The sequence below is a fragment of the Chelon labrosus genome, assembly GCF_963514085.1.
Source record: "Chelon labrosus genome assembly, chromosome: 21".
Lineage (NCBI taxonomy): Eukaryota > Metazoa > Chordata > Actinopteri > Mugiliformes > Mugilidae > Chelon > Chelon labrosus.
This window is the reverse complement of record NC_140354.1, coordinates 14,054,500-14,197,639: the sequence shown is the minus strand read 5'-3', so window position 1 is coordinate 14,197,639 and position 143,140 is coordinate 14,054,500. Positions and strand designations below refer to the sequence as shown.

Below are 143,140 nucleotides of genomic sequence, written 5' to 3'. Positions count from 1 at the left end.
ACGTTATTGCCTCGTCAAGCGTTGTAAGCTTTGTTTTTTGTTATACTGCACTACTACGGTACTATGACTGCAGGAAGTGCGCTAGGAGCACACCGTTGTATTATTTGTGCACTGCACGAATGCTGTTTGTAATGTCAAAGATGTGAAAGTTTGATCGATTGATTTTTTGTTTGATTGATCGAAAGATTTATGTTTGTCAAATGTAAATAAATGGGACGCTTTGCGTTTCCAAACAGTCATTTCTGTCCCGACAATCCCCTCCGTGGTAGAAGAAACCCTTACGGTAATTAAACATTAAAACACCAGCGATTTATAGTCGGGTGCGGCTTATAGTCGGGTGCGGCTTATATATGGAACAATCTGTAGTTTCCCCAAAATTTAGCTGGTGCGGCTTATATTCAGGTGCGCCTTATAGTCCGGAAAGTACGGTATATACATGATACATATAGGTGGTGCATCATAGATACAAGACAGTCAGTGGATAAAATGGAGAGAGCTACTGTTCAAAATATTAACTATAGGTTTATGCGAATTCAGGGTACTCATGTAGTTATTGTTAAAAGGACAAACGTATGTAAATATGTGATTGTATATTTTTATTATAAGAGTGGTACGAATGGACATCTTTAAGATTTAACCCTTTAAAACCTTAACAACCTCGCCAGCAGTCCAGGTTTGCACGGCTTCTGAAAGGTGAGATGTTGTGCTTTACGGCCAATACGAAGTCATTACGGTATTGTCAATTGCACCTCTCCCAAAAGGTTATTACATTCTTATAACGTGCGGTAAATTGTAAATAAATGCCAGATATTGGATGTTCTGGGTATTCTGGAAAAATAGGCAAGAAAAAGTCCAGGTGCACATTTTGAGCAGGGCGGTGCAGCCAGCATCCACAGATCCAAAACATGTAGCTGTGAAACCAGAGACACTCATAGGGAGAGACACTGATATGCCGCAGAAGTGTATGAATGCAGGGAGGGTGACAGAGGAGAAATGATAGTGGGAGGTCCCCCAGCAGACTAAGCCTATAGCAGTATAACTAAAGGATGGTTTGGGGTCACCTGAGCCGGCCCTAAATCTCATTATTATGAAACTAAGCAAAGCAACTTTTATTTTATTCGCAAATGTCACATGCAAAGCAATTATTTATTTCATTAGTTGAATTACTATCTTCTTTAACTGTATTTGGATGAAAGGCTTTTTTAAAAGGGCCGCACAGTATGCTCTCAGTATGTGGTCTGAAATTTTGGAATGAAAATATTTCTCGACCCTGGCGGCGCTATCGGCGAAGTCAGTGAATATACCTTCACCCTTCAGCCTTCAGCCTTCAGCTTTTTTCTTTTTGGTTCAGGTTCAAAGAACCCTTCGTTTCTTCAAAGAATCTCACAAGCATGCTTTGAAGAACAGCTAAGCTTCTCTAGGTATTAGATTTAAAAAAGAAAAAATACAGGATTTCACATATTATGCAATCCAGTGGCTGATCAAAGTAAATAGAGTCGCCCAAACCGAGGGCTCATTGAAAGAATTTAGGTAGATTACCCCAAACATCGGGTTTCCATTTGAAAAACATGCAAACAAACCAAACAATTGAACGATGGATATGAGAGGAAGGGACATATGCTTTTCTCTAAATCATGTATATGATATTATTATGTCAGATGGTGATATTAAACCTGGCTAAAGAGGCTGACATGACAAAGTCAAAAGCTCAGACTACTAATTGTATTTTAATCAATTGTTTTTCGACTTTCATGCTGAGATCTGTGTCAAGAGGACAAGGATTTCTTTGTACAATCAACTGTTCCAGGCACAGCACTCGCTTTTCCTGGCAAATCGATGTACTCATTGTTGCGTAACAGTCTACTTGAAGGATGCAAAGGGATACTATACAGTCGTTGGCAAGTAGCTAAGTGGAGAGGCTTCAAGCCTGCCAATGAGAGGAAGGTGAGCTTTTAGAGAGTGGGGCCTTAAAGGGTAAAGTGGCCATCTGTCGCAGAAGGAGGCAACACAATGGTGACTGCGTATTGCAATACACTGATCAGGCACGACATTAAAACCACTGACAGGAGAAAGAAAATAACATTGGCCATTTTGTGACAATACAATGTTCTGCTGGGAAACTTTTGTTCCTGGCATTAGTGTGGATGTTACTCAGACATGTAGCACCCACCTAGACCAGACCAGGCACCCCCACCCCATAGCAATGACACTCCTTGATGGCAGCAGCCACCCCCAGCAGGATGCAGCCTCAAAAAACACGAAAAACAGCACAAGGTGTTGACCTGGCCTCCAAATTCATTAGATCCCAAACTGATTAAGTATCTGTGGGATGATCCACAGAGGCCCCTCCCTCTGGACCCAAAGTCCCCCCACTAACAACATTCTGTTGCCAGACACCACAGGACACCCTCAGAAGGCCCATGTCCATTCTCTGATGAGTTACAACTGTTGTGCCTCCAAAACAGTTGTGCCTCCAAAACATTCACAACTGTTTTGGAGGCACAAGGGAGACCTACACAATATTTGGTCATAATGTTGTGCCTAATTGATGCAAATGAGCGACTGTGTGGAGTATAAAGAAAGTGCTTGGTCTCTTTTCCTAAATGCAATCGAAACGCTGAATTGTTTTCATTATGTGTCTTATCCTAACATCCAAGTAAAAATGGGATAATCTTTGATTCTTGGCGAACGATCAAACGCACTTAAGGATAATAACAACAACACCGGCGCTGACATCGGCTTTACAAACCCACTCAGTCATACCCCGCGGGCGGTGAATGCGTTCTTACAGCCGTGGAGAGATTATCAGCAAGTTATCTGATTTTCTGTGTGTGTTAATGAGCTGCCGTGGGAGTCGCTTGTCTTCCATCATTCACTCTGTCCTGACGCTGTTATTTCACAGAAGCACCGGCTTGTTGGTTTGTTACATCACCAAGATGATGAAATTTGGTTCTAAAATCTGTCACTCTATACACACACACGCACACACACACACACACACACACACACACACACACACACACACACACACACACACACACACACACATACAGATACATGCACAGTTTGATAGTCATGTTAAACTTTGCACCTTTGGGCGTGAGCAGTATTCACCACTGGGGGATATCCTAATAATATGGAATTAAACTAAATACTATAAGCTGAATGGACTTTTCTTTCACTAATTTCAAACATTAATTTCATATTCTTTTTTTTTTTTCCAATTCCCAGCAAATCATTTCTTTGTTTGGGTCACATAGGGACATTTTTCCTTTAATGTTCGGGGTCAAAAGAGTCAGCATTACCAATTGAGATGACAGCAGCTACAACAAGTTGGCAGCTAAATTTTAGACGAGCTTACGTCTGCGCTCCCAAAGCCCGTTTCTGGAGTCAGTACAAGACATCTGGGTTAGATAAGGGGCTGGACGTCCTCCAGCTTCTTCTAATCTCAACAACTGGGTAAACATCCAAAACCTTGTCCTGGCTTTAGACAAATCACTGGTTTATAGTTTGTTAACTATTAAAAACAAGTTCAGTGGATCTGCTGTCACGGCAAATAATGGTTCATTTTTTTCCCCTCTGACAAAGTCAACATGTACGAGCTGTATGAATGTGACTATGCAGAATCTGTAGGTGAGAGACAAGACTTTTGAATGCAGCAGGTTAGCAAACATGTCACGTTTGTCAAGCAAATACTTTAAAAACTGTCGAGTGAACTGCAGTCGACACATGAAACTACACTGTCCAGATGATTTTTAGCTCCAGTGAGTCAAACCATTAACAGTGAGCAGCTTACAGAGCAGGAAGTCGTGGCCTGAATGTCAACATTGGAAACCTGGAGGCATTAGGTGTTGCCTCCGGAGTTGTCCAGATCATAGCCAGTGGGTTCTCAGATTGCAAAACATCAATCAACTTCTAAAATGTCATTCAAAAAAAGTATCTTTTATAATAAAACTGATTAATAAATAATTACATGTAAGCCCATGTGATGTTCAACCCACAAGTCAGTAGAACTTAAAGGTGCGTAAATTTGACATTTGGCCACTAGGGGGCAGGATAATCAACTGAAAACACTACAGTACAGAGGCATTTTATGTACAGTATAGCTCCTATCAGCTAGTTACACGTACATAGAATCAGAATCAGAATCAGCTTTAATGGCCAATTATGTACACATACAAGGAATTTGACTCCGGCAACTTTGCTCTCTAGCACAGAAACAACTTAAATAAGTGAAAGAAAAATAAATAAAATAAAATAAAATAAATCTGAATTTGTACACATAAAAAATAGGATATGAGCAGATATATACACCAAAAACCAGGGTTTTGTACAGTATTGTACAGTGAAAAGGGTTTTGTAGGGAAACATTATCATTAATTTGCAGGCTGACGATGACCTCTGAGGAAATATGCCCCATATTCTTCTTCTTTGCCTAGCGCTCCTTCATGGAGCATAGGCCATTGATCACAGTCCGCCAGAGCCCTCTATCCTGGGCCTTCTTTTCCAGTTGTTTCCATGTCGTACCACACTGCTTGATATCAGCCTCAAGGTCCCGGTGCCAGGTATTCTTTGGTCTGCCTCTCTTTCTTTTGCCTTGGGGGTTCCACCTGAGGGCTTGTCGAGTGATGCTGGTGTTGTGCTTTCTGAGCGTGTGGCCCATCCATTCCCACCTCCTTCTCTTGATCTCCTCTTCCACTGGTGGTAGACCAGCTTTCCGCCAGAGATCTTTATTTGTTATGGTGACTGGCCAGCGGATGCCCATGATTCTCCTCAGGCAGCTATGCCCCATATTAACACATACTCATACCCCATAATTGATAACTGAGGACAACTCTTTAGACGGTACACTTTTGCTAAACTTGGCTTACTGGCCTCTGGGTGACAGATTTGTCCCAAAGTAATCACGTATGTATTCCAGTCAATCACAATGGATGATTTCTGTTGAATCTGACTGAAATATAACAGAAGAAGAAGAAGACGTTTTTTCCCTCCAACTTTATTGACAACACTATTCATTCAACTGTAGAAGATCTCTGAGGCAGAACCTTGTTTTTTAACGATGCTTCTACCTTTGATCGATTCCAACTTTGTTAATCTGCTTCATATTGCTAATATTCTCCTTTTTTAATTGACTGTCATAACTTTAAGTTATAAATAATTTTTTCCCAAATAAATTTCCCATACCGGGAGTTGAACCCGGGCCGCCTGGGTGAAAACCAGGAATCCTGACCGCTAGACCATATGGGACTTCTTCATGTACTCTTTTTTATCGCCAGGCGTGCATGAGGAATGCTCCTCCTTTTCTACTGCTTGTGTTTACCGACACTTTCACCATAACTGATCTCAACGTTGAGCTTCACTGACGTTCAGTTTTAGTTCTTGGGAGAGTAAATCAGAAATGGAAAGCTATAATGCGCGTGTGTTTATAGTTGGACGTCTAATCTGTGCTTATCATTTGGAGTATTTGAGTGGCCCTCTTATAAAGGCCTATATTTAGCGCGCTTGTTGTGCCATATGGATTTGTGTGTATTATCCTTTTGCCATAAGCTTATCAGCTCTTCATCAATTGGCAGTCTCCATATCTGCTTGGCAGCTGCGGGGGCATCATGACATGGAATATGCAGAGCCAATGTTAACCACCAGAATCCGACATCCGGGCTTTTCCGCCAAAACAGAGACATGTTCCAAAGGTTGAAAGTGCCTCTCGGTTTTGCCAGGTATGTTTTTGACTGTTGAACGGCTTTAGTTAGGCTGGATGTGCTCACAGATTCTCCCTGCACCTGATTGTCAGGGACTAAGAGACGACACTGAGCTGATGAGATATTCTGAGCTTGGCGGTAAATGTGCGGATTTCTTGTGTTTGTACCCAATTAATACTCAGGCTGCACAGACCTTACACAGGCGTATATAGATTCTAACATTTACACATTTCACACTGGGACGTGTGTTTGCAGCATTTACTGGAATGCACTGGAACAAAGGTAGATGCATTTATTATTACGATAGCAGGTTTGCAGGTGACTGCGTATAATCTGTTTCTCTGTGTGTGCTTGCTTTCATAGGCTACGTCAGTGTTTCTTTGTCTTTTGACTAAAGCTTGTGCCACACATAAATGCCTCTACTATGACATGCAATGACAGGGAAGTGTTGTGAAACATGTTTTGCTAAATGATGCCCCTCCATTTGGGCTTGCATTTCCTTAACAGATAACAATATCTGCACGCTACTCCACCACATTTTCATTTATTCTTTTTATTCAGTGGCCTGAGGTAGTCGGACAGAGTTACTTTATGGGATTTGAACCCCTTTAAAGCAAGAGATATGACATGATAGACGTTTTCTTTTCTTTTTTTACATTTTATAATATAGCCTTAATCAAAAACAGTCTCTAGATTAATAAACGAACACAGATTTTTTGACAGCTGCGGCCTAAAAGGGCTAAAAACAACACAACACAGATGTTTCCGAGGTTTCGAACCACAATGGATGTCAACTGCGGATTAAATTGCAGTTTCTAAATGGAGAGCGGGGCACTTATGCATTAATGTGTTTAAAGGTTTCTAAGCTCCACCTGCTGTTTCAGTTCTCTGGCTCAGCAAGCAGCTGTCAGCGTGGTGCCTAACATTTGTCACTGTGTATGAAAACCGTTTAATTTTGTGACTGCGTGTTATTGTTTTTAAAATATTAGGTGGGTTGCAATATTTAGATAAAATATATATTCAACCAGTTAGATAATTTTATTTTTTTGTAGTTATAAAGAAAAATCTCCCAAATTTCAATTTTTGTTTTAAATCTGTTTGTATTATAAGCAACAAATAGAGAATAAACTCGCGCCATGGGGAAAGACGACAGACTGAGCAACTTGTGAGAGGGGGAAACCACTAAAATCACTTCCACTTTTTTTTAATTTTCCGCGACTTTAGTTATGTAAGAGATTAAACGTGTGGGTGAAGGTGGAGATGTTTGGAGCGCACAGCCTGGTTAACTGGAATTAGAGGCTGCATGTGCAGACACACCACCATGTGGCTGCTGGCTGAAGGCTGAACGCTGGAGGAGCCGCGACCGAGCCGAAACCGAGCCACCTGCACCGGAGAACCAGTCTCCGCGTCAAAATGCCAACCTTTTCAGTCATGTATAAAGGAGCCGTCATCATTAGCAGGTAAATAAACCGAAACGAGCGGGGGTTGGGGGCGTCGGGGCGGACGTGTCCGCGGCTGCAACGCTGGCTGATGCTGCCGTGTGCGCATCTGAGAGACAGTGTTAAGAGTGATGCTGTATGGCTTCTGTTCGTAGAAGAATAAGTGAAATGTATGTAAAGCTGGAAAAATACAGTGTTTGATTGAAGTTGGAACTGGTGAGACGTTCGCGTAATTCTGTAAACCTGATTGCTGATTGCGTTAAAACGAGCGCTATTGGAAAAGAAATGTATTCACTGTGTATTGTGGCTTTTCAATATCAACACGTACAGTAGGTAGCACTGCGTGATTAAACTGTGCGTGTTTTTTTTTTTTTTACTTGTGTTGTTTTTGTAACCATTCCACTGAATAGGATCCTCTCTCCATCTGTCGTCTATCCCCCCCTCGCCGTGCGCAAAGACAACTGTTTGTATTTGTTTCGCCTTTGCAACAATTCTGTGCCGTAAAATCCATGTGTCCAAACGTTTTTTTAAAAATTATTTTTCTAAAATGTCATGTTGAAAGGCTGCAATATTGAAAAAAGAGGGTTTAATTTATATCATTATCATTGTTCCACCAAGCTTGCAGGTGGTTTCCTGTTGGTAATGGACCACTCTCCTAACTCCTTCTGTTAATGTCAGCAGGTTCCCTGTCTCAAAAAATATATAAAAAAACCTCCTACATTTGAAAAGAGGCAATCTGTGGCACCTTTCAAATATTAAACATATTAAATTTAAATTTTGGACACCACAGCAGGTGCTATTGATTGTCAATCACTGCTTGTCTCTTTATATTCACCGTGTAAAAATCATCTTTCTAGACTTGTCGCCCCTTTCAGACAGCTTTTATGTTCCACAGAGCATTTCTGCATTGTGTCCCTGTCAAGCCTGGTGTCTGATTTCTGTAGAAGTGGTCCTTACTTAACATGTATTCAGCAATCAGTTATTTTTACATGCAGATGTTCTATGATTTGAGTAAAGCTTGGTTTACACTTCCACATCGGATCTGCGTAGAGCCTGTGCCGTAGCCTTCATCGGTGGCCGTCACTGTTGTTAAATCGCAGACTGGTGTCTTGGCATCCTAATGTAAATACCCTGCTAAAACTCTAGTCAGCGATTAGTCAGCTGTGTTGAGTTTCTCTACGATTGGAACTGAGTGGCTCTGGTTGGAGTTGAAGCAAATAAGTACTGAATAGAAGTCACCGAAAACACTGCAAACTCGAAAGAACAGTTCAGACGTCTAGTATACTGTACGTACAAAGCGGTGATCTTTGCTTGTCCGGTCAGAGATGTGGACGAAGAAATGCATGTTAGACCAATCCACAATTGTTGTGGTTTGCATCCCATCAATGCGTAGCTACATTATAGTGTAGCTATGATGGAAAACCATAAATCTGGCTTCCCCGATTAGGCCTCATTTCTTATGTAGCACTCTGCTATTAGGACGTGTCACGTGTCACATGTGTTATTGGAATTTTGTATTGTGTATCTCAAACTTAGCATTACCCACTGACACATCCAACCTAGCCAATAGTTTAGTTTGCAATGCTGAAGTAAAGAAAATGCTCACCTTTCCGGTCAGAAGGAGAATCAGTCGTACTTTTGAACATTACCAACAATTACAAAGTCGTGTATATGGGCAAGTTTTTAGATGTACACAAATTTCACAAAGGTGACAAAGATGTTTTAAGCCATAGAAGGAGGAGGTTTGTACAGAAAGAAATGACAAAAGTGGCTGCAATTTCTCCATTTTCTGATGTGTTGGGGTACCATCCATTGACAAACACCCCTGTACGTAAACGTTTTCATTAGCCATCCCATGTGAAGTTTTTGTTATTATTTCTTTGTAAAATAGGGGCAGAAATTGGAATATTTTTGTGTGCATGGTCTTCTCTATTTGCTTTGGTCTTTCCAGTTAATAAGAAAAGACTATAGCAAATTGAAAACGCAAAAAAAAAACAGAATAGAAAATCAAATATTTATCTATTTCAGTTTATATTTCCACATTTATTTATTTGTTTTAGAGATTTTCTTTTTTAATTTTCTTTTTTGTGCCACTCCAGTGACTCCATACAGTCATTGCTGATGGTGTCAGTACTTCCATTAGCCGTATAACATAATGCTAAAATGTTTAAATCTTGTGTTTTCAGTTGAAGCATTAAAGAAACATCCGTTTTTTAGACTTAGCTAGAGCGTACAAACTTAAAAAAAAAAGAAAAAAGAAAGAATTAAGAGCTAAATCTTGGCTCTCCTTTCTGTTTACAACAGCGGAGCCAAATCGCCCTGATTAAACGGAGCAAATACATTGGATGATCTTCTCAGAAAGGCCTAGAACTACAAGATGAAGGACAGAGAGTAACAAGACACTGGCCTTATCCACAGATTTCTGAAACACAAGACTAAACACAAGGAAATCTCAATGTCTAGAAACGACACAGAGTAGTGTTGGGGAGAGGATCGCTTTGTATGTGTTGCTTTAAACACATTACATCTGACAAACATGCTTTTATTTGGCGTTCAGCTATCCTCGGTTAGCCTCGTTGTTTCACTGACAGGACTGGAAGTGTCAGGTTGCTACTGGTGAACCCTCTGCAGCTGAAAAATTGATAATCCCTCTTGTCATTCGGCTGCAGACAGACAGGGAAGAGTAGGCTACACCGCAGAAAAGACATTGCTCCAGTTTCCCAAAACGAACACAACGATCTCTTTAAATTCACTGACGCAAATGTGCTGCTAATAATGTTTAAATTGTGTTTTGCGCATCTCCAGTAGTTCTCACGTTATTTCTGTCGCACGCAGTTTGGGCAGAGGCGTGTTCTTTCCTCGCCACACGAGCCAAACATGGATGGATTAGTAGTAAGGAAAAATGGTCACGGTTCTTGTGAAGCGCCGTTACGTAAGATGGCAATCATTTTCAGCCAAGCTCATCCTCTAGAAATGACTGCGCAGCGTGTGAGCTCCGGACGAGCGACTTATCGGCGACTTGACGCTGTCTTTTTATTTTCTCTCATTGAGCTGTTGTCAGCTCTGGGGTTTCGACTTTATTCAGTTTTACTTGGCCCGATTTTCCAAGCGAGGTTTAAATCAAAACATCTTCTGTTTTCTTCTGGGCTTTGATGGGCCATTAGAGAACCACCAGGGGTGAGGAGAGGACACCACTCAGATAAAAAATAAGTAACATGCTCTAATTGTAGGTAAATATCTTGTTGTTAACAGACCCCATTCATGTGAATACATGGTATAACCCAACAAGAAAACCCAACAAGTCCTTTGTTTTAACTTCTCAGTCGTTTCCACTTCCTCTACTTAAAACTTGGTCACTTATTCAGAGGTTCATCAATGTCACTAAACCACGGTTGACTCCTTGAACTGATCTAAAAGCACAAGCATTACAATAATTTTTCACCAATCGCTTCAGTCCGCTTCGTTTTTCCTACAACTGTACCAGATTTCTCATTGCTGCACTAAAGTCCAGTGTGTCCTTTATGTTAGAGAGCGGCGTTCCCAACTCTTTCTTTTGTGTACTACATATTAAATACCTAAAATCTCATACGTATCATTCATTCAGATTACTGTACAGCAAAGAAACTTTTATTTTTTAGCTTAAAACATCCTACTGGAGCTGCCTGTACACAAGATCTGTTATTTCCATGCTTCCCATTCATTGTCTGACTAAGTAGCCACACAGTGCATTTTATGAGCATGGAGGATTTTCATTTTGTATATTTATTTTCTTATTTGTGCAGAATCCAACAGTAGTAGGAAGACAGTAGCTGTTTTGCTTGCTTCTGTTCATGTTGAATACAGTGATTTGGTTTCATTTTAGTCATTTGTTGTTAACTGTGCAGAAGATAGCTATTCTGTTTTCTCAGTATTCATTAGATTTAAGATTAGATTGTGCTTCTATTGTGTTATCTATTTATTGTGTTTTATCTTGTTGTGCAGCACTTTGGAAACCTTGTGTTTGCTAAAAATTGTGCTATATAAATAAAGTGGATTGGATTGGATTGGATTGGACTACAGCATTTTTACGGTTCTGTTTACAAACTGGCAGCGTTTGGTTAAGATTAGACAACGATCATAGTCTGTTTTAATACGGAAAATCCCCATCGTGTTTGTAGCCCAGCTGAATAAATATGGGTTATTTGTACTCACCCAGGAGTGGGTTACATGTTCATTTAAAAAAAAAACAAAAAAACACAATCTTTCCCTAACCTTAATCAAAAACCACTCACAGAAGTCTGTTTTTGGTGTTTTGTACGCCCGCCATCCACCCTGACCTCCTCCTGGCGACTGTGGTGCAGTTCAAAGCTTCAGATGTTTAGTGAAAAAAGAAAAAACTATTAACAAACTTGATTTTATCCTTTTGTTGTTGTTCCTTTCCCTTTTAAAAGACAATGTTTTGTGTTACTTATCAACGTCACCATGTAATACCTTTGCATAATATCCATCCAGTGGTCACAGTGAGTTAATAGTATATTATATTATCTTGCCATTGCCTTTGGTGTTGACTCTACCGTGAAGATGCTTCCTTCTTGCATGGACTGCTGTCTGAGTTGGTAGACGGCATACATCAGCACTAAAATTTCTATGCGACAGAGCTGCAAACGGAATATATTTCCTCAAGCCTCTTTGGTTAAAAATGTGCACGGAGGAGCCACATCCTTTGAATGTTTGTCTTCGCAGCGTTCCACCCAGAGGTGTATATTTATATTTATATTTATCGACGAAACAGCGGTCTCAGTTTCTCTAGAGATTACCGGAGCTATTCCACCTTTTGCTCCTCAGAGAGGGGACGATAAATCAGTAGGATTGTGACCAGTTTTGGACCATTTCTTTTACATTTGCTCTAACAAAGTGCCTTCACACTGCCAATGCTGATTACAACTAGACAAAAATAGAGGACTCATGACCTCTCTGAGGGAGACATAAATCTCAGCATTCATCCTCATGTCAATCACCAGTTTAGCTCTCTTAGAGATCAACTTTGCAAAGGTTGTAATCTGCAAAACAAACATTTTGTCGTGCATTAATTCTCTCATCTCTCTCTCTCTCTCTCTACCTCTGTCTGTCTTCTCCATCCTCTTTATCACTCCATCTCTAACAGGACACTAATGGGTCCATATGGAGTAGACCGAGCTGTTCATTCCATGGAGTTTACAGACTGTGAGAACGGTTTGGGTGAGTCTTTTCTTTTCTCTTAAAATACTCGCTCTGGCTCGCAAACGAGTGCCAATGTTCCCCTCGTTCCTGTTACCATCTACAGCATATAACTGCCTATGCAGTCCATTTTTGTCAAGGGACAGAGGCCAGCATCTATTAGGTGAGAGAGCCTGAGCAATTTCCATTCCATCGTATTGCCAAAGGCTAGTCATGTTAGCTGCAAGAGTCCCCCGGGTGGACGTCAGCATGGACCCTTGCACTTATTAAGACAGACTTCGGTTTGTTGTTGCATTTGCACTCTTAACCACTTTTCTCCCAACTTCTGCTGTCAGTGGAGCCTTCACATGAATAGCTGATATAACACAACTCATACATTTAAAAGGATTTTCTCTCCGGGGCAGGTATCCTTGCTTAGCATCAGTGTGTTTGTCTGTGAGGGGAAGTAGGTCATGTTGCAAAGCCCTAACCCACTTAACTCAGCTGGGTTAAGAATGCAGGAGCTGCTGTTGTTTTTATCCTTAGTTCACTTTCACATCGCCGCGCCGGTGGAGATTTTGCCGACGCAAGGGCGACTAATATGCACGAATGCAACACAGTCAAACGGTAAAATATCCAGCTGAGGCGCTTCACTGAAGTCTCTAAAAAATTCTGCGTACTGCCAATAAGAAAATAAGAGTATAAAGTAAAAGTGTATATATAAATTCATGTGACTTAACATCTTCAGTAAACCATTAAAACCATTAAAGTGAATTCAGCTTCCAAAGCTAATTCTGCTAGCATGCTAAAGCTGATTAACAACAACTGGTGTGCAGCCAAAAATTACAGGATTATTTTTTGTCCTCATGTGGGTGGTGACTGCGCTTTGTCTTGTTGAATTGTAACGCTAGACATCAAGCAAAGTGTGCTCAAGGTGATTAAAGACAGATTTTGTGTTGTAATTCGAGTAAAATTTCACATAATCAAGTCTGGCGTCACTAATCCCCACTGAATTGTCTTGCAAATTATGACAATTTATACTATGCAACACGAATGTGGCTATAAAAACAAATACTATATAAACATATTGGTGTTTTGTGCGCCTGCCATCCACCCCAACCTCCACCTGGTGACTGTGGTGCAGTTCAAAACACAAGATACTCAATCAATGAAAAAAAAGTAAAACAACAAAAAAAATCCTGACTTTGAACATAACTTGTGTGCTCTTAAGTTTGTCAAATATACATGGTCTTATTTACACTTAAACAGAGTGTTTTGAAAGATGACGTTTTGAAAGTTTGTGCCAGTACAATTAATTGCCTTCTTAACTTAATAACTCTAACAAAACTCACCAAAGGCCAAAAGCATGGTGGCCCTGAATTTCCAAACTCAACGACATTTCACAAAACACAACGACATTTCAGATTCCGGAAAGTGTAGGGACAACACTTCTTGTTTCTGATTGGACAGAACCCGACAGTGTAACGTCATATCCTGTTTCTACTCCGCTGTGTCCGTGCACGAGTTTTAAACCGCGTTGGAAAGAATAGAGGACAGGATGACATTAATAGAGGAATATTTTGAAAGAAGACATATATATAAAATGTCATTCTTGATATGCTTTCAACCCATCATGACATCGACATGTCCCTCTGAACCCTGAAAGCAGAGTTAGGACTGAGGAGACGGGGCAACTACGTCCTCATCGTTCGTCCCCTCGGCCTCTTTAAATAATGCCAATGTTTTTCCGCAAGACATGTAGAAATTTGGCAACGACTCATACTTCTTTCCACAATGTGGACAGTACATTTTGTCTGCTTTCAAAGCACATCACAGTGTCTACACTTACAAACCGTCATTTCTTGACTGGCAGCGAAACAACCAATCACATCATCTTATATTTTGTGATGTCCCTACCCTTTCCCTAATCTGAAATGTCATTGTGTTTTGTGAAATGTCGCCACTGTACAAAAACTGACATAAAACTAAGCACAAAAACACAACGGTGTTAGAGGGTTAAAGTTTTTTTGGGTTACAGGTGAGAAAAACTACAAACACACTGTAAGACATTTGAAAGCCACTCAACAGTAGAGCAAATTATTGCATCAACTAAATACAAAATATCCGACGACAGAGATTAAAATGTTCTAAATATAGCAGTGAAAGGCATAGTGAGGAGAGAGCTGGATGAAAGGCTTCAATGTGTGTGTGTGTGTGTGTGTGTGTGTGGTCCCGCAGTATTAAAATCTGCACACAGGTGAGAAGCAAATCAGCTTATTGTCATTCAACTTAAGTGAGCTAAGTGTACACACTGTTCTGATAGCGCCTAAAGACCCCCTAACCGTACATCTGTAGCTTGCGCAACTGCAGTGTGGGGGTGGGGGGGGGGGGGGAGTAGTACACACTCCCGCTGTCCTACACTGAGGACATGCTGATCTCTTTGTTAATGGAGCTGAAAGCTGTACAACCTCAGCCTGTGGGCGGGAGAAAGGGAAAGTCATCACCGTCACAGTTAATTTTGCCGACATGTTGGTAGAATCTGCAGAGTGCGCTTTAGAAAACCAGTATTGTTCCTCAGATGTCTACAAAATGGCTATTTGCAGTTCAATAAACATGTCCCTGCATCATCCGGGGTTCTCTAAACTCCTTTAGGAAGGCGTTTTCATCACAGTGCATTTTCTTTACAAGGACTTAAGTTGTTGGAACATTCAATCCTTGGGTAGCAAACATGCCCTTGAAGCAATGTGAGCAGGAGCTAATGAATCGGAAAACACTATGTGAAGCCGTACGGGGGAAAAAAAAAAAAAAGAAGAGATGCGTGTCTTTTGTGTTTGCTCCAGCCGCTCATGCATTAGAATGATGTTTTTCTTATCTGATGATAGGCGGAGGGAGGAGACTGCTTTGAGGCCGCGCTAAAGAACAAGAAACTGTTTTCCTCAGAGAAAAGTACAGAAGGTGGGGGGAGAGAGGGGGGAAGGACTGAGACGGGGAACTTTATAACCCTTTTCTTCCAACAAGCGATAATTAACTTGTGCCCCTTCGCTCCAGACCCAATTAGTGTCTTACTATCCTGTCTCTGTGGTAAAAGGCGAACGGCAGCCCTAAGCTGAAGAAGCTGAAGTCTTAACTTCAAGTTATGGAAATACGCACATATGTGGAGGAATCTGAAACGCTGTCAGAGATGTAGAGGAGGAGACTGATCTTTGTCAGGGCCCTGCCACACTGGACATCAAATCCTTTTGTCTATTGAAAATTATATACTTAATTACAAAATTGAAGACAATCGATAAAAACTCTGGGCCCCAGTGGTTGCACATTGATTGAAATGGCAGCTCCTTTGTTTTACAGCAGAATTAAGCAACATTAAATACGATTTTAGTCTTTACAGCTGATTTTCGACAGTACATTTTCATATAACTCACCATTTAAATTATATCAAGGCTTATAGGCGGTTTAGACTTCTGCGTTAAGTTCACGCAGAAGCTATGGCGACAGCGCAGACCCTAGCACCGTGACTGACGTGCACCTCCCCAGAAATGTAACTACGCGCCGCGGCGACGCAGACCGCAAGAGCTGTGATTGGTCCGCCTGGTTGTTGTGTATTTACGCTTTAGTATCTCCGGCTGCTTCTCCATTTCCGCAATTTTCAAACTGATTGTTTTGGATCAATAAAGATGGAACACATCAAGGAAAGATTAACTAAGGAGGCTCGGAGATACAAACATTTGTATGACGTCAAAGTAGGAAGTACAAACAAAAATTAACCCAACTGGCAAAAAAACCCACAGAAAAACTGTTTGAGTGGCGTTTTTACAGAGCGAGCCAGACTGACGAACACTCAAGTATAAATGGCTCGCACCGGCGTAGGCTACGTACGTAGGTTACGGTGTCTATGTCCCACAGTACTCTAAAAGAGCCTTTAAAGTTATGCGTATTCAAGGGCGTGTTTGTAGTGACAGGTGTGTGCCAAGGATTCAGCTCCACTTTATGTTCCACCTCTTGGCCGACACTGTGAAAATGTAATGTCTAGAGCATGGGTGTCAAACTATACAAACAATATTTTAGTTCGGGGGCCACATACAACCAAATTTGATCTCAAGCAGGCCGGATTTGACCCTCCAGCGGTCCTCTTTTGGCCCGCAGGCCGTACATTTGACACCTGTGGTCTAGAGCAACCATACTGAGCTTTAAAACCACTCTTCAGTAAAACTCATGGCTGATATCTTGCACAGTTTTGTCCATCATTAATTACAGTCAGCAACCTGAATGTCCTTCTAAGAGACATTATGATTGAAAACATGGAAGCAGCTGTGATTTCTACCTCTTATACCATTAGAAAAAAGGCTTTAAACTGTGAATTAAGCCTGACAAAAGTTAAATTCTTGCAAGTTTAATTTATTAACAGTCACATTAAGCAGCCCCGTTGATAGGAATCCACCAATCAGAAACAGAGGTGGATGCTGCAATCAGCTGATTAAAGCCCGATGTGTGTTACTCTTGGTAGGATAACACACAGAAGACCCTTGTACCAAACGCCACGAGTCAAAAACTTATCACAGTTTTAGAAAACCACCAATATTCTTGTTATTGCAGAAGAGAATTTAATTTAACATGGTGTCAGTGGGAAAGTGGAGTAGCACTCCTGTCAGTTTTGAGGCTCATAGAACAAATTCTGCAAGTCGCTTGGCTTTGGTTCTCACATCATCGTCTGAATAAGATCAAAAATGTCTGAATTCGAAGGTACAAATTGTGGATTGAAGTATTTTTACAGAAAAATACGATGTTCTTCTGGAAAACCTGGGCCCTGTCTTAGCATAAATTCTGTACATTCATTTGAATCTCTAGACCATGATATGTATTTTAAAACCCATTTGTCTAATTCGTTTTTTTAAGCTTCCCCCCCAGTCCCGGAGGAGCAATAACTGCCGCCCATTTAATTCAAAGAATGACCACAGAGCTAACTTCCATGACCCCATAACGTTCCCCCTCTGTCAGCAGGATGCCAATAAAATGACAAGCGCCGACCAACGACCTTCCCCTCGTTCCCCCCTGAGGTCGCCGTATTCAAAGTCCCATCTGCACCCAGTTATTAATATTCATTTATGTACACTTATTAGCATTCGTTCTATTTGGAGTTTACCGACTTACTGTGGAATGACTGCTTACAAGAGCCAGAAGCTTAAAACTTTACCTTTTTAATACAAGTCATTACCGTCATCTGGCTTTAGAGGAAAGACTGGAAGCGCTATACCGAAAGTGATCTTTGTTTTCCTCCCAACAGGAATAAAAGTGATCGGAGGAGTGAAGGAGATGACCGGGGAGGAGTTTGGCGTCTACGTCAAACGGATTTTACCAGGTGGCCTTGCCTCGAGCGACGGTGAGTTTCGACGCAGCGGTCAGACGTTTAAAATCTCTGGAGTTGCAGAGCAAGTATTTTTGGAGCTTCCTTCTCTCGTGTGGGTATTAAAACATTAATAAAAACAGACCACAACATTGTCATGGCCTACTTTTCCCTGTGCCATTAATGATTGATATAGAGCACAGATCTGAAATGGAGAAGAGTTGGTAACTCAAGAGGTTCTCAAGATTCTTGACACATTTAAAGCCCAGACGTGTCCAGTCTCATTACAGCTCTGGCAACTTTTCCAGATTTTAATGTTTTGTCTTTTGTTTTTTTGTTTTGTTTTTTACTGTCAACTTGCTCCTGCATCACCATAGTGACATTTCTCTATTCTGGCTGAAAACATTTCACAAAGTCACTCACATCATGTCCCTTTATTTTTTTGTTTATCCCCACTGACTGCAAAATTTATAAGACCTTGTCATTTCCTGTTCACATCATTGTTCCACTTTACACAGTTGATGCTACTCTAACCAGTCTAGTGGCAATGCATATGCACCGATCAGGCATAACATTATGACCACCTTCCTAATATAGTGCAGGTCTCCCTCGTGCCTCCAAAACAGTTGTGACTCATCAGAGGTTGGACATGGGTCTTCTGAGGGTGTCCTGTGGTGTCTGGCAACAGAATATTGTTAGTGGGGGTCTTTGGGTCCTATGGGTTGAGGGGAGGGGCCTCTGTGGATCATCGTACAGATTCTTGATCAGTTTGGGATCTAGTAAATTTGGAGGCCAGGTCAACACCTTGTCCTGTTCTTCATGTTTTTTGAGATGTTCCTAAACCGTTTTTGTGTTGACCTTCCTGGGGATGGCTGCTGAACATCAAGGAGTGTCATTGCTATGGGGTGGGGGTGTCTGGTCTGGTCTAGGTGGGGGGTAACATCCACGTGAATGCCAGGTCCGAAGGTTTCCCAGTAGAACACTGAATTGTCAGAAGATGGTCAATGTTACTCACTTCTCCTGACAGTGGTCGTAATGTTATGGCTGATGAGTGTACATACACACTTTGAGAAGTACTGTGGTGTCCAGTACTTTACAGGAACGAATCTCTGGCTTGGATTCATCTCAAACTAAAAGGGATCACTACCCCTGTTTTACAAATTCCCCTTGCCTCTGACGACCTCACTGTTTACTGCAGGACTGTTATCTGACCTGTGTTTGACCACTGACAGGAAACCTGATGCCAGGGGACCAGATCTTGGAGGTGAACGGGGACAGTCTAGTGGGAGTCACGAGTGAGAGGTAATCCAGTTCATGTTCGTTTGTAAAAACCATGATCGACTGAGGCGATGCCGTAGCGACGCTGTTACATGTGTTTTTCTTTTTGCGTCTCGTTTGTTTCACAGAGCCGTGGACGTCTTGAGAGCAGCCTCTGCAACCAATCACATGCGCCTTCTCATAGCCAGAGATGAGGAAGCAAAGTAAGCAGACGTCCATGAGACATTCACACAGTGGCACGTTGGTCTTTAGGCTATAACTAGATTGTAGATTTCATGAACCGTTAACCAGCAAATAGATGAACTACACATAAATGTTGCAGCCATTCTCTTCATCTTGTTGGTTTGTGGTGTGAACACAAAGAAGAAGTGAACACATGAATCTGTGATTGTAGCATGAAGTAAAAAACACCAATCTTTATATGCTGATGAGTGTGTGTGGTCAACATAATCATAATCACTGTGGTAACCATGCATTCATCTCAGAAAGTGACAGTCTTACATTGTGCTGACGAAAGTTCTTGCCAACAGTATTACATTCACACCTTTTTTTAAAAAAAAATAATGAAGTGATATATGAATGTGGCAGCAGACGTAAATAGAGGCTGTTGGGGTGGATGGTGGGCCTACAAAGCGCAGGATTTTGACACCAGAGCTTGGGATTCACATCCAGATTCCAGTAGGTGGTTTGAGCAATGAATGCATTTTGGTTAATGCCTGACCAAAAAAAAAAGTCGCCACCTGGATTTAACCAAGCAAATAGGTACGAGCCTCCTATTGGATAGTTACTGCATGGGTAATTATCTATATAAGTTATTTAACCCCAACTGATGCAATGAGTAGCTTCTCATTTCTTAAACAACCATGTCTAAAGACACATCCCGTCGTCGTGGAAAAGATGTTAGTCTGTTTGAGAAGGGTCAAATCATTGGCATGCATCAAGCAGAGAAAACATCTAAGGAGATTGAAGAAACTACTAAAACTGGGTTAAGAACTGTCCAACGTATTATTAAAAACTGGAAGGATAGTGGAGAACCAGTGCATCAGGGTAAGAAGAGAGGCAGATGAAGTGATGCACCCATCATGCCTAGTGTCTACTGTACAAGCCTGTGGGGGCAGTGCTATGATCTGGGGTTGCTGCAGTTGCTCAGGTCTAGGTTCAGCAACATTATGTTGCCCAAAGAATGGGGTCAGCTGACTACCTGAATATACTGAATGACCAGGTTATTCCATCAATGGATTTTTTTCTTCCCTGATGTTCATGGGCATATTCCAAGATGACAATGCCAGGATTCATGGGGCTCAAATTGTGAAAGAGTGGTTCAGGGAGCATGAGACATCATTTTCACACATGGATTGGCCACCACAGAGTCCAGACCTTAACCTCATTGAGGATCTTTGGGATGTGCTGGAGAAGGCTTTGTGCAGTGGTCAGACTCTCCCATCATCAATACAAGATCTTCATGTTTACATCCCGGTGAACAGATTAGTTCAAAATGTGTCTCCGAGACATGTAACAGCTGAGTATAGACATGGCAATACTGGCGTGGTATAAGGCCGGTAGTATTAGTGCTCAACCTGATTTCCTAATCTCACCACGACCAGTTTGGGTGAAAACAAGGTCAGTGCCAGCTGTCAGCATCTTAGTCCCCCGTCCTCCCTCCACCAAATGCAATACGATCCTTAACTGTACGAAGGTGCCGTAGTGGAGGATTTGCATGTTTAAACAAGTTTGATGTTTTCTGGTGTGAAGAGAGTCTGAAGCGGGCAGGATTTGCACCTAAGCTGTTAGAGAGGATACATGTCAGAAATTAGGAGGCGGTTACGGTAATAGTGGCGTGACGCAGCAGACTGTGGTTTTACGGAACATGTGGGACGACGCGTGATTGTGGTTATTTCTCCGGTATCAGGGGTGGAGTGGCCGCCAGCGGCCCTCTGTGTGGTGCATGCGGATGAGTGACAGCAGACAAGGGGAGAGAGCTTAACCCGGGGTAGCGCTCCTGACGAGATGAGCCTTGTGTGTTAATCTGTGTGCGGTGCTTTAACTACCCTGCAGCCCGGGGATGGAGGAGCTGGAGGGGAGGGATTATTCTCGTCTGTCCGTTCGTGACTCCCCTTCAAACCCCCTCCATGCGAACGCACACGAGTCAAAACTGGCTCAGCTCGGCTACTACTACCACTTTGCTATTTTTATAATCTCAGCGCGGTGTATTATTTAATGAATGTGTGAACCCATTCATTTTTAAGTGTACGGGAACACGAAATTGGAATTTGTTGTGTCCTACCGATACTGGAGTCTGTTTTTCTAATACAAGGAACACGACACAAGTGAAATCTCCTGCCATAAAAACAAAAATGGACCTGCCCAGTCAGTAAAATGCTTTTTTGGATGAAGGCAAAGTGGAAGAAAGTCATAACAGAGAATGCTGCAATCAGCAGGGGAAGTTTCAGTAACGTCCTGTTCTCATCTCCTCACCTCAGCAGGTGAAATGAAAAGACAAAAGCTGAGAGATGGAAAAACATCTCCATGGAGCACATCAGGCTTTGAGATAATAATAATAAATAAAATAATGCACATCGCACAAAATATGATAATATTGGAACATCTGGTTGTAGTAGGGCAAACTTTAAATCACTTAAAAGCAAATTAATGCATTTAAATTGGGCCGTTCTTCTTCTCTGCACATACTAATAAGACTACGTCTCAATGTTGCCTTTAACATAAAGAAGAATATTTGTAAAATAATAGTCCTGATTAAACAAGAACCCTTGTGCCTCCAAAACAGTTGTGACTCATCAGAGAATGGACATGGACCTTCTGAGGGTGTCCTGTGGTGTCTGGCAATAGCCTTTGGGTCCTATGGGTTGAAGGGAGGGTCCTCTGTGGATCATCCCACAGATACTTGATCAGTTTGCGATCTAGTGAATTTGGAGGCCAGGTCAACACCTTGTGCTGAGTTGTTCCTAAATCGTTTTTTGTGTTGATCCTGCTGGGGATGGCTGCTGCTGCCATCAAGGAGCTATAGACCATCGATGCACATAAAGCCTTTTATCTAAATCCATAAAATTGGGGAAAAAGAACAAATACAAAAGCACTGATTACAAAGACAAAAAGGAAATAATGATTCATCTAAAACAGTCTATATATAGCATAAAACACAAGAAACGGCAAGTCAGCACGCATTCAACAAGCGTGACTCGAGATAATTAAGAGCCGCGCTAAACCGTGATAACATCAAAGACTTAGAAGTGTGGCATGAACAATTATCAAATAGTGGATATTTTAAAATATTAAATCCATTCTGTCGTCTCTAATCTGTGCCCGATAGTCATGCTCCTACTACAGCAATATCCTTAACGTGTCTCTTCCTGTTTTTTTTTTTGTAAAGGAGAGAATTTGCAGAGCTGCTGGAGAAATATGGATCCAATGGTAGCACAGGATCAACACGCAACTCCCCAATTCAGCAAGGTAGGTAAACCCCTGCTCAGTCCTTTATGTGATGCAGTTCACGTTCTTTCCTCCAGAACTGCTCAGTGTAATTTAATATACAATTACACTAGTAGAGGTTCTGCTAATGTGCATTAAATTGAATGTAAGGTAAAAAAACTAAACAAAAAAACTAAAAGAACAGGGATTCAGAAACCAAGACTAAGTGTGAATTGCGAGGTTAACAGAATTATGACATCAAGCAACTTGCAGGCGCCACCAAACGTCCTAACTTTGTCTGACGGAGCACTGCGCCTGAAGGGGGTGACGGAGTAAGTCGGCCTTTAAAAATGGCTTTTGACAAGTGCACTTGTCCATTACACAATTGCACAACATCTGCTTCAGTTTTAGAAGGAGGCAGCCAGCTGGTACAGATGTGTTAAAGCACATCTTCGGCACGTGAGCGCTCTTGTGCGCCCTTTGCACGGCATGGTGTTGATACATCCGGACTCGATCTTAAAATACAGTACGTTGGACGGGACTCCGGCATGCTACTGTTGCAGACACATATCTTCTTGTCGTAGCTGTCCACTGACGCTTGTGTCAAAAAATATGTGGAAAAATGGAAATATAGGCTACTTTTGTCTGTGTTTGTGCCGCTGTTAGTCTGTATGCTTCACCTCTGTTATGGAAAAGACTAAACAAATAACATTTTTATAGCGGAAAATCAGTAAAACTAATGTATCCGTTATCTGTCCTCCCCCTTGTTTGTGCTTCTTGTTGTGAACTTTCTTCTTTGTTGGTCATTTCCTCTAAAGCCAACGGCTTGTTGGAGGACTACAGTATGTGTGAGCTGCTACCTTTGCAGATTAGCATCTTTGCACCGTGGAAGGGCTTTTAGGTTAGCTTCATTTACTCCATAGCAGCCTGGCTCACTGCTGGTATCTAGCCTGAAGTCCATACAAAGTCCACAAGCGAAGGAAAGACACTTTAATTTTTGGTCACAGACCTGCAAAACAGTGCCGTGCATCTACTTATCAGGCTGCTAGCGCTAGGAGACTTTCCCGAGGAGACAATTTCCTATAATACAACTCACAAGCTAACGCCTAAATGGAAAAGTCTCAGCCAGTAGCAAAGCTGGACATGACGTGACAATGGAATAATGAATCTGCCAGTTTTTTATGAATGACATTCAAAATCTACAAATGAACTCGGGCCTTCCTCTGAAAATACACTTTCCCTATCTCTGTAAAATCCTGTGTCATTGTTCTAAAACGATTACAAACCTAAATTTAGCTGAGGTGTTATTAACGTGTCCATAAACCCTAAGGCTTGGACACATGGTCCACTCAAGGAAGTGTCACACGGTGCTGCCATTTTTGTTCGACTTTTGGCATCACAGTGCAAACGATGGAGTAAAGAACACTATGATGAAAAAAAGATGATTAATGCTGATGCTAAGTGTTGTGAAGTGAAGATTTATGCAACCAGACCCCGAAACTCACTTCATGTCACACCATTGTCCTTGCACCATTGTGTTATTAAAGAACCCATGACATATCAGCCATGAGCCGCAGCACAAATAACCTCCCTCAGAGATTTACCTGTGATTGTGAGGACAGGACAGAAGCAGATGTCAACCCAAAGCAGTGGATTAAAAGAAAAAAAAAAAGTCTGGGGGGATATTTGGGTTGCTCTGCAGTCGGTTGGTCAGCATGTTGGGTATTATGCCTTGCCTCAGGCTTAAGAAAGGTTTGAAAGGACGGCACATGTATTTAAATGTGAGCCTCGGCGCTACTGGAGCCATCTGTGGTCACAGCAAACCGATGAGTGCTTTTATTCTGCCAGATCTGAAATGAAATGTGTTGTAAACTTCATTCCCTGCACTGAAATAGCTCCATCATCTTGGGGTGCCAAAGGTTTCACTCACTCTGCTCTTTTGGCAACAAAGCACATGTTAAATGCCTCTGCTTAAATACTTCTTGTCTTGTGTCCTCTTCGCCAATCAAAAGGAGGCCGCTACATGGATAGCACGTCATCTGGTTCCTCGTCCCGCTCCCAGAGTCCTCTGTTGCTGAGTCCGGCGGGCTCTCAGAACATGTACAACAACAGTGGGCCCATGCTGCGCTCCCTCAGGTAAGAGTTTGCTCAAGTTGTGACTTAAAGACTAATAATTTAGATTTCTGTTAGTGCGTGGTTTCTACTCCATAATCCATACCTGGACACTCTACACAGCTAAACCAGAACAAAGGATCATAGAATATAAAGCGCCAACAATAAGGATTTAGACCAAGAGAAACTTTCTGCAGTCACCGGTTAACTTGCATTAATATTGCCAGCGACAGAAAGTAACCACGGCTTAACTGTGTGTAAAGTGGAAGGTGTAAATGCCAACTAAACGTAATAGCTGAACGTAACTACTGTCAAACCTGTAAAAAAGCAATAGTCTCTGAAAGTACATTTAGCTGAAAGTTATCTCAAAGTTACTTTCAGTGAAAACAAATAAAGTGATTGTTATGTTAATGTTGTCCCCATTATGCAGGGAGGTACAGTGTGTCAGGACACTACCGGTGTGTGTTGCTCACATTGGCTCAGTGATTTCCCATGTGTACAATGCAAAGCACCATTTTGTTTGTCCTCAAATGTACTTCACTTCATTTCAAACATAAACACCACATTGGCGTGTGCAAGGAGCCAGTTACAACGCCTCACTGAGGATCCAGTACAAGACTTTACTTACTTATAACTATGACCAAGACAATAGGTTTACCAAAGAACTTCTTTTCTACTAAGCATGATCTTTCGCTAATTTTAGCTAAGTTTAGATTCATTAGATCCACGGATCACACAACACTCCATCCACGGATGAGGAACTACGGGAAAGTGAAGACTGATCGTGTTTTGCACTGTTCTCTACCTTCTCTACCTCAGTGCAGCACATGGCCCATTGCTGACGCATGACCTAGAGATTATGAGACATTTCCGGCACACTAATAGGTGGTTTAGGCTTCTGCGCCTATTTGACGCCGTAGCATACATGCAACATATGCAGACCCTAATACCACAGCTGACGTGCACCTTCCCTGAAATGGAACTACGCGTTTTCCAGTTGATTGTTTTGGATCAATAAAGATGGAACACATCAAGGGAAGTTTAACTGAGCAGGTTCGGAGATACAAACATTTGTGTGACTCGAAATTTCGGCAAAAGTTTCAGTCGCCACTGTTAAAAGTGAAGTGTAAACAAAAATTAACCCGACTGGCAAAAAAGACACAGCACTGACTAGTGTTTGTTTTTACAGAGCAAGTCAGACCGACGAGCGCACAAATAAATGGCTTGCACCGGCGTCGGCTGTCCCTTGGTAGCTACCCTAAATGAGCCTTAAAGGGGAAATACCGTTTTTTAGAACCTGGACCTTATTTCTGTCATAAAATACGATCGTTTACTCACCCATATAACTTTGGTGTCATTTGGAGTCGTTTGGAAGATATTTAGATCCAGCAGAGCGCCGCTATATCCATATAGTGGGAGTGACTGGGGCACCCAAATGCAGCTTCTAAATAACGTATTATCTGCTGCGAAACCCATTCATTTCACCAATATTTTGTTATGATATGCTAATACTTTTCCCTGTTGAGTCCAGAGCTCCGCTGGATCTAAATATCTTCCGAACGACTCCAAATGACACCAAAGTTATATGGGTGAGTAAACGATCGTATTTTATGCCAGAAACAAGGTGCAGGTTGTTAAAAATGGTAATTCCCCTTTAAGGTTCGGACTCTACAAGACTTCTTTTTGTGCTCGTTGATTTCTGCCACCCAAACGCTAGCTAGTGTAAGCTGATGTGGGTTATAGGCTGATATGTGTTGTTGTGTTCTCAGTCACCCAGGTGAAGGAGTGATTCAGCTCATTTCAGTAGCACGATCCAGCAGCTTAGGCATCACCATCGGAGGAGGCTCCAACAGACCCGACGGCCCCGCCGTCTTCATCCAGGAGGTTCTGTCTGGAGGAGACTGTCACCGGGTAAGAAATGAGAACACTAGTCTGAAATATACATCCATCCATTATCCACCAAGACTTATCCTCTAGAGGGTCACAGGGGGGATAGAGCTTATCTCAGCTGACATTGGGTCAGACAGGTCGACAGGTCGCCAGTGTCTCACAGGGCTAATGTAAAGAGACAAACCACCGTTCATGCTCACATGCAAACCTACGACAACTTTAAAATCACCAGTTAACCTGAATGCTGGCCTGAAATACAACCACCAAACAGCAGATATTGGAGGAGAGGGATGAAAGTCGTAGTGTAGGAATGGATGTTTCTCCAAGCCAAATCATAATGTTGTAAGTCTGCAAACTAATAACCTAAATGTCCAAAAAACTGGACAGTCTACCGTCTTTCCTCACACTGTTTATGTTAACATACTGAATATCGTTGCCCACTTAAAACCAGCACAAGGTGTGACGGACCATGGGTCACTGGGACCCATTATTTCTGACTTTATTAGGTGTCCAACCTACAGCGAGCTACAGCCAACACATTCCCTAGCATATTGTTCCTTGAGCAGCTTGACAGCTCGGTAGTTAACTGCATCCCTTGAGCCTTGACCGGAACACCACGAGGAAAACTGGATAAAATGTGACTGAGATGGATGCAGTGGAGCAGTCGGGGAAATGAAGCTAACACGATGCCGGAAAGAGGAGAGACCCGACCATACCGCCAGTGTGCAAAGGGCGGGGAGAGCGGGGGAATAAGTAGAAGGGGGATTGGAAGAGTGCATGTGCAGACCTCTGCAGCTTTGGCCACAGATTAGTGTAAAATACTGCTGAGCCACGCTCAGGTCAAAAGCTGCTGATCCTGTTTCAGTGACTAACTGTATGTCTAAAACAGACATACAATAACCACCTGTCACCTCGGCTCACACAGGGCTCACACAAGCTCTATGTATGTCAATCTTATTGAATTATTGTGTGTATTAGTGTTGCTTTTTAGCAAGAAAACTGGGTTTAAGGAACAACCGGGCTGCACTTTAGACGTACGACTCATGAAGTACTTTAAATGTATGCGATTTTAACGCTTGCTAATTCTTCTCTGTGCAGTTTATTTTTGACCAGCAAGAAGTAGGATAGTTTTGTTCAAAGGCTGCTCTGCATTCATCTTAAAAAGTACATACAGTAGTCAGTGATGCATGAGTGAGTAAAACTGCACGACAACATGTTTAATTAGAGTAGTGAGCCTACAAATACGTATACCTCCCATTTGCAATTTTGCAGTTAATCATGATACTGTTTAAGGGTGTCAGGATTGTTGTTCACCATTAGGTGCAGAAAGTTGGATCCCTTGGTGGGGTGACAAGACGTGAGCTCAGATTCTTAACTAATTAATTCTGTGACGTTCTGAATTTATGCAGAAATGTTAGCAGCAACGCTCCAGCAAACACCATTTGCAAAGCTTTCTTCTGTACCACCTCTGCCAAGATTTAGGAATTCAGTCCGGATTAAAAAATATGAAACTTGGATATTCTCAACATTATATTAGCGTCAGTGTCAGAGTCCCACAGTCCCAGAACAGACACACTACACCAAGTGTGAAGGTCAGTCATGAATCCAGGAGGCAGCTCTGCCATTACTCTCACACATTTACACTTGTCTGCATATTCAGACATATATTGCTGGTTTTGTTCTTTACTGGGGATCTATTAATCTCTTGACATATGCAGTTTTTAATATCTAGAGAGCAGCTGATTGCTGATCGCCAGAGTGCACCAGTCCAGTAAGGGCTGAGGTGAGAAAGAACAAACCGACCGGAAATGTTCCACGCACCTCGACAGCAACCTGCTGGTAAACATGATCGATGAGCTCTGCGCTATAGCCAGAGTGTCAGAGGCAATGTTTCTGCTTTACAGGAACAGGACAACAAGTGCTGGACTGTGCGACTTCATAACATCACTGGTGGCTTTAAAGGTTGCATTCGCTTTAGGGGGAGAGCGTCACAGTTGTTCGGTTTCTCCAGGCTTCTGCATGAGTCTTCCTACTTCCCACTCATCTAGTTTTTTTTTATTTCATAATGAACATTTGGCCGTTTGGTTCACAGAAGTACACATACCATCTGAATCCTGTATTTTATCAGGTTCAAACTTAACTCAGATTGCCTCAAATCTGTCAGGATTGTAGTGGAATAAAAATAACAGCGCAGACATATGCAGGAATCTCAGGCTATAAATCCTTATGTTTGCACGTACAGTATCTGCCTTTCTTCCTTTTCTCGTGCTTCCCGTGCTCCTCTTCTCCCAATCCCATCCTCCTCGCCTCTTCTGTCCACCCACTCCCTTTCAAAACAGGCGATATGACAAGGAAGGAAAAAGGAGGGAAATGAAATGGGGAGACAAAAAAATACAGGAATCTGCACTTTGCACGCTAGAAGGCGTCTGTTTCCAGGCAGATGATTCTGGTTGCAAACATCATGCGAGGTTTATCATCATCGGGTGTCTTGTAGCTTTCGGTTAACGATGCGCAAAAGCGTTTTTTTATGAGCACTGACACACGTTGCTGCAAATAAGGGTAGGGTTTTTCTATGTGCTATGGACGTGATACATGTTTGCACCGAACAGCCAGTCTCTCCCTGCCTGGGAGGATTTTCATGCATTTCATTCGCTTGGCTATAAGATGTCGCTTATGTAGCTTTAATCACCTTGAAAAATTGGCCACTATATACTATATATATATATTTATTTTTTTGCTGAGGTTTGGCTCTGTTTCTCAAAATTAAACCATAACAAGGGCCCAGCCAAGAGGTGTCATTTTTACACCGCTTATTTGCTACGACATCCATCTTCAGAAAATCCTTAGCGGGCTATATAAGAGGAAGTTGGGAAGTTGAAAACAGGCCGAGGCTCGTTATCTTCAACAAAAGGAGTGAAAAGATCATATGGTGTCCCAGACTTTGGTCTACAAATGATCTCCATTACTAAACCCTCCTCGCTAATCTACACCCAAATCTATTTTTCCTGTTTTGAATGGGGTTTCGCTACCTCAAAGCGACCGCAGTTTTGACAAATGCATGGCTGCATAATCCCCCTGCTGACTCATCCCATGCAGAGAATCGCAGTGCATGAAATGCTAGCCTGCTGCCTATATGGCACAAGGGATTAAGGGTTGGGATTTGGAGGAAATGGACAACCTGCTTCCATAAGCGGGAGATTGAGAGAAAGAGAGAGTGAGAGAGTCGGTGACAGTAGCTGTTGTCGTGGAGCCCGGCATTAGCGTATAGTGTTGCGTGAGACTTAATGACAGACCGCAGACGTACAGCTTCGCTTTGCTGTGACCTTTCTTTAACACGGTTGCATTTTAAGGATTTTGTGTCTGTGTAAATTAAATGGGCCAAAATAAAGAAGCATGCCTTCTGCGCTGTAGCCTACTCCCTGAAAGGAAACTCGAGTACAGATGGTTGGATTAATGTTGTGTGGAGGTATGGCTTTATTTATTTAAAACTTCACAGCTGCTTTGTATATATACTGTGTGCACAATACCGTGTGTACTTTTACTTAAATTTAACTCTGAAAACTTGGTTCTATTTTAAATCACTGCGGCCAAGTTTTACAAACCGAAGAATATCATTATGGTGACACTACTGATGACATGTGACTTGAATTTAATTTAAATGAACCCCAGAACTCTTAACTGATGACCTCTCCAAATGTTTAATTGTGGGTTACAGTAGATAAGCAGGGTTTAAGTGAAAGTGAAAGCGGGAAGTTTGAGATGCTAACCTGAAAGATACAATCGAGCATCATCAGCGTAGGCGTTGAGTATTTCCGTGCAGAAAACCCAACGCATTGTGATGCATGAGTGTGACGTCAAAATTCGTCTTTGCTGTGACACAGTGAGCGCAAACAAAGCCCCGCTAAAAAACTTGGTTCTTACTTCTGATTTCTTTACCACGCTGGTAATTCAGAAGCTTTAAGGCATTTTTCTGTTGTCGTTTATTTGTGGTTCTTTCTTTAGGGGATCCTGAGCCATGACCAATTTTGGTTCCCTATCCCTAACCATAACCCTCACACCAGACTTCAGTCATAGGAAACCACAGCTGACAACAACAGTGGCTGTGACAAATACTTGATATTAACTATAGTTGGATAGGTGCCGAGATTCTTGGCACCAGGAATACATGTTTTTCTTCAGTCAGTATGAATAACGCATCTGTCTCTCTGCGCAGGATGGACGTCTGAGGCCTGGAGATCAGCTCATTGCCATTAATAAGGAGTCCTTGATAGGGGTGACACACGAGGAGGCCAAAAGCATGCTGAACAAAGTCAAATTCAAGTGAGTGGTGCTTATATGAGTAACTAAAATCAATAAAGTATCTGTCCCAACACCACATTCAGGGCTTTTTGACCAACGAGAAGAAACCGTTGACCTTCTCCTGAAATTCAGCCGATGTCCTTATGACTGATGTTCACATATTTTCCATTTGTACCCATCTACGCTTATGTAGATCGTTTTAATTAATTTATTGTTTTAATGTTTTCATGTTTTTTTTTTGTTTTCCCTACAGCCAAGAGAGCGTAGTGGAGATAGCCTTCATACCAGGTAAAGGGCTCTTTCCAAGCAGCACGTCTCTCCACAACGGAGTCCAGCGAGCCGCGGGCAACAGCTACAACTCCGGACGCTTAAAAGTTCACATCAGATCACCCGAGGTCAGTTCCACACTAGTGGATTCCCAGATTACACAGCATTTTGTTGCTCTTGCAACAGCAACAAGTACAGAATAAAAAAAAAAAGAAGAAATATAATTAGGCCGCTTCTGTTTCCCAAAGCACGTCTTAGAGCACATCTCACGTCATCTCCTGCATCAACTCACTGACAGAAGGAGGACAGATAGAAACTGAGTTGTGGGAAATAACTGGAACTGTAAAGGTCTTTTTCTCACCTACTGTATAGTGAATTAATAGTTTCTTGTCTTGACGTCAGTAGATCCTGAAGTGTGTCAAAGGAATAACAGACCTTTGCTAAAGTTTAAGATAAACAACTAGTTTATTTATAGTTTATTTAAATGCATTACAAACTCTCACTGAATTTTAAAAATGAAGTCAAGAAATAAAACATGGCTTTTAATTTTGCTTGTATTTATAGTATAGCAATGAATAGTTAGACATTATATTTTGCAAGCAAACTTTGGGTCAATGTTTTGTTTAAAATTAGACAGCTCATAAAACGTAAATTGGTATGCATGTGAATTGTTTCTGATTTAGGAGAGTGAAATTGCAAAGTGTGAGCTCCGTTTTGTTTTCGTCGGTTGTTGGTGAATCTGTCCATGGTTTTGGAAAGAATGTCTTTTCTTAAAAAAAGCAGGCGAAGACAAAGTCCAAACAAAAAAATCACAAGGAGCAGAAAAGCACAAAGCACACTAGGAAAAGACTTGAACGTTTCTGACGTGAAGTCCAAAGATGAGCAAAGTGGGAAGGAAGCACTGAGGCTAAATACAAGGGGATCAATGAGGCACAGGTGAGACGCATTAGGGCGGGGCTAACAATCAGGTACAGCAACTACACGGGGGAAGTGAAGACATCTGAAATGACAGAGTGGTAGTAACTTACAAAATAAAACAGGAAATGACCAAAACACAGAGATATACAGTAGTTAGTCATGACCAGGTGCTGCAGAGCTGGATGTGACACATGGTTTCAGTAGAAGCATCTCTATTATAATATGTAGTTATTTCTGGTTTTCCACACTTTAATACATGTGTCTGTTTTCTGTGCAGATCTGTGCAGAGGAGCCGGCCCCAGTGTCCTCACCCTCTCCCGACATCTGCCCTCCAGATATTCATATTTCAGGTAGGACACCTTGTGCACACTCTATTTCTTCCTCTCCTATTGTTCTGTGCACTGAGCTCTATATTAAACAATGCGTCTTAAAAGATAAGTCCAACAGTATGAATATCGTTTTTTAATCAAAATCTGATATATTTTATTAGAATAAGTGCTCCATTTTTTGTCCAAAACCAAAACACTCGTGAGGCACAAATAAATACACTGTTCCCAACTTGTCAAGTTTGATAAAATCTACAGTAGCCACGTGTTTTAAGAAATAACTGAGCTGATTTAAAGAAGCTTTACATTTGTGAGATGCTTTTAAAGAGGAAAAAAATATTGATATCCAGTATACTGCCCTTAAGTGCATGTAACTGTGGATGTATATATATATATATATATATATATACATATATATAATCACTGCCTTCCCTTAATCTACCTTTTCACCACATCTCTTATGTAATACAGTTTACCAAAGCAGTTGTGTCATAAAATATTATTTAAATGACCATTAAACCCCTACTAAAGCGGAGCTGAGATTTTCGGCGCCACAAATCAAACACGTATTAGATAAACCCAGATGATCTGAGAATAAAATAAAAAATAAAGAACGGGGGATCATTTGCTTCCTCAGAGCGTCCGGGGATTAGGCGGAGAAGACAGAATGGGATTTGATCAAAACTGCAGCACAGTGGGGGACCTCGGACTACGCGGGAATGAGAGGGATCACGGAAAATTTTAATAATAGTGGGTGTAGTCGGTCTGCGTCTTCAGCGACTGTGCGAGAGATAATTTGAGAGAGGTCGTGCTAATGCTCGAAAGCTGCTGTTTCTAAATGACAATGAAAATCTGCACGTCGAGGCGACACCTCGTGGTCAATGCGGAATTTGACGTGAGAGACAAATTGCTGCTGTCAAAGCTAGTCCATACTAAGAGGAAGATACTATACTGGAGTCTCTTCATCACTCACACATTTACCATGTGCTGCTTGAGAAAAAAGCAGCCACGTCCCTGTCAGACCAAGGTATGAAAAATTAGGCTTATGAAAAGGTATTGTCCAAATGCAAGAAGACAGGGTAACCAAAAAATTATCTGGAACTGGGACAGTGGCCATTGTTCTTCCTTGTAGATGGATGCTGCTTCATTTTCTCTTTCTCATTTTGTAAATTATATAAAAAACAGAGAAATAACTATATTTTTAAACACTTTGTCGTCTGCAGAGTGAGCTGTGTGAAGTCTGATAAACATCCCATAAGGACATTTGTCCTATAGTGTGATGGAGGCTAAAGGTTTAAGTTTAACCCTAACCCTAACCCTAACCCTAAAAACAGTTGGAGTGGAGTTAGAAACAAGTGAGGAGTACTGCCAGGTCCGTGGGTCGGCAGAAGGCCAGAAAAAGTGGTACAAAGACCAGCTACCCAACAAGCAATAATCAAGGATCAACCATCAGGGTAGTTGTTGCCCTACCACGACTCATAATCCCACTCATTCATTAGTTAAATTAAATTTAAAAACTGGTAACAAGCACACGTTGAAAACACGTTGACATTTTTCTGAACAAAATGACTGAAAACAATACAAAACATTACACTTTTTTCCCCCCCAAGGATAAGTGCGTAATATTAAAAGATTTCCAACAAACAAGCAGCTCTAATGTTAAGGGTCGCCCGTGGCCACCGGCTGAAAGCCACCCGACAGCCTGTCCCAATCCTATTGGCCGGGATTACCCCAGCCAAGGTTATTTCCTAGGTGCTGTGACCACTTAGCTCCCTGCCAGGCTCTTATTGGTTAAGCCAGTTGCTAGCTGTGACAGATGTCAGCATTTTGTGTTGAGGTGCGCACATAAAAATAATGACTGGATCTCTTTTTCTTGATTTATTTTTCCCCCCCTATATGTTTTACAGATTATCATACAGGCCATGTTGGAAGGAAGGGCGCACTAATTCATTGTAAATGTAAATACCGTATAAGTCATTCTCAGAAATCGGTCTTAAGTCTGTTTTTCGCTGTTGCTGGTTAGCGCTTATGCGTCAACACATGACACATACTCATCGCCTTGAGTAAATTGACCTTCGCTTCTGCTTTGTCTGCCCTGACCCGAAGGCCCAGGGGGTGTTCAATCCTGTTAGGGAGATAAATGTACTTGTGACGATATGTCCGGGCAACGCAAACAACCACCCACCCAGAGTCTGGTTCTGTTGCCAACTGCCTGTGGAGGGGGATTTGTTTTGTTTCCCTGAATAATGTTGAGGTCTTGACCTCATTACGGACCCTATATATCGGAGCTTAGAAACAGCAGCTGAAAAGATGTTTACTGCACTTACTAGGTGATGGGAGCTTTTGGGTCATGACATCCTAACCACCACAGCTATAGTTTTGATATTACCTTAATTTTGTTTGTTGATTCGGAGAAAAAAGTTACATCAAAAAAATGAATTTGAAGGATGCCAGTCATCAGTTCAAGGCCAAGTATGTTTTTAAAAAAAGGAAAGAAACAACTACAGTCATAGAAGAGTTTAAACGTTTTACAAATTTAGGTGGTGAACCAGATAGACAGTCCCTTTTTTTTTTCTAATTTAAAATAATATAGCACTTCCTTGATTCATTGCATGTGTGTAAGTGGAAGTTTGGATTTTAATCTCTGACAATATAAGTTTCCTGGCAAACGAAGCAGTGAATGTAGTCATATTTCTGTTGGGAGACGAGAAAGCATTGCTAGCCTTAGAAAGCCTATTGACACTGGATACCTTTGATAGAAGACCCTTTGCAAGAAAGCTCACCCCAAACCTCACCTGGAAGTTTCTGTCCTAGACCTGCGTCCCAGAAGGATTTAATAATATCAAGGATTCTGACCATAGTCATAGCTATAATATTTGAATAAATAAACAAAATAGCACCTTTCGTAGAGTAGATGGTTTGTGCTAGGGCTAGGGCTTGATGTAGGGCTAGGGCTAGGGCTTGATCTAAGGCTAGGGCTAGGGCTTGATCTAAGGCTACGGCTATAGGGCTTGATCTAAGGCTAGGGCTAGGGCTTGATCTAAGGCTACGGCTATAGGGCTTGATCTAAGGCTAGGGCTAGGGCTTGATCTAGGGCTAGAGCTAGGGCTTGATGTAAGGCTAGGGCTAGGGCTTGATGTAAGGCTAGGGCTAGGGTTAGGCCTAGGGTTAGCCTATAAATGCCCATTTGACATGTAATTTGCATTGTTTTTGTCTAGCACTATAGATAGAATGACAAATATAATATAATGCGCAGTGGTTTCTGGGTGTAACCAGTGTTTTAAGCCGTTGTCACAGCAGCAGGACTGTCAATCATCGCTGGATATATGTGTGTGTGTGTGGGTGGGCGGGGGCAAAGTGTAAATCCTTTGGGTGAGATGAGGTCGATTTGAGGATAGTCACTACAATCAGCTCATACCTTTAGCAGCAGGGGTCCAGCCCAGAGGTCACCAACCTAGTACCAAGCAGCCCCACAAATCTGGGACAGACAAACTCATCAAATTAACATTAGGCATTGGCTGCCTGCCCTCCTCGCTCTCTCATCTATATAATCATCCACCTTTCTTCCACTCCTCTGTTTTTTAATCATCTGCTTGTCATTCTCCACCCCGCCCACACACACACACACTCGCACACACCTCCTCTATCACCAAAGCCACCCACTTTCACCACAATCCCACGAGAATATCAGTCTGTGCACTCAGATATTACAGATTATCCAATGATATTTCTCTTCCTGTTGTTTACTAGGCGTCCTGTGGCCTCATGTACACTCTCCACATTCTGTTTACAATAGTATTTTCTACATACAGTGCCTTACAAAAGTTCATGAACTGAGAGCAACAACTCTTTCTCTTAGCTATGTAATACTGGCTCATTTTCCTGAATAACAAATACAATATTTATGTTGCATTGGTTTTTGACGGGGAAAAATTCGCTGATGTTTTGTGTTATTTTCATCCCGAGATGTAGATAATTTGGAGCAGCCAACCCAGTGCTTTCCATTTCTGTTTGTCTAGATCTTCTTCACTTTTTTTTCCCACCCTCCCTTCACCTTTTCTCCTTTCTTGTGTCTTCTTCTAGGTTCAACCAGCCAGACAGGGGCGAAACCCAAGATAACACTGGACCCGTACATACGCCTCAAATCAGACAAGTTAGACTTGGTAAGGCTTGTCTTTTGGTAGGACGAGTTGCTTTGGTGATTGATTATCTTGTAACGACACATGTTCATAGGCTAGGTCTATTCTAGTAGTCAACATGTTGGGTGTAAAAGACCCGAGACTTTGACAAGAGTCCAATTGTTATGGCCAGTTGATAACCTGTCTAATAGGGAAAGGTTCATCCTCTGGGGAGAAGGAATACACACAATGATTTTCATTCCATTTTGGACAAAGAAAGATCACCACAGCTGTCATCTCGAGGGGGAACGTAAATCGCGAGGGGCTTCGCAAGAGGCATGAACAACCTTCTTAAACATATAAACATATTCCCTCCTTCCCGGTTGTAGTTCAGTCTGGCGTCAGCTGAGATCTGGTCTAATCTTGCAATTTCTTACAGTCGTAGCACTTTTTAATCTTCACCCTCTCTTAATCTAATCATTGATCTCTCTATCACACTTGCTCATTTCATTTGTAAATTATTTTCACCCTATCAGCACATTCTCTCTCTGCCCTCCAGCTTCCCATCCCTCGGCTGATGGGCTCCGTTTTCCTCTGCTTCGTTCTCCGTCTGACTGTCTCTGCCCTCTGTTCAGGATCGTTTCTTTTTTTTTTCCTGATTTTAATTTTGTCCGGATCGAGCACGGCCTTAGGTTGACCCTAATCTACCAATTCATTAATGGGATTAGAGAGACAGAGAGAGTTTAAAAGTTGAACACAGGCACAATTCTCTCTTGGTCCGTTGGCTTCTTTCGCAAATGCACTATAGAGAAATGGATTATGGGTATTTATAGTGTTTAGAAATACTGTAATAGGTGAGGAGGAGTCACAAGGTATGAAAATACGCTTTATTTTTTAAAAAAATGAGTTTTTCAATATCTCATTTGCCAACTGTGAGAGATAAAGCGGTTATTCAAATGACAGTATATAAATCCTGTTTAAATACAAGGGATTCACTATTGTGCCAATAAAGATCAGATTATCCAAAATTTTGTCACAGCTCCAAAGATTGAAATGGACCAACATGTCTCTGAATCCCACTAACGTCACAAAACTGAAAAAAAAAGTGTTTGTAACTAATACAGCCCAGATAATAAGGATCAAGACTTTTAATTTGATGTGTTGCAGTCTGACGTAGAGATGGGATTTACGGCTTTATAGTGGGAGCTGGATCTTGTGGATCTGTTACTTTCAAAGAGCCGTTCAAAAGACTGACTCATTTTGATTTTGATTTTTTTGTTGTTGTTGTTTTTTCAAGATGCCAGCTTGGGAGTAACTTATATTATTTGTGAACTGGGAGGAATGGTAGGGTAGGATTTGGACCAGAATCATTCAAACTATATATATATATAAAAGTATTCTGGCAAAAATTACACTTTGCTTTACTGTTTTTGACTTCACAAAAGTGCATTCAGATGCTGTAGCATTTATTTTGGCTGGAACACCGAAAAAATAAAACAAAACAAAAGAACGGCTCGCAACTTGGTTCCCATTGTTGACTTAAAAGAGCCGTTCGATCGATTCGGTTCGTTCGCGAACTTCCCAACTTTAGTTTGGTGCTAGTTAATCTTCTCAAATGACGTCACAATGGCACCACGGTAAAAATACCTCCACGTGCACCTGTCTGTCCTTCACTTGTTCACGCTTACCTTCGCGTCTCTGTCTCTTTCAGGCTCTGTCCTTCCTCGGGTTGGATGTCACGGAGGAGAAGAGGAAGAAGTTGAAACAGAGTCTGACCCCGGACCCGCAGGGCACCGTGGCCTATGGAGGTGAAGCAGCGCACGCACACATATACTGAAACAGGTCACACGTATTTCCAGTTGTGTCATCGGCGGCGGTGAAAGATCCGTGTTGAGATGCTGTCAAAGCGCGGGCTGCGTGTGACGGCTCGCATGTCGCTTTCTGGTTGTGTCACTTGCGGGCGATGTCACGTTGTGTAACCATGAGGCAGCACTGTCTCTGTTTGTATCCAGGCCGTCAGTCAGTGACCAGGCTCTGAATGGACCTCTAACTGTTTTTGTCTTTAGTTCTCCTGGCTGCTTTGGTTAGCCTGCTTTCTCTGTAATAAACATTTCTTCTCTGTGTTTGTCTTTTGACTCTCAGACTTCGTGGAGGCCACCCGCAGCATCTTCCAGGAGAACCTGGAGGAGCTGGGTCTGGGGACGGATCCCTTCACGTTCTCCTACCACGAAGCAGCCAGCCTGATGGACACGTCGGCTTTCCATTCACCAGTAAGCAGCGCACGCAGCATCACAAACATCATCCCAAAGCATTTGGCCATTAACAGCCTCAAAACCACCTTTACTGTATGCGTGTGTCTGCAGACGTACGAGTCCGAGAGCAGCTACAGCAGCGAGGAGATGGAGCAGTTCCAGACGGAGGTGAAGCAGCTGCAGACTCAGATGAAGCAGCTCAAGGTGAACACGCGCTCTCACAAAGTGGCGTTTGACGGAAGAACCCCAAACATCCACAATTATCCCCATTTTTCAAAGGTTTCTCTTTGCGCACGTTCACGCTTTAATCCTCAGTTACTATTGTTTACACGTTTAATCCCCCGCTGTTTGGGCTCGGAGCCAGTTCGAAGGCCAGATTTGCAGCTTACGGTCGAAGCCAACTTATTAGCTTCAGCCTTGAGCCACCGTAGTTGCAGCTTTGTCGCAGAATTAATTACCCTCAATCCAATGTTCATCTTCTCCTTTGGATGAAGTCGCTCAGGTCTACGGACAGGTGCCTCATCGGAGGCCCGTCAAATCTCCACAAGGCTGTGCGCGTTTGGATTCACTACTGTTTCCACATTTCATAGTCTAGGTGGCAGCTCTAATTAAATCTCCAGAGCTACACTGAAACAAATTGAATGCATAAAAGGACCAGCTGGGATCAGTTTTGTCCAAGAACATGAGCCGTTCTGTGTGTTCAACATATTATATTGTGTCTCTTTAAATGCACTGCACAGCAAAAGAGATGGGGAAGCTAGAAAACAATCCTCCTAACCACCTGTATATCTTCCTCCAATATTATATTCATTACAACGTGGGGAAAAAAAAAAAACATATCGGAAAGTGATTGAAGACGCAGGAATCCAAAATGTATTTTATGGGCCCGAGATCATCAACTACAATTGTGGTATTGTCACACATTTCCCATTAGCTAGCTAATTTATCAGGTTTGGACACTGAAACCACGGTGTGTGGTGCCTGTGGCGCTGTGAATTTTAGAAAATAGTGGGTCCCTTCTTAACTTTCCGTCATTTCGAGAGGGTGGTTGAGTGTGGCCAAAACCGAATGATGGAAAGCCAGCGCTTAATTCCTGTTAAATCAAATTTGGTCACGTTGCGGTTGAGCATTTTTACAGCAGGTTCAACGCTGGTGTCGTCGTAATTTTGATTAGGAGGGAGTAAAGAGTTTATTTTGCTGGAGGCCTAGGCTGATAGGAACAGAGAATATCCTCCCGAGTGTCTCTTACTTTAGACTTGAATCAAATAACGTAGCCTAAGGCTGAATGATTCATACTCCTGCAATAAAATCTAAAATAATATTGCTTCTGTGATCTGAACAGATGTTAGCAGGTAGTCAAGTAAGCCACAGAAGATATAGATGGATACTGCAGATATTTCTTATCCTCAAGTGAAGCATGCAGTAAATATTGTCGTATCATAGCCCTCAGATTAAAGAGCTTGTCAAGGAATTTGCTGTGAATGTAGAAGTGAAACTGTAACCTTGGCGTTCGGCCGCCGAGGCCAAATGAGCTGCGCCCCCTGGCAGCCGCCCAAGCTGCAAAGGTTCTCATGTTCACCTGATGACGCAGCTGTGGCTTCATCTGCTGCCTCTCTCGGCAGGTGATGCTGAAGGACATGGAGCACAGCAAGAAAACGCTGGAGGAGGAGCTGCAGAAGACCTCAGAGGTGAGACGTCGGCAGAGGCTATGAGATCACGATGTGTTTAGCGCATGCTGGTGTTCATCAGGTGTGGAATACTCTGCTGCCCTTTCCCAGAAAGCCTGCTTGACCGTGGAGGAGAACACTCGACTGAAGAGCCGTCTGCAGGCAGCCGAGGCCGAGGCGGGGCAGCGGCAGAGCAGCACCGCCGAGCAGGACTACGAGGAGGTCATCCAGCTGCTGGAGGCCGAGATCAGAGACCTGAAGAACCAGCTGGCCAGCAAGAGGCAAGCACGAGGAGCCGAGGCCAAGCAGGTACGTCGTGCTTGAGAGGAAACCATCTAGTTTCACGGCCCTCGTGGCTCCACAGTCCACGACACAGATCAGTTCCCGTTGGACGATACCACACTGAGCACCTGTTATCACCTGCACTCAGGAGGTAAACTGATAAAGCATCTGTGTTTAAGGACCAGAGCCAACGACTGTGGCTGTGTTATATCATGTGGAATTTAAAGCCAGGCTTTTCCTCTCCTCCGTCAATCTCTCCATCCTCCGTCACACACTGCAGGCCCTGCAGCAGCATCAGTCCCTGACTTTATTTTATTTATTTATTTCCATCCACTCCGATGTAAATCGCATCAAGCTGCGTTCCTCCTTCCTCTGTGGCCTCTGAGCTCTGCCTCCGTTTTCACCCGCACCCTGCTTTGATGGAAAGAAGGCTTTATTATTCATTTCACTCCGGCTCTCGAGATCACCGCCTCACTACCTGTGGCTCGGTAAATCCTCGGGCTGTGGCATCCAGTGGCAAAGATAAGAGAATAAAAGAAACGGAGAAGAAAGGGGCGACTGCTGCAGCACAGGGTCACATGCTTATATGAGTTCAGCTCCATCATATTTACCAAGCTGAATACGAGCCTCGGCAATCTTAATCAAATTTGTGAATCTATGCATTGTTTGAAAGCACAAAGCGAAAGGTGCTTCTTCTTTAAGGGAACTGGCTCCAAGTCAATACCAGGTCAAATCTGTGCTACATTTGACTTGAAGCTTTAATTGTAGTTTTGCAAATTGAAAAAAATGAACACATGCCTGCACATGTGGATCATTTCCAGTCTTCGATCAAATCTCCAGCTGATTATGAAGCAGCGTCTAATCCTTACGTGCAGATCCAAAGCATTTTGCCTGAAGGAGAGCCGCTGCTCTCACAGCAAGTATTGATTGATTTTACTCTTTTCTTTTTGGGTGTGCGCGCCCACAGAACTACCACTGAGCTGTAGCACCCTTTGATTTAACCACAGCGCTGTGTTTGGATGAAAGTCCGTCAGCGTGGCACATCTTGACTTGGGGGGCGAAATGACAAAGAGAAGAGCCGAGAGATCGTTGTCACATGTAGGGAGCAACCAGCGCTTTAGAGAAAAGAGCTGCGTTATTGACCGCCTCCCTACCGGTCATCTCTTTGTCCTCCCGTCGGTTTTGGACAATGTCGGCTCTGTGCCGCGTGTTCTTCAGTTACCGTGGAAAATTTCTGTGGCCCTCACTTGAGCGATACCTTTCTAATGAGATCTTGTTAATGCCGTTTAAGCTCTTAGTGGCCCGCGGCGCCCGTAGTGACACGCAGCCAAGAAGATGTCAGACAGATCAAGAGCGGCTGAGATTTATTTGGAGGTAGTCAGAGTAAATGTCAGGTGAGAACAGGTGTGTGATATTAGAGCCTGATGACAGCTGTACTCTGAACAGCCTCATATGCAGTTTAGTGATCACTAGCTGGTTCCCTTGTGGATCAAAAAAGTCTATTCATTTTACTTTTAGTGCCAAACCTTTGCAGAGACATGTTCTTTTTAAACAAATTAAACCTTTCATGAAGTCTTAACTCATCACCTCGACGCCAATCGCTGAGTGTGTTTGTCTCTGTGTGTTTGCCAGGAGGAGGTGGTGGAGCTGAGCAGGAGGCTGACGACCGTCGACTGCCAGCTGAGGAAGTCAGAGCTGAGCAGGAAACACCTGGAGATGTCCAACAAGAAACTGCTGGGCTTCGCACAGGTAGGACTGTGACCGGGCACACTCGTGACGAAGTTAGATGTCTCCTTGACTTTAGGGCTCTAAGGAGATTGTCAGTAAATTTAAACTGACTCCACGGTGGTCGGTGCACGTTCTGCCTCACAACTCGTGATCCATGCAGATTGCACAGTCTCAATTCAACACCAAACATATCCAAAAGTGGAGTCAGTGTGCCCTCTAGTGGCTGAGTTACAGACTGCACAGACCGGTTTAAAGTCTGACCTATTATTTGGACTTAAATTACCAAGCGCTGCAAGGCAAATTCAACCAGATCTTGACAGATCAGCTCAGACCTTGAGCATCTACAGTTTTGACTGTCCTCAATCAAAAAAAAGCATCCAAGGGACGGTCAGATCCACGCAAAGCAAGCGACAACTGATGAATTTGCTCATATAAGGACACGAACTCCAACGGTCCAAAGATCTCCAACAAATTCATCAAACAGTGTCCTCAAAAAAAGCAGACAAAGCTGCTCTGATCATTCATCTTTTACGCTCAGACTTTCACTTTACTCTCTAAAAAAACTCACTTTTCCAATTTTATCTGTAGATTTTAAACGACTTCCCACTCTGACACTCTTTTAACCGTGTCCTAACGTCTGGAAATTTCCTACCACGCTTGTGTACGGAGGCCACATGTTTGCCTCACAATTACACCTGTCCCATCAGAGGATAGAAACATTATTTCCTCAGGCTGATGCAGGTTAAGCGTGTTAGTCTGATTTTTCAAAAGACTACCTCTGGGGACGAAAGAAAAATCTAACGTACGCGTGTCAAATCTGCAGTTCCTCAAACGGCCACTGGAGGCTGGCTCCAAAAGAGAGTCAATGGTCGTAGATCTTGAACATTAAAATGTTAAAGTGTCCAGCTTTACAGAGACTGAATATACGGTATAATTTGGACCTGGCTTCTCTCTCTCTTTCTCTACAGAGCGTCCACAAAGTGTTGACAACGCCCAGTCTGTTCGGAGGAGAAGGCGGGTAAGAGATCCATTATTACACCACATTATTAGTTCCATTAGTCGCATTGAGGATCCTTCTGTAATCCACCGTTCCCGTGTGTTTTTTCTGTTGGTCAGGAGCAACATGTCGCCTCCGATCACAGACAGCCCCGACACCCCGTCGCCACTTCCTGATCCTGCCTTCCAGCTGGCTGTGGAGGCCAAAGAGCTGGTGGAGGGCGTGTGCACCATCACTGCTGATGACAAAGGTACGGAGGGAGCTAGTCTGTGACTAGTCCCGCACCTTGACCAGAAAATGAAAAGTCTAGGTGGCTTCCATACATCATTAGTCAAAGGTCCATGAAGGACCAGATCAGTAAAGTGACCCAGTGTCCTGACCAACTTTTGTCTCAATAAATCTTACGTTCTTAATATCTTTGTTTTGCTGAAGATTATCAGGTTTCTAGGAAGCAGCCCATAACATATTAATGATCTGTTTCAGCATCTGCGAGTACATCAGAGGCGGCGTCAGTCCCAGCTCCGAGTCCTCACCACGTGTGAGCGACGAAGAGCCGGAGAAGACAGAGGGAGGACCCCCGGGGCCGGGCCGAAGAGGCCGAATTAAAAAAAAAAATAAATGAACGAGCGGCTGAACCCCACGACGGGACGACACACCCGACGGCAACGACACTCCGGCAGCGCCACCTCCAGTACGACTTCAGAATCTAAAACAACGCGGCTTCAACAAATCCAGATCCTCAGCAACCCGGACGGCGGCGGATCGATCACGTTTTAATGCCAAAGCTCGGTCGGAGGCGCATCAAGAAAAAAAAAAAAAAACACCGTCCCCGGCCGCCTCTTTCTTCTCTTGCAGGGTTCAGCGGCGGGAGGGCGTCGACTCGGCCGCGACCCGAGGACTCTTTCGATGATGAATCACAGAAGTCTCTATGAGAAATGCTCTGCCAAATAAATAAAAGTCTGCTCCTCTTTGTTTTTTTTGTGTGTGTGTTAACTCTTACAGCAGGCGGTGGTGTTGGGGGAGCTGCATGACTGAGTCCACAACACACACACGCTGTAAACCTTGTTAATACTCCTCCCTGACCTCTTTTGTAACCCACTCTCAGAGTCACTCCATGGACTGCATGTAAAAGGAGGACGCGTTCGCTTGGAAAGGACAATCCTGAGCTGTTTCTAGAGTCTTCCTCTGTGTCACTCAAAGCCACCTGCCTCCGTCACACACACTGTTTGCTCTGAAATCAACAGCAGTGTCCCCTCTTCCATCACGCTAACTCTCCCTGTGTCTTTACTCATTAATAAAAGGCATGAAAGGTTTTAAAGATGCGGGACACGAGCAGCACGCTTCATCTGCAGCTTCCCATCAATGCATGGTTTGTGCCTCCTGCGTCCAGGGGCGGCTTTACCGTCGCCGTGTAGCTCCGGCTAGGTAAACTCGTGGTATTTTTTTTTTGGTAGTCGCAGAGCGTCGGCAGACGTCGGCCGTAGGCTGCACGTCGGAGCAGCGGCGGTTTTATTTGTACAGGCGGCAGCAAGCGAGTTTAAAAAAAAAAAAAACGTAATAATTCAAAACGTGTCCTGTAATTCAGCCAGATTGCATCTTTGGTGTGGCCTCAAATTCTTTCTGTTACTGTTTTATATTAAAGGAATAACTGATAACTGGAGCCCGTGTCGTGTATCTTTTATGTGTGTGTACACCGATCAGCCACAACATTATAACCACTGACGGGAGAAGTAAACCATCTTCAATGTTCTGCTGGGAAACTTTTGGACCTGACATTCATTCGCGTGGATGTTACTCAGACATGTAGCACCCACCTAGACCAGACCATCCCCAGCAGGATGCAGCCTGACACAGACACACACACAAAGACATTTTAGGAACATGAAGAACAGCACAAGGTGTTGACCTGGCCTCTAAATTCACTAGATCCCAAACTGATAAAGTATCTGTGGGATGATCCACAGAGGCCCCTCCCCTCAACCCATAGGACCCAAAGACCCCCACTAACAACATTGTGCTGCTAGAAACCACAGGACACCCTCAGAAGGCCTACAATATATTAGGAAGGTGGTCATAATGTTATGCCTGATGTGGGTATATGTGAGTGTGACTCTAAGCTGAGCATGGATCCTATTCAGAGTTTAGTTTTCGATCTTTGTCGTGGCCAAAAAAACGTCGAAACAATTTTTTTCTTTTTCAACAAATATAACGTCTAAAGCTTTAGTTTAATTAAACTTTCTTTTATACAGAAAAAGAAAGAAAGAGGCAAACACCTGTCTATAGCAGTTTAACCGTTAAACTGGACAGACCTCTTAAGAGCAGTCACTGATCATCAGGAGGTCTTAATGATACGGCTGCTTTCATTGTTTTTGCACATTCCATTGTCTTATATATAAAAAAAAAGTCTTATTGACCAGTGATCTCTAAGGTGTTGGAGGCTGATTTATAATCTGTGTGTTGAACGCTAATAAAAATCCTTATAAACGAACCGTGCAGATCCATCGGTTCAGCTTATTGCTCCATCCTAGAGTAAAGAAAAAATGTCCGACCCTAACTACGAGGGTTCCCGGAGGAAGGAGGTCCTCGTCGGCGAGAACGCGACAGTCTGTGCGGGGGACTAGAACGGCCTGTGGAGGACGCAGGGGGGTGAACCCACGCTGCTCGGGCTGCGGAGGTTCGATTCGTACGAGCTGGGCGTCATTCCCACGATGCCGTCGTTCTGCGGCGTCTCCCCGCTCAGGAAGTCGTCCTCGTCCTCCCTCGAGGCCTGACGGACGGAGACAAACGCCCACGGACAGGTGATCAAATAGAATAGTGGCTCCAGGTCCAGCAAGTGGACTTTTTATTTTTGAAAAACAGCACTCAGCATAAATCGTAACGACGTGGGGTTAGTGTCCAAAAACTGGACAACAAGGTGTGACTGGCTACGAAAAACCTCTAATGATATTTCTGTCATTTACTGGACAAACTGTTTAATCTCAAGTCACTGCAATGATTTGTTGTAGACGTTCTTTGTAAAATCAGACTAAAGTTTTCAAGGAGTCCTCCACTGATTCACCATCAACTCACCTGTTGGGCTGTTTTTGTGGGAAGCAGCTCAGTGTCTGCAAGTTCTTCCCAGACCTGGTACAGAGGCTCAATCAGCTGACCAGACCTGAAAACACACACATGTAGACAATGTAAGATCCTGTTTGGTGGGATTTTTATTTTGTAGTTTAAGTTTCCTTGTCCTTGCTGAGTTTAACCTGAAGGCTGCGCGAGAAGCGAAAAGCTTGTTCTCCCAGATGCTAATATTCGCAGCGTGACCGCTAATCTCTCCTGGGTAGTGCGTGCTGAATGAACGGCGTGATAAGACATCTGAAAATAATATGAAAACCGCCTCTCGTCGTCCGTCTCCGTCCACATCTCAAACAATGTCCAGCACGTGTGACGGATGCTGCGGTGGGAGGGGCCTATGAGGACTTCCTGGGAGTAGAGGTGTGCGATACCGCTAGATTTGGTATCGATCCGATACCAAGTAAATACTGGGCCAGTATCGCCGATACCGATACCGATACTTTTTAATAATTAAGGTGGATGCACCATCAATCTGAATCAATCTAAATCTGAATGAATTCTCGTGACATTTTAAGTGTTTTTGTGATTTGCCTTTTGGATTATTAATCAGTTAAAGTCCAGTACAGAATTTGGTTTATAAGTAAATAGAAAATACTTTATTATCACAATAAAAGTTTTTGTTCAGAAACAACCCAAAATGATCACTTGAGGACAAATAGGCCTACAAACAAATTATTTTTCAGGCAGAGTGTATATAAAGAAAAATATATATATAAATATATATATATAAATAAAAACTAAATCTCTCCCTTCATTGATCTTCTTTCTGGATTTTTTTTCTTAAATAACCAAAGTGTAGAAAATTATCACTCCACAACAAATATTTTAAATAATGTAAGGACGTGTTTAGGAAGTACAATACGATACAAAAATAAGACAACATTTCTCCCCTTTAGTGTACCTTTTTTCTTCTTATCAGCGATCTGTAGGGGCCAAGTGGGCGGGGATTTTAAAAATTTCCATATGCTTTTACAAGTTTGTTGTGTCACCACTGTATCTTACCACCTTTTTACAAATAGCACAACTTGCTATCGTTTCATTTTCGGCCCGAAAATATAACCAAACAGCCCTACTCTTTCTCTCGTTGTGTGTAATGCGTTGCAGTTGGTCAGGCCTGGCTGGTAGCGGTGGGCGGTGTTCGGTCACCTGGTGCCGAGAGTCACGTGACGGTACAACAAACACACGCTAGGGGGAGGAGGAGCAAAATGAGCCTGATCTGTGACAGCAGCGGCATCAAGAGTCAGGTCGCTTCTTTAATTAAACGAGAGAAACTGAAACTTAAGTATCGATCTCATTACATTGGTATCGATCAATCTCGATACCAACGTTGGTATCGATATTATCGATATTTGGATTGATCCACCCACCTCTACCTGGGAGCTCGGCCCTTGAGTTTCTTGTGAAGTAAACATCGTGTTTAACTGTGAGGAAGGCCGCTTCAGTCTGGTCGCATTTTCTTTGATTACCCGTACCTCTTGAGGACGTAGGGGTCGAAGGGGAAGAAGCTGTCCAGGGGGTTGGTGTTGGTGCTGACGCAGTCTCCTCCTCCAGAGCTGCGGACCACCGGCAGCGCGTGGCGGTTGTTCTTCTCTATGATGGTGTAGCAGAACACCACTTGGTACTTCCTGCAACGGACGGGACAAATACAGCTGTAGACGACCAGGAGGACACGTAAACACCTTTATTCATTGTCGTTGCTTATAGTAGGGGTACATGCACAAGAATGTGTATGGAGTGCATTTTTGTTGATGATTAAGTGTTTTCATACTGTAGGAACTTCTTCATAGTTCCTGTCACTGTCAAAACTACCCTTGCCTTTGGAAGTAGGAACAATTGTATATAGGGCTGAAACGATTCGTCGAGTTACTCGATTAACTCGATTACAAAAATTGCTCGAGGCAAAAACTCTGCCTCGAAGCCTCGTTAAATTCCTATGACGCGCACTATACGCGCAGGGATCTGATTGTTCCACACGGACCGTTGTTTTGGAAGCACCTATGCGAAGCACACCACTAGCGCGTGATACATTGTGTATACTGCAAAGTAGACCTGGCGTACCACAGCAGTACAAGCTCAATGATCCAACATCTAAACAGAAAACATCCACATGCTGTTTCACCAAGCGTCGCTGAAAAAACGTAAAAACGTAAAAAAAAAATATCCGATTAATCGATTAATCGATCGATAAAGTGCTAGATTAATCGATTACAAAAAGAATCGATAGCTGCAGCCCTAATTGTATATGTACAAACTATTTGAAATGAAAGCTGTGTACCTGGTGATGGCAGCAAACATGCTGGTGACAGAGGGCATGCAGACTTTGAGAGGGTTCAGCTGACACATCACCACCCGCTCCAGGTTCAGACTCTGCAGGTACTCCAGACCTGACCCACAGACAAACACGCTGACGTTATTATTTGGTTATTATCTGACGCGCTGCCGTGTTTGCCACAGTTCAGGTGCGCGTTTCCTACCTTTCTTCATGTTGGCCTCCAGCATGGCTCTGTGTCTGAAGATGAGCGTGTAGAAGACGGACTGGCAGGCCGTGTAGAAGGCCCCGTGCAGGCTGGTGTCGCAACACACCTGCTTGCCGCTGCTGTCCTGGCTGTCGATGTAGCCGTGGATCCAGCTGATCAGCAGGTCCAGGCAGGCCCGCACGGTACTGTAGGACGGCGCAGAGAAGAGGCGGACAGACGGATCAGAACAAAAGCTAAAGAAAAAAACATATGGCACCGTTGGCTTTGGGCTGTTTTCAACTCACACCACAGGGATGAACTTGGCCCGGGCCAGAAAGCTGCCCAGGTACACAGCGGCGGCCTGGCGGATGACGGCAGGCTGAGAGGGGTTCTGCAGGATCTTCCACAGGTGATCCAGGAACGCCTCCGCTAGGGCCTGTGATGGAGAATAAAGAAAACACAGAACGTAAAGCACAGGGAGTATCTACAGCACATGAATGAGGAAGAAAAAGATAAATGAAACAGTGACAGATTACATGAAAAGTGTAATCTACCACACGGTGTAGGTAGTACTGACCAGTCTGAAGCTGCAGAGGTAAAAGACTGTGTACTGGACGTGACAGGAAGCATGAGTGGGCAGAATGAGCTTGTCAAACACACTCAGCAAATCTTTGTACAGCTCCTTAGTCCTTTCAACGTCAAGAGAGCCTGAGAGAGAAAACAGAGAGGAACTGAAAACCACTAAATGAGTCTTTTAGATCTTGTTCTACTCAAAGCCTTTATTGGTCAGTATCATGTTTAAAGCTGTGGATTCCTTTAGTGAAAAGCTGAGCTGTCCGTGTACCGTCGACATGACAGACGTCCTTGATGTACGCCAGCAGCACAGCCATGAGGCTGTCCAGCCTCTCAGCCACCGGGTGAGCCATGGAGGTCTTCCTGGCGGGCTGATCCGCCGACATGTCCTCGTCCTGACGGGAGACGAGAGGAGAGTCAATGCTTTGAACGTTTCAGCTGCTGATTTTTAAGGCTGACAATCTCACAGAGCAATCAGCAGTTACCATGTCAAAGAGTCCCTCTTCAGTCTGATCCTCTGTCCTCTGGTTCTGGACTGCATTTTCTTCTGCCTCCTCAATGTCAGCCCGGGATGCACTCACCTAGAATACACCACACACACTGTTAGACACCTGTTTACTTCCGGTGTAAAGCAGCGTGTGTCATATGTGGACAAAAGACACATGGAAACTGAGAGTACAGATCTGTATGTCTGTCCACAACAAATAACTTGACATCCTCTGGAGACATTTTAACTATAACAAGCTTCCAAGAGACTGTATCCACCTTCAGAGTCCCTGTTACTTTCAAAAGCCACATTTCCACTGCAAGAACTTTCTTTCTTTTAAGAACTAGGAACCTTTAAAGGTACATCAATGTGTTTCCCCAGCAGGGAACTATAATAAGCTTCGGGAAACTGTATTACCTTGGGTGGCACATTTAAAAAGTGAAGGAACTTTGAGGGTGGGGCTTGCAGTGTTGAATATTTCGGATTGGTGGAAAACTTACTGCAGTTCTTCTCACAATCAGTCTCCCTGCTTTGTTTAAGTTTAGCCATTTGGATGCTTTAAAACTGCTTTTATTTCTTTTCCAGCATTGACTCAATAACTACGCTAGCGAAGCACAGTGATGCCTGTAGTCTTGTACATTACTGCCACCTACTGGACTGGAGTGAAGGGGCACTCCAGCAAACTAATTTCTTTCAGTAGAAACAAACCAATGGTCTAAATGTAACGTATGAGCTATGGTTCGTAAAGCTTTAAGTAACTGGGAATAAATTTATTTTTCTGTTCTTATCCTCATCTCACTTTAATGTTACAATTCATTATATGCAAACACTTCTTATTCTTTATGTTGACTCTTATTAATCTACGCATTTGTTAATTTAACTGGAGGTGGAAAATACTAACTACTGCATGTTCTAGATAGGTCTATAAATGTTTGGACACTTTTTATTTTAGCTGTTTACCAAAATATACTGAAGTTATAGGGTTAAGGTTTATTTCTCTTATCCTGCAGCGCTGCATGTTTCTCATCTGTGGTCCTGGCCACTACTCTTTCTTAACAGTTGATAAAACCGCCGCTACTGCTCAACCACCTGATTAAATGTTAGGCCATGTAAATAAGGTTCTGATGAGAAGAAAACTGAGGAAATATTAATATATTTAAAACCATAATTGATGGAGAAAAAAGATCATACCCATAGATTCATGCAAACCACAGGAACATTGTTAACTATGTTAAGTTAGTTTTAATTATGCAGGCTATTTTTTATTTTTAGACCAGAAATAAATATAAAAACCTGAGTGTTTCTATTACTGTTATTTCAAATTCATACAAGTTTGTGCATATTTTAACATTAATTCCCTATTTATCCAAAAAGCCTTTAAGTCCAGTTGCCTTTTTGTGGATATACCATGACCTGTATGACTGAGAACCTTCACAGACAATCCTATTTACTTATTTTAAACCTAATTTGAAACACTTTGTAATTAATATATAAATTATTTTAGACAGTTTTGTGTTCTCAGAGACAAATAAATGTTTTCATAGTATTATTTTGACATTTTACACCTACAGACAGTTTAGTCACCATCAGTATTTGTGACTGTGTAATAAATTTCAATGTGTTGTTGAGGTCAAACAGGTTTAGTGTTATCTATAAGAAAACAGTGGTTTGAATTCAGACATTGGGGTCTCATTATGTCCAAACACATTAATAAGAAAGTAAAGAGATACATAATTAAAATAGACAAATAAGACTCAGCAGTATCACTGTGAGGAAGGTACTGCACTTCCGTAGTACTCTTCATGAATCTATAGCACGGTATAATCACCTGCTACTTTAAATATTCAGAATACTCAATACTTTACAACTTAGAACTTAGTTATAGAAGAGATGTGTAAACATTAGTGTATGTTGTTATTTTTTTTTTTTTTATTTGTGTTTTTTGTGCTGTTAATGAAACCATTCACTCACTCATTCATTCATTGTCCGTAGATGGCTAGGGCAGATTCCTGTTGATGTCTGTAGCTTCTTCCAGAAGGAAATGGACAAAAGATGTTTTGCCCAATACCGTAAGGACATGCTGCCAGTACATCACAGGATTAAGACAGAGAGACACACAAGGCCACTCTGGACATAGACGTATATACACAGAAGCCTCATTGAACGCTGGACCGTGCGTCAACGTCGCCGCCACATTGGAGGAGGCAGCTGTGTCCAGCGAACCAATACGAGTCAATGCGTGAACTTTAAGCGTCTTCTTCAAAGTGCTGTAAGTTAACGCCTCTCATTTACACATTCACACACGAACGTATAAATTCCAGGGAAAACCAGGGAACCAAAAACAATGTCCGTTCTTTTTGGTTCCGATCTGTTTCCTGACTATATACGTTCGTGTGTAAATGTGTAAATGAGAGGCATTAACTTATAATACTTTGTAGACGTTTAATAAAGTTCACTCCATTGACTCGTACGGGTTCGCGGGACAGAGCTGCCTCCTCCAATATGGCGGCGACGTTGACGTACGGTCCAGCGTTCAATGAGGCGTCTATGTATATATGTCTACGACTCTGGACAGGGCTCCTCGCCATCACAGGACAAACAATCATTCACACTCACATTCACACTCACACAAACACAAATGGGGGTTTGGGTTAGGGGAAAGGGGAAAGGGGTAAGGGATGGGGGAGGGGAGGGGGTTGGAGGAGGAGGGGGTTATAGGCTGGTGGTTATGGCAGAAGTCAGGCTGAGGCTGGGTCTTTCAAGTTCTTTTGAAAACTTTGAGGAATCTCTTCTTCAAAGATTTCTTCTTCACTTTTTCCGGCGCCTCCTCAATCTGCTCTTCTGGGTGTTGCAGTCTGTCCATCAGCTCTTCTTTGGAGTTCTCACCCTCCTCCACCGTCTTCTTCGTGGCCTCAGTGATGGACTGTAGGCGGTGCTGGAGGTCGGCCTTTTCCTGGTCCCACTGTTTTCTTTCGTTTTCCAGGTCCTCCTGCATCTTGATGGCTGCAGCTGTCATAGTTGATCTGGTCACTATGTTCTCAGAAACGTAGCGGAGCTTTTCCTCTTCCCACTGACGTTGCTGCTCGTCCATCTGAGTCTGCATGACAGTCAGTGCAGCTTGAGCTTTAGTGGTCTCCTCTGCTTGTTGCTGAAGACAGGCCTCTGCTTCCATCAGCTCTTTTCTGGAGTTCTCACCCTCCTCCACGGTCTTCTTGATGACCTCGGTCATGGATTGTAGGCGGTGCTGGAGGTCGGCCTTTTCCTGGTCCCATTGTTTTCTTTCGTTTTCCAGGTCCTCCTGCATCTGGATGGCTGCAGCTGTCATGGTTGATCTCGTCACCAAGTTCTCAGAAACGTAGCGGAGCTTTTCCTCTTCCCACTGACGTTGCTGCTCATCCATCTGAGTCTGCATGACAGTCAGTGCAGCTTTTGCTTTAGCGGTGTCCTCTGCTTGTTGCTGAAGACAGGCCTCTGCTTCCATCAGCTCTTTTCTGGAGTTCTCACTCTCCTCCACGGCCTTCTTGATGGCCTCGGTCATGGATTGTTGGTGGTGCTGGAGGTCGGCCTTTTCCTGGTCCCACTGTTTTCTTTCGTTTTCCAGGTCCTCCTGCATCTTGATGGCTGCAGCTGTCATGATTGATCTGGTCACTATGTTCTCAGAAACGTAGCGGAGCTTTTCCTCTTCCCATTGACGTCGCTGCTCGTCCATCTGAGTCTGCATGACAGTCAGCGCAGCTTTAGCTTTAGCGGTCTCCTCTGCTTGTTGCTGAAGACAGGCCTCTGCTTCCTTCCTTTTGTTTTCCTCTGCTTGAAGAGCTTCTTCTAGCTGTTTACTGTGCAGGGAAACATTTTCATGCATCTTCTCCTTCTCGCTGAGCTCCTGATGAAGAACAGCCATCTCTTCTTTCGCCTCTTTTCCTTGGGTTGTGAGCTGTTCTCTCAATTGCTCTAACTCTTTTCTTAGAGCAGCATTTTCTTGCTCCAGTGAAGAGATCTTGTCTGTCCCTTCACCCAGAACTCTGTGAAACTCCAGCTCCGAGATCTGAAGTAGAGTGTCGTTCTCGATCCTAGCACTGGTGGGTTCAGGCTGGGCTGCAGGCTGCAGTTTCTCAGCTGGGTTTCCAAGCAGCATTTGGAGAATAGGATGTACTTTAGCTGCTTCAGGCTGCTGTATGGGCTCTGTAATAGCCTGCAGTTTTTGCAGGGTATAATCCGTGGGAGGCAATTTGGGATTGGCAGGTATTACTAGAGCTGCAGTTCGAGGCCTGCTGGACAACAGCACTCTAGTCAACTCCGTCAGTTTTGGGAGTGCTGAAGGTTGCACTTTGATCCTTATGATCGTCTGTGCAGAGTTTGGTGCAGCTGTGGCAGGCACTTTTGGAGCTGCACATTGGAGCATGGACGTAGGCTCCACTTTAAGTGTGGTCTCAATCCATTTTCTTGGTGTGGATTGTTGTATTGTAGGTGTCCATTCCATCGTGTCTATATATGGCCCTATCGAAGGCATCATGGCAGCCCATGCAGGGGTATCTTCAGCATGCTCTTCAGAAGTTGCTGTCTCTGGAGATGCACTACGTACAGCAGTAGCTGCAGCAGGCATTTCTGGAGATGTGGCACACACTTCTGGAGATGCAGCAGGCATATCTAGAGATACGTCTGGCACTTCTGAAGATGTGGCAGGTACTTCTGAAGATGCGGCAGGCACTTCTGGAGATGTGGCAGCCATATCTGGAGATACGGCAGCCACCTCTGGAGAGTCTGCAAGCATGTCTGGAGATGTGGCAGGCACTTCTGGAGATACGGCAGCCATATCTGGAGATACGGCAGCCACCTCTGGAGAGCCGGCAGGCATGTCTGGAGATGCGGCAGGCACATCTAGAGATAGGGACGGCATATCTGGAGACATGGCAGTCACTTCTGGAGATGTGGCAGGCACATCTAGAGATAGGGACGGCATATCTGGAGACATGGCAGTCACATCTAGAGATGCGGCAGGCATATCTAGAGATAGGGACGGCCTATCTGGAGACACGGCAGTCACTTCTGGAGATGTGACAGGAATACCTGGAGATACGGCAGGCACTTCAGTAGCTGACTCACGTACTGTGGGAGCTACGACAGGAATCCCTGGAGCTGCATCAGGTACTGTGAGAGCTGTGGCAGGCACTTCAGTGTCTGACTCACGTACTGTGGGAGCTACGACAGGAATCCCTGGAGCTGCATCAGGTACTGTGAGGGCTGTGGCTGGTATCTCGACAGGTGTGTGGGACAGATTAGGCAATGTGGCAAGCAATGCAGGTTTGGTTGCCTGTGTGCTTGTCGCAATCAAACCAAAGTTGATTTTCACAGTTGCCATCTTGTCCTGTTTTCTGATTCCCCTTTTCAGGTCAGCGGTGTTCTTGTGCGCCTCCTGTGCGGGGGGTTGAGTCTGCTCTGTCTGGAGGGCTGGAAAGTCTTCATCGTTGAGCTGCATGCTGACGTTTTGCTCAACCTCCTCCTGGAAGTTGGAAGTTATCCCGGAGTCCGTTGGCTGAGACATCTCCTGGTTTTCCTCTGCAGACATCGTGGCAGACTTGGTGGCGGACGTCGCGGCAGGCGTCGAGGCAGACGTCACGGCAGACGTCGCGGCAGACGTCACGGCAGACGTCACGGCAGTCTTCGGTGGAATGAAGACTCGGTGTTTAAAGTCACGCAATACGACTTTAAATTTACCTCTATGAACCTTGTTGCGGTTTGGGTTCATTGTAGTCTCCATTTGAAATCGAGCAGTGTTTACTGTTCGAATCTCTGACTGTCGCTCTGGGAATATGAAGTAATATTCTCGTTCGCTCGCTGTGTATTTTGTGGTAGGTACCGATCAAAAACTAAGCTGTGGCTGTCGGGAGTTGAGTCCTATTTATACTCTCGGCAACATTCTAAAGATCAAAGGCAGACCATTGGTCTTTGATGATCATAGGATCTGACTCTGATGACATCACGTGATGTCATCAGAGAAGCTGACAGTTCCTCTTACACATGGAAGCCAACATTCCATCAGCTCAGTGTGGACACGTGAGAGTTGATCTCAATCAATCAACCAATCAATCAACCAACCAATCGATAATCAATGAACCAATACATTTTTATCTTTTGCTGGATGTAAAAAGACCTCGATGCTTGTCAAAGACCTCGTGTATGTATGTTGTCTACATCAATGTTAGCTAATGTCAGCTCCCTCACTTGGATGAGAGAGATAGACATGCTGCGGCAGAGATTAAAAGTCTTTTAGCGTTTAACTGTTAAATGCTGAAAGACTTTTTAACACCGCTTATTCATGATGTAATGTCTAAAAAAACTTTAAAAGTTCCTGGAACTTCGGGAGGAAATGCGGCTAAGGTTAAACATACAACCTACACTTTATTGGCCATTTAAACTTGCGATGCAGAGTCGTAGCACTCACGTCCAGTTTGAGCAGCTTCCCGATGATCACCTCAAGCACGTCCCGTCTAATTGATGGTATGTATACCGTCACCCTCAGGAGGTTGTGGACGTAACACTCCTGTAAAGAACGACCAAGTATTGACATAACTGTGGTTAATACTACGAATACACAACAATATTCATGACACGTAAGATGTTACGATAAAACTGTTGCATAATTATTGCAAAAATCTACTAAATAAAACTTCTGTCAATGTCTAATAATGGCAGAGCTGAAAATCTATTTCCTGACTACAGTGAATTTAATATTATGTATTCACAATTTGATGATGTTTGAAATGACTAAACAAGGTCTCCTTTATATGTGATGAGGCACAACAATCACAGTACACACATGATACTAAAATGTATATATATGGAGTTCGTGCTAGGTGTTGTTCCAGCCTCAGTTTTCTCTTACCAGTGTCCTGGAGGATTTCTGTATGAAGGGGAAGTTGTCCTGTAGAATGGGCATCAGGAAGCGACTCGTGCTAAAACAAGAGCACCAATAATTTATAGTAACATGTAAACTACAATATTAGGTTATTTTAGTCATTTTATTGACTAACTGATTATATATTAATGCATATGTGTCGCTCTATGACATGTTTTGGCATAAATGGATGGATTAGGGACACTTTGCAGATATGGCCAATAGTTAAAGAGAGGAGAAAGGAACACTTTCTTTGTCCAGAGCCACGTCACTCATTAACAACGTAGATTTCCTTCCTGAGAGGAGGCAACGAAAGGCAATGAACCAGGTTCTCAGCGCAAGTGATTATTAAAATAAACTCTTTCCCCTCAAATGATCCACCCTGACACCTTGAACTAAGGCCAATGACGACACACTAAGTCAAATTCTGGCAGAAGAAGACGCCTCTGATTGAGAATTCAGTGTCAGAGACTTTCAGAGTAAAACATATAATCAAAAGCTTGGTAGAATGACACAACAGGTGACTTACGATGGAACATATCTGGTGATGAGCTGTAGCGCCTGGTGACACTGATGGAAGTTTCTGGGAAGATCTTAAAAAAATAAATAATAATAATAATCAAAAGTACAGTATGGTGTCAATTAATATATATTTAATGACAGAATGAAGTGTGATGATTGAAAGCCATCCACACTACTTCCCTCTCAAACGTCCCTCTAAAACACAGAAGTAAAAAGTTACTCACTCTCATGTTCATCATCGGAATCAGAGATATCCACCCCTCCTTCACAGATGGTCACCCTCTCTGAAAAACAATACACAGTCAGACATTTAACGACTCTCAGTTCGGGATTTCATTTCTGATCATTTGGACATCAGTCAGAGGGAACGTACTGGGAGTAAAGTGGGAGACCACCATCTTGAGGCAGGCGCACAGGTAGACCGTCTGTGCTGACACCAGGTTACCGAGGAAGGCCATGTACTCCTCCACCACGGCCTGGCTCCGACCCACCCACGGAAGCCTCTAGAAACAAAAATTCACACACACACAGATTCAGCATGGAGGCACAATCTCACCATGGTCGCCCCCATGGTCGCCCCCATGGTCGCCCCCATACTCACCAAGACAGTATAAATAAGTTGTTCATGGTCCTTGTTTAGCTGGCTCACACAGCCCCGAAACTCTTGCAGCCAGTTGATGATCTGAGCATCCTGTTAGAGGGGAGAAAGCTCACTCAAAATCAAAGCTGCATGACAAAGGCTTACTGTTTTGCCCCAGATCCCAAGCTGATGCTTTACCGTACCTTTATATCAGGATCAGCCAGCTGATGTTTCAGCAGTTCGTAACCACTGGAGTCTCCCTTCAAAGAACAACAAATGCAGCTGATTAGCTAAATTATATGAATTACAGCATCTGTTCAACAGCTGGTTAACGCCAATATCTAATCAGCCAATCGCGTGGCAGCAAATCGGTACATTTAGACACGGTCAAGATGATCTGCTGAAGTTCGAACCGAGCATCAGAATGAGGAAAAAAGGTGGTTTAAGTGACTTTGGACGTGGATGCAGGCAGAAGGGCATCTCTGGACGCACAACACGTCAAACCTTGAAGAAGATGAGCGACGGCAGCAGATGAATTTAGACAACAGATGACTCAGAAAACAGGGGCGGCACAGTGGAGAGGTGGTTAGCACTGATGCCTCATAGCGAGAAGGTCCCGGGTTCGAATCCATGGGCCGACTGTGTTCCCGGTACTCCGGCTTCCTCCCGCCGTCCAAAGACATGCTCATTAAGTTAACTGGTGATTCTAAATTGGCCGTAGGTGTGAGTGTGAGTGTGAATGGCTGTCTGTCTCTCTGTGTTAGCCCTGCGATAGACTGGCGACCTGTCCAGGGTGTACCCCGCCTCTCGCCCCATGACAGCTGGGATAGGCTCCAGCAGACCAAACGACAACAATGAATGAATGAATGAATGTCTCATCTAATGAGTCTTCCCGATGCTGCAACGTTCGGATTGTAGGGTCAAAATGTGACACAAACATTATGAAAGCATGGCTCCGTCCTGGTTTGTATCAATGGTTCAGCATTGAACACTGCTGCTGAACATGTCCATGCACCTTCTGATGTGGTGGAACCGGATGATTCACACTATATACGAGCAGCCTGCTTCCAGCACCTTACTGAGTCTGTGCCACAAAGAACTATCTCCTAAAGCGTACCTAATGAACTGGCCAGTGAGTGTATTTGCTGTAAAGTTTAAGAAGGTGTGTAAAATCTGTATACAATTAAACCAGGGAGAGGAATCAGTTCAGTATGTTGGTTTATTGCAATTAAAGCTCCTCTAAGTAAGAGTGACTTTAAAACAAAGTGTAATAAATGGCTGTTTAATGTTAAAACACATTTAATTATAATATAATAAATGGATTGTGGCATTATTAACATGTTATAATTTCTCTTGGTCAAACAACCAGTGTATTCTGTGATGTCCTTTAACGTGTACAAGCACGGACTGGAGCGTTGTCAATAGCAACGCTTTTTACCATTTAGCACAGTTAACTCAACGACAGCACTCACCCGCTTATATTTCTCCAGCGTCTCCTCAACGCTGCCCCCAAACCTGACAATCTTCGCCGGTGGAGTGTTCAAAAACTCCCGACCGTCTACCTCCATATTCACTCCTGAAAATAACAGAAACTCCTAGCTAACAACTGCTTTTACTCGGCTAACTTAGCTTCGAGCTAATAAACGTCGAGCCGAGCAGGAAAGTTGGAGCTACTTTCATTATTAGGGTCGACTAAAATATTCGCTCACGGCATAACATTTAAAGAGTGACACTCATTTATTGCACATGCTGGAGAATAAACTTCCCTGTCAACAGCCGAGCGCATGTGTTTCGTAAGCGGAAGAAAACCCTGTGTTTACGGAAGTGAATGCCGGTGTCGCATTCAAAGATGTCCGGAAACCTCGAATTATGAGGTCACTGGTTCCGGAATCTCAGTCAGCACTTAATAATTTATGACCGTATAATTATCTATTACACATTGTCTGATGAACTCTGTAAAGCGGACATTTATGGACTTTTTATTTTAATTTGTTATTTTATTTCCACTAAACTCTTAATGAGACTTAATAAGGCAAATATCATGCTGGTTAAAATCCTAGATACTTAGTTTGTAGAGTTTGTAGATAGTTTGTGTGCTGTTGTAATTTCTGAAATTACCACTAAGGGATGTCAATGGGACATTTTCAAACCCTACATACAGATGGCTGAAAATAAATCGAATGACCAAACACGAAGGTGAGTCATTCAAGTCAGAAGAATGTTTTTTTTTTTTTTTTAGCTTCCTTAGAGGCAAAGCAGACGACAAAAACAAGCTTTTAAGAAGTATAAACACTGTTTAATGGGCTAAATATAAAATATGAACACACGAAAACACTTTGAATAGTACTTATTTTAAGTCAAAGTGTTTTTTTGGTCATTATTTTATCTAATAGTGGCCACATTTATTTATTTATTTTTTTGTCATTTTTTGCAGCTTTAGTTTGCTTCCCGTTTTTATTTTGAAAATCCTCTGCCTCATGTGTATTGTTTATTTTACTTCCTCCTTTTGTGTTATGTCCTCCTGTGTTTTGAGTCACCTGTCACCTCTTTACTTTTCTGTCACACCTCTTGTCTTCTCCGCCCGTGTTCAGTACTTCATGCAGTTTTTATTGCGATATTCTGTCTTGGCAGTTTTAAAACTGTTTAATTTAAACAGCATAAGGACATAACTTAATAGTTTAATAATAAAACTTCCATATACGTTTAATATACCATTCATGACAGACTAATGGACAGGAAGTTGTTTTGTCTCTTATCAGTTACAGGATGACTCATGCCTTCGATGTTTACATTATTCAACATGACTACACGACTATTTGTGTCTATTGTCTATGTAATACTATCCTATGACATCACAAAAAGAAGTATTATTGTTCCATGTATTACTGTATTGTTTCAAATGCGCTGTCCCAGTAAATTTGGATACGCTTCTTTGCAATATGCTATATAGAAAACGGACGTAGAACATAAAAATGAGAAGAAACAGCAGTATCATAAAAGTCAGCTCGTTCCAAAGGTTAGATGCTGAGGCTTCTTATCTCTGCGGGTGGGGATAAGGACACATGCTGCCAGCTCCACCTGGTTTTCCACAGCGGCGTTCTGTTCAAAACCAACAGCAGCCAGCTCACATTCATTCATGACATTACATATTTATATTCTGTTTTCCCCAAATTGTGCAGAGAAGGATCTGTAAGTCCGACCTAATGAGTAATATCTTAACAGAAATCACAAGCGTTCTCTGTAGTAAGGTAAGGGTCACAGCATGAAACTGAATCAGTGAGCTGGCCTGGCAGCCTCATCCTCAACACATTTACCGCCGTTATCTCAGCAGAAGTTGCTTCTGCTATGTAACCTAAAGGGTGTGCCTGTTGCTAATTTTATTGTGTTGCTTTTGGATTTTATTTCCGGCATTAATAAATAATACTGCATATATTTGTATGGAGCTGTAGCACAGACTTTGTGACCAGCTTTGATTAAGGCTGAAGGGAAAGCAGACACATGTGGCCTCATTCCACAATCTAGCAAAGGGAGATTTTAGGTAATCGAGGCCTTGAGTTAGAGAGAGGTCGGGGTGGATGGACGGGTTGACAAAACACTGGGCTTTAACAAGGAGACAGCTGCCAACAGTCAGATTAGTTTCTCTTAAACAGGAACTAGGTTTTCAGTCATCCAGGGCTTGGTATTGGTCGAAGGTCATTGGAGGAAGTCCTCCAATTCCAGCTGAGTATTTAGTCGCTGACAGTTCCTCGTCATGTGGGTTTCAGATGGGCACCCGCCCCCACTTGTGTTCCCTAATAGAAACCTAAACTCCTCACCAGACATTTAGAACTAAATAAAGCAACTTGCATGAGTGGCGAAACACCGTCAGAAAACCCAACAAATCCATGTGCTTTTGTTTCAGCTTTGTTTTTTTTTTAAAAAAACCCATAACAAAACTAAATTCTATCCCGAGTTAAGATCATTTCCTCAACAACAGAGTTTTTATAAATGGGTAAGCTATTTGTAGTTCAACACTTTATCTGGGGCATATCTCCTGGCACTCCTGTGGGTTGTAAAAACAAACTATATGGCTGCAGATTGGAGAACATGACGGGTAGAGGATCATTTGATGTAGCGCAGAGCTGCCAAGTTTTGACCTTTCTTCCCTATTCCACGTCCAGGAAGAAAGATGCCTAAGAGGAACCACAACAATCTGCAATCTGAAGAGCTTGGAAAGCCACTTAGATATGTGGTTTACATGTCGGGTGACAATTCCTGCTATCGCTGGGAGGAAAATTTGAGAATAAAAGGATCCACCTCATTAATCATAATTCATCATAGCTTGAAACCTAGTAATATGGATTATCTAATAAAATAACTTAATTTAACAACCGTTCACTTAATTACATCATTGCTTTGTTATGGTGTGATGTGGCACTGACTGCTCCACAGCTTAGACAGTGACGCACTCCTCTTTGGTTAAAAAGCATTTAATCACAGGAAGTGTCATCAAAATTCAAGACCTCTTTTCGCGAGAGAGACCCGAGAACAAACTAGACATGTTTACCGTGCGCACGGTATCACAGCAAAACAGTACAATCACACAGAACAGACATCACATACATGTACACTCATTAAAACCAAAGTCACAAATATCAGACAAATCAGTTTTCAGTTCGATGAAAACAAAACTGTATTTTTGACTTTCTTACAGTAGACCAACTCCAAATATCTATTAGCATAGATCCTTCGTCGCCCTTTGTCAAATTCCAACTTCCTGTGTTGCTACTGTCGCTAGGTTGGACAAACAATTGCGATCTGGGGGTTCATTACCGTAGAAAAAACGTTGAAAAACCTGTAGACTTAATTAGCATTAAAACCCGGAGAAAATAACCATACATAAAAACTGAAAACTCGGGGAAAGACATGCGATGTTTGCAATGTGTGTTGACGTTAGCATGGTGGCTAATGTTAGCCGTCTCACCTCCAAGTTACCTCTAGACGTGTGTATGTGCCTTTAAAGACATTTAAATTTGTGGAAAAAATTGCGGGGGTGAATATAAAAAAAAATGTCTAATCAACCACCGACCCCCCTGCAGTACCTCCGCGGACCCCCTAGGGGTCGTGGACCCACTGTTGAAGACCTCTGCTCTAGACATTTAGACTCTAGAACAGGTTTTTCTTTGTGAATTGGACCCCCAACATTGCTATTGTTCGTCTAACCTAGCAAGAGTAACATAGTTAGTCGGGACTCGGCGAAAGGGTAGGAGCCCTCTGGTTGGTGGTCGGCAGAAAAATCCAACAAAGGTTTAAGTCTGGTGGTGGCTCAGATTTCAGGTGTAGATGTTCTGGTTAAATTTGGGCTGAGCTCAGCTTCTTGTACCTCAATGTAAACAAGTTCTCTGGTTGAGTCCAGTGATGCCGCTCGCAGTTCACGTAACTATCGTGCTCTTTGGTGCAGCTGCTCCTCACACAATGAAGTCTCTCAGTCTGATTATAAACCGAACATTTAACAATAAAATATCTGTTCTCTGATCTTCTTAAACTCAGCAGCTGGTAGCACTTGTGCAGATATCACAGTGAATTATTTCATTCAATGATTTCTCATAATCTCAAAAACATACACACACAAACAGTAAAAAATTAAAATACAGCATCAGTTGAAGTCAAGTGAAGACAGCTTAGGACTCTGTAGGTCAGGTTCTCCATAGTTCAGTGCTCCAAGGATCTAATTTAGTCTCTGTGGGAAAGGAAATAAATGAACAATCACAGCAGGCGGTGATCAGAAAGTCATTTCAGAGCGTTTTATCGGTCACTTCTCCATCCATCTGTGGTTTTCAGGGAAGTTACAGGTAAGCCCCGCTATTGTTGAAACTGAGGGCCTCGTGTTTCTGTAAGCAGTGGCAGGTGGTTAATGATTGCCCGTTGATAAGAGACTCTTTACTGCTGCAGCTACAGGCAGCTTTTCTTTGTTTTAGTTCCGCATTTAAACCAAATCAAACCAGAAAAAAAACAACAAGGTCGTACTCAGCACGGAGGACGTCCTTATTAAAGTTTAATCTGTCCCACAGATCTTACTTCATTTACAGTAAATTTACAGTAAATTTACAGTAAAGAGGCACATTCTCACATAGCTGGCCTCTACATATCAGGAAGACCCAGACATTGGCTGCTTTTTTTAATCCCTTCTTATAACTAATTTTTATTATTAGCTGTTAAATTACGTTTTTTATTGTGTTTTAATCTTGTACTTTTAATAGTACTCTCCTTTTCTGTCACACCTCAAGCAGATGGGTCGCCGCCATATGAGCTCATGGATTCAGCTCGTGGTTTCTTCCTGTTAAAAACGAGTCTTTGTATTGTTATTGAATAATAAAAAATAAAGTGAAATTGAACTAATCAAGCATTTTAACCTCTTCCTCTTCACGGTCTTTGTTTTGTGTGTTTGTATGTTTTATATGTTTTTAAACGCTCTGACTACTCCGTACAGCAAGACTTGTTGTTTTTAAATGTTAAATTGAAAATTTGAAATTAAACTGACAGTGATGTATAATTTAATAATCATTTGACGTTTTTCAAGTTTGATAAAACAAATAAAGGCAGATATTTTACATATTTTAAATGATAGGACTGAAGGTGGACTGAAGAGGCCTTCGAGGCCTTAATGAAAAATAGGAACTTCAAAATTCAAATGTAAGTGAACGTTACATTGGTCTATGTTAAAAATACAACACTCATTATGTTATTAGTATATTTTCTAAAAGTGTTCTTAGTTGGCTGGGCTGGAGACTTTGACCTTATAGCTGTGCAGGCCTCTATTATACCCAGGATGCACAATATTTTCTTTTGCAAGCTATAAGTATACAGTACATGGGTGAAAATATGACATTTACAAAGCTGTTAATTTAATATTTAATTGTAGATTCAGGATGAAGTCGTGCGAGAGGCCTCACCTGTTGCCTATGTCGGGGAACTCTCTGTGGTTGTGTGCGGCATCTCTATGCGATAGCCTGCCACCGAGGAGACAGCGCCGTGCGGGAAGTTTTCGTACGCGGGCATCGTATCCATGGCAACGTCCACCTGCGACCCCGCGGCCGACCCCTGCGCGCGGGGCGCGCGGCTGCCGGACGGTGCTCCGGTCCCGCGGAACGAGCGCCTGATGCTGCTGGAGACGCGGCTGGAGAACCGCCTCACCAAGCCGCCGATGCCGTTCGTGTCGCCCTCCTTCTTCTTCTTCAGCAACCCGACATCATCCTCCAGCTCCGCCGGGGGCACCTCGATGTTCCCGGAGTACCAGAACACCCACCAGATGAGGCTGAGGAAGATGACGATGGCGCCCGCGTAGACGAGCAGGTCGTAGAAGAACACGTTGGCGAACACCCCGATGAGCAGCACGGCCAGTCCCACGATGTCAAAGGCCACGGCGAGCCAGAAGCAGCACACGCAGCGACCCAGGCCCCGGTACGTGGGCTCCATTGTCCGTCAGGGGAGACGCGGAGGTCTCGACAATAACCGATTATTTCCCGGAGCCTTTGTGCGGCGGCATTGAGTTTCAGAGCGGTACGTGTGAGTCAGGTGAGGCGCTCCGTCCCGCTCAGGTCGACCTGCGGAGTCTCACCTCAAAGAGGAGGGGCGTGGCCGTAACTGGAGGAGGGGCTGAAAGGACTTACCTGGGCAGGTAAGTTAATATACCATCTTTTGTTTATCTTTTTTTCAGTTTTCAAGTAATAAAAACTACCAGCGTCATGATAAAGAGCCCCGACTGTTTACGTCCAACCAACAAAACTCTAACATACATTGAATGAACCTACATTGCTGTTTAAAAGTAGCGCCTTTCGCGAGTTTCTGCCTAAAAATGTTTTTAAACATAAACAGGTTTCTATACAAGTCCCGAAGGCACCCAATTAATAAAACAAAGCAGAAATATCACACTTGTGTATTTGTTTACTCAGGAAAATGAGCCAATATTACATATCCGTGAGGTGCAAAGGTAGGTACAGCTCTTGGATTACAAGTTGACCTAAAGGCCAAATTCAGAAGTGTTTCCAGTTCATGCAAATAGACTCTGGTGTTGCTCCGTTTTGATTAAAACAAATCAGATGGATGTTCGGGAAGTGTATATGTGATGACACGGACAAAGGAGCTTCCCGAGGAGCTTGTTGTTGCACATCAGGCTGGAAAAAGGTTATAAAACCATCTCTAAAGAGTTTGGAATCCACAAATCCACAGTCAGACAAGACTGTGATCAAATGGAGGAGATTCAAGACTCAGGAAAGAGCTAAGTGAAAGTAATAAGACCGTAAAGTAGGACGATGATCCTGCAGTCAAAAAGGCTATTTTTGAGTAAAAAATAAATAAATATAGATTCAGAAAATTTACACATTGTGCAGAAAAAGCATCCCCCATAACTTCTGTTGTGTTTTCTGACCTCAGTCAGAGTGCAAGCAGCATTTTAAGACGCTTAAACAGCGTGAGAGCCTTTAAATAATCTGCACTGGGAGGTGCAGTGAGCCGTGGCGACCACTAGGGGTCAGTATTGAGTAACACTTCAGTTTTTAGATCGGCAGTTCAGGTTTAGGTGTGCTCATTTGGATGGTATAAATGCAGAGAACAGTTTTTGTTCTTGTCATGCCTCAAGATTTTGACATAACGCTTGAGTTCTTTCTTAAATTAGGTATACATGGCACTTGCGTCATGGCATACAAGTTTACAAAACCCACTACAAGCCGTTTTTCTTGAATCTGCTTCAATAAGAGTCCACATTGTGTAAACGGGTCAGGGTTCACCGTGCTCTCCAAGCAACATCTGACGAAACTACAGCTAACTTGACGTGTTGGAGTCAAGATAAGTGGGCAACAAGTACATGTAACCTTCAGAGGATGGTTCAGTGTCACACGTCTCCATTTACAATCACGTTTAGCAATAAACTTCCCATGTTTCTTCACTTACCATCCGAGCTTTGCATTTTTGATTCTATAAACTGGGACACTTTAACAGATCAGAGTATCGCTATGTTGTTGAGGACACCGACTGCTCCGAATGCCGATCTCCATCCAACTCGACATCTGTTAAAAAAAAGCAGCGGAAACGGGAAGCTCTGGAAAATTCACCCGTCAGAGATGAGACCTGTAGGAGTTGGACCAAGAAGAGCCAAACTACCAAGTGTCTGCTTCATCCAGAGCAACAAAAACAAGATGTGCCACAAGAAATTAGCTCTAGTTCATAATATCTGACCATGCTCCATGTTCCAGTGGTTAAATAGAGTATATTTTTATTAAACATGGAATAGAAAACCATTTATTTTGGAGCCTTTTTCTATTTAAGGGCTCCAGTAAAGTGTGTATATGCTTAGTCCATCTTATAACAGATAAGGCTGATGTACTCAATGAGTTTGTAAAAAGTGAGATGTGTAACTGTGCTTAAAAAAAAAACTTATACATTTAATTTTTTTAAAATATTTTAATAACGAGCCTGGACCGATATTTAAAACTCAAACCCGGATTCAAAAGGCGACCCACCAGCAGATGCCGAGCAAATAATCAACTCCTTAAACCTACGAGGCCAGAGGCTGAAACGTGCTCCGACAATGAACACACTTGTGTTTTCCCCAATTTATTATTTTATTGTCATAGTTGTTTGCTTTAATAACATTTGAACACGCTCAAGCACGCCGCCAGAACGCCACATGAGAAACCAAAAACTGGGTAAAAGCAAAGGGAAACATGTACACCCAAGATAAACATTTGGTTTCAACCGGTTAAGTTCTTTCAAATAATTTCTTTTGCGAGTAACTTCTGTAAATCATTTTTTTTTTTTCTTATACTCCAAGCAAAAAAATCCTGGTCCACATCTGTTTACAGATATAACTTCTGCCATTTGTCATTGATGAAAACAAAAAATAATAAAAAAATTAACAAAGAAAAAAAAATAATAAATCATTTAATGATGAGTAGACCAGAGTGGGGAGGTGGGGGGGGAGATGGAGGGAGGGCTAACCCAGAATGGCATAGCTGAGCTCTCAATATGAGAAAGCTGACTCGTGTGGACATCATCTTGGTTTGTCATTTGCTTAAAAACAGGTTTCTTTTTCATGAGTTTTTTTTTTCTCGGAGCTGATCTTCAGCACGCAAAAGGGGGGCGTGACAGGGAGGTGCCGTCGCCTCTGATAAACAGTGCGAGCGGGTTGTGATCAAGCTCCGCTCGGTCCTTCTCACCAGGACTCTCAAGTCCTCTTCAGTCCCGCTCAGCAACCAGCTTCAGCACCTTACCGATGGCGATGGTCTTTCCTAAAGCGCAAACACAAAAATCATCAGATAAACTAGTAACTTCACCAAAACCTGCCTCTCGGATCCCCCTGCAGACTCTGTGGGCTTCCTACCTTCGTCCCGTAAGGTAAACCGTCCCATCTGAGGAAAATCTTTAAAGGTCTCGAGGCAAATGGTTCCCGCTGTGCGCAGACGGGCGATGCACACCTGGTCCTGTTTGACGAATCGTGGTCGTGTCTTACTCTTCTCTCCTGTCTTCTTGTCTACCAGACAGATTAAGGCCTGCAGGAGAGCAACAATGCATCGTTCAAATGTTGGTCCCATTCTTTAATAAATCACGTTCCAGAGAAGATTCAGAGTCTTTTTGTGGAGGTCTCATTTTAAAAACTTGGCGCTCAGTCTTACCGTAATTTGCACTTCTTCAATGCAGGTGTGAATGTGAAGGACTGCATTGTAACCTGGACAGATGATGGATTTGTGTTCGATGATGACAATCTGTTGAGACAAGAGTTGACAGTGAGTTTTAATGACGCTACTGCCTAAACTATAAGACTATGGTGCTGGACTCCCCAGTCCTTCAACCAACACATGGTTCAACAGGAGGCTTCCAAACAATCATCACTGCCACCATGTGTAGGTTGGAATACACTGAACCCATGGTGAACCCAACGGTTTCTCATTAATTGCCTACTCTATGGCAGGAGGAAATACTTTTAAACTTTTATACTACTTAACTGTTTTTTTTTTTATTTATTTATTTTTTTTATACAACCTGGACCTTATTTCTTGCAAAAATACGTTTGTTTACTCACCCATATGACTTTTGTGTCATTTGTAGTCAATCGGGAGATATTTAGATCTGCGTATATACATATAGTGGGAGTGAATGGGGCACCGAAACGCAGCCTCTAAATAACGCATTATCTGCTGCGAAACTCGTTCATTTCGCCAATATTTTGTTATCGTACACTAGTGCTACTCCCCGCTGAGCCCGGAGTTACCCGCTATCATCATCTGGGGTCTGTAGATTCACCTAAAGAGGCTGCGTTTCGGTGCCCCAGTCACTCCCACTATATGGATATACGCAGATCTAAATATCTCCCAATGGACTACAAATGACACCAAAGTTATATGGATGAGTAAACGATCGTATTGTATGCCAGAAATAAGGTCCAGGTTGTAAAAAAAACAAACAAACAAAAAAAAAAAAACAGTAGCTCCCCTTTACAGCAAGATTTGTACTGCAAACTTTTCTGCATAGTACAGCTGTGAGCCCGTAATGTGACCTCCGCCCTACTCCCCCACAACTAAAAACTGTTTTTCATTGAATGTTTTGAGCTTCACTGTGCAGAGTGACACACACTGATTCATGTGCTTTACACCCATAAGCATCACTCGATGACACATCCTGCCTAGGGCCAATCGTCAGACTGAACTTGTGCTTTAACTCATCGCAGTACAGTGCTGGACCACTGAAACTATGTTGCCTACAAGACCAGAGCTGAATCTAACACCCGTTTTCATGATCACCATATTTGACTATTACTCTCTGGTTTTCTGGACTGACCTGGGCGTCGAAGGTGCGCCCCGAGTGACAGAGGTTCTCAGCGTTACAGAGGATAAAGCCGGGAAGAATCTCCTCCTCTTCAATGCCCTTCAGTCGCAGCTTGAGGTTTTCCCCCGGCGCAGCGTCGTCCGTCTCCACGTCATCTGACAGGAGACTCAGCACCTCCACCGTGTGCTGCATGACAAGAGACAGCGGGGGCGGAAACATTGGTTGAGACAACATGAAATTTTTTTTTTCCTTTTCTTTTCAAATCCTGGAAAGACACAAGATTGAATCAGTTTCTCAGATTGAATCAGTTAATTCTCATTGACGTCCGTGTGGAGACTCCATAAGGGGAAATTATTATTGGTTTGTGCTGTTTAAAAGCAAACCAGAGTTTTTCTAGTGAAATGACAGGAACTTAGTTCAATATACAACAGTTGTTATTCAATTTATATTGCTGTATTTTTTCATTTATGCATCTTTGTCTGGTTGAGTGCAGCCTAATGCATCTGTGCACACACTACCAGGAGCCACTGACAAGTATGTAGTTATGACTTTATCTGTAAATTATATATTTTTTGGGGCACTTTCTTGGTTCCAGCCTGGAGAGGTTTCTGGGATATCTTACCCTGTTTGGCATCATGACGAGCTGCTGTGCTTTACTGATGGAGCCCGACTCCAGCTTGCCCAGAATCACGGTGCCCATGTCCTGATGAAACAGATCGAACAGCATTTCAGGGCAGAAGAGAGAGGAACTGTGTCTGAATTCACCTACAGCTCAACCACTGAAGGAACTTTATGTCTGAATTTGACAAAATATGACTAAAACCAAAATAAACTCGGCTGCAAGAATGCAAAGTAAGTGTGTCGAACTCATGACGTACAAATGTTATGTTCCTTCAACTCTGAACACACTCCTGTGCCAAACCAGGAAGTGTCGCAAATGGACTTAGGATAATATTTAACAAAGAGGGTGATAAATATGCAAATGTAATCGCTCGGCCTGTTAATTGAAAACAGAAATATACTGTATGTTTGTGTGCCTGCCTGTGGGAATTAAGCAGGGCCGAGAGAACAGATTCTTACCTTGTATTTGTCTACAATCGGCAATCTGACAGGGCCATCGGTTGATCTGTTGAAATGTGGCAAGCTGTCCAGGTGTGGAATGAATGGTAGACCTCTGCAGCAAGATCAAAATACGGAAAGGAATTAGACGAGGGCGATAAACGAGCCAGCACAGTGACGGCAGTAGAGAGCCGCTGAGAAGACGACGCGTTTACACTTACGTGTACCAGGAGCACATGTCGGTGGGCTCCTTCAGGTTGGCCCCCGTCAGCCCGGAGCACGGCATGAAGTGGATGTCTTTCTTCGGGTTGAAGCCCACCTTCTTCAAAAATGGCACTAGTTTCTCTTTACACTCTTCATACCTGAGGGTTCACAGAACAGGGAGGCTGTTAGCATCGAGGAAGGACACATATTTTAAGGCTTCCACTGAGATATAGGTGACGATTGGTCAAAAATGAGATAATTAACGTCAAACCAGTGCTCTTTTAACTTGTATTATTTCCTCTTAACATAATGAACAGTAAGTTATGGTTATCTTTTGTCTTTTTCATACTTCTTCCCCTGATTTTGACAAGACTAAGCTTGTTCCGGGCCTGTGCTCGCTGATGCCGTGATAAACATATTGGCTGCCAATTATAGAAGCCAAAACAAAGAGCGGGGCAACCGTTAGCATACTTGTCTTTTCCCCATGTTTATCCAGACGTGGGAATGACAAAAATCTAACTTTGCAGAGGTCTTGTAGTCGGAGATGATGGCTGTTTGTCAATGAACACAGCCGGACTTGTGGATACAAGTTAGACTGGAGACCTGCGTGTGTGTGTGTGTGTGTGCGCAGTCCCCCACAATTAACGTGTACATAGTCGAACAAGCTGTGCTCTCGTCTGTGTGGGAGTTATTGTACAGGAAGCACAAAGGAAGGCTGCAGTAGACGATGAAAGCCAGAGATGGTGAACAAGACTTCTACAGTTTGTGCTGTACATTATGTGCGCTGCTCAAGTTATGCATCAGTCCTGCTAGATAAAGTGGGAACCTGCTCATTTAGTACCAAAAAAAAAAAACAAGCAGTAAAATCCTGACATGGACAGGAATTACAATATCCTAGAATTTTGGAAGAAGATGGAGGATTGGCATTAACCTTAACTACAAGTCTTAACTGGGAAAGAAGACTGAGATGATCTGTTTAATGTTTTTGTGTACCGATATTTTAAGATAATCTTCCAGGTAACCCACCTCTCCAGGCTCCAGTTGACGGTAGGGTCGTCCATTTTGTTCACCAGAACAATGAGGTGCTTGACGCCGGCGGTTTTGGCCAACATGGCATGCTCCCGCGTCTGTCCACCCTTCTCAAAGCCAGTTTCGAACTCTCCTTTCCTGGCAGATATCACCTGGGGGACAACGCATTCATTCATTTATGAGGTAGTCCACAAGCACTACTAAACCAACTACAACAGACCAAAAACAAAAAGGTTAGCCTTTACCCTTTTTGACCACAGGAGCGTTTCCAGGGACTCTATTTATACTTTATCGGACTATCTTTAAACTCTGGTGGGTGTCCAGTATTTTTCATGATTTTGTTGTTGGCAGCATCAACATTAGGACTCAAGGGGCATCTCTTTTTCTGTAGTTTATGCTTGAACATCATTTAGGAACACGGCAGAATGCAAATATGAGACCAGGACTACGCCATCTAGAGCAGGCTTCATCCCAATTCCCCTTTTACTGGGCAAGTAATCAGTTGCACCAGCTATGAATCCTAAAAACTGATCAAGATAGATTAGTTTAAGCTATTTTGATTTATAATTTATAATTGTTGGGGTTTTTAACTGGAGTTATTTAGTCGAGTGTCCTTGGTTTCTCCTTCCAAAATGTGGCAGGAACGTGTTGGAAGCTGAATTTTCCCTATGTACTGGTTTGATTTATATATAAAAGGCTCCAGGCTGTTATCAGGATTAATTGTGACGGTGTTTAATGTGGAGCAAAGTGCAAAACTTACATCATTAAAAACAAACAGGAGACACAGCCCTGGGCTAAATTATAAAGCATAATAACAGCTTAACAACAGTCTGTTTATCCTCTGGAAGGCGTCTCCACCATGATTATTATTATTATTATTATGACACAAACACTATGGCCCGACTAGGGACGTCCTGAGCTGAGGTTTTGTTTCACTCATTGTCTCCTCGACTCACCAGAACGGCCAGGTCTGCTTGCGACGCTCCTCCGATCATGTTGGGCACAAAGCTTTTGTGGCCCGGAGCATCTAAGATGGTAAAGTGCTTTTTGTCTGTCTCAAAGTATGCCCGGCCAACCTCTACAGTCTTGCCTTTGTCTCGCTCCTCTTGGTTGGTGTCCAAAGCCCAAGACAGATACCTGAGGGCAAAGATTCGATACGTTACTGAAATGGGCACCGACATGCCCGTGATATCTACACTATGACCTAAATGAACAAAACCGCACTCGTGCTCATGTTAACAGATTAAAACCACGGCGGTTTAGTCACATTTACAGTCACGGCGGTGCGCCCACTCACCAGGTTTCTCGGTTCTTTTCCTTGGCTTCTCTCTCATACTTCTCTAAGGTCCTCTTGTCTACCATGCCCGTCAGGTACCTGTTGGAGTGGGAGGAGACAACAGAGCGATGGCACATGTTAAATATCACTGTAGTCATAGGAAGAAAAGGAAAAAAGCGGAAAAACTAAAGAAAAAAGGACAGGTACTCACATGATTTGTCCGCCAATGGTGGACTTTCCAGCATCTGGAAAAGCAGCAACAGGAGCATGTTTAGATTAAACAGAAACAATATCAAGATCGATTCATCCTGGAGTAGGAAAAGCAGAAAATACGCTCCTCATAAAACTGACATTTCTCCCCTTTAACACTCTAATTAAGAGAGAAGTACAGTGCAGCCTGCTTTGTTGTGCAAGAGCAGAGGCCGTGTTAACACGTTACAAGTCTGTGTTGAGTAATAACAGAACGCAGCGTTACCGAGTGCACTTCAGACCTGCTGGAGGTACAGTGACACGGCGTGAAGGTTAAGTGTAATCTGTCGGCTCTGTTGTCATGTGCGGACTGAACTGAAGGTCATTTTATTCATTCGCTGCGTATGGCACAAACTTGACGTCTATATTTACATTGATTGAACATTTTATGTGGATCAGCTGATTTTTAAGCACTTTAAAAAGCACTTGAAATAAAACCAAAAAAAGATCCAGTGCACACTGACTTTGTAAACGTAACTTACGACATACCGTGTGTAGAAATTTACGGATTTAATGTTTGAATCTAAAGACCAACTACGGGTCGGCTAAGGCTCTGTGTGGCAGTAACCTTCACCCCAGGACAACTTTCTCCTAGGGAGACTGATAGAGCATTTTGATCTTGAGTTGGTGACAGACGCCGTGTGCGCACACTGGACAGCTGAGTAAACAAACAACAAGAGAAGTGGAACACAAACAAGGTCTGACTTGAAAACCAGTGTGTTGTTGTACCTCTACCGCTGGCTAAGACTTCTATGTGTGTGTGTGCACGGACAAAAGATCCTTCTCTAATGAAAATAAAAATGTAGCGCAATGATCTGCAAGTTCTTTTAAACTCTACAAACTTCTATTTCTAGTACTTTGAGTAAGATTTAATCAAAACTAGAGAGATTTCACAAAATGACACTAGTGGTTTTTAAAAACATCTTCCGTAGAAACCATTGTTGCAGGAGCAAGTGTTGCAAGACAGACTAACGCTACGCGATTTCTTAACTTGACAGAACGTGTCCACCCTGGCTTTGAAGCTACACATCGTTTTATCTCGTGTACCCTGCGCTGCCTGCACACAGGTGTTTGCACTGACCTACGTGCCCGATGAACACAACGTTGATGTGCTCCTTCTTGGGGGCGTCTGGCTGCGTGGGTACGACCTTGGGCGCCGTGATTTCCTCCTCCTCCTCCATCGTCGGCGTCTCCGGAGCGGCCTCCTCGGTCGTCGTCGTCGCCGCCACCGCTGGCCCCCGGTCGCCGCCTCCTGGCTCCTCCTCGCTTGGTTCTGCGTCTTTCTGGTCCCATGGCTCCTCTGTGGTCATCTCTGTGTCGCCGTTCTCCACGGGGGCTGCACAAAACAGAACGCGGATGAGTATGGATAGTCGACTGAGTTTTTCTGAGCCTGACTTTTACTTCAGTGTGAACTCCAGCAGCTCTTCAGCCAATCAAAGACGTGTTTATGACTTGTGTTTGGCTCAGACGCCTGACACGATGTAAACCGTCACACAGCCGCCACAGACTTTAACGCTGGCACAGAGATGTAAACATCAATGAGAGGAAAGACACCACAGTGCACTGCTGCAACAGTCAGCTGTGTTAGTCATGTACCTGTGCAGACACAACACCAGGAAACAGAGCTCTACGTACACTTCACTGGATAATTCAATACAGTTTAGCAGCAAACACAAACGACATCCTCCAAGACGATCAAACAGCTGAATAAACTGAACATTATAACAATCAGAGGGGGGATTTAGTGCAGGACTCTTATAATAGAAGGCATTTGTTTTCACTTTACACATGTGTACCCAATGAACTGGCAAGTGTATGATATTTTTCTTTATATATACAGTTTAAACTAATACAAACATGTTTTGAAAAGTTGGAAAAATTAGTTAATGTGGGGGGAAATCACAATGTAGTGACTTACAAACCATTTAAATCTTAAATTTAACTGAAAATAGAGCCATCAACAGCAACGCCTGTTAAGAAAGCACCAAATGTTTTTACCTGGTGACAGGCAGGACAGTTTTGAATAGGGATGGGCCGAAAATCTTTCAACAATATAGTGATACTGTCATTATAACTTAGGGAATTCAACATAAATACACAAGGAGCCAAAAACCTACAAAAGGACCTTTTCAGAAAATCATTCTCAGTCAAAACGGTGTGTTGCTCTGGTTTCACAAATGCAAGTTATCAACTCTGTTGCAAGGAAGAAAACAACTCATGGACGCCCCACTGTGCACATAGTCCAATAGTATTATGGGTTCAAAACTAGGGATGCACCAAAAAGTTTCGGCCAAAAAAAAAAAAGAAAATGCGTTTTCGGACCATTTTCGGCCGAAAATTACTGCGGTTGTTGTTTCGGTGATAAAATTCCAAAAAATTTTGGCCAAAAAAAACAAAAAATGCACCACTGACTATGGGCCATTTTAGACCGAAAACTGATCGCGGAAACAACAAGGCCGAAACAGGATGTTGTGATGATGCAAGCAACAACCGCAGCAATTTTTCAAAAATTTTCGGCCGGAAAAAAAAAAAAAATTTTGTTGCATCCCTAGTTTTGAACCCATAATACTATTGAACTATGTGCATAATGTGGCCTGGCATTATTAATTCTTGTTGAAATAAGACTAACGGACCCATGCACAGACAGTGGGGCGTCCATGATTTGTTTTCTTCTTTGCAATAGAGCTGATAACTTGCATTTGTGAAACCAGAGCAACACACCCTTCTGACTGAGAATGATTTCCTGAAAAGGTCCTTTGTAGGTTTTTGGCTCCTTGTGTATTTATGCTGAAGTTATAATGACAGTATCACCATATTGTTGAAAGATTTACCCACACGGGCTGACACAGAGTAGTGAAGCCATCCCTGTATTTAATCTTGAAAGATTCTGCCTCTATAGGACGATCTTTTTTTCTGCCCCTGTGTCAACTTATTTGAAACATGTTGTATCACATTCTGAACGAGCATACGTTTTTGCCCCAAAAGCACTACAACGAACACAGGGGGCTCAGCGAACACGTTCTTGATTTGAGTTCACCTGACATCAATCTAGGCTTCACTAAGAAACCCGTCACATTATACCCCGAGTGAAAATTCCAAGCACAGATTTTGGGAAACCTGAACGATGTGTGCACAGTCGACAAGATTTACGACTCGAACAACAAACTGCATTTCTGCGCCTCCGCTCGTTCCAACAATGTGACACTGTTTTCCACAAAACACATGTAAAACAAACGCTGCAAACATTTAAAGCGCTGGTAGAATCCGATGCCATAATAACAGAGCAGCTACACGCACCGTTGGTTTTCATGGCCAGTTTTGATAGGTTACCAATTTTGTAGCATGCGAGCATTATTTCTGTCTGACCGAGGAACCATTATATATAGAAACCACATGCTTATATTGTGTGCACGCCGGCCAGTTTATTAGGTACACTGGAGGAAACAAATACATGGGAAAGGTGGTCGTTTTGGAGGACGTACTTCGTGGTGCTTTTAAAAACTAAAAAGTTCTTGCCAAATGACTAAAACTGGGTTGTCAAAATAAAAGAAACACGTCGGTACAACACAATACTATACTAACAGTACTACAAAAACACAGACTCCAAAATGAAAACACAGTAGAATCAACAGCTCCCTCTGCTAGTTTAAACAAAAGCCGAAGACCAGAACTTCATGAAGCTAAGAGTTAGTGCAGGACTGTTATGTTATAAATCATTAGTTCTCACTTGTGTACCTAATGAATTGGCAAGTGAGTGTAAAGTGCCAGCGTACACAGCTAAAGTTGTAGTCACGGCTCGTAATAAATACATTTTTTTCCCACAGATTACGGCCTCACTGGTGTTAAATGGTGAGTTCGCTGTTTTAAAGATGTTCCTGTACATTGTGTGGCGTTATCTCCCACTGAGGTGAAGCCATGTGTGTCTAAAGTGATAATGAAACGGTAAAGTCCCAGTGAACGCGACAGAGCCGAGAGGGGCTGACACAAAACTAGCAGACAACCAGATGCTAATCTACACTGAAACTCAAGTGTTCAGTTAGTTTGTGGTCAAAGACCGAACTGTTTTTAACTTGCAAAAGAGGCACTCTGTAGCAGATGTAGGCAGATGTACAGAGCCACTACGGCGAGAAGGCCACAGAAAGGGGGGGAAAAGGGGGCTCTGAGCCAAACTGAACTTTTTGTAACTGGGTCTCGGTGATTCATGATGTCAGAAGGGGGGGGCTTTGTTGACGGTGCGGGTTCAGCGTGAGTCCGCACACGTCGGGACAACGAGACGAGGCAGCAGCGGCACATATGGCGCAGAGAGGGAACCCCTGCTCAAACGCAGACTTTATACGTACCGGTGTTTTCTGACACCTCCATGGTGGATATTTTTTCAACAGCAACTGCAAAAAGAAACAACAGTCACGTTAATGTTTAGAAATTCCTCGGCGACGTTTCTTTAACTGAATTAGACCGACAGCTCGTAAACAGGTCGACTCCATCCAGACTGAAGGTGGCTATGAGATGGGAAGTTTATTTTTTGCGTCCCATAAGCAGCTTTAGACAATGCAGGGACATTCTTTAGGGACAAAGTCAAGTCCAAGTTTATTTCTAAAGCGCGTTTTAAAAATGTCAGTTGAACCAAACCGCTGTACAAGCAAGACAAATATAAATATACATAAATAAATATATATTCTCTTCCTTAGGCACCAGGAACCAAATTAAGTTCCTGGGAAATTATTTTACCTCCAAAAAAGTTGCCCGATTGTGGGGGTATTATTCCTTAAAAGTACAAGAGCTTTGGTGTATGTGTTGTTTAACGTTTCTTGGTCTGTATTTAATTTTATTTCACAGCCAAAAAAATAAATGAATAAATAAAACTAACGTTACTTTCAAGTCTACCACTTGAGCCATTTTGAACTCCATTTGCTACTACTACTACTACTTGTCTCACTTCGAGTGTTGTACTCCTACAACTGGCCTACACCAGTGTTTGTATTTACACCTTAAAGACAGAAGACATTAGAGTAGATTGTGTGTAGGAGGCAGAAGGACGGAGAGCTGGGAACAAGTGGTTAGAGAATGCCTTGACCAAGCACCTAACCCCCAAAACTCTTCCCGCCCGCTGCACAAGTGGGAGCCCACCGCTCCGAGGTGTACACACAAACGTACGGGTCGAACGCAGAGAAATACTTCCCCTACGAGGGGATCGATAAAGGAAAAAAAATCATAACGATTTCTTAGAATTTTCTGTGCCAGTTGTCCGCCCGCTAAGACACAAAACAACAACAGAAAACGTTGTGGTCTGAGTCACAGCCGTGTGTGTGGTGGCATAGTCTAGCTACGGCTACGACACAAGTTTCCGGAGCTACATTGTAGAAGCGGCGCGCACACAACCACGAATCTGGCTTTACTGTAGCGGCTCACTGATTCTTTATGTGGCGTTGTCGTTGGTGTATCGCCTCAAGCATTACCGCCACCTACTGGACTGGAGCAGGATGTTGTAAAGAAAAACTTAAATAAGCTTTTTTTTAATGTACATGTCAACAAAAATGATTGGGCTAATCCTTGTGCGTTCGTGGTTCAAGGTGGAAACAGTCAAGCAATAGTCTTAAGCAACTTTTTAGATCCCGTGACTAAAAGTTCTGCTTACTAGTTCACTTTACGCCTTCAGAGTCCACCATATGTCAAGGCCAGTGGACAACATGAGAGCTTACTGAGCTCTTTATGTCAGTCACGTTCATACTTTGGTTCACGTGCTTCCACTTGCACGTACAGAGGTAACTGTGGGAGATTTTGCTGCTGCTGCTGCCGTGCTAGATATGAGCAGCACCGTGTCTGCTAAAATAACTTTAGTCCAACGGATATAGGACGTGCTAAAAGATAATTATAGATCGCTACACCTGAATTCTGCATCACCCAGGTGTCTGGTCCGACTTCACGCGCGCATCAGTGACACATTTTTGCTCCTTTCTTGACCAGAAGAGTGCGTCAGAACATCCACGTCACACCAGGCACTCACGTCCCCCCCCCACACACTAATTTCTTCCCAGTGACGAGTTTAGCTTTAATTGTCGGGCCAAATTGAGGCGTTACACAACCCTCCAAAAAAAACACGAGTGAGTTCCGGCACTCCTGCTCGGTTTACGGTTAAGAATAAGCGAGCAGTCGGTGAAAACGCGTCAGCCAACCACGGAGGAACACAGGCGCCCAATTGTGAAACCACACCAGCTAACGAACATGCTAGCTAGCCGCCGCAGCTTGCTTGAAGCAAGCTAATGCCGGTTGAAGACTTTTTAGACAGTTGTGACAGTGTTCAATGTCTACAAGAACAAACAAATACTCAATGTCTGGACAGATTTAGAAATATATATACCTGCTAGTCGAGGATATGTAGTGTGAAGTGTATCGTAAAATTACTAAAAAAACAAACAAACAGCAGCTTGCTAGGTTGTCGCGCTCCCAGAAACGCGTGTTTGCACAGAGCTAGCAGCTAGCAGCTACCCAGCCCAGGCTACCGTTAGCCGCTAGCTAACCGCTAGCTAGCCTAGCGCCCCAACGTGACTCCGAACTCACCATCTGAATCGTTATTTCTCGACTGTGCTTTCACGGTGAAATTGGGAACGAATTCGGCGGCGTTTACATTGGGCACAAACGGCTTAGCGTTCACGTTTAGGTTCGTGAACGCCGGTTCAAGTTGTCCGTCGATCGTGGCCTCCACATCGTCCTCTTGTTCCCAGGAATCAGGGGCAGTGTCTCTCGGGTCCATCGTGGGTCTTGGATTTTCACTACCGTGAGGTTGGAGCTGCGCAGTTCTTGGTCCACGTTAAGTGTCCGCCAAAACCCCGACGTTAAGGTCACCCCTTGGAGTGGTCGAGAGCGTCCCAACTCGAAGTGAAATGTGTTATCTCCGACTCAGGTGAAATACGGCAGCCGGTTTCTGTCGGTCCAGACGCCAGAGAGGATATTCGACTCAGCACTCCCAGAGACAGTCCGCGTGAGCTAATGCGTCCACTCGCTCGACGTACTACCGCGCTGCGACCTCTGGGATATGAAGTTCCATTCGAAAGCGGAAGGCGTTCGCTTTTAAAAAAACTGTCAGGGCGAGGAAACTACATCCCCCAACAGTCAACAACTGACGGTTTATGTCGGCAGTTTATGTTTTTTTCAAAAACCGCAGATTCGCTTCAAGTTTTGTTGTAGTGGATATTCATATTTCATGATGAATTTTATCTGCTCATTAATAAAAGAGTTTAGTTTCTGGTATAATTTATATTGGTTGATTTTTAAAAAAAACGCTCACTGTGACTGAGTCGCCCATAGAGTTATGTGCAAAAGTTTCAGCCCCTCGTGGGAAAATTACATAATCAGTTGATTTTTGAGGTGAAAACTGAACACAACTCCTAAAGCAAACAGGCATGAAAATAAACATTTCTTCATATTATGATGCACTTTTATTTCATAAAATTAAGAGGAAAAAAAAGGTTTGGTAACTGTTCAGCACGTAGCCTCGCAACTTCACTGAGGCTTTAATTGACCAGGTTAGGTCAAGAATCAACAGTGATGATCTAGAGCTGATGATTTCTCTTTAATTTATGGTGGAACACTTTGCGATCAATAGTCTGCAACTGACTGAGGCTCAGGAGAAATCTACAGAGAAGAAACACAAATTAAAACTCTCTTATGACTGCAGAGGAGCTGTATGGTTTCAAGTTAAAGGTGTCTAAATTGTTATAGGCTCACAAAAAATGAAGTATAGACATGAAAAAAGCATATACAGATGAACTGCCCAAATTCACCAATGAACACAGCAATTCAGATTTTGATTAATACTTGCCCTCGGATCGCGTGCACCAATATTTTATCCGCCAAGTTTTGAAGAACATGTTTGTGGCATTTGTCGTGTTCCCATGGGTTGGGCTCAGAATTCTTTGGCACACCCATTCCTAGACGCGACCTTAAGACATATACCAAGATTTATAATGATTGGATACACGGTCAGTGAGTTACGGCTAATTTCCTGCTAAGCCCCGCGCTTTCGCTGAGAATGTCTCGGTTGACGGGCGGCCATGTTTTTGGACCGTGTAATGAGGACGAGTGGTTTTGGCAACCCGCTGCTGCGGGAGAGATGACCGAGATCTTTGGCCACAGTCGCCCAAGTTACACCCTTATCAGTGAAAAGACCAAAACATGTCAGAACTTGAATTAAACTGTGGGAAGAGCGGCTGAAAAAATCAAGACGGAAGACTCTGGAACCGAAGTGTTCATGTCGTGACTTCTTCCAAAGGAGGTGTTACAAAGTGAGGACTTTGTAGGATGCCGAAACTTTTGCATATTACACAATTACTTTTTTTTTTCTTTTTTCATGAATCCAACAAGTGAATCCAATGTGCTAGCTTAGACAAACAACAGCCATACGGGTGGGGGAGGGGGAGTCCATTCCCGTCGAAACTTATAATTGTGATTCTTTAAAAAGCAAGAAAAACATACAGTAGATAAAAGCGAGTACAGCAGAGAATATAAGCAAACATAAAAACAGAAAACTGGTGAACAGACTAGTAACCTCCACGTTGCCTCTAGACTCCATAATTACAGTTTCAGTGTTTTTCTATCCCCATCCATTGCTACTGTTTGTCTAACCTAGCAACAGTAAGTTTAGTCTCTGATTGGTGGTCAGCGGACCAATCAGAAGGCCGCAACAAACTTTTTTTTAGATTAATAAGGCAAATGATGACAATACAGCAGAAACATGGGTTTAGAGTTTAATAAAAATACGTTTGCTTCATGAACACACCAACCTCAATCATCGCTGTTGACTATCTGAAGTTATTCCCTTTTTATTTTTTTAAAATTTTTTTATCCATTAATGAATTTCCATCACCTTTGGGCACGAGCGGTGTATCACAGCTTTGTATCGATTCGCACAAACTACTAAAATCCAAACAGATGAACAGACGAATCACACATAAAGCTCCTCTCTGACGAGCTTTTGCGATGAAACGAAGTGGAACACTTATCCCTGTGTACGGGATGTGAATTATCTTTGTGTGTTTTTTTTTAATATGCCCTGTGTTGTCGACGCGGTCTGACCCTTATATTACCAGAGAATGTGGCCTGTTCACGCAGGGGAAGCACCTGAAGGCATGAACCTCAAACTGAAAGGAAGGCTACTGTTATACATTTTATGAATTTATATTTTATGATTATTATCTAGATAAGAGCAACTTCCAGTCTAAAAGAAGAAATGGGAGTTAAATGCAAAACATCTCTGAGCTTCACGTACAGTTGCACGTGTTGAAGTCATCCCATGTGTGCCAAAATAAAGCATTAAAGCAAACTGGTGGTGTGTTTTAGTCCGTTATTGCTGTAAACAATCGTTTATAATTTTAAAGCAGGATGAAAAAGAACATCTTTCCTTCCTTCTTCTTCTTCTTTTGAATCTCCGCAAACTATTCTAAGGCCATCGTCGAAGGTCTGAGTGAAGTTATAAGTCAAAGTTTTATCTTCGTTCACTCTGGACGCCAAGGCCTCGGATCACACAAAAGTTTAGTTTCAGTCAGAGTACATCCAAAACTTGAACAAAACCCATTTAGCTCAAATTGTTGAATCTGTTCCAAGATATATATTTTTTTGTATACGTTCCTTTTTAATACCATTTTCCCCTTGACCTTCATTTATTGCTCTGTTTTTGTCAGATAAGTAGTTAGTTCAGTTACAAGACGTGAATATGTGTAGGAAGACTGGAAAAAAAACGTAGAGGTATTTATAGAAATCACCCGAACCCCAGAAAGCCACCGACTCAAACTGAAACTTCTAAATGGATGCGTGTAAGTGTGTTTCTGCACTCGAAATCGACTTTCAAAATAAAATATTCTCCTGATCAAATATAAACATTCAGACAGCGACACGTCGTTGCAACAAATCAAAAGTTCTTCATGAAACGCCTCAAGGTTAGAAAGTTATTGATTTATCTTTGCATTAGAATCACACGACAGAGATAACCGTTATGAAGGCTCATTTACACCATAATTAAATACAGAACAGTTGTAATTATCTACAGAACAGAAGTGCAATTAATTTTTTTTTTTTCTTTTTTTTTTTTTTAAATCTTCATTCCCTATCAAATCACATTTCACAACTCTTTACAGTGAGTCTTCAACCTGCACCGGGATCAAAGCACTTAATGAACAGTCCGGCCACGTTCGGCTTTCATTCCAAGTCGTTTTCTTCCATTTATAAGGAAATTTCAAACCCACAACCTCGCGAGTCTCGTCCACTTCTGCACGGCGTCTAAAACGTCGATCGGCTCTCACTGACGAGAAGCCGACGACCGAGTTATTTAAAAGAAAAAGAGAATCTCCCGTCAGTTTCAGCGTGCACTGACACGCTTCTGGCCTTTCTCATATTTAACCCGCCAAAATAAAAGCAATCTGCACCAATCTGTGCACACGGGATGTTTGGAGTCGGATGGGTGACTGTCTAGCAGGATCAGTTTGTCAAAACAAATATCCCAACACCCAAATCCTCTCACCTATCTGGCACCTGCAAATATTTAAAGGGCAATTTTTTTTGGCAAAGAATAGTAATATCCCTCACAGGATTAAAGCGGAGCAATGCTCCTCTGTGGAAGAAAGTGTAAAAATGTATTTTGACAAAAAAAAAAAAGAAATTCATTAACATTAACTTAAAGTTGTGCAACTTTAAAGAGAATTTTGCGCCACGAAGCTGCAGCTTGTGTGATGGAGTACTTATCGTTTCGACTCCATCGTAAGCTTCTGGGTAGTGCACGCATGGAGGGAGTGTTGGAAGCTTTTAGCTTTTTTTTAAATAACTCACAATTATAATCAAATCCTTCTATACAGACTTATTTTATCATAAATTATCACATAAAGAGTAATTTGGCGAGTTACGTACAGCATATATATATCATGTGTAGACTACATACAGTGAGGAATCTAAACGTTATAATTGCACTGGCAATTACTGTAATATCGAGCTGCGGGGGTTTCCAGTTGAGTGTTCGGATGAATGAATGAGTGGCGTATTAATGTTTCTTTTCAAGGCTAAGAAAAGAATAAAAACAAAATCGGTGTGCAATATCGCTACTCCGTCATCAGCTAACGGAGAGATCAGTGTAAAAAGAAACACTAAGCTGGGCTGGATGTCAGTCTGAACTGTTAAATCTCATTTTTTTTTTTTTTTTTTTTTTGGTGCAGCTGCAAAGTTTGAGAGCAGAACGTTATCCATCAACCTAAGACGACGATAACCTCTGTAGTAGACCGTAATGCAGCGCACATTTTCCTGCAGTCATATTAAAACACTAAACAAGAACTTGTGAACTAATTTTCGTCTTGTAACAATAAGGCAGAGACAAACAGCCCAACGTAGCTTCATCAACTTGTCCTTCCAGACCTTGACGAGTTACATTCCCAGTGTAATACACCTTTCTTTTCTACATCTATTAGGCTGGTTCCACGTGGAGGACGGTTTGAGAGCACCTGCAGAAAGACGCGTCCTTATCTCCCACTCTCCTCCACCTCCTGGCCGTCAGGCTGCCTGGCCTCTACGGCCTCCGCGGCGTCTACGGCCTCAGCGGCGTCTACCTGCGCGTGCACCTGCTCGGGAGGCTCCTGGATTTCCTCTGACGTTGCGTCACTTGAAGCGTTATGCGGCGTCTCTGGCGCAGGTGGGGAAGGGGGAGGGGCGAGGCTGCTGCTCAAAGAGGCGTTTTCCTTGGGAGTCTCGTCAGGTTGCCCGATGGAGCTGGTTTCGCTCATGGAGTCGGAGCCTGCCCCTGAGCGCCGGAATAACCTCTGACCTGTGGCACAAGGAGAGGGTGATGCATCAGCTGTTTTGGAGCTAACTAGGGATGCGCCGAAAAGTTTCGGCCCAAAACCGAAAATGCACTTTCGGGCCATTTTCAGCCGAAAATTGCTGTGGTTGTTGCTTGCACATGTTGTTTCGGCGATAAAAAATTTTTGGCCAAAAAAAACGAAAATGCACTTTCGGGCCAAAACTTCATCGCCGAAACAACAAGGCCAAAACAACACGGCTGAAACAGGATGCTGTGATGATGCAAGCAACAACCGCAGCAATTTTCGTCCGAAAATGGCCCAAAAGTGCATTTTCGGTTTTTCGGCCGAAAATTTTTGGTGCATCCCTAGAGCTAACCTGAAGCAACAGAGGGGAAGACACTTATTACAACAACAAATGCATGACTGCTTTGGTCTGCTTTTGAACAAGATGAGGTCCCTTCCTTCCTCCAGGAAATACTGAGACAATCATTTCTACATCTTTAGACTCCAGAGGAGCAAAACAAAACATGTTCTGTCCTGCTGTCTTACGACTGAAACTCCAAAGTGAAGGAAAATGAAGACGTGTCAATAATATGAACATTTGCTGAATTCCAACAGTCTACTCAGAAAAGCAGAACTAGAACGAAGAAGAGCTGGCAAAGCCCGGGCTTAGCCACAGAACTGATGCTGTGGTGAAAATATCTCGGTTCGAGTGGATCTGTGCGCGAAAGAGAAACAAACTGCAAACTTTTCTGCAGCTCCAAAAGCCCAGAAGAGTGGAGGGAGCCCACTAGCTTGATAGCTATCCAGTTTTTACACGACTTCCTCTCTCAGATAATTTATTACTCCATAAAAGGCATGTCAGACCTAGTACAGGACATTTCAAACATAAGGCAATCAAGACATAAAAGTCATTAAACACAAACATAAAGAAGGACAAACAAACCATTAAACAGGACACACTCTGACTGCTAGTACACCTCTGCTAGCGTACCACCCTACCTGGTTGCCTCTTTGATGAGGAAGTGGGAGTGTCTTGCTGGGGCGGCCTCCCTGCTTGGGCCTTGGTGGAGTAGGTCACCTCTGTGGAGTCCAGCGAACCTGAGGACACAAGGCGTTAGCTAGCGCCTGTACGTACATAAACACGTAAACTGACATTTATACAAATATACAGTTAAAACAGCTAAAACAAAAGTGTCCTGACCCACATCCTCTACTACCTACATTCACTTCGGGAACAGTTAAGAAGTAGGAGTCCTGAGAGCTTCAGCTATTTACACATTACAAACCAAAGAATGGCTCTGTTGTGCGCGCAATGACACGTGGCAGCACTACAACGACCGGGATTGTCCAGAAGACAGAAACGCACAGTACCTGCAGCCAAGTTGAAGGTCCTTCCTTTTATGGAGCTTTGAACTGGAGAAAACCAGTTTAACACGGAGCCAACCAGAGGAAGCTGTCTCAGCATCCCCTAGAACACAGACACCGTGGGTGTAAATAACCACACCGATGAGACAATCACACAGACGTCTAGCTTCGTTTCAAAGTCGACCCGCACACCTCTTCCATGAGTTTCTCCTCATTGGCCTTTTGGAGCTGCAGCTCTGCCTCCAGGATGCCTTTCCTCACCACCTCCGTCATGTTCTCCAGAAGCTGCACGGGGAAAAAAATCCCAATGGTTAGATGATTAGATATACGTTCTTCATGAAGGACTTCCTTTTGACAAGACTTGATCATTGATTCAAGACGTATAGCTTCTGTTTGTGTAGATTTGGGACAAAAACGTAGTTCTTTGGACCCAGTCCCGAGTCCATCGACTCTCTGTGAGTGTCTAATGACCTTCACGCATCCTTTAAAATAGCACTTACCCTTCCACTTTCCTCTATCTCCCTCCCCAGGGCAGCTATTGTATCCACAAGCTCCGAAACATCAACGTCCTCAGTCACCATGCCCACGAAGATACAGTCCTCCTTTGTCCCGAACTCCGGGCCTGGGATGAGACGGAGAGAAAACCAACAGGAAACATGAATAAGACAAACGCTGTGCGTCTCGTCGCGTCTCTCAGCAGCGAAGCGGTACGAACCGGTGGAGAAGACGATGTCCGTGTCAAGGTCTTGAAGCTTCTTCAGCAGCTCGGCGTTAATTTTCTCCAGCTGCTGCTTCCTCCTGCTCTCGTCCAGTTCTTCCACCTGCGGCTCGTACCTGCGCGTCAACACACAGCAACGGATCTGGTCATGATGTTTTTACAGCGCGGTTAAAAGGAAAGCAAGGAATCTGCAGCGCTGCTATTCTCTCATTTTTGATTTAGAGGTGAATGTGTGTGTGTGTTGTCACTGCTGGAGAAAAGCATTTAGTTGGAAAGTAATGATGTGAACAGTATAACAGGATTAATTTATTGGGAATAATTGGGTTTTCTCAGTTCTCTCAATAATGTAATCATTTTAAACTGATATTATCCCACTAATCCCACTACAGTGGATTCAGAAGGTTTCTAAATGAATCTCCCTATCCTTAGCACAGTGTAGCACCCACCAGGCTTCACTACAGGGGAAGCTAGGTGACGAGAAGCCTGTTTTTTTTTACCAGATATAGTGCTGGTGGTTCTGCCTGGGAACTTGGTTGTCTTTCTGACAAGTTCTCCTGTTACTCCAGGCAACTTCTAAAGTTCCGCAATAGGGATTGTTGGGTCGTTTCAGACCGCAGGAACATTTCTCTCCTGACTATTTAAAGTACACCCTGTTTCGTGTGTCTGCATGGCAGGAACTGAGAATTGTAGTTCTTAAAAACGGGTTTCTATATGGTTTTTGTTAGCTACTACATCAGTGTAAGCACCTTCCGAGCAAAAGAGGAACCTTGAAGGTCAATATATAAGTGTAGCTACTCAACAGCTGTTAATGTTATCCCTACAAATGGCACAGAAAACTAAAATGGCCTGACAGTGAAATCCTTCCTGTCCTAGATATTACCGGATATTATGTTCAACTCTCGTATCAGCAGCCTGAGTAGAGAAATAGCCCTTGAAGGTTTGTACTTTTCAGAGAACCTCTCTTTGGTCACTTCTCTGACCAAGGCCTTTCTGTCCAAGTGGTTTCAAAATTCTTCCATGGTTATTGAGACCACTGTGCTCCTGGGAACACTTAGATAAGAGAGAGGTTATAAAATTTGTGTCTCCCCCCCAATTTTATCTCAATATTCCTTGGACTTCCTTGACTTTGGTTCCTAGCTTGCAATGATGGGTGTATCTCTGTGCACAATCAACATAATTTGACACAGGATGGCTCCAGTCTTGACCAAGGGTTAGGGATTAGTTACCACGGCAAGGCATCTGAATTCTTCTGTAAATCACAGCCTATCCAGTCTTACCGGATAATTCCCAGGCCGGGCCAGGTGAGCTCCTCTATGTATCTAAGCGAAGGTGAACGTCGGTGGGTCTCCTCTCTGAAGTCCTGTCTGAGGCACAGTGTGGAGCCCATCACGAGCACCAGTTCCGTCAGCTTCTCCACCAGGACATCAACGTCCTCCTGCTGGGTCCCCAGAACTGGACAAGAGAAGGCAAGTCATGGTATTTTCCTCCTGGTGATTTCTCCCTTGCTAGCTAAGCAAAATGTTTGTGTGTGTGTGTGTGCGATCAAGTTACCTGCAGCGGTCAGGAGGGGACTGAAGCGAACACAGGTGCCCTCGTCGTCCAGCTCCACCACATCTACTCCGCTGGTGGGAACCAGCTGGGCCAGCTGTTCACCCAGCTACACACAAAAGAAATACACCATTGTGGCAGTGAGCTTGCTGAAAACACTGAAAACGTTTGTTCTGTCAAAAAAGGTTCTGTTCAGAAACGTCCAGAAAAAGGCCGAATGTGGCAGGTTATTATCCAAACATCCATAAATTCATGTTGGTATTCTGGATGAAACCGGCGTGAATACAATGATAGATAGATGACATGTGATTCTCTAATTTTATATTATTACGCTCAATTGTTTGATTTATTGTGAATATATAAAATATTATACAATATATACACCAATCAGGCATAACATTATGACCACCTTCCTAATGGACATGGGCCTTCTGAGGGTGTCCTGTTTTGTTTGGCAACAGAATGTTGTTAGTGGGGGACTTTGGGTGCTATGGGTTGAGGGGAGGGGCCTCGGTGGATCATCCCACAGATACTTGATCAGTTTGGGATCTAGTGAATTTGGAGGCCAGGTCAATACCTTGTGCTGTTCTTCATGTTTTTTTTTAGTTGTTCATAAACCGTTTTTGTGTGTGTTCCTGTGTCAGGCTGCATCCTGTTAGGGATGGCTGGTGCCATCAAGGAGTGTCATTGCTATGGGGTGGGGGTGCCTGGTCTGGTCTAGGTGGGTGGTACATCTACACGAATGCCAGGTCAAAAAGTTTCCCAGGAGTATTGTCAAAAGATGGTCAATGTATTCATGTCTCCTGTCAGTGGTTTTAATGTTGTGGCTGGTCGGTGTATAGATCAGCTCAGCTCCAATTAGCAAAGTCACAAATATACAAGGTATAGTACTTGACAAAAAAGGAAAAACACACACCCATCTGTTGAAGGCATCAAGAACCTCTTTCTCTCCAGAGCACAAACCGTCCACTGAACCCCCACTGGATGCTAAGGACATAGGGAAAGAGGAAATAAAGGAATACGACAATGACATTTTTGGGTGTGTGAGCATGTAGTGACATTATCGCCCTAGTATTCTCCAACTTCTTCTTTAAAAACACCATGTCAGCTGGTTCTTGAAAACACAAATCAATGCAATAAAAGGTTAAAATTAGGGCCGGGACTCGATTAAAAAAATTAATCTAATTAATCAGAGGCTTTGTAATTAATTAATCGAAATGAATCACATTTTAATCGCATATAAATATTTGACCTGAGAACAGTGAGAAGTCATTTTTTTCATATGGATTTTTAGTATACCATTGAATAATGACTGAAATTTCCCATCCACGGGGCCAACCAAAGCGGTCTCATCAGCATCTTCGTTCATTTTCACTGTGGTTTGTTGTTGTCTGAAGTAATGAACGCTAGTTGGTGCTCCAGTATAATCGGTCCGCCGAAACTCATCCAGTGAGAAACGTTCCGCGGTGCAAAAATAAGTGTGATTAAAATGCGTAAAAAATGTTTAACGCGTTATTTTTGTGTAATTAATTAATCTTAATTAACGCGTTAAAGTCCCGGCCCTAGTTAAAATGTATAACTTTACATAGTTTTTCAGTGTATTTTATTGATTTCCTCAACAAAGTTGAACAATACGGCCTCCTTTAATTCTAATCGCAACTTAGAAGAAGACCTTCAAACACAGAGCACATATCTCTTCAGTAAGGGATGGAATTGTATCTTCAAGTACAGTGGTTCTTAGCCTTGGGGTTGTAATCAAAGACAACGGCATCAGGATCTAGTTAAAAGAGCTGCCACAGATTACTGTCTTTATTTTTACAAAAACTATTTTTACAGTGTAGCGTCCAGAGCGTGCGATCCTTACCAGCACTCATTTCTTGGGAAAACTTGAACAGCACCACAGGAGAGTTTAGATCATCCTCAACCTGTTGGACACACAAAGACACAGATCAAGCATCTGAAGCGTTCATTATCACACTTAACATCACATCTACTTATCGAACATGCAAAAATAATTACTCATCAGTTGAAATGGTGCAATGCAAACATGTAACAAAGGAGAGTTTGCTTTGTGTCCATGCCTGCTGAAGCTACAGTATGCCCATGGTTACTGTTAACTGTATGCTGCATACAGTTTTTGTTTTGAGTTGTCAAACTCATGGTGGTGGTGACTGAACCCCTTTGCCTCTTAGTGGAATGGAGCAAACCAAAGCTACAGGTCCAGACTGGAAGATAAACTGGCAGCCATGCAGTGTTTCTAAGGCAACTTTCTAGGGCATTTAGCAATTTAATTAACTCCCCTATCACTGTAAAATATGTCAAAACCAAGTCTGGTTACATGCCTGTGTTTTCACCAACAGATGGTGTCCCCTGTTTAAGGTCACTCTGTTATCAGGGTCAAATTGAGCTATTCTGAGCTATAACCAGAATTAAATCCAGGAAACGTCCGACCTCAGGTGAATCACACGTGGTAAATTTCTGAATTTTCTAAACCACTAAGACAGGAAATAAAACCCACAGCGAAGCTCATCATCATCAGTGACATTCAAGTGAGGGGTTAAGGCAAGCATCATGTGGGGAAGAAATGATGGCTGCCGTTTCTGGGGTGTTAATGTCATGGGTCATGAATAATTCACAAGCATGTGTAGTGTTGTCACAAACCTAAAAAAAATAACTTGAATAATACGTTTACGTACATACTGCACACATATTACGATACTATACAAGTCAAATGGTTAAATGATCCAGGCCAGGTCTCTAGGCCTCAATATGCCAGATTAGAATCAACACCCTTCCTGTAGTGGAAGTGTCATTTTTCAAAATAGACCAAAGAAATCAAGGACTATGACATAAAACGAAGTTCTGGCCACTTTGAAAAGACGTAAACCACTTTTATTGTTGAAAAAAACTATTTTAGTTCTGTCACTGTTGCACTTCAGTCATGCAAAGACCGAAAACACATCAAGTTGACTAATGTAGTTGGGCTGTTAGTTGGCACAAGAGCACAAGAACCAGCTCAGATGGTCGTGAATTGGACCCAATGGACTGGACGAACCCATCACTAGATGATTCAACAGTTTCAGATACTGATAAATGAGAATTCAGACAGTCCACACACCAGAAGCCCATACAAGCAACTAGTAAGACATTTCTTGAACAACAACCTTTTCTGTTTCTAAATCACCATGTAGGATGTCTCTAGTTGTGGCGCAACAAACAGGACAAAAAAGATAAAAACTATAATGAAACTATAATGAAAGGGTAGGTACCTAGTAATTACACTGACAGAATTTTGTTGTTTCAGCTGTTTATAGAAAAATATTCAGCTTCAACTGCAAACTCTCATAATTTGAGGTTTAACATCCAATTTGGGATGGAGATTTAGGAACCGCAGCAAGAGATCAAATGTCTTTGAACAACTGACCTCAAAAGCTGTTTCATGGACAGGTAGGCAGGTAAATGTCGGGAACGGTGGCATTTAAATTTGGGAAACGACTGATGTGAACCAACAATATGGTCACAGGAACTCTGAGTGCCAGTAAAACAACCATGATTAAGCTACAAGAACAAGGAAAACTCCTTTCACAACATCCATTCAGGTGAAGAACACTCCCCTGGACGTAGGGACGTCATTGTCAAAGTCAACGAAGGGTTCCCTACAAAGCTCTACAAAAAAGCTGCACTGGTCTTGTATTTTAGAGGTTTCTGTGTTTTGCTAAACTAATATCAACCTACACAAGATTAAGAATATAAAAGATAAGAGTTTGGAGAAGAAAAAGTTTGACGAAGCCTTGAAACGGCTCATGATCCGAAGTATACAACATCATCTGTAAAACACAGTGGAGGCAATGTGACATTATGTTCACTGCTTTGTCTAATCTATTCTAACACCGAGTGATGCTTCTGTCCTGCCCATGTCATTTTTGGACAAGGAGACACAAACAATATGACAGATATATGACGATTCAACGGTTTCAAAGTTGACCTTCGCCAACCAGTACAGACAGGAGATAGCTGTGCAGTCATACACTGATCTTTTACAAATGAATCTTTAAGTTACATTAGTGGTCTGATGACCATGGGGTGCAACATGACACATCATTAATTATTCATGACCCTTGTAGTTCTCCCAAAGGAAACAAAACATAATGACTGTGGAGAGGCATTCCCTGAAGTACCTCAAAGGACATGCCTGAGTGGTCCACATCCTAAACAATTAGGAAGAAGTGAACAGTCCATCAGCCAATGGAGAGACCCAAATACCGCTGAGCTGATGTAAGTGAAGGAAAATGGTCAGGAGTGACAGGAAGGAAGGAAGAAAGAAAGGGAAGAAAAAAGGGTGGGGAAGGGGAAAGGGGACGTGAGGGGAGGGGGGCAAAGGCTTGGTCCCACCTACAATAGAGAGCATGAGAGAGCCCAGAACGTCCCGCAGTGAAGCCCCGGAGATGGGCGGGATCGGCGACACCACGCCCTGGAACCAAGGTAACCCACACTGACTATAACTACAGCTATACACACACAAAGGTATTCACACACACCTTGAGACTCACACACATCCTACTGACACAGCGCTACTAAAGACTCAAGTCGTCTCTCTGAGTACCACTGTGTCACGATGCGGGTCGCCAACACTCTTGATTGTTCACTGCATCTGGATTAAAGTGGCTCGGATGTAAAGCGCTCCGATACGGGCAATCAATTTCAAGTCACCGCATGAATACAGTGTTCGCCTCTAGCGGATGCCAGTGAACAAGCCTTTTAGCCAGGTCTGCTTTTCCTGAGAGGGTTTTAGTGTGAACACAACTCTTATGTTACCATTTTCAAAGCCTCCGCGAGAGAGATCTCTGTCTCAAGCACGTCCTACAAACACAAATGGGTCGTCATTTCTTCGTCCGTCACAAGCTCTACATGCTACTACTTAGCCATTACTTAGCAAAACATAAACAGACTGATAGACTGAAGTACATTTATGAGACAATTTGGAAGATATTTAGCAGGAGCCAGTGGGCTTGAAGTTTAGAGCCTCAGACATAGTAAGTCAGAAAGAACTGAAAGTCGCTAACAGTTGCATAAATTTACAACAATTTAATTATTTTAGAAAAAGAGTTTGCCACAATTAGGCTTCACACCAAATTCGCGACATACACAGTTTTTTACTGATGTGCAATGTAAAGTCAGTTGTGCACAGTTTAGAATATTTTCTGGTTAGTTCTAAAATGCTAACTATTGCTAATTGTTAATAGCTTTTCAGTGGCTTGACTCATTTTGGAACATCCCTCGCTCTGTGCTATATGCTAACATGTCTGAAGCATAGACTGTATATAAATATGAACTACGTGTCGCCACTTCCTTGCAATGGCCAAGGTGATGCTATTTTCCCGGGGATACGGGCGGCGCCATCCTGCGACTCTGGAGCCAGAGTCTGCTTCTTTTTTTTTTTACAAATATTTTTACAACTATTATGTCACTTCCTGTGTCAATAGTGTCAAATAACTAACCTAAACGAAATTTATCCAAAGAGCTGACACTTGAACATGCATCAACATTATATTAACTACCTGAAATGATAGCAACCATCCTTGATTATTTGACCTGTATTTTAATGTTTTAGTTTGATGCAAGTCCCATCCACTAACATGGAGGGGGTGGAGCTTATGACCTATACTGCAGTCAGTCACCAGGGGGAGCTCTACTTGCTTTGGCTTCACTTTTCAAGACATTTCCACTGTCCATATTTATACAGTCTATGGTCTGAACATGTCGGACCAGGTAATGCAAGACATGATATTTTCAGCGGCAGAGCATTGAGAGAGCACGTACCGATGTTTTGATAGAGGTCAGAGACTTCAGCTTCTGCAGGAGTTGCTGGCTCTAAGGGGGAGGAGAGAGAGAGAGAGACTGATCAGCACTTATGTTTTCCCGTGTGGCAGGACACGGTCGCCTAGCTTAGCATTAAGAGCTCACCAGAGCGGTGGCGTGTCTGATCTTCTGGACGATTCCATTGTGCCCGAGGTACTGGACGGAGAGCCAGAGAGGCAGCGCTCGCAGCTTCTCCACAGGCTGGCTGGAGGTCAAACCTGCAGCCAGAGACTAAGAGACAAAACAGAGGCACAGCCACAAGCCAAAGTGTGTGAGAAGGCAACCAAAAAAAAAATAAATAACAAAAGCTGAGAGAATGTGAAATGAAAAATTACACAAGCTAACCAGTGCTGGGTCTTCGTGTCTGTAGAGAGTGACGGCGGTTACAGCAGGCAGTCCCAGCCACTGTCCTGGGGTCAGTGTCATACTATCACTTCTGGTGGCTGCCTGGAAGGTGAAGAACGATGTAAACGGGCAAAAGTTACACAAGATGGCACGCTCCCTATGTGTCTGGCTTCTGTAATCAAAGCGAGGTGAGACAATAACACTGGCAGAGACGGTTCAGAAGTTGGCAGGTGTGGGTGGCGGATACTCGGTTAGTCGCCTGTTCTTTCTCATCCAACACGTCCATCTGTCTTTTCTAGGTTTTTAAATGGTGGCCATATGACTATGAGCCATCTAATCTAGAGTGTAACAATGTCTTTTTTTTTTATAAATGATCTATTTATAAAAATAATGAGTCACTATTACATTGTTTTGTCCAGCCATAACAGGAAGGAAACTCATCTACACATTGGTCTAAAGTAAGAAGAACGTTCTCAGTTTCCTTACACTCTAACAATAATAGATTTTAAAACTCATTCTGTTGTTAAAGACCCTTCTCCGCCATATATTTTTGCATCAGTTTCATTATTTCATTATTATATTATTTCAAAGACATTACCATGATAGCAGAGGTGACCTGACCCAGCGCTAGTGTCGCCAAGTTCACCCTGTAGAACAAAGCACAACATCACAGTGAATAAATAAAAATATAGTAGCAGTGACACTTGTGTAAACGTACTAGATGTAAGACATCAGTTTTAAATAATACATCAGACAGTTTGAAGATGAAAAAGAGGAAAAGAAAGGTTTAGGGTTATTTTAATATTTTATGATGTGCGACGGAAACAAAAGTAACGTAGACTGCTTGCTCTGTTCTGCCACACAGAGTGAACGTGCGCATTTAAAACAAAATGCAGAGTTTAAGGAGCGTGTGCTAACAAGACGGCAACAATGAGCTCAGCAGCAAACACTGGAGAAACTGTCTACCAGGAATGACCACCCTGCAGTGCCCCACACCTTCTCAGTATGCTAGAGTAAAGCTGCAACCTCGACAGCTGAAAAATGAATACCAAAGTAGCAAATCTGCAGTTCCTCAACTGACCACTAGATGCTGGCTCCAAGAGTAGGTCTGTTTCTTAACATAACTCACCAATTTAAACTGAATTCAGGCTTAAAGTCATACATACTAGAGGGTGTGGCATATTTTAGTGACTGTCACAGGTCATTACTTGCTTGCCATATCTCCACTCTGCATCTTTGCACATGTCTGGAAAAGCCAGACGCCGCCGAGATGGCGACGGCTTGAGCCACCGCACTAAGCTTCAAAACAAGATTCTTCAGGAATCCTTTGGGTAACCTCACGGAAAATTTGTACATCCTTGTTTACAGTCCATGTCTGGAGCCCTAGAATTAATTTCCCTGCCATCACCACAACACTGAAGCTGTCATCCTAACAATGCATTATTATTAGATGCTACGTCAACATTGAAGTACTTTTACATTGTCTTAAACAAGTGGCATATGTGCATCTTCTAAAGTCCTCACAATGGACTTTTAAGCTAAGTTAACCATACCCTGATTGCACATCTGTTCTTTACACACCTACACAAGGTCAATGTCACCATCTCATCCCACTGTGGGATAAATAAAGAAGCATTATCTTATCTTGTAGAGGGTTAACAGAGCTCACCCACCCTTCCACATGGAGCCACAAGCCGTACTGATCACACAGGTCCTTCAGACGACCCAGCTTGTCTGTATGGCCGGCTCCAGGGGTGCCTGGGAAAAAAAAACAAACAAAAAAAACGCATAACTGAAGTTTAAATCCTGTTAAATGTATTATCTTAAACTCTTGTAATACAACATGCATGCACAGATAGAGTGCAATGTCTGAACTTTGACTGTCCTCACCTGCGTTGGCAATCAGCAGCAAAGGAAGCTTTCCAGCTTCAGTGTCTTCTTTGATTAGTTTTTCCAACAGGGCGACATCCTGGTAGTGATAATAAAAAATGAAAATTAAGCGCATTTAAATTATCTGATAGTTATGTGTTGTTGTTTTGGTTTTTTTATTTGTGATTTCCTACCATTTGGTGTTGGGATCCAAAGATAGTGTTGCATGGCACTGTGCACAAACTGGAGAGAGGGAGGCCAAGCTAAGGACAGAGACATCAACAGAACAAACACTTTCTATTATATATGCAACTGGACAAAAGACAAAAAATCTCTGCATACGTTACATATACTCCTTGGAGTATAAGATGCTAATGCCTAATGCAGGGGTGTCAAAATCATTTTAGTTCAGGGGCCACATACAGCCCAGTCTGATGTCAAGGGGGCCGGACCAATAACACGATTTAGCGTATTTACCTGTAAGTAACGACAACTGCAAATGTCTCCTTCCAAATGTTTCCCTAAACCCCACATTTTTTTAAGAAAAAGAAATGCAATTTCTGTTCAGTTCTAGGTCTCAGTTGTTATGTTCACAAATATGTGTGAACCCTTGTAACAGCAGTTACTTTTATTGGAATAATTGCAGTTTATGTCTTCAATGCAATTTTTGCAAATTTATCCCGCGGGCCAGATTAGACCCACTGGTGGGCCGGTTTTGGCCCCCGGGCCGTATGTTTCACACGTATGGCCTAATGGTATGCCAGTGTTGGATCTGTAATTGCCTAATTTCTTTTCAAAGACAGCTCATTATCATTTGAGGAGAAAACATCCAGCGTTCATACCTGACTGCACAGGTGCTGCCCCAGACCAGGCCTGCACGAGGCGCTCTGGTAGATGATAGGCTGCTTGGAGCTGAGGACCGCGTAGCCCTCGGAGGCGTACTCCTCGTAGCGGGAGTTGATGACCAGTCGACACACTTTTACGAGGCCGTCCCTGTCATCCTCGTGGAAGCAGGCGGAACCGTTCTCATACCTGACGGCCAGAGAGGCACGAAAGGTCGGACAGAATCAGCATGAGATATTTGAAATCTCGTTTAAATGAGACAAAGATTTAAATCTAAGCCGTTTACCTAGATACAATACAAACGATACAAAAAACCCAAACACATACAGTGCTTGTGATTTTTTTAGCTCAGATAAAGATAGTTAATATATGTAAATTTTCTCTCATTATTTTAAAAATACACACACATTTCACATTGCCAGTAACGCATAATTGCAAGTTTGAGGAAGTCAAAAAACCAGTGAGGTCATCATGCTTGAAGAAGAGGTTATTTCAGGAAGTGTTTCAAGGATCACACTTTGAGCTCTGAAAATACTGTCAAATAATTAGCATACACACATTTGATAAACTTTCCTTATGTGCTTCTATGTCTGAGAGTTTAGCAGTGGTGGGCCATCAGTGTCTGCCGTCAGTAAACTTTATCAAAATCACTGACTTACATTATAATATTTTCATATTAATCAAATTAAATAGCCTAATCTTTTAATTTTATGGCTCGTCTGTCTCTCCTCTCTCGGGGATGCTCCTTCTGGCAGTGTAACTTTGCATTGGAGCTTTTATCCAATCATATTTCAGCCGTCACGTGTTGCCGGAGCCAAAGAAATCTACCTGGGCCTTCACATTTAAAACTGCAGGCGGCTAAAGCTTGAAACACATTGCAATGACGTTGTTCCTTTAACCAACCACATTTCAAGTTTGTATTTTTAGGCCTTCTCTGTGACGAACCGCGGCGTCAGCGTTTTAGCGTCCTTCTGATTGGAGAGTCAGAGAGACGCTCCATTTAAGCCAAGCTAGCGGTTCGTTTTGACAGCTATTTTTTGAACCCACGTTGGTGGAAGGAGGAGAGGTTATCGATTTCGTCGCAGATCTTCTTAGAAAGACATTTTCACGGCAGCCTTTAAGGAAAAGCTGGATATTGTGAGGAAAGGCCGCCCAATCCTGGTGCTAGCTAGCCTGACCCAGCCGGGAAAAATTTCAACAACTTTGAAAGACAGCGACTATGAGCGCTACCCTTGGTTGACAGCCCCAAAGTTGGTGAGTCAAATTAATTAGATTTACATCTTTTTATGTATATTTTTGCCATTTTATTGGGTCGACATTGACGCTTCTGCTGGATTTGACGTATGTGGCGCTGGTGCGCAGCTGTAGCGCAGACTAGTGGAGACTTTCTGAATTGTTCTAAGTGAGTTTCTTGCTTTAGTAATGGCATTCATCTCAATGCACAGTCAGTCATTGGAGTTTAAGGAAGACTTCCTTGAGCTGTTATATCATAAATAGCTGTGTTAGAAATCTACCGAGCCCGTATTGATGGTGTTCATCCCCGTGTAATCATTACCTACACCAGACCAGCACTAGTGATTTCTATGGATCCACAGATGAGCTACAAACCTGAAGAGCCTGCAGAGCCACAGCGTGGTGTCGGACAAGATGCGAGTGGTCAGCTTCCGTAGTCGCTCCCTGTCCAGCACGGAGATGTAGGCCGCCAGGCTGTGACCCAGCAACGCCATGTGACCCTGCTCACCCACATTCTGCATCCTACTGGAAACACCGAAACAGAAGCTACTTCATACCGTGGGACGTCTATTTCATGCGCTCCTTTGTCTCTGTTTTGCAAACTATGCAAATCTGAAACTACACAAGTAGTTTTAGCTGTGGTTCTTCGCTTCCCTCCAGAAATGCTGTGTTCAGTTTCACGTAGAGAGCTTTTCTACAACTAGCCACGAACAAGACAAGAATTTTTTGGCGATTTATTTATTTATTTTTTAACCAGGAACTACTGCCCTGTTTAAAGTTCACACAGTCAGCAAATAGAAACGTTATAAAGACTTACTGTTGACTGGGCTTGTCCTCTTCCTCCTCCTCTTCGTGAATGAGGTTGTGGACTAAGTGCAGTATAGAGGCGACATCCTGACCACTGCACGAGAAACACAAAGGACGGTGAGTGCCTTCGGTGGAACATTTCATCTAAAGTCACACGTGTATATTTGTCTTAACTGTGATTAAATTAGCTTAAAAATGTTACGTCTGTCCTGAATTATTACTCTCTCTCGGATGAGGCATTTCATAAAAATGTCTTCCTCAATGAAAACCAGTTTTCTCACATTACAGATTGGATCTGAATCGCTCCGGAGATATGCTGGCACAACCAGCTGGATGACAAGAAACTTTAAGAAACTCCAATCAGGACTGACAGTGAGTTAGTGTGTGTGTGTGTGTGTGTGTGTGTGTGTGTGTGTCTTACTCTCCCTGCAGGGGTCCGGGGATGCTGGTTCTGCTGAAGGACGGCCTTTCTGTTCCTGCCTGCAGCTCCCTATAGAGACGCACATGTATAAGATAAGATAATCCTTTAATTTATCCAACAGGTTCTTGGTTGCTTAACAGGTTTTGCTTGTTATACTCATTATGCTCAATGGTATTTCCTTGTAAAAAAAAAAAAAAAACTCTGATGCCAGTCACGTCAGAACAATGCAGGCTTAGAAAACGTCCTTAACTGACATCATAAGGTGATTAAAAAAGCCACCACAACTGTACATTTTAGCATTGTTTCTAATTACAAGGTTCCAGACAACCATGTCTGATCTTACCTCTGTCCATCTCCAAGGATCCTCATGGCCTCACTCAGATTTTTTCCCACTTGAGCCAGCGTGGAGTCCACCATCATCTAAGAAGAATGTAAGAACAATAACATCAGTCTCAGGTTTAACGTGCAGGTAGGGCGGTGGCTGTAGTGCCAGTAATGCATAGCTAAGCTAATTTGCCAACTGTGGCAGTTTGACAAATTAAACTCAGACATGTCAAACATTCAGTCTTAGGATACTCCCGCCTGGCAGACATTCAACTGAAATCAACCTGCAAGACATGCGGACCTGCTGGAACAGCCTGTACGACACGTTAGCAGCACGTAGCACCATTCATGTCGGGATTACTTGGGTGAGAATTGACGAGTGCCCAAACATAACACTTGTGTTAAAACTTTGCGTACAGGTCAAGAAGCAGCGCTCGACAAGAAAAAAAAGCCACGTCATAAAAAGACCAAAGTATAGCTGCGGTTATCACCGCGGAGGAGCGGGACCCAAGGGTCTTTTCAGCCTGAACAAGCAGAAAAACACACAGCCATTAAAGGTTTTCCCTTCAGACCTGAAATAAACCCATTAGATTGGACTAAATTGGACCGTAACTGGGAGCAGCAAGAGAGCAGGCAAACGGCAGCACACTCCTACACGTCAGTCGTCCCTTGGAGGCTCAAAAGATAAACAGAAGAGTTCAGAAATGTAGCATGACTTACGTATTATGGTTAGCTTCTCAGTTATCCTTAGATTTTTGTCATCCGTTAAGAGATTAGGTCATGAGTCATTCCAATGGGATAATGGGAATAAGAAGACTCTGACTGACTCTTCAGCCCTAGCTAACTAATATTCATAATGCTAATGTGGCTGTTAGCTGTGAAACTGTTGTAAACATATATATTTCATTCAGATTCAAGGAGTAATTGATAAAATATAGTTGCAATGTTGGATTTAATCTCTCTTCGGTTCACAGTCGGGACAAAGTTCTGGCACAACCTCAACAACCGCGTGCTAGCAAAACAGCGACTGGTCGTTTGTTGCAGGAAAATTAGATTTCAGCGAATCAGGAAACAGTCTAATTGACAACGGAGCACGCTGGCATGTTGGTAACGCGTGCGCTCACTGCAAACGAGCCGCTCCGGCGAGAGTTTGCGATTGATTTGTCCTGGAACAGGCTGCGACTGGCGTTTTCACATCGGCCCAAAAGAAATGACCTGGCGGGGGGGGGGGGGGAACACCCGCTAAATCGACCGCGTCCACAACACTTCTGGCAATGATCTAATTTGACCCGGTTCGTCCTTTTTCTCATATAAAACTCCTTTCCTCCTCCACTACAGTGCCACACAAACAAGCCTCTTTCCTATCAGGCTGTATAAAGCTCCGTGAAATACGGGAGGGCATTTACATGGGTGTGGATGCTTCACTTGCAGAGTGTTTACTCTAGACAGCTGCCACACAAAGGCAATCGACGCAGGGCTTCATAAACCATTGACTAACGCTAAAAAACTGCCCGTAATATTAATGTTACGCATACAACAAACAGCCAAGACACACGTCCTCTACGATGGCGGCGAGAACCGTTTTACATAACGTACGATAGAAAGAGAAGCAAACGTCATCTCCCCAGGTTCTGTCGGGTTTCTTGAGGTATCTGAAATCCACATACGCACACCAGTTATTCTGTATAATTCAAATATTTCCGATAGAAGGTATGATGGATTAAATGTAAGCTGCAAGCAACTATTGGCCAATCATAAAAGACACACCCACTGTGGGGTAAATAAAAGGATGAAGGAAAATCTCGGTAAACTGAACTGAACTGAACATGAACTCGAGTTTTGGACAGACAAAAATAAGACGAAGATGAAGACGTCGGCCTTGAATGAAAGCGTGCAGAGAGCCCAGCCCGCTGACTACAATGGGGTTGTCAAAATAATAGAAAAACAAACGTTCGTGCAAGACAATGCCTTTCACTACAGCACTACAAACCGCAGCCACCAAAAAAAACAAAAAAAAAAACACGGTTAAACCAACAGCAGCTCTCAGTGGTTTTAAACAAATGGCGATTTAAGATTTACTGTCGTGCTGCTATGCATTTGTTTACGCTAGTGTACCTAATGTGTAATTGTCAGCTGATGTCTCTGAATGAACTGCAAATGCTTTTGTGTTAGGTATATAATAGCAATACTAGAAAAAGTATTTGCACACGGATCCTGCACATGCAAGATTGTGCAAAACTTTTTTTTTTTCTTCCTGCAGAAATTTAGGGGTCCATGCTTTTAAAAACAATGCAATTTATAAGTTTGGTTCATCCTTATATCTGTAAACATTCTTATTATTGTCATTATTAGTAGTAGTAGGTGTAGTAATAGTAGAAGTAGCAGTAGTTAGTAGTTATTATATTAGTGTTATTTGTTATTTCTCATTGCATTACATGTCATCTGATAGGTCTACGTCCACGTACGTGGCTCTGGCAGGTGCACCGCTGCTGTCATGCCAATGGGGGAGGACTGAAGCAGCTGTCCCGTCAGCCTGTGGTCTCCTCCTCGCCTCACAATGTCAGCTGATGTCTTCCCCCCCCCACCAGCGGACACGTACGTTACAAGAAGCTGCATTTTCCCACGCAAATATTAAGAAATAAATAAATAAATAAACTCAAACACACAGGTTTGGTGGAGCTCGGTGTGTCAAGGCGAACACCCCAGAGCTAGCTAGCGGCGGACACGCAGCTCCACGCAGCGACAGCTCTCATTCTGCTACTCACCGTCACCGCGCACAGCAGCTGACAGCCGGACACAGTCTGCTATCGGCGGAAAAGGGGAGCGCAGAAAGCTCGCGGGGCGGCGTCCCTCCAAATGGTTTCCGGCAAAGCGTTGTTTAAACGTTGAATTTAACGCGTCTTCACTGAGCCGACTCCTCCGTGCGTCCCGCAGGCTGAATCGCACAGTTTACTTCCTGATCCGGACCTGCCGCGCGACGCGCGTTCCACGCTGGCAACGGCGACGTCACGCGCTGCCGCAGGACCGGTCAGTCGGTTGGCGACTGATGACGACAGCGGATGTTTTGAATTATTGATTCATTTTTATTGAGATACTATTGACGATAAACATTTATTGCGCCGTTAAATAACTCAGTCAAGTTAAGATGTATGATTACTTTATTTATATTTCATTATTATATTTATTAAACATACTACCTGTGCAATAACAGATAAGATGTAAGATATAATTCCTGTTTATAATTCCTGTTTATTCATTTTACTCTTGCAGTCATGTTTACATCCTCCATGGACAGTTTGGATAGTTAGTTATACATTTATGGCATACTATGACATAAATCAATCAGGCTAATCAACAAATAATTTTATCTAACCAACAGTGGCGATCCTATAGATTCTCTGGGGGCCCCGGGCAAACTAGCTAAAAAGGGGCACCTGGGGGAGGATGAAGCTTATTGATTGACGCACAGTATGGTCTTCTATGGTTTATTGGGGTTTATGGTTTTCATGGTAAAATATGCTATAAGACGGGGGATGCCAATTTAGAGGCCATCTGCTCAGATGTGTTTCAAATCAGTGTGATGAGAGTTGTTCAGTTCCCTGCTTCGTTTAAAAAAAACAATAGAAATGTTGCTGTTATTTCTGAAAATAGTGGTTCACTTACATTTGCACCTAACAGATATGTACAAGTGATTAATAAGCATAATACTTACAGCTTCATGTGTTTGATTGGGTACTCTGTGTCTGCTGTCAGGACATGTATGACAGTTCAATTTGAATCTTCCAAACTTCTAAACAGAGATGTAAGGGCTACACAGAGCACATTAAGGCGTTAATTTGTTTTTATGAATTCTCTGAACCACTTAATCCACCCTGCTCAGCTAGCAACAGCGGGACCAGAGACACTCAGTGCTCCCCCGGGGATCTCCGTCCAGGCTCAGACCAAGCGGAAGATATAATCTCATAAGTCCTGGGGCAGACTAAAGGATTCTGGCTGCCTGGCCTTCCCTGAAGACAGCATTAACTTATTCATGAAAGGCCTTATTAGCTTATGCATCTCTCTGCAGTGTCCCATTAAAAGTATGATGGCTTAGTTATGGATGAATTGTTCTTTTGAAATTAGTTTCCAGGAGCAACTTGACTGAGCTCACCGGAGCAACCAAATCCAAATTCCACTGAAACATCACCACACAAAGATTAATCTGCTGCCCGGGAGTGGGTTCTAACCCAAACACAAACCCATAAAGTGTTCATTGTTACACATGCCAAGTATCCCAGCCCAGAAGGTGACTCTGAATAAACAGGCAAGTCAATGATCCACGGCAGGTTATGATGTGAGCAAACATTCGTTGGGGTTACAGTATCGTGTGCTATACAGGTTGTGTAATCTTGCACCTTGAAGAGTTCATCAACCTTCAAAAATGATTTCAAGAACGCAATCAGATGAAAGAAACCACACCGAGCTCGAGGCTGCACAGTTGGATGCGTCCCATTAATGAGTGAAATAAAGAAAGAAAGAAAGAAAGAAAAAAAGAAAGAAAGAGTGGTTGAGTAATCGCCGTAATTACCTCCTCCCTGTAGTAACAGGTAGCAGTTCCTGCAGCAGGTTTTAAACATTTTACACGTCCTGAGGTCACAATTTGAAGAATGACACAGTGAATTTGACAGACAATTCCTGGAAAGCAGTGGTGTAACAGAACTAACTTGAGTTTATGATATTTAAGATGTCAACTACTCCATTGTGCTTCATGTTTTTTTTAAGGTAACTGTTTTCCAAAGGCAAAGCTATCCATCAAAATCAATGGCATGCCAATCTGACGGGCCCTTAGTGGCGGTGTGTCCTGTTGGCACTACTTGGACCCCTTTTCAGCCAATTTAATTTTTTCATTTTCATTTAATCTGAACACTTTTATATGTTGGACCATGGCCATCTGGAATGAAAAACTGCAGACCACCCAGACAGCATGATTAGGCAAGCTCTGTACAATTATTAGTAGCTTTTCCTAGCTTCCTAGCTAATCCTAGCTCTTTTGGTGAACTATTGCCACCTGCTGGAGTGTTATTTACTCTCATAATGGCACAGAATGTACAGGCTAGTTAGCTTATTGGTTGTAGTGTTTGTACAGTGTCTAAGGACAACTTTTTGGTGCCGACACAGGTAACGTCACAACTTGGAAGTGTCTAAAAAAAAAAAAATGTTTATTTTATATGCTAAAAAAGAAATGCAGTGTTCTTAAAGACCAATGCTACATAAGCTAGCTTTGCAACGTACCAAGGCTGTGTTGAGAAACAGTTACAAAAATATATACAAATTTTAACAGTTCCAAGACATTCATGTGTTTTGTAGTTAAAGCAATAGCTGCTTCAGATTTTTTCAAATACCATCACTCTCAAATGAGAGACAGCCTTACTAATGTTGACTCATGTCATGTTAGCAAGCTAGCTAGCTGACACAAGCTAGCTTGTTAACATGGGTCGACATTGGTAAGGCTTTCTCGTTTAAGCTTATATAGTCCGCTAAAATTACAGATAAATTATGTAGTAGCAACAAGCAAAGCTTAAAATAGTTAAAAGTGATGGCTATATAGCTAAATGTCAAAGTATATTAGGTCTATGAAAACAAACTCTACCAAACTGAGCTAAACACGTACTGTACAATTACATGACAAAAAATAAAATATTGTAACAAGTTTGACTTTTATATAGTTTTTAATAGTGTTCAGTAGCATTCAGTTTAAAATCAACATATTTGGAAGATGGCAGATGGTCTTAATGAAGGGTTTCTGGAGTTCAGTTGACAGGCCTGTGGGAATTTGTTCAACAAAATATGTTGGGAATTACATCCTAATTCATCAGTAGTTTGCAGACAGTAAATTATCTGTTCAAAATATTATATAAGGATATATTATATATGGAACTCTACCCCGTGTCTTATGCTCTCTTAGTCTCTTAGCAGTAATTTAAGAGAGCATAGTTTTCTCAGTAGCCGGAGGAGCCCAAAACCAGAGCAACAGTTAAAAAAAAAAAAAAAAAGAGGGAACACTGGACAAGTTCATATATTATTTAACTGTTTGCTGACATGCTCATTATAACCACTAGAACGCAATAGTATGTCAGTTTGTTGTACTTGCCCCAAGTGGCCAAAAATGAATTAGAGAAGCTTTTTACATCCATTTTGGATGGGACAGCTGGGGCCCTCTCCTTCGTACAATGTCACAGATTTAACACCATCGCTGAGGCATGTAAAGTGCATGTACACATTCAAATCACACGGATGATTTATCAAAACTAGAAAGCTCTTTTCGTGGCGTTTGTTATCAAACTCGCACTACGACAGCTCTGTATGTTTTTTTTTTTGTAAAATAGCTGATACAGAAGAAAGGCATTGCAGTTCTCACACACTGAAACTAGCTGGCTTACACTTTCACAAACGGCTCGGGAACATGCACCCATGCTTAAAAATATTGTACGTCATGCTTGCAAGGCCCCAGTGGCAACAAGCTTTCATTATTTCAAGTACGCTTGCAAAGGAGGAAAACTGAAAGAAAAACTCAATAATGAAATAGGCATTCATAAGCATAATAATATAGATATATGTCTTTTCCCACTATGCAAATAATGACATTCAGTGTGTCTAGGAGTGTCCCTCCACTCCCTTTACACTTTACATGCAGCTGCTTTGTAACCGCACCAACAAACTACAATAGAAAGTTTTTTGTGCAGTTCAAATTCAAGTTATACCTAAATATGATAGGAATCATGCACGGATATGCAATCCATCCTACTCTCATGAAATTGTAGTTGATTCCACTCTTATATTGTTATGCTTGCAAAAGTCTTTTGGCTGAAGCTTCATTACAGGGAAGAAAGGTATAGAAAACAGTTCAATACGCCTCAAGTTTACAAAATATAAGAATATAATTTATTATTATTATTATTATTATTATTAAGATTATTGAGGATGGCTAATCATACAACTCTCCATGCAATAATTGCGGCTCACAAAACACACAGGGTTCCAGTTTCATTTGGGTGAGCATTTAGCTGAGGCTAATATTGCAGCTATGTGTTCATGGAGTGTTATCATTATTTCCAGCACCAAATGTGACAGACACATCTTTTTGTTGGAATACTTTTTTTTCAGATTACCAGTCTGACTGATAATATTATATCGGAAATTATCCTAAACTCACTGTTGAATGTCTACATCAAAACATATGTTACAATATGAACTGATAAATTACAACGAAGCTAGCCAGGTTTAGCAAAAAAGCTTGTTCTTGACAAAAAAAATTGCTTTTAAAACAATCCCAACTCATGGTAGGGACTGTACATAAATTACTAATATAGGCAGGGGGCTGACTTTATATTTTATTTTAGAAAACAAACATCCCAACATTATAAAATATAATATCTTTTATTATATTACCAACCCCCTGGTCCCCCCAGTAATTTGTGCACAGTCCCTTGTTCACAGCTTACATACTGAATAATTACTTTCTGTCAGCAACTGGAGGTAAATACTGGTTTGTCTGGAGGATGAACGTCAGTAAATCTGTGACGAGCTTCGCGATATGACTGTTAAAAGGACATAAACCATTACTTGGAATTCACATTTTTTTTAGCCGCTTTGACACTAAAAGCCACTTACCCACGCCTCACTTTGTGAGTTGCATTCTATACCCTTTAGAGCCCTTTAACTATTCAGTAATAAGAATCTCACTATAAGGAAATAATCTCTGAACGTGGGTGTCTTTCTGCTCTTGACAAACTTTCACACGATCTTCCCACACATGGTGCTTGGGCTAAAGACCCGGTTCTGAATAGGAATGGTTTGAAAGGGTACTGCACTGGATAGGAAAAACAACATGTCGTGAGTAGGCCTTTACAAGTGGCAGCTCATTCACAGTCAACAGTTTCTAATTGCTGTATTTTCTTAAATTAAGCCACAATTGGCCTTTTCATAACAGAAACCCACTTTGATACTGCACTATCTGAAGGTACATCACTACAACTACAGATTGCCGCTAATAGATGTGTAGTGGTAACAACTTCTAGAGTAATGGTCTAAAAGTAGGGATGGACAGCAGAGAGGAAGACTGGAAAGCATGGCAAGAGGTTTAAGGATAGAGAAGGTCCGAATCTGAATGAGTGTGTAGGTATCCCGAAGAACTGGAGAAGATTATTGGGATGTCAAGAAGAATTCTGTGGGTGAAAATAGGCAAAACCTGGAATAAAAGAGATGTGAGGAATAAAGTACTCTCCAGTATACCACCAAGACTTTGGGGAAAATGTGAACCGGGTTGTCATTGATGGAAATCAAAACCTACGCTATGTTCGCTCCCGGTGTAGAGGACAATAATGGTGTGTGTTTTCTGAGGCTGCCATGGTTACATGAGCAGCCACAGAATTTATCAGTTCAATCAAAAACTGAGTTGTCCACTGGAAAGAAGCAGCACCTTGCTGCTTCCCCCAACCTCAGCGTCCACTTGAAGGAAACAGAGGAAGCAACGGCAACTGAATGGAAGTCTCTCTCGGTCTCACTCTAAGAAGCACTGATCTAGATGGAGCAATGTACCGCTGGCTTGTCCTGCGCACAAACAAATGCAAATATATCAAAACTGTGACTCTTCACTGAATGCTGTTGTAGAGACGGTATAGCGAATTGCAGCACTTCACTAAAAATCATTGAATATCACATTGCTCAAATGGCTTCTACTCCATGAACACGTCAATGTGCCAATGACTGATCGTCATAGCATCATGAAGCCCAGTGTGACAACATGATCTACATAAAATGTACATGCCGTTTTCTCCATACTGTAAGATACACAGCTCTCTAGCTCTCTTAGCTCTCTAACGTCAAATATTGGACACAGAAAGGACTGCGCGACTCCACTGTGGAGTTCGGGCCTGAAGACATCTACACACTCGCAATAGAACAACCCTGTTGCATTGCGGCCTGCGCCAATCATTGCTGCTTACAGCTTTAATTTGCTTGTGTAGAGCTTTGGACTGTTAAATGTTTGATTTAAGGGATGTCAAGGAATTTTCCACAAGTAATAACGAGCGTCAAAAGTCTTAAAAATTCCAAAACAGATCGGTGTAATTCAAATCTACACCATCACTGTGTCTGCCACAGGGAAATACGGCTTGTACATTATTTTGCAGAGTGAATAAAGTAACTTGACTGTTACCTCACAACGAACAAGAGTACTGTGCAACATTTTTCTGTCTGATAAGCACTAAAACTGTTGGATCGATTGCTGAATCTGAACCTCCCTAAGTCATTCAAATCAATGTTATTGTTCGACTGTTTGGTCTTGAACCAGTTAAAGACATTAGTTATATTACCAACACACAGAGAAGCCAACATTAGCCTCCTTCTCTTATTCACATTCCTCAACTATGAGAAGGAACCTACTGACAAACTACATAAGCCTGAACCTGAGCATGTCAGCAGAAAGTGCAGTATCTGTGAAATGACCCTTCCGCTCCTCTTCCCAGACTTGGTTTACTTTCTTCAGCGGTCTGAGGAGCTGAATCCTCATCTCCTCCTGCGGTTCTTCTCACAAGCCCGTCACTTCAGTGTCGCTTTTGTACATTTGTCCCTCATAGTCTAGTAGCAGTCATAGCAGCCTAGGAGTAACCCACTCCGAGGATCTTCTTCATGTGCTCGTACACCACGTAGGAGATGCTGACCGCAGGAACGACTTTGAGGAAGTTGGGGGTGATGCCCCGGTACAGGCCCGGTACACCTTCATGAGATATGATGTATTTGAACTGGCCTACCATGGTCAGCTTGGGTTTACCCTCAGTGATGGCTGAAAGAAGACGAAACATGGAGGTCAGAGTAGGAGGGAGCTCCAATGCTGGCTCCTTCCAACAGATCAAGACATTTATAACGACTGAATCTACACTATACTGTATCCCACCTTGTGCCTGCATGCGTGTCCGGATGAGAGCGAGGGGGTAGGATGCTAGTTGACCACAGGTGCTGGAGACGGTGCCGCAGCCCAGCAGGACCAAAACTCCCGGGTCTGCTGAATTTACACAGTACCTCTGGAGCCAGGCATTCTTCAGAGTCTTAAAGCACGAGCAGTGGCGGGAGAAGAGAGGTTGAAAGGAGAGTTGTAAAAGGTAAAATAAATGGCGCAAGACCTTGAAATACCGGAAATTAATGAGAGAGAAACTGGAAGGGCTGGAAAAGTCAAGAAACAAGGCTGGCATCTTTAAACAGACTATACAGTCCAGCAGTTCTGGCTATTGATTTTAAAGCAATCACCAAATGGACCAAAACCAGGCCCTCCATCAGTTTTATGCCACTGTGAGTAATGGGAAAGGTGAACCTTAGGGTTTCAAAAGTTATGGTGGTCCTGTAAATGCACTGAAGAAATACCTCTTATTGCTGCTGTCCAACCTGCATTTTATTTCCATGACCATGTACCTTGGTTATTGCCGGGAAGTGACCACATCAAGGGGAAAGTGAGCATAATGGGTGTAAACCAGAGTAATACTGAATTCTGATTGGTTGGAAGGTGTGGTACCATTGGTATTGAACAGTTTGACCACGCAATTATGTTGACCCTAACTGCTCACCAGCTAGGTTTTTCACAAGACACATTATGAAAACATGGATTGTGCAATGTTAAGTTTGACCCAAATCTTCTGATATCTTTGGCGTAGATCAGAACCTCTATGTATTTTTACATTAGATCTTCCCAAACCATTTGGAGGCCTCTTCCACATACCTCATACACAGCCAAGTCGATTCCAGCGTAGGGGATGATGCCCAGGGTATTTGGTAAGTAGCCCCTGTAGAAAGCCCGGATGCCCTCTGTCTTCAGGATCTGTCTGGCACAATCAGCCATACCTGAGTATTGTCCCGTCTTCCTTAACGTCAGGCGGGTTTTCAGCACCTACCCACAGCAGGAGGAAGAAAATAGAAGAATCTGGCTAAAGGAGTGAGGAGAAACATTGGCAGGAGGTTATTCTTCAACTGGAGGATAGGGAGGGCTATGGCTGGGCTTTGGAGAAGACCATGAATTTGGTCATGAATTGAGCATTGTGGGCACGGTGAAAGGAACAGACCACTATAATAATCACCAGCCCTTTGCAATTATTTGGGAGGTAATTGGCCCCAATGCCAACACTAGAGAGCAGCTCAAGATACTCCTAATACAATGAGAAGTGGTGCTTGAGTTCCAACCTTGGTCAGTGAATCTAAAGATGCCCAATTAGCATTTAAGTGGCCCCTATTGAACTGACAAATACATTTGTGTTAACATAAATGTACTCAAATTTAAAATGAGGCATGACACGTTGGTGTAGTACCCCTGAATTCATTTCAAATCAATATTCTGAAGTGTCCACATAATTACAACTCTCAGTGACTAACTTCAAACCAACCTCCATGGGGTAGATGATGGTCTGGGCAGTAGCACCTGCCAGAGAGCCAGCAATGAACCTCTCCTGTACCCTTAAACTGCCCCCCTCTTTACTGCCTCGGATCAGCCACTTGATCTGCAGTAAGAAAAGAGCACGAGCAGGAGGAGGGGGATGAATAATGCATTGCATATTTACATTCTGCTTGGACTTAAGCAAATCCTCAGTGGATTGACTGATTAGAGTGCACTGACTTGTTCATAGGCCATAAACTTAATGGCAGACTCAGGTGCAATCTTGAGGACATTGATGCCATTTCCTCTCCAGAGCGAAAAGACGCCGCCCTCCTGGACCATGCCCCTCAGGCCGGACCAGAGATTAATCCCCCGAGACGTTGAGCCGTGTACCTGGACACACAAACACTGGCAGATCAGTCATTTGAAAACAAGGTATGCTGGATGGAAGGACTCTGTGGTGATAAAGATTGTGGATAGTGGGCACAGGTGCTTTAAAACATTTTAAAAAGTTCTCCTTATAAAGACTTTGTAGGTCTAAAGGGCTTTTTTGGGGTCTGGGATAAAGGTGAATTGGACCACAGTTAAGCATTAGGCAACCACCTTGACTGGAACTACTGTTATAATGGTCAACTTATGCATAAATGCCAAAATTAAACTGGCTTTATCATGATGCGTTTATGTCGACCTGATGGATGTAAATGACTCACACTCTCTTCGACCTCGGTTTTTGGTCTCCACCTACTCTTGAGAACATGTTTGCCTCTTTAGCTTCTAGAGTCTCCACTATGTTCACCAGCTAGTCTCTCTGTTTGTGAGCTGCTTGCTGCTGATCCATTAGAGGCTTTTACTCTAAAGGCTGCAGGTTGTGGCTGAAAATAATGCTATGAGAGTGAAACAAAACAATAAAGTTGTGGGCCAGAAACCACAAGAGTGAGTTAAGAGATGCTATAAAGCTCTGCAGAGTGCAGTCCACTGTCACTGAATCAGCTTAGAGTAAAATAAAGTTGCCATAAAGACACTGTGGGTATTTATCCAGCTTTAATCTTTGATCTGTAATTTAATATTATTATAATAATAAACTTTATTTAACTAGAATAATAACTCACAGACATTAAAATGATTCTTCTGTTACCTAAATGGTTTCTGATATTTCAGACTTTTAACTCAGGCCGAGCCAACTAGCCTCAGTGTTTTTGCTGAGAATGCTCCAACCAACCACCCACCCACACTACCCACTGGTGGCATGTGCTTTGTTTTATTTCTGTGACAGAGTGAAAGTGATTGTCAATGCAGCATGTGAAGGATGGAGCGTGACTTTAAGAGATAGCCACAGCCAACACTGCGGCTACTGTTGATATGGATATGGAGTTGATATTGATCTGTTAGGATAAAACTGACGGAGAGCAGGAGGTGCATTTGGATATTTTGACGTGCAGTCTGTAGAAGCTGTGTAAAGAAACAAGATCACACACTCCACTGCTACTGATGCCTTCCAAAAGGATGGTTTTAATTACATAGTGTGCTTTCTTGGGCCGGGAGAGTGTGCACTGAGGACCCTTAGTTTAAATGTTTACATATTTCTAATTGTGTGAACAGGGGAAGGGATTAATGTATCACATCTCCCAAGACTGGGTGCAGTTTTATTTATATTTATGAAGGTCTGGGAATTACTCTGCAAGAAGTGTATTTATACATGTTCTTTTTTGGGGTTTGGTATACAATAAATCACCTCCTCAAACCCCTGGCTTTAGTACTGTGTAACAGTGGAGTGACAATGAGATCACCCACCTGCAAGAAGACTTTGAGGCGGTCCAGAGGAGCCGTTCCTGTCCGCGATACTGCCCCGGCCATGGCCCCCGCAACCAGCTGCCTCCACACAAGACCTGCCCGCCGCTCCCGCTCCGAGAACTCATCTGGCACCGTCAGATGTTCCCCAATGTCAAACATCTACAACGGGATCAGAACGTCAAGGCCATGGTAAAGAGTTTTGCTTCTTCTTCACTTCACTCCATCACTTGCCTAAGAATCATGCAATTAGCATGTAAGTTTTACAGCGGGTTACAGGTGTAAATGGCAGTTGTTATCACAAAGCGTCGTTTAAGCACTCTTGTCTAAACCTTTCCTGGTAAGAGCTATGCCCTGCTTCTGTTCTGAGAAGTGTAAATGTAAATAAAGTAAGGAAGTTTTACAATGATCAACCGGAACGATACTATTACTGGAAACAGGTGACTCACATGGGAGTGTTTCCAATGGTGGACAATCTCCTCCATGTTATGTAACGGGTTGAACAGGAAGTGATCACGCCATTCATTCCAATCAATGGTCATAGTGCCATCTCTGTCCATACTGGTAGAGAGAGAGACAATTACATCAGAAAACGTGAATCTCTCAGTTTGAACAGTCAGCATTTATAGCAAAGATGCATGTCATGGTCTGGGATTATACGGTAAGTAGACGGTTAATTCTCAGCTTTTTATAATGGGAAAGAACTGAGTTAACCAGGATAAATATGTCGGAGCATCTTGGAAACACCCAGGATTATGGGATTTTCTCCTCAGTGGTAATTACCTGCCAGTGGCCCAAAGAGGAAGAAACCATGAACTGGCATCAGGATGTTGAGGTACTTGCTGGCAAAAGGCTCCAAGGTACAACTTACAGAACTTTAAGGATCTGCTGCTAATGTCTTGGTGCCATAACTGACCTTACACCTTCCGAGGCCTTGTAGAAGCCTTTGCAGGTTGGAGTTGATTTGGAGCCAATACCATATTAAACAGGATATTGCAACGGTTGTATTTCATCAGTGTATAGTGATAACAGAACCTTGGACCTCTTAAGCGGTTCCATTGTTTGTTTCTCTTAAATCCTGGTATACCTTTAACAAATACCACCTGAAAGCAAATTCCAACAAATTCGGACAGTAACTGCTTCGCAAATGTAAAGCCCGGTCCCCAGCATCAGCAGAATGACCAGCACTGTGGTTCTTGACATGGCACTCTGGACTTGATATACTCCACCAACTTTATAGGGTGTGCCTGTTACTTTTCTTCAGCCAGAGTGCGTAGTCTTATTCCAACATGTTTTGTTGATGGATAAAAATCAATGGACTATCGATGTGAAAATAAGGGTATATAAAAACTACCTAATTCGTTGAAACCTGCATCAAGCCGCACCTTCCGGTAACTCGTGCCTCACTCATGTTGTAAGTCTGTTCAATTTACGTTGAATGAATGAATACGCAAAAAAAGTAGGCCTCTTATTTTGGGCACCCATACTACATTTGTAATGATTACAACATAGTTTGTTTTCCTTTAAATGGATGCACAAGTATTCCTTTTCTAAATAGTGGTTAGTTTTCCATTATATACCTCTGCAGGATTCTGGAGGCCTGCTCCATTGTGACCTCCACTCCAAGCTTGCGTAATGAGTGCTGGATCTCCCCCACATCAATTCGCCCTACAAAAGCAAAACAGAAAGTGTTGTAAATGTCTTGTAAAAAGTGTTTCATGTGTTTTGATCAACCATTGTAAAGACTGTATTTTATGTGTATCACTGTAAAACAAGTAGCAGGAATTCACAGAGAACTGGTATGCGCATGTTCGCAGGTGTTCAGCATGTCCGCACCGTCATTGTTGCGGTCCAGGTTGTGGAACATGAGACGCAGTCTTTTCTCATGAGCCCGCAGGTACTGGGAGAACTCCTGGAAATCCAGCAAGCCATCGTGGTTGATGTCGCTCTGAAGGACTATCTGTGAATGCAGAGAGAGGGAGGCTTAGTCATTAAGCAGAATGTGTAAATGGGGGTGCAGATGGGATAAAGAAGACTGCCAAAGAAGAGGCCAGGATGTGCTGGTAGTGTAGATGACATGGAGGTGACAGTGGGGACGGGGTGCAGAGAATGAGTAGCAGAAACAAAAAAAACAGTGAAAGGCACCGTGCCAGTGAATATCAGGAAGTAAGCTACTTCTTACCTGGTTGCTAACATTATTTCTCCTCTCTTGAGAAGGACGGAGAGACAAAGAGAGACAGAATACAAGACTAGTTCTTATCATACTCTTGTACTGTTTACTTTTCTATGCCAGTCCAACAGTCTTTAGCAACAGTGCCTGACAGCTCTTCATTACTAACAAAACATGCAACATGGCACCTGTAAGCACGTCGATGAAAACTTAACCTTTTTTTTTTTTTTTTAGGAAAAGTACAATTGTGGGGTTCCACAAGGCTGAGTGTTAGGCCCATTGCTGTTTCTTTGGTTCGTATCATCAATGACATGAACATGATATTTTCTTTTTTTTGTAGTATTAGTAGTAGTAGTAACAGTAGTAATTTAATACAAATTTTGGATACCAAATTCTATAAAGTGTCTTTAGATTCAAACACATTAACTAAATTCACATTGTTCTGCAACACATACACAAACTAATAAGTAATGACAATGAAATTAACAAGACTGCCTGTGATGGGACACCTGGAAGTGAAAATACTATTTGCTGGTAACCAGATATAACTTTTAAAACCAGTTGCAAAATTCATATAATTAAGGATTTTGATTTTGATTAAGGAAGTGAAAGCCTATACCGTTCCCATCTGGAGTTCCATGTGATGTATGGCTTACTGTGCAGGAGTGAAACAATTATAGTCCAGTTTTAATACTTAAATATAGAGTAACATTACTGTCCAGTTTAGAGATGTACTGGTAAAAATAGAAAAAGACAGCATGATTTTGGAGGAAGAAGTGAAAATATGAAATATTTGATATCATATGTACAGATCATATGTATATTTGAATATCATATGTAATATGAAAACCTGACTGGGTTCTTTTGAGCAATTTGTTTGATGGTCACTTCAGCACGTACAAGAAGAAAATTGCAGAAAAATGTAGAAGACATAAAACTGGTCAAATGGCTTTGGGTCAAAAACAGTGACCCCAAAATATGGCTAATGGGGGGGTCCTGGGAGCTTTGTGATTCAGAAGTATTTCAAAAGATATAAATGGTACCAAATCCCATCTCCAATTTTAAAATCCAGGACAAAATACTCACATCAGAAGCATGCCAACTTTCTGAGACACCTCTGGTTCAGTTCTGTATAGTGCTCTGACCTATAGTATCAAGTTGAGGCAAAACTCCCAAAACAAAACTTAAATGCAGTTAAGGCATTCCCTCATATAAAGAAAAGAGGACGACCGGATCAAACTAACTTTTCAGTTACGTTGAGCTTTTGCCTAGAAGTGGACAACAAAAAGGCTTCATTGTCCGTCACATCTATTTGTCTGTTTGTAACCAGGATACTAGAAAACATGAGACCACAGTGAAATCTAGTGGAAGGAACAACGCAGCAGGTTTTGGTGCAGATCCAAAACATTTGTCCCCTGATATGACGGCATGGTAATTTATCATGGGCAGCATGCTGTCAACAAGTGCCTCACATTTCTGTATCCTAATCCTGCTGAGCACAACAATGTCCCATTCAAAAGTACCCTTCAGGCTACCTTCTCTGACCGGTTGGCTGGAACATTTGTCGAGCACCTCTGAACGCAGGAGTCCTCAAAAGTCAAAAAAAGTACTTTGAGGTAATTCAATCCATTAAGACAATAATAATACCTGCATGTTGCCCATGAATGACTGTACTGAAAGTGTTGAAAGTAGAAAATATCTGTAACATACTTGTGTCACAAACAGCACCTCCCCGTTAACGTAACTACACATTGCAGCCATGCAGACGGCAACAACTGTGACTCGTCCAAATTGCATTTCCTTGTCAAGTATAGGAAATTCACCCTACTTCCGTCTCTTATATAAAGTACAGTCTACTCATACAGTAGAACTGTTGCTCAAGATTTATCAGCTTCAACTCCAACATTTGAGCTATTTACTGTAGTTCCAACTCAACACAGATAACTGACACCAGATAGTGACGTAATGAGATGCTGCACGAGTATAAATACTTACAATGGCTTAGGTCATCTGCATGTGCTTGACAAAGATCTGTTGGGGGCGTATAAACCAAGCTTTAAGAGTAGAAAAAGTAGTGGCGACATAATTAAGTGACTACTCCTGCTGTATTTCACACAATGCACAGGCTGTGACAGTGGCATGTGGATATATCAGAAAGAAGGACAACTAGATGATCACTAGCGATCATAAAGGGGTCCAGGCCGTGGCGAAGTCAAGAGTCACGCTACTGGTGAGGCAAGAGTCACCAGTAGCGCCCCCTAAGAATATTGCATGAAACTTGGTGGGCTTGTAAGGAGTCATCCACAGATTATAATGTGATTTTGCTATGTGAAGTGTCTCAGCAAGTGCTAACCACAGTAGCTTGCTAATACATTAACAGGTGGACGTACAGTAGGGTGGTATAATGCAGCCTGGCGTCTCCTTAGCAGAATATGAGTCTGGCAACACGGCATTTGGATTTCTTTATGGGGTGCGTTTCAACCGATACAGAGGAAAAGAAAAACGCTGCATGGAATTGTACAGTCCAACAGCGAAACAATTGAATTGCCCCGGCAGATCTGTAGACAAGGAAGTCAAAGACGAGGAAACAAATTCATTTTACGAGGGTGTTATGTTTTTCTTTAAAACGGTTGATAAGAAACTATTTATTCATTCATTCATATTTTGCCAAGACAGAATCAGCAACAAAGTACGGTGTAATCTACATTGTATAGTTGTATATCAAAACGAGGAATCATTAATTTACTGTGGTCAAAGTGATCAATGAGCGAACGCAGGCTGTGATGTTGCCGCAGCAGAAAAGGCCTGTGAGTCATCCGCGGTACACTAAGGTGTGTAGGGACTGGAAGGTGTGTGCTGAATAAATGTCTTCTTTGGACTCCGGAGCAAAAGTAAGTAGGTTACAGTAAACCGATGTGAGATCCAGACACACAAATCAGATGTTAGTCAAGGTCAACAGACCGCGGCAGGTTTGTGTTACAGACAGACCGTTAAAATATTCATCCACAAAGGGTTGGATTCCTCTGCGAAGCAAAGTGGAACAGGTTGCCTTTATGTGGCGTTATAACCAGGCCGCGCAAATTAGTCGCTGACCTGCAAGAGGTTTGATAAATGACATTAAATGACAAGACTTACACATGGGACTTGACTGCACCGTACTATTTAAAGAGAGATTTTTGTTTTATAGCACAGTTTTTTTTATATAGCCTGTGCTCTATATTCCTCTTTATAGTTCAAAGATCGTATTTAATGATTTAAAACAGGGCGGCGTGCACTAGTTAAATGTGAAAATGTTGCAATAATATGATCGCAGCAACGGAATGCACCAGCTGTAAGGTTGGGTCATGAGTAATTTTGGTCTGGAGTCGCTCCGTTCAGAATCCAGGGGCCCAACTCACAATGAAAAGTGTCGCTATGAGAGCGCTGAGAGTGAAAAACTCAGTGGCTGAACGTCAACCACGAGCCGAAACTCACAAAGCAGCAGCCTGCAATGATGTCGCTCTAAGAAGCCGTCTTCCATGCTGCTTCTCTTCCCAGCTGCTTCGTGAAAACAGAAGTGATCTGGGAGCGTACTTCAGCTTGCGGAGACGAGAGCAGACTGGAACTACTTAGTTTTGCTTCGCCTCGGTCTTGTGGGATTGACGCTGTGGCGGCTGCTGTGGTTGTAACTGAGAGAACAGGAGGCAACCCCGCGCACATACGCCGCCCTCAGGTCTCTCATACTTTATTGAACGTCAACTGAGTGAGTGAACTGGCCTTTTAATGTGATTAGAAAGGCTCCTGTGTGAGTCAGCTGACTCGGGGCTCCACTGGGACTTCATAACAACAGTTTGAACGAAGGGTGTCCCGTTGGCACATCTTGCCGGAGCCCTTTTGTTGGCTGGCTGAGGTGCAACCGAATGTCTACGAGGCAAGAGTAGGCTAGGTGAAACATTTGATACGTCTATTTTGTCTATTTTATGTCTTATCGTCTCTTCCTTGGTCCTTTGACAAGCTATGCGCAAGTGTGAAGCTAGGTAACACACCATCTGGATTTCATTATGCAAAGTGTTTAAACCTCTATAGAGAAGGAAATACCTCTGCAAGCAATTGGATAATCCTAAAATCAATAAATGATGCGATGCTTATGAGATTACTCTCAGATGTCACTGTTACTGACTGACCCAACATCTTTGCAGGGAATAATGAATCACAACCAATTTACCACTACAATTTGGCCTCCAGGCTTCACGGGCGCAGAATCGGACCTTATATGGATAAATAGAAAAGGTATCAACTTCTATTGTGTCCTTCAGCACAAATCTCATTATGACCACCTTCCTAATATTGTGTAGGTCTCCCTTGTGCCTCCAAAACAGTTGTGACTCATCAGAGAATGGACGTGGGCCTTCTGAGGGTGTCATGTGGTGTCTGGGAACAGGATGTTGCTAGTGGGGGGCCTTTAGGTCCAATGGGTTGAGGGGAGGGGCCTCTGCGGATTCAATTTTCGATTCAATTTTATTTATATAGCGTCAATAACAATACAAATTGTCTCAAGACGCTTTACAAAACCCGGCGTGAAACCCCCCCCCAGAGCGAGCCTGAAGGTGACGGTGGCTAGGAAAAACTCCCTTTTAACTGGAAGAAACCTTGAGCAGAACCCAGCTCATGTGGAGGGACCCATCCGTCAGGTAGAGACAGAAAAGAGAGAAGAGAGTAGCAGGGAGAACGAGATAAACGCGCGTCTGTCGTAGATACGAACGTCTGACTAAAGCGTACACGTAGAGTCTGATGAAGGTGATGATGTTGCACGACAGTTTGAGAACATAAGAGGTATAAGAGGCAGGTTGGAGAACCGTTCATTCTCGTAGGAGTGGATAGCTGCGGGCCATGACGAGAAGACCTGGATCAGACTTGTTCCGGTGCCTCCCACAGATACTTGATCAGTTTGGGATCTCGTGAATTTGGAGGCCAGGACAACACCTTGTGCTGTTTTTGATTGTTCCTAAACTGTTTTTGCGCATCCTGCTGGGGATGGCTGCTGCCATCAAGGAGTGTCGTTGCTATGGGGTGGGGGTGCCTGGTCTGGTCTAGGTGGGTGGTCCATCCACAACATCAGTGGTTTTAATGTTGAGGCTGATCGGTATATGTGATAAATAAACAACTAATGAATTCAAAAATAAACCCAACTAAAGCCCGACTAATCCATGCCATGTTTTGTTACATAAAGGTTAATTAAATATCATAAAAAGACGATGATTATTTCTGTCTCTTTAAGATTTCAAGACCAACCGAGGGCTCCCATGAGAAATTTATACCGAGCTGTTGAGGTGAATGGAAAGATAACACAGATGACTAGCAGCCTTTAAAACAGACCAGGGAAAGTGGAGGTGCAGTAAGTACAAGAGCATGGTTGCTAGGCACCTGAAAACAAGGTGGGCTGCTCTTTATGATTTGTCTAGTATCTGACATGCTTTTTAAAAGAGATGTTGCTGCAGGACTCCGGAGGCAGAAAACACACACTGCAATATCAGGCTTTTAAAAGACAAAACACACTGGCTTCCACTGGGTATTCTGACTTCTTGTGCACCAACAGCTGCAAAAGATAAATCTAGGTTTCTACTTTTCAGGATCTCGCCTATGTGAAAGTATTTGCTGCTATAGGTTAACCTAATGTCCTCCTTCCTGCAAGCCAATAAAGCAGCTCAAGTGCGTCCACCTGTCACAGCATCAGCCTGCGCCACAGCGTAAACTCTCCCCCACCCCCCCATCCCGCCGCCTCACCTCCTCGGCCTCTCCTCGGTGCAAGCCGCGCGCCGCCAGTCCGGTCCTCAGCTCGCTGATGTCCACCCTGCCATCTTTATTCAAGTCCAGCTGCTCGAACAGCTCCGCATACCTCCTCTCCCTGTCCGGGTCCAGGGAAGCTCCGCTGTCACCGTTCTCCTCGTTTCCTCCGCGGCGTGAAGGGGCGCAGAACCGCTCCTCGTCTTCGCCCATGAGAGAGAGGGAAAGCCGGGTTTCTGTGCTGGTCGTCGGTTAGTGTCACAGCCGAGCATAACACTGTGAGAACCGAGACGAGCGCTTGTTTTTTTTTTTGTTTTTTTTTTTGTTTTTTTTTTCTCCCCTCCTTGTTTCCAGAGGAACCGAACCGCTACATCACACCACAAAGAGAGACTCACAGCGGAGGAGGGTAGAAGAGCGTGGCTGCTCTATCTTCTGCAGAGAGGAACGTCCCTCCCGGATAGATGGATGGATGGATGCGGCTTAGACGAGCTCTCGCAAGAAAATAATCCCCGCGTGTGTTACACAGGCCTTCTCTGCCGCACGCGCATATCCATAAACTCATTCAGGTGAATTAAAGTTTCCGTGAGAGGAGGAGGAGGAGGAGCTCGTGTCGTGTGCCCCGCAGTAGTCTCTCTCACTAATAAACCAGCGCTGACACATCTGTGTGCACGCGCGAGCCAGCCTCCTCTTATTTGTATTGTACACAGCAAGTGCGCCGAAAACGTCAGACCAGCTGTGAAGGGTAAAGCGCGTGACGTGCGTTTAAAACAACCGCACATTCGCGAAATTGGCGGCGCGCGGCTCTGCTGCATCACACATTACGCACGGCGTCTCCGGCGCGCGCCCGCTCACGGCACTTCGCACGGCACAGTCCATCAAAGCAGAAAGAGAGAGCGAGAGAGAGAGAGAGAGAGAGAGAGAGGACACTGAGTTCACTCGCTCTGCTGCAACTAAATTAAATTCAGTCTTAGTTTACACGGAGTGCAGCTAATTTAAGAAGTTGAAAGCGTTGAGGCCAGGAGGCGTGTGTCTAGTGACAGGCTGTAGTCTAACCAAGAAACACCAACATGTTCAGTGTTATTACTAAGCTAGTAGGCTAATTTGGTAGCTAATTAAATGAATTCTGATGTTTTAAGAGCAAATTACAGTATATATATTTGTTAACAGCGATACATTTAATCGAGATATATAAGCTGTAAAATCTAGGAGCCAATCCGTGGGTCAACTGGGGCCTTTCTGTGTGGAGTTTGCATGTCTCCCTGTGTTTGTGTGGGTTCTCTCCGGGTACTCCGGCTTCCTCCCACCGTCCAAAGACATGCTGGTTAGGTTAATTGGTGATTCTAAACTGGCTGTATGTGTGCATGTGAGTGTGAATGTGTTTGTCTGTCTCTCTGTGTTAGCCCTGAGGTAGACTGGCGACCTGTCCAGGGTGTACCCCACCTCTCGCCCGATGACAGCTTGGATAGGCTCCAGCCCCACCTACCCCGTGTGACCCTTCACAGGACAAGCGGTTACAGAAGATGAATGAATAAATGAATCTAGGACCTAATTTCTAATGGAATATCAGTCCACATTGTACATGGGTTTGGACCAGTGAAAAGTAGTGACCATGGTATTGCAGACTGATATTGATACAGATAGATAGATAGATAGATAGATAGATAGATAGATAGATAGATCCCGTGGGAAATTCGATATCCAGTGGCATTATTATGCAGACAGGAGGAATCACACGACAACAGAAAAGGTAAAGAATAAAAATAAAAAGTAAAATGAAAGTATAATGAGGTAGAAAGGATGTATGTGTGTGTGTGTGTATATATATATATATATAAGCTACACAATACACGGGGATATGACAATATGGGGTAATATAAAATGTTTGAATACAGTATACAAAGCTTAATCAAAACATTAAGCTTTGTCCTCAGAGGACAAATTCTGCTGAGTAATGTGTCTAAACTACTTCCAAAGGATGGTAACCAAGGCCTAACGCTTGGAGTCAGCTATGAAATTATTATTGCTGTGGATGCCTGGAGAAAAAGAACGCCGGGGCATGGGTTATCAGCTTGAGTTGCCATAAAAGCGGAATACTAAAATACTCTGAAATACATTTCTAGTCACCTATTAACTATTTATTGATTGTCTTACTTAGAATTAGTATTCTATCTGAAACCACTGGCCTAAAACATAATATGTACTGCATATGAATACACTGTAGATGTAAATGGACTAGTATCACAGAACAAGATATTTACTAATAGAGCTGGAGCCATAAGGGGGTTATTTGCCTGATATGCCTCAGGGGTAGCATGTGTATATAAATAAAAGAGGACCCAAAATAAATCCTTGGGGGATCCCACAAAATAGAGCAGAACTACATCTCCAAATGCCAACATAGTTCTTTTGTGACCTTTACTGTAAAAATGTGTAAGAATATGAATGAGACTTCATCCAGTACTGATACTGAAGTTGTTTTGGCAGGCCTGTAGAGTTAAATGAACACTAGATAGCTTACCGGCTATTAATAGCTTTAATAATGAGGATTGTGTGTCGTGACGTGCAGCAAAGGATAGTGAAATGCCTGGTCAGCATCTACAGGATATGACTGAGAGAGAGGAGGGGAGAGGGAGAAAGACAGAGAGAGAGAGAGAGAGAGAGAGAAGTGGGAGATTAAAGTGGTGAGTGTGCACAATCTTTCCTGGTGTGATGGACTGGTGCCAGACATTTTCATTTGTGTTTTAGAATCGTGCTGACACACACAGAGATGACAAGTCTTATGATGAAAGCAGATTTTAAAGGCTATTGAGTTTGCCCGACTAGGATCCTTCACCACTGAAGGGCCTGGAGAGTAAAGGCTGGGTGACCTTTTCTGACAAGTCAAGATTTAGGGAACATTAGTGGGAGTACGCAAGAGGATCTTAAAAAGCAATCAGACTTGTAGGGAGCTGATCACAAGAGTGAGGCAGGAGCCAGAACAAAGTTGTTTCTCTTAGTAAGTGTTTAAACATTGCTTTATATAAACAGTCTGTGCAATTTTACCGGCTGGAACAAGGATGAAGTGCATTGCAATATTCATGGCTGACCTTTTCTGAGGCTGATCGACCTGATCTTCTTTAGTTGTCTCACTTAGAGCAAAGCCGACAGCATCGTTTTAGTCCCCAGAGAATCAAAGGACAATTCTGAGTCAAAAATACCTCTCAGGGAATATATGGTGTACCAAGACAAGATATTATTAATGCTACCAGCGCTGGGGCCCTCAAAGGGATAATTTTCTTTATATGCCTTAGGGGTAGCATGTATATTAATAAATAAGAGAGGATCCCAAATAGATCCTTGGGGAATCCCATGAAATAGAGCAGCACATCTCCAAATTCAGTAGCACATTACTGACATCAACAAGCTTCTTAAGATGGCTGATTAATAAATTGAATTTGCTATATTAAAGGCTAAGCTGAGCAGAGATAATTAAAGTAGATTATTGACCAATGTCTGCTGCAAGCAATACATCTTTGGTGATCTTATCTAACAGCGAAAAACCAGACTGAAAATTCAGGCCTTGTGAGTTCAGTGTTAAAGTGCTGACAAATAATCAATATTTTATTATAAAACTAAAAACTTAAAACATCTCTGTCATGTTATAACATAGTGACTGATAAAACCAGAAGTACATTTAGGAAATTTGTGGATCAAAATCCACAAGATGGGCAGTTTTTCATTAGAGTAAAATAAAACCAATACTCTCAAAGGTGGAGAAGCAGCCAAGCAAGACTGGAAAATGATTAAAGTCATTTCTGTGAATGACTGCAAGGCCGCTCCCTTGGCTTCTCATTTTTAGGAAGGTTGAATATTTAACATTCAGGCTGGAGGACTCAGTGAGAGGGTCACATTTATCTAGGTTACATGAAAGACTTTTTGGCAAGGGATCTTACAAACTTGCGAGTTTTGCCCATACAACATAGTAAAAGGAAAATATATATCAGTTTATTTAAGTACTGCTGTTAAGCGTCTTTCTTATGTGTTGCATGTGTGTTATTACTGTTATTCCAAAGTGAAAACCTCTTCATTTTCTGCTTAGCATTAAGAAAGTTTACCAAGACACTGGTGGACTTTTTCCGCTGTACCATCCAGGGCATATACTCACCAACTGCATCTCATACCGCAAAGCACCCCAGCAGGAGGTGAAAACTGCCCAGCATCACCCAGCTGCCTTCGTTCAAGGGCATTTCTCACAAACACTTGAGAAGGGTGAGAAGCATTTTCAAAGATGCGTCCCACCCAAACCCTAGCCATGGATTTTTAATCTCCTACCATCTGCTGGGCGTTACAGAAGCCACAGCTCTCACACCAGCAGGCTCATGAATAGCTTCTTCCTTGAAGTTATACAGCCATTAAATATAATCTGAACACACTGCTCTCTACCAACAACAATGCACACACTGTTCACAGCCTGCACTACATGTAATAGATTCAAATGCTTTGATCCAATGTCACCAATTCATATACTAACTCTATACATTTAATGTTTTTAGAAGCCACTCCCACTGTCAGCCATTTGCATCCTGTTCATATGCTATAAATATCCTGTAGACATCCTGTACATACCTGCACTATCTGTAGCTAACACGTTAATTGCACTTCGATTTAGACGCTAACTCCATCTGTCAAAAGATACAGAAGCCTGAAAGCACCCGTGGACCATCAGGCTGTTAAATCTGAACCTTCTCTGCAGTCTCAGTGTAGCATTTTAATATTTTACTACATTCATTTAAAAACATTACACTACTTATTAACTTTTTCTACACTTTTATATTATTTATGGGCATTGGATGTGGTTTGTTTTTATGGCACCTTTATCGATCTAATACTTGTCAGTTTTATTGATCTGGCACTTGTTTCAGACGTAGCGCTCTTAATGCCGTATGTCCTCGTACAATAACAGTCAAGGCTTATCTTTCTTTATCTGATCGCTATCTCTACCTTTCATTGTCACCGAGCACAGTGACATATTAGGTCAGTTTAACCTCTTAAGGGGTACCTAGTGAATAATTAGCCCGATTTTATACCTCACATCTCCTTCTGTGGTGCTTTGCAGTGATCTGACTGAACTTTACTTGGGAATATGCTCCACATGAAGGAAAAAACAACATTTTGTCATAGGCCTCCCCAAATGGCTAAATCTTTTTCTAATAAAGAAGTACACACTTTAATGTGTATTTCAGCCATGCCTATAATTTAACACATTTGTAACTTCAAATTTACAAAACTAGTGCATGATAAGATAAGATAAGATAGACATGCACAGTTATACATAGTACAATGCACAGTGAAATGTATTTTTGTACCTGCAGCCAGTGGTAAAAAGGTAATACAGTGAAAACAGTAATAATTACACATAGCACACAAGGTAAACAATATAACTATAATTTAATATTATAGCTGAGAAAAATAAAATAAAATAAACTATAAACTATAAACTTGAAATCTAAAGGGGCTATATATTTACAATATTTTAAAGCAAGGACTTCTGGGGTCCCCTCAGGTTCTGTGGCCCCTACACAGTTACCCACTATTAAATGATCTGGTAGCGTCTGGGCTTTCTTTGGAGATTCGCATTAATATAACTTACATTAATGCACACATCTAAAACACGCCACCAGCTGATAGTCCTACTGCGCCTTCCGTAGCGAGGTGCCTTTCCTCCGACCTGTAGCTGGACCAGCCCACCGAGACTCGGCTCCTGCTGCAGTGTACGCCCGCCGCACATTTTCTCTTCTTCCTTTCTTTCATGCAGCATTTCCCCGCAAAACGACACCAACGCTGAAGTCGCAGAAACAGAAAAGATGCCTTTACCCGTGCAGGTGTTCAACTTTCAGGTGAGTCTCAAACCGCCGCCGCTGCTGCTGTTTGCGTCGTTTCCGTAGAGCAAAGACTGATGGAGTAACCTTAGCTAGCTGTGCTAGCAGCAAGCTAGGCTAAGCTACAGACATGTAGCTGCGAGTGTCATGGTTTAAAGACACAATTTAGGGCAATATTAGTTCCGTATTCTGCACAAGGGACATAAATCGATTGTAGAAAACCACTATAAAACAATACTAAAGGTGCAAATTTCCCTTAAAAAAATATCAGCGTAATAAGACCTGGTAACCGCTAATAAATAACACAGCAATTTAATTGCTGCTAGGTACGTTGCTTTATGCCGAATTGAAGGCCCTTAAAATGTTATAAAGTGTCTTACACACATTTATGTTTGCTATTAACACAGCAGTGTCTTATTAAAATAATGTTTTACTTGAATTTTGAAACCCAGTGCTAGCAAATGATTGAAGGCCTCTGCTAGCTAACAACACTAACAGTGACGACAGGGCCACTGTTTTACTGTTTTTAACGTTGTAATGCAACTTTACTGAAAAAAACAACAACAAATAGCTAATAGTTATCTGATATTTTGGCCCAAGTCGGTTATTTAGACAACGTAAAACATGCTATAGACCAAAGAAACGTTTGTTTTTGTAGTTAGCTACAGGCTAGCTAACGAAAGCTAGGATTGCCTAGCTGATTTCCTGTTATTAGCAGGTTGTCACATTGGCTAGCTCCAAGCACAAGCTAGCAGTATCAGTGCAATTTAAGGTTGTAGCCAGTACTTCCACAAGTATTTAATCTTACAAATGACCAAGTGATATTCCAGCGTCAATATATCGTTTTCCGAATGTATTGCCTTTCCCTTTATGAACCTGTTAGCTCGTTGAAATGCTAAATGCTAACGTTTGTTGTGTCTGTGGAGACTCCAGCATGGTCATTTGACAGTCATACATGCTATGCCTAAAGTAAGGCTTTGAACCTTACTTTGTCATCTGCTTCAGGCCAAAAACTTTATGTACTCGTTCTTGCAAGAAAAATGAGAGGTATTTGATGATTAGGTTACACTGTGACAATCATCCAAAAGCGATCAGAAGTAAGTGAGCTTTTAGGGAGAGGGACCTTAAAGAGACTGGAGCTAAAACGGCTCACTGCAGACGGTGAATGAACTGAGGAGCTGCAGAATGGACCTGTATGAGATAAACAAGGACTTGCTTGATTTGTGTATTCTGGAGTCACAGAATAAAAATACAGAGCTGCAAATGAGCCACGTTTAACAAGCTTCTGTCCCTGGTGCGCTCCTCAGGGTTCTGTGGAGCCCATGCAGATTGATGCAGACCCCCAGGAGGATCAGCAGAACGCTCCGGACACCAACTACATAGTGGAGAACCCGACACTGGTGCCGACCTCATAATGCCATCTGTACATTTAAGTGGAGCAGCTTTTGACGTTGTGTTTTGACGAGAGCTGTCGCCTCTTCCCTCCCTCCCTCTGTGCAGGACCTGGAGCAGTACGCAGCCAGCTACAGCGGACTAATGCGCATCGAGAGGCTTCAGTTCATCGCGGAGCATTGCCCTCAGCTCCGAGTCGAGGCCCTGAAGATGGCCCTCACCTTCGTCCAGAGGACTTTCAACGTCGACACCTACGAAACGATTCACCGCAAACTCACAGAGGCCACACGGTATTGAAGTGAACTGACCATTGAGAATCCATTTTAAATATGCGCTTTTCCCGTGCTTTGCTTTGTTGAACCTAAATTTCAAACTGCTTGATAGGTTCTACTACATCTTGGTATTTAGTAGAAATTTCAGGATGTAAGAAATGACCACATACATAAAGCCTCTAGGAATAGATGGCCTGATTACCAAAGTAGCCACAGAAGTGTTGAGTTAGAGTCTTATTTTGTCGTTGCGGAAGAAAAAATCTTATATTGAGTGTGTCTTTTTCTTTTTTTGTTTTGGTTTTAGGGAAGCGCAGGGTGTGCTGGACGCAGTGCCTGAAGGCGGGGTTGTTCCTCCTCCCCTGGACTCAGCCTGGGCTGAGTCCACCAGCAAAAAGGCTCTACTCAAACTGGAGAAACTGGACACCGATCTCAAAAACTACAAGGGCAACTCCATTAAAGAGAGCATCAGGTATGATGGCAGAAGCCACGGCGGCCTGTGTTTATTATGACTGTTTTTATCCTGCTTTAAGTTGAATTAAGTAGATGCTAAAGACACACACCCAAGAACAGGGACAGAGCAACTGTATATCTTGACCAACAAAGCTCTAACAACAAAATGACTTGCATTTACCACATTTTCATCTTCTCTTCTCTCTCTTTACTCTTCCTCCTCTGCAGGAGAGGCCACGACGACTTGGGAGACCATTACCTGGACTGCGGCGACCTCAGTAACGCCCTTAAGTGCTACTCCCGAGCCAGAGACTACTGCACCAGTGCTAAGCATGTCATAAACATGTGTCTGAATGTCATCAAGGTACGACGTGACCCCCTGAATGTTATTGCTATTAATTCTGTTCCAGTTTTGAATACGCTGGGCACAGACAAAGCTGGTTCTGCAAGTCCCCCTCGGTCCCCCTGTGCACATTGGTGTCCCAGTTACTGAGTACTGCATGCTGTTTATGCAGACGAGTGATGGGAAGATATCACGCACATTGCACAAGTTTTTGGCCTCCCAAGTTGTTTTATTCTGCACAGTTTTTAAACTTTCCCATCTCGACATGCACAGGACTGAAACCTTATTGCTATAAACCTGAACAGGTGACCGTTTCCACCCATTCTTAAGCCTATATTACAAAATACACTTGATTCTTTCATAACCCAAATGAAAAATTCCCTTTCTTGGAGTAACATAAATTCACTGCCACCATTTTTCGTGTTTCCGTTAAACTTTCTGTTTCTGGAATCAGGATAATGATCAGCATCCACCAACAGTGTAAGTAATCCTCTCTTTTGTGCCCACAGGTCAGCGTTTACCTACAGAATTGGTCGCATGTGCTAAGCTACGTGAACAAGGCAGAATCCACGCCAGAAATTGCAGAGGTGAGCAACAGTCCAATCACACTGGACGTCTCCCTTTTCAGCTCATATGCTAGTGACTTGACTCTATTCCTCGTGAGAACGTAAACTGTCACGCATGCATTTTTTTTTTGTGGGTTCAGTTTTATTCCTTCCCTTTTAGTTCTTAACTGATCTGTTTCTCTGTTCTTTAGCAAAGAGGAGAGCGGGATAGCCAAAATCAAGCAGTCCTCACCAAATTAAAATGTGCTGCAGGTAAGACAGCGCCAACGTGTTATTGCTTTTAGTTGCTCAGGTCTTGTCCATTCATGCTTAAATAAGTCCAGATTTCTACTGTTATGCAAGTCTTCCCTTGTTTGTCGGCGTTTCAGGACTGGCAGAGTTGGCCTCCCGAAAATACAAACCGGCTGCCAAGTGTTTCCTGCAGGCTTCTTTTGACCACTGTGACTGCCCAGAGGTGAGACAATGTAGCGCTGCTTCCAAAAGTACATGACTGGATCTATTCACATATTCAGGTCTATTTTAAACCAGCTGATTTTAGGTCTAACCTCACATAATAACGCTTGGAAAGTGATCGCACCAGCAGAAATCTGCAGTTGTTTCACTGGAAAAAATTATTCCAATGTTCAAGTAAGACAAGGTGATGATGAGACGGTCTTTAGTTGTTTAAAAATCACAGTTTGTGTTTAAATTACTATTAAGCAGAACTCACAGAGGTAATGTATAGCTCCTCCTTTGTTTTTAGATTTGCCCTTTCCCTCGCATGGATCATACATAATGGACATTTGTGTTTTGGAAACAACCTTATTACTAATGTGTTTGTGTGTTGTGTGTGTGTTTCCCTGCAGCTCCTGTCACCCAGTAACGTAGCTGTGTATGGGGGCATGTGTGCTTTGGCCACGTTCGACAGACAGGAGCTCCAACGTAACGTCATCTCCAGCAGGTAGCCCCGTCACCGTCGGCGCCAAGCGAATAACAATATCACGGTACATTTACCTGAAGTGAAATCCACGTTAACAATTGATCCCCTGTTCTCAGCTCCTTTAAGTTATTTCTAGAGTTGGAACCTCAGATCCGCGACATCATCTTCAAGTTCTACGAGTCCAAGTACGCTTCGTGTCTCAAGCTGCTCGACGAAATGAAGGTAAGAAGCTACACGCTGCGGAAATGTGTCACGTGAAATGTGCTTTGAGACTGTACAGAGGTTATAGAGGCATACGTCTCTTCCAGGACAACCTCCTGTTGGACATGTACCTGGCGCCGCACGTCAGGACGCTGTACAGCCAGATCAGGAACAGAGCCCTCATTCAGGTGAGAGACACGACCTCAAATGATCTGACAAAGAGGTGTTTTTTATTCCCCTTGTTCTCGAAAATGCCAACTTTGCTTCGTTTAAGTCGGGCTGTATGGGGTGCTTAGCATATCCTCTGCCAAGGAGCTGTATTTTTGTGAAGTGGAGAAAATTCAAAGTGCGCAGAGAAAACACAGCTAGAGAGAAGCTGGTTACATAAATGCGTCTGAAGCTGTTTTCTTCAAAGGCAAATTAAAATGCACCGTTGTTCCTACTGATTAGGACTTATTTTTTGTGCAGCAGAACCCTAGCATGAAAGTGATCTAAATACATCCAATTAAAAGTTCCAAGAGAAGTTAGCACTCAAGAGGGATTTCCAGATTTCCAGTTTGGGAATTTTCCAGTTCTGTCATTTCGCCATAGTGGTTTCTTAAAATTTTAAATACTGCCTCATAATGCGAAGGACTTAAATGTGTTTGTGTGCGTTCAGTATTTCAGCCCCTACGTGTCGGCAGACATGACGAAGATGGCTCAAGCCTTCAACACCACAGTAGCAGCTCTGGAAGACGAGCTCACCCAGCTCATACTGGAGGGGCTCATCAACGCTCGGATCGACTCCCACAGCAAGGTAAAAAAAAAAAAAAACACACTCATATGAAGCTGTTGAAATCTTTTATTCATCGTTTTAGTTATTACAAACTATGGCTCTGGCTCGCTGACAGATCCTGTATGCGAGGGATGTGGACCAGAGGAGCACCACGTTTGAGAAGTCGATCCACATGGGGAAAGAGTTCCAGAGACGAGCCAAAGCCATGATCCTCCGAGCTGCGGTGCTGCGCAACCAGATCCACGTAAAGGTAGAGAAGGAAAACAGTGAATTTACACCGATCAGCCACAACATTAAAACCACTGACAGGAGAAGTAAATGACATTGACCATCTCAATACAATGTTCTGCTGGGAAACTTTTGGACCTGGCATTCATGTGGATGTTACTTAGACACGTACAACCCACCTAGAACAGACCAGGCACCCCCACCCCATAGCAACGACACTCCTTGATGGCAGCAGCACAAGGTGTTGACCTGGCCTCCATGTTCACTAGATCCCAAACTGATCAAGTCACAAGCCTGATCCTCAAACTTGACACATGACCTCATTTGCTAATCTTAAATATGCCAGAACAATTAATAATAACGTTGCCCTCCCCTCCTCAGTCTCCACCCAGAGAAGGAAGCCAAGGGGAACTGACACCAGCCAACAGCCAGACCAGGATGAGCACCAACATGTGAGGAGCAAGTCCCCGTCGAAGCCGACAGCAGCAGCAGCAGCCGCCGCAGACTGGAGGGGGAAGGATCTTCACCGTTCTCCACCGCCCCACACCACCTCACCCCGCCCACCGTTTCTCAGCCGAAGACCGAAGCGACACCCAATGTAAAGACTCCCACGTTCTGAAAATGATCTCTGTTCCCATCCAACCCCCGTCAGGCACACGTGGGGACTTTTGTTAGTCCGACGTGGAGAATTGGACAAAGATGTGTTTGGATTAAAGCTCAGCACTTAAGCTGTAAGTTACTGGTAGGAGATGCACTTTGCTCTGCTTACACTTGATAGAGACCTCATTAACAGACCCAAGGTTTTAAAATAAAAACGCCTACCAAAACTTGCACTTGATTGATTGTTTAATGTGTTAGTTGTGTTTTCAGTGACATATAATCAAATCGACATTGAGCCAATGGATGGAAATCCAAAGAAAAAGGGATGATGGCACCTCTTTGCGTCCTCTCAGTGATGTTTAGGTCAGACATTACAGACACACTCGCACTTGGTGAGGCAATGCAGTAAGTGTCTCAGTCCAATCAAGCCTCTGTTGGATCTATAAGCAAGTCCAATCCATGGAGGCCCAACATGGCAACTTGCAGAACTTAAAGGATCTGCTGCTAACGTATTGGCGCCAGAAACCACGGTACAACTTCAGAGGTCAAGTGGACATGATATTAGGCAGGTGGTCATAATGTTAAGGCCGATTGGTGTATGTTATTAGGGATGCACCGAAATTTTTCGGCCGAAAACCGAAAATGCACTTTCTGGCCGAAAATTTCGGGCCGAAACAGGATGTTGTGAAGATGCAAGCAACAACCGCAGCAATTTTCGTCCGAAAATGGCCCAAAAGTGCATTTTCGTTTTTTTGCCGAAAATTTTTGGTGCATCCCTATATGTTATTTAGGGCTGGAGGCAGGAATAATCGCCCTCGCTGTATTATTTTGAACTCACCATCCTTGAGACACTGTAGAAAGAAGAGATGACGTGAAACTTGGGACATTACACTGACGACTGGCCGTCTTGGCTGAAGTTGCGATTGCCGCTCAGACTACGGTGCTGAGGTTACGGCTGCTGTAGTCTCATCTCTCACATTTGTATTATTGAACAGAGCAAGATTTTAACCTGGTGCTTCTATGAGATGTCAAGAGATCTGTTACCGGGAATAACACGGCGGCTTCAACACGACAGCTTCTCCGGTCACCTTTCAACAACGGACGGGTGCGCCGACTCGACAACCAGCAGTGGTTTACTGCTGCATAATAAATGACACCGGGTCTCTTTCTCTATATATCAGTGAAAGCGCAGAAGCTTACTGCAGGGTAACATAAAACTTAATGTGCAAAATGTGAAATGGAATAAAATATTTATCAAAGAATAGTTTTGAACAGGCTCATATTTTTACTCCTTTCTAGCTCCGTCACCACTCGAACAGTTCATTTATCTCTTAATGCAGCCTCTCAGTTGAACCGTAGAATTAAAAATCTATAGTACAGTAGCTGACTTAATGAATTCATTGAGTCAGACCTGCAAGCTGTGAACCAATCAGGAAACACCTCTAATCTTAGCAGTTCTCTGAAAGTCAGAGCAGTGTCTCGCATCGACATGTGGCACAAATCCCTTTGTCGTTTGCCGGACGTGAAAACTCGTCCGCGTAGTTCCACTTGGTGGCAGTGTTGAAGAAGCTTTGGGCCGACCGGCTCTGGGCTCCTCTTGCTCTGCACTGCACTGTCAGCACCAACATCCCTCTGCCTGCAGGACGGGCTTGACACAGTAGGGAATAACTCTGTGATGGATGGGGCATTGTTGGAGCTTTTTTTCCTGAAAGCTGTCGGAAGGAGATGACGTTAGCTGCCGTGTTTTTTCTGTACTTTTAAAACACAACGTAGTCAGATAAGAAGGAAAAAGAGATCCAGCACGACCTCCTCACACGGACAAGCCTGAACAACCTCCAACTGCTGTCAACTATTAAAATCTCGCTTCAAAGTCAAAGTGAGTGAGAGATTCGGTTATATAACGGTCCTATTTTTTTTTATTTTTTTGCATAGAGTGACTGAAAATTAACTGCTGCCTAATGCATGAAACCCTCCAGGATCAGACGGGGTGCGGAACATTTTGTGCATTGCTGTTTGCCATTCATTTAGGAGTTCAGAAAAGCTCTTTGCCTGTTTGCCATCATTTGCCGTGTGTAATTAGAGTGGCTGCGTGTGCCACATATATTACCGTCGCTATATCGGGGACCATTATCACCACAACAGTCCTCTTATGCTTTGCTGTGAGGCTTCTTCTGGAGTCCGGACTCCAGATGGTAGGGCAAACGCTCGGGCCGCTCCCAAACCCTTAGGAGGGATATGCTCATTAGGGACCGGCCAGTATTTTTCATACCCATAGTTCCAGTGTACACATTCGCTGACTTTGGAGTGCCCTCCTGGTAAGTCTATGAGCCTGAGGGATGTCCTACTGTGAAATTTGCAGATTATTTGAGGGCTCTGGTAAGGACTTTTAAAGCCTTTATTCAAACTTCAAGGCTGAAAGTCTTCAGATATTGCCGGCAGGCTGTTAACGTCCCATTTTTTTTTGTTTTACTTATCAGCATAATTCCAAAAACTGTACTTCACATAAGTACATACAGTTTGGAGATGCCAAAAAAAAAAGTCTCTAAAATGTCGTTCCATTCCTCAGACAGTGTTTGGAGTCTTCACAGCTACTTGTGCAAACATCTAATAATGAAACAGAATTTTCTTGGCAGCAGTGACATTTTCCACATGCCAAGAAGAATTACAGGCACACCTGATGCTAATTACATCTAAAGAAAGTGTAATGCTAATAATACTAATACAATCTATTCATCAGATAAGCTATACTCTGGTTGTATCTTGCTTCAGATGATGGTAAACCCCTACATATACAAAAGAAGCTAATGTCGGCTGTTTATTCAGTATGGTTACAAGCACTAGGGGTAATCACACTAAATAATGTATGTTGGTGACACCAAGAGTAGAATAATGTACACTAGTCCTCTGGAACCCAGAACCAAGCTCTTTCACACCACCTGTATAATACGTTTCTTTTACCAAACTACACCAAACTTTTCTGCTGCAACCTCTAGGTGCAAAGGTTTTTAAACAAAGCTTAGGTGAAAGTTCAAAAATAACACTGGTCATCTTGTGACAATACAATGGTCCTGGACCTGGCATTCATTCGTGTGGATGTTACTTAGACATGTACCACCCACTTAGACCAGACCAGGCACCCCCACCCCATAGCTATGACACTCCTTAATGACAGCAGCCATCCCCAGCAGGATGCAGCCTGACACAGGCACACACACAAAAATGGTTAAGGAACAACAGCCCAAGGTGTTGACCTGGCCTCCACATTCACTAGATCCCAAACTGATCAAGTATCTGTGGGATCATAGGACCAAAAGGGCCCCACTAACAACATTCTGTTGCCAGACATCACAGGACACCCTCAGAAGGCCCATGTCCATTCGCTGACGAGTCACAACTGTTTTGGAGGCACAAGGGACACAAGCATCTAAACTTTGTGGTGTATTGTCACTATCACCTACCTTCATCTGTAGGCCTAAGAGGCTTTGACAAGAGATACTGTAGTTGTTAGTTATGGACAAGGAACTGGGTCAGAGGTTCTTCTGGACTGTGAGGCTTGTGAGGTACCTTGGGACCTTGGATACATTGGGATGTTGGACGGGTTGGAACAAGTCCAGATCTGTGTCTTACAGAACTGCTCTACCATCCAATCCTAAACCTAGCCTTTGGTGCCAGATACCACTCGGCACCTTCAGAGGTCTTGTACAGCCCAGGCGTTAGGGTCTTGGAGCTGTTTTGTCAGCATGCAAAAGCAGGACGATCTTAATGTTTTGTGTCATCAGTGTACTTCTCACAGTGTTGCTCAGCTGTGTCTTAGCCGAGTGAGGAACTTGCAGAAACAGAAGTCACTTCAGAATGACCCTTAGATGAAGAGCAGCAAAATGGATGCACATTCTCGTTTAAACATTAAACTCTGTCTTCACTATCACATCAATCAGTGTTACTTGAAGAACCTTTCAGGATGGCACTTGCAGACTGATTGATAGCCAAATTGAAACGCAGCATGGTGTGCTTTGAAGGGCAGCAGGTGGTTTTAGTCTCAGACAATGATAAGACTTTCTTACAAGCCTTTGCAGACTTTGGAGACGTTTAATGAATTGCCGTTGAGTTTTTTTAGTGCCTCAAACGGATAAGTGACATTTTTCAAAAGTATGCTCACCGTGGAACGGCTTGTAATGTACCCCTGACAGGGTTGGGACGCTTGGATTTTTAGAAACACCGGAAAAGATGCGATAAAGAGGTCCTTTTTAAATGGTCTCTCTGAGGCTGAGAAGCCTGCCGCTGATTTTTAATTTATCTGCCGCCTGGCTTTGTTTCTGAAAGTATTTCCGGCTGATGAGCTCGGTCCGAGCCCTCCGAAGCGAGACGGTAATAACGACTATTTAACTGAGCGCATTCATTCTCGTTTTATTCCATGGCTCGCTCTAAGACGGACAGATTGATAACTGCTTTTCACATTATACGGGCACACTCGGAGAGACGGACAGATTGATAACTGCCGCGCATCATTGTGAAAGCGTGGCTGGAAAGAACGAAGAGAGAGAGGAAATGGTTTCTGAAAAATGAGAAAGCAAGCGACCAGATAAAGACAGGAAAAGACATTGGCTGGAGATTTTCTAGCACACTTAAAGAGAATTTAAAATATAAAGTCAATGAACCTCAGCGAGGAGGCAGACTTAACATTTTAGTGTACAATTTCATACTTGGGTGGTTCATACATACAAACAGCACAAAAAAAAATGAATTAACGACGATTCCTCAGGGGATTGTGAGGCCCTGACCAGTTGTACAGCAACGACAATGGTGGAATACAGCGTCACACTGCAGGAGCTTGATTGCAATCAGTGTCAGACTGTCTGATATCTTTAAATGGTGTGCAGTGGTAAAATAAAGGGTGTGTAATCCCAGTTTTAGCTCAGCTACTGTGTTTTAACTCTAATAGGCGGTTTAGGCTTCTCCGCCAATTTGATGCTTTAGCTACTGCAACAGCGCAGAGCATACGCAGACCCTAGCGCCGTAGCTAACGTACACCTCCCCAGAAATGTGACTATGTAACGCGGTGACGCAGACCGCAAGAGCTGTGATTGGTCCACTTGGTGGTAGCTTGTTTCCGATTTAGTATTTCCGTCTGATTCTCCATCTCCGCAATCTTTGAGTTGATTGTTTTGGATCAATGAAGATGGAACACGTCGAGGAAGGTTAACTGAGGACGTTCAGAGATAAAAACATTTGTAGGACTCGTCTTTGGCGAAAGTGAAGCAGGAAGTGGAAAGTGAAGCAGGAAGTAGAAACAAAAATGAATCCAACTGGCAAAAAAGACACTGCACCCACTAGCGTTTGGGTGGCGTTGTTACAGAGTGAGCCAGACTGATGAATGCACATATATAAATGGCTTGCACTGGCATAGGCTACGTACGTAGGTTAGGTATGTACGTCTATGTCCCGTAGTACTCTAAATGAGCCTTAAGTACTACCCACTGAGCAGAGACTTGTTGACGGGTAAAATAATGGGTGAACTTAACTTGGGTCTTTGTCCGTTTGGTGGGAAATTAAATGTTCTGTCCCTGGAGAAAGCTCCCATAATTGAAACATGACTTAAGTGCTAAAAACAAGGCAGTATCGTGTTGCCTTAATTTTAGTACTTACATACACCGCGATCTGATACAGAAGAGGAAGAGGTGCACAGTTTGTAAAAGAAGTTCAGTTCAAATCACTCCACAAACCAGTTCATCTGTGGCCTTCCACTTGAACCTGACACGCTTAATTCATACAAATCAAAGGAGAGCAACTTGTTCTTGACTAAGATGACTCGTGGTAAAGATAAGATGGCTGATAAAATAATACAACCCTGAAAAGAACCATTGCCAAAGAAAGAGATGACTGAGGAGACGGACTGTAAAGAAGAAAAAAAGTTAAAAGAGAAAAAAAAAAAAATGACACAAAAGACAGAGCAGACTGAAAGAACACGACTGTGAAAAGACAGGGGGGGAAAAAAGAAGCAAGCAGCAGGGAATAGTAACACGCCAGCTACTGACAAATGCTTTCACCGTCACTTAATGGAAAAGACTGACAACAGATAGAGAAGAAAAGAGCACGACGAAGAAAAGAGGGAAGTAAAGTGACTGCAATAATGTCCCGTATTACGGAGTGGAATGACTAACAATCTATGTCAAAGTGAGCCAGACGTCGAGCGCGCCTTCTTTAGTGAGGTCAGAGTGACTCACTTAAAATAATACTCTTGTATTATTTTAAAGCAATAAGGAAATTAGCACTTAGCTGGAACATTGGCCTCTCTGATCTGGCTCAAAGCAAAGGACTAGGACACACAATGTGGATTTGGACATTTTTGTGGCCTGTGATATCTCAACGACTAATGGCAAAATTTCGATTACATTTGCTATGGATATTCATTTTGCTAAGAGGACGAATCCTAATATTTTACAGACCTCCTGGACTTTCATCGGGTGAAATTAAATGGAAACACATTTCTCTTGTATGTAAGAAGTAACAATCCTTTTTGTTCTCCAGAGAATAAATAAACCCTTTTAAATTGCTTTTGCATGAAACCTCAGGACAATTCGATTCAGTGTACACTGTAAAAAAAAAAAGACCAAAAAAATAAAAAAGAATGACGATCAGAAGAAAATAGCGGTTTGTTTGCCTTGTATAATACCTACCCAGAAAATGAACTTTAAAAATGATATCAAGATACACTGAGCAAAATGATTAACAGGAGATTTGCTGTAGAAAATGGCAATCAGGAGGTACACTGTAAAAAATGCAAGTAAGAGATACATTGCCAACAAATGACAGTAACAAATATATTTTTGAAATTTTTTTTTTTTAGACAAATTGACAATTGAATTCCGATTCAAGGGCCATTTAAAGGGTTTCTGCTAACATCTTCATGGCAACAGGCTCAGTGGCTATGTTTACGTGGACAATGTGGCATGAGCCCGAGTGAAGTTTATTAGAGGTTCATCTTTTCAAACACTTGCTGGAACAAGTTGTTCTGAAGAGAGGACTCAAATTAAAGACACTAATGGGAGGCTGGAGCAGGCAACAAAATGACTTTAATAAAAACTCAAAAACCAGAACTTAAGGCGCTGCAGGGTTGGCGGGGTAATCCAAACACATAAATCTAAAAGAAACTGGTAAAGACCAAAAACCAAAGATGAAAAAGATGAACTACAAGGATTAATCCAAAGATGTAACAGCAAGGAGGAAATATAATAGACGGCTTGACTGCAAACAAAGGGAAAGGCAGGGCCATATATATACATGGGTGGAGGGGTCAACGAGACGCAGGTGAAACTACAAGGAGAAACCAGTCCAACAATCAAAGTGGGGGAAACACAGGAGTAAAGCAAGACAAGAAACACCAAGGAAAAACTTTCAAAATTCAAAACCACGACCCATAGAAAGAATGTATTTATTTGAACCAGAGAGAAATGATCGGGTCAAACGTTCATGGCGTTGTTAGGTGCTAATGTTTTCCTATTGAATGGGTTATCAAAGGTTGACACCCCCCTGTCTGAAGTGACATTTTCTGAACTGATTATGCTCCAGCAAAGATATGCCAGGCCAAGCCAGTGGTTTTGGTGAGCTTTATGATGGAGACAGTGATGTACACATCATCTGAGTGCTGTGGAGTTGAATTTGTTTACAACAAAATGCCTCTGACAGGTCGTAGGACTGTTCAAGATGGAACCAAAACGTAATCTATATTTATAACAATAAACACAAAGTCAGGTTGTAGCTCGTCGGCTTCTCTTTGTATAAAGTCAGTTTTAGATGATGAACAACTCACTGAAATGCTCCAGTTTCCTCTTCTACGGCAAAGAGCAAACAGAAAAGAAAAAAACATTTAAATAAATCATCTGAATAGTTTTTAAAAGCGTAGGGACTGCTTGAGGTCACGCAGTCTGCAGAGCTCCACTTAATGCATTCTGACATGTTTTGTTGTTTTCGTGGCTATTTTAATGAGTCGAGAGCAAAAGGTGATCGCGAGGTATCTTGAATGTAGGTTATCCTGAAGAAAAACACTTTTGGAGTTGCACAGCAAAATATATCACTGTATCACACTATAGTAAAACGCGGCTCTCTTTACAGTTTTATTGAGGCTCATTGGGCCCCAAGGTCTGAGCTTTCAAAATGGCTTGTTAGTGTTAAATAATGAACACTTGCCTTTGATTCATGATTGATGTCTTGACTGTAATTGACATTACTTACTATCTTAGGTTCAGCTGTGGACGTTGGATTTCGATGTTCCGTTCATCCATCCATTTTCTTTCGCTTATCCGAGGTCGTGTCCCTCTCACCAGCAACATATTCCAATTCTTTCTGGAGGATCCCTTGGCATTCCCAGGCCAGACGGGATATATAATCCCTCCAGCGGGGTTTCCACCCGGCTGGCTATTCCTGGTAAACCTCCAAAGGGAGGTGCCCAGGAGGCATCCGAACCAGAGGCCGGAACCACCTCGGCTGGTCCCCTCCGAGCTCCCTCCGGATGTCCCAGCTCCTCATCCTGTGTCTAAGGCTGAACCCAGCCACCCTACGGAACTCAATTTCAGCCTCTTGTAACGCCGTTGCCATCCTTTCGGTCACTGTCCACAGATCGTTGGGGGTTGGAACTAAGATTGACTGGTAAATCGAAGAGTTTTGTCTTACGGCTCAGCTCCCTTTTTTTAACGAGACGGTTCAATACAGCACCTGTATTACTGGCAGCGCCGCACCATGCCGTTTGTCCAGCTTTCTCTCCGTTGTACCTTCACCCGGGAACAAACACCCTGAGATACTTGAACTCCTCCGCTTGGAGCAGGAACTTGCCCCCAAACCGGAGGGTAAATATGGTAGTATTTACCTGGAAACCTTTATATGAGCAAAAGTTTTTGTTTATCTCTACTTATTGTACACTTTTTAAAGTGATTTGTACTTTGGGTTTTACTTTGCCTGAGCTGTTACCGGATTTACACTGTAATTCATATGACATTTGCTCGTATTAAAATAAATTGGAGTCTGTATCAGCAAGCACCAAAATAGTAATGTTTAATAATCCAGATCTTAATTTCAACTCTATCCATCCATTATAATTGCTTCTTTGGGTCATGGTGGACATTCTGTATTTATGCTGTGTTATCTCTCTGTACCAGTTGGTTCTGCCGACACCAATAGACCTGCTCCTAAAGCAGACAGTCAGGTTTCAGCCCAACAGGGACTTCAGGGTTACGGGTCTCCAATCTATGACAGGGTCTTCACGTATGATGTTTATTTACAGCAAAATCATTTTCAGTAGCTAATACACAAAGCACCCTGATCTGAATTTATATTTAAAGAACGCGTGGCGCTTCACTTTTTACTTCCTGCTTCACTTTCTACTTCCTTCTTCACTTTCAACAATGGCGACTGAAACTTTTACAGAAATTTCACCAAAGACAAGTCATACAAATGTTTGTATCTCTGAACCTCCTCAGGGAACCTTTCCTTGATGTGTTCCATCTTTATTGATCCAAAGCAATTGATTCGACAATTGTGGAGATGGAGAATGAGCCAGAAATACTAAGGTGGAAATACGTTACTACCAAGTGGACCAATCTGTGTATGATCTGGACTGTCGCCATAGGTACGGTTTATGGTTGCCATTGACAAATAAGGTATAACTCTGGGGGCCAGGGAATGGTTCAAAACACCAACGAAGGCATTGGCATTGCACACCAAAGACCACATTTATCCAAGACATATTATATGAGCACTAGTCTGATGTTTCACACTTTAAAAAGTGACAACACAAGATGGTTTGCAGTATCCTCTCACTGCCGTAAATGAACTCGCCTTCCTGTATCACGTTG

At 42.8% G+C, this 143,140-nt stretch overlaps 7 protein-coding genes across 9 annotated transcripts; 2 read left to right on the top strand and 5 right to left on the bottom strand.

Moving 5' to 3' along the window:
• Window positions 1-12,239: 12,239 nt before the first annotated feature.
• Window positions 12,240-44,781, top strand: LOC311506712 (syntaxin-binding protein 4). Of its 2 annotated transcripts, XM_084570782.1 has the most exons (20): window positions 12,240-12,358; window positions 17,598-17,693; window positions 18,890-18,959; window positions 19,064-19,138; window positions 22,324-22,403; window positions 24,374-24,497; window positions 26,243-26,384; window positions 30,577-30,683; window positions 30,916-31,057; window positions 32,125-32,197; window positions 36,257-36,336; window positions 38,003-38,099; window positions 38,434-38,561; window positions 38,655-38,747; window positions 40,166-40,231; window positions 40,322-40,519; window positions 42,125-42,241; window positions 43,189-43,238; window positions 43,337-43,467; window positions 43,701-44,781. In XM_084570782.1, the coding sequence occupies exons 1-20, from the start codon at window positions 12,292-12,294 to the stop codon at window positions 43,757-43,759; spliced, it is 1,995 nt and encodes a 664-aa protein (XP_084426908.1). In that variant the 5' UTR covers window positions 12,240-12,291; the 3' UTR covers window positions 43,760-44,781. The 2 variants fall into 2 exon arrangements, with proteins under 2 accessions (XP_084426908.1, XP_084426907.1); XM_084570781.1 differs by lacking the exon at window positions 12,240-12,358 and having other exon boundaries at window positions 17,626-17,693; window positions 40,178-40,231.
• A 181-nt stretch (window positions 44,782-44,962) lies between these two features.
• On the bottom strand, window positions 44,963-59,738 carry rrn3 (RRN3 homolog, RNA polymerase I transcription factor). The gene is made up of 17 exons (XM_084570649.1): window positions 59,317-59,738; window positions 58,048-58,104; window positions 57,866-57,955; window positions 57,638-57,767; window positions 57,489-57,548; window positions 57,272-57,335; window positions 56,731-56,800; window positions 56,290-56,388; window positions 49,849-49,944; window positions 49,635-49,758; window positions 49,368-49,498; window positions 49,096-49,226; window positions 48,809-48,996; window positions 48,610-48,718; window positions 47,807-47,959; window positions 46,287-46,371; window positions 44,963-45,984 (listed from the first exon to the last, which is right to left on the bottom strand). Exons 1-17 carry the CDS (start codon window positions 59,410-59,412, stop codon window positions 45,835-45,837), a joined length of 1,833 nt encoding a protein of 610 aa, XP_084426775.1. The 5' UTR covers window positions 59,413-59,738; the 3' UTR covers window positions 44,963-45,834.
• A 2,379-nt stretch (window positions 59,739-62,117) lies between these two features.
• LOC311507166 (transmembrane protein 238) lies at window positions 62,118-65,408 on the bottom strand. Its single transcript, XM_084571421.1, has 2 exons — window positions 64,777-65,408; window positions 62,118-63,563 (listed from the first exon to the last, which is right to left on the bottom strand). Exon 1 carries the CDS (start codon window positions 65,297-65,299, stop codon window positions 64,784-64,786), a length of 516 nt encoding a protein of 171 aa, XP_084427547.1. The 5' UTR covers window positions 65,300-65,408; the 3' UTR covers window positions 62,118-63,563; window positions 64,777-64,783.
• Window positions 65,409-67,266: 1,858 nt separating this feature from the next.
• On the bottom strand, window positions 67,267-80,461 carry gspt1l (G1 to S phase transition 1, like). Its single transcript, XM_084571525.1, has 14 exons — window positions 80,019-80,461; window positions 77,801-77,845; window positions 74,542-74,796; window positions 73,423-73,456; window positions 73,233-73,310; window positions 72,892-73,072; window positions 71,933-72,087; window positions 70,924-71,064; window positions 70,724-70,817; window positions 70,266-70,346; window positions 69,656-69,829; window positions 68,494-68,583; window positions 68,202-68,370; window positions 67,267-68,109 (listed from the first exon to the last, which is right to left on the bottom strand). Exons 1-14 carry the CDS (start codon window positions 80,209-80,211, stop codon window positions 68,057-68,059), a joined length of 1,743 nt encoding a protein of 580 aa, XP_084427651.1. The 5' UTR covers window positions 80,212-80,461; the 3' UTR covers window positions 67,267-68,056.
• Window positions 80,462-82,191: 1,730 nt separating this feature from the next.
• On the bottom strand, window positions 82,192-103,752 carry pdxdc1 (pyridoxal-dependent decarboxylase domain containing 1). Of its 2 annotated transcripts, XM_084570917.1 has the most exons (24): window positions 103,338-103,752; window positions 100,592-100,668; window positions 100,249-100,317; window positions 99,838-99,921; window positions 99,396-99,545; window positions 97,787-97,976; window positions 97,139-97,207; window positions 96,966-97,044; window positions 96,749-96,833; window positions 95,674-95,722; window positions 95,076-95,177; window positions 94,836-94,961; window positions 94,692-94,742; window positions 93,687-93,731; window positions 90,736-90,796; window positions 89,788-89,858; window positions 88,875-88,980; window positions 88,601-88,775; window positions 87,321-87,439; window positions 87,106-87,227; window positions 86,798-86,890; window positions 86,612-86,708; window positions 86,240-86,338; window positions 82,192-85,260 (listed from the first exon to the last, which is right to left on the bottom strand). In XM_084570917.1, exons 2-24 carry the CDS (start codon window positions 100,666-100,668, stop codon window positions 84,959-84,961), a joined length of 2,421 nt encoding a protein of 806 aa, XP_084427043.1. In that variant the 5' UTR covers window positions 103,338-103,752; the 3' UTR covers window positions 82,192-84,958. The 2 variants fall into 2 exon arrangements, with proteins under 2 accessions (XP_084427043.1, XP_084427044.1); XM_084570918.1 differs by lacking the exon at window positions 93,687-93,731 and having other exon boundaries at window positions 103,338-103,751.
• Window positions 103,753-109,164: 5,412 nt separating this feature from the next.
• On the bottom strand, window positions 109,165-121,904 carry LOC311506980 (mitochondrial adenyl nucleotide antiporter SLC25A23-like; the record flags this gene model as incomplete). Its single annotated transcript, XM_084571160.1, has 10 exons — window positions 109,165-110,395; window positions 110,507-110,657; window positions 111,323-111,490; window positions 111,981-112,094; window positions 112,211-112,363; window positions 113,762-113,920; window positions 114,208-114,319; window positions 115,339-115,426; window positions 115,595-115,718; window positions 121,692-121,904. 10 exons carry the CDS (start codon window positions 121,902-121,904, stop codon window positions 110,211-110,213), a joined length of 1,467 nt encoding a protein of 488 aa, XP_084427286.1. The 3' UTR covers window positions 109,165-110,210.
• Window positions 121,905-127,258: 5,354 nt separating this feature from the next.
• gps1 (G protein pathway suppressor 1) lies at window positions 127,259-133,526 on the top strand. The gene is made up of 14 exons (XM_084570163.1): window positions 127,259-127,567; window positions 128,857-128,949; window positions 129,050-129,231; window positions 129,518-129,682; window positions 129,892-130,027; window positions 130,516-130,593; window positions 130,764-130,824; window positions 130,941-131,026; window positions 131,418-131,512; window positions 131,608-131,713; window positions 131,800-131,880; window positions 132,351-132,488; window positions 132,583-132,717; window positions 133,077-133,526. The coding sequence occupies exons 1-14, from the start codon at window positions 127,535-127,537 to the stop codon at window positions 133,149-133,151; spliced, it is 1,464 nt and encodes a 487-aa protein (XP_084426289.1). The 5' UTR covers window positions 127,259-127,534; the 3' UTR covers window positions 133,152-133,526.
• Window positions 133,527-143,140: the final 9,614 nt, after the last annotated feature.

What these genes read in the sequence shown, in the direction of transcription:
- gspt1l (XM_084571525.1), bottom strand. Translation starts at nt 80,211, where the DNA reads ATGGACCCGAGAGACACTGCCCCTGATTCCTGGGAACAAGAGGACGAT. An exon ending in CGATTGTAGACAAATACAAG is followed by an intron (nt 70,347 to 70,723) that starts GTAAGAATCTGT and finishes CTGTTTCATCAG; the next exon opens with GACATGGGCACCGTGATTCT. An exon ending in TTGAAGAAGTGCAAATTACG is followed by an intron (nt 68,371 to 68,493) that starts GTAAGACTGAGC and finishes GCTCTCCTGCAG; the next exon opens with GCCTTAATCTGTCTGGTAGA.
- pdxdc1 (XM_084570917.1), bottom strand. Translation starts at nt 100,668, where the DNA reads ATGATGGTGGACTCCACGCTGGCTCAAGTGGGAAAAAATCTGAGTGAG. An exon ending in GAGGACAAGCCCAGTCAACA is followed by an intron (nt 99,546 to 99,837) that starts GTAAGTCTTTAT and finishes CGGTGTTTCCAG; the next exon opens with TAGGATGCAGAATGTGGGTG. An exon ending in AGGAGAAACTCATGGAAGAG is followed by an intron (nt 86,709 to 86,797) that starts GTGTGCGGGTCG and finishes TCTGTGTTCTAG; the next exon opens with GGGATGCTGAGACAGCTTCC.
- LOC311507166 (XM_084571421.1), bottom strand. Translation starts at nt 65,299, where the DNA reads ATGGAGCCCACGTACCGGGGCCTGGGTCGCTGCGTGTGCTGCTTCTGG.
- LOC311506712 (XM_084570782.1), top strand. Translation starts at nt 12,292, where the DNA reads ATGGGTCCATATGGAGTAGACCGAGCTGTTCATTCCATGGAGTTTACA. An exon ending in AATCAGACAAGTTAGACTTG is followed by an intron (nt 36,337 to 38,002) that starts GTAAGGCTTGTC and finishes TGTCTCTTTCAG; the next exon opens with GCTCTGTCCTTCCTCGGGTT. An exon ending in CTGTTCGGAGGAGAAGGCGG is followed by an intron (nt 43,239 to 43,336) that starts GTAAGAGATCCA and finishes TCTGTTGGTCAG; the next exon opens with GAGCAACATGTCGCCTCCGA.
- gps1 (XM_084570163.1), top strand. Translation starts at nt 127,535, where the DNA reads ATGCCTTTACCCGTGCAGGTGTTCAACTTTCAG. An exon ending in TCCATTAAAGAGAGCATCAG is followed by an intron (nt 129,683 to 129,891) that starts GTATGATGGCAG and finishes CCTCCTCTGCAG; the next exon opens with GAGAGGCCACGACGACTTGG. An exon ending in CCACGCCAGAAATTGCAGAG is followed by an intron (nt 130,594 to 130,763) that starts GTGAGCAACAGT and finishes TCTGTTCTTTAG; the next exon opens with CAAAGAGGAGAGCGGGATAG.
- rrn3 (XM_084570649.1), bottom strand. Translation starts at nt 59,412, where the DNA reads ATGGAGGTAGACGGTCGGGAGTTTTTGAACACTCCACCGGCGAAGATT. An exon ending in GGACGTCTGTCATGTCGACG is followed by an intron (nt 49,499 to 49,634) that starts GTACACGGACAG and finishes TTTCTCTCTCAG; the next exon opens with GCTCTCTTGACGTTGAAAGG. An exon ending in GCCAAGTTCATCCCTGTGGT is followed by an intron (nt 48,997 to 49,095) that starts GTGAGTTGAAAA and finishes GCCGTCCTACAG; the next exon opens with TACCGTGCGGGCCTGCCTGG.